This window comes from Vulpes lagopus, chromosome 2, assembly GCF_018345385.1.
Source record: "Vulpes lagopus strain Blue_001 chromosome 2, ASM1834538v1, whole genome shotgun sequence".
Lineage (NCBI taxonomy): Eukaryota > Metazoa > Chordata > Mammalia > Carnivora > Canidae > Vulpes > Vulpes lagopus.
Window position 1 is genome coordinate 165,005,969 of NC_054825.1, and position 120,764 is coordinate 165,126,732.

General features: G+C 51.7%; 5 protein-coding genes across 11 annotated transcripts; all 5 read left to right on the forward strand.

The window, feature by feature from the left end:
- The first annotated feature begins 4,059 nt into the window (after positions 1 to 4,059).
- Positions 4,060 to 37,224, forward strand: ZNF541 (zinc finger protein 541). The gene is made up of 15 exons (XM_041732922.1): positions 4,060 to 4,366; positions 8,501 to 8,744; positions 10,358 to 12,194; positions 14,127 to 14,185; positions 15,465 to 15,624; positions 15,846 to 16,019; positions 16,915 to 17,239; positions 23,743 to 23,806; positions 24,432 to 24,574; positions 24,969 to 25,072; positions 26,277 to 26,352; positions 27,098 to 27,186; positions 36,454 to 36,594; positions 36,761 to 36,942; positions 37,056 to 37,224. Exons 1-15 carry the CDS (start codon positions 4,060 to 4,062, stop codon positions 37,222 to 37,224), a joined length of 4,074 nt encoding a protein of 1,357 aa, XP_041588856.1.
- LOC121478100 (mitochondrial import receptor subunit TOM6 homolog) lies at positions 31,805 to 32,029 on the forward strand. Its single transcript, XM_041732934.1, has one exon. The coding sequence runs from the start codon at positions 31,805 to 31,807 to the stop codon at positions 32,027 to 32,029; it is 225 nt and encodes a 74-aa protein (XP_041588868.1).
- Positions 37,225 to 42,101: 4,877 nt separating the features above from the next.
- On the forward strand, positions 42,102 to 64,492 carry NAPA (NSF attachment protein alpha). 2 transcript variants are annotated; one of them, XM_041745679.1, is made up of 11 exons: positions 42,102 to 42,338; positions 50,805 to 50,884; positions 53,447 to 53,563; positions 58,373 to 58,419; positions 59,635 to 59,712; positions 59,970 to 60,025; positions 60,134 to 60,218; positions 61,074 to 61,178; positions 62,256 to 62,324; positions 62,919 to 62,969; positions 63,720 to 64,492. In XM_041745679.1, the coding sequence occupies exons 1-11, from the start codon at positions 42,241 to 42,243 to the stop codon at positions 63,819 to 63,821; spliced, it is 888 nt and encodes a 295-aa protein (XP_041601613.1). In that variant the 5' UTR covers positions 42,102 to 42,240; the 3' UTR covers positions 63,822 to 64,492. The 2 variants fall into 2 exon arrangements, with proteins under 2 accessions (XP_041601613.1, XP_041601614.1); XM_041745680.1 differs by lacking the exons at positions 42,102 to 42,338; positions 50,805 to 50,884; positions 58,373 to 58,419 and having other exon boundaries at positions 53,504 to 53,563.
- Positions 64,493 to 67,121: 2,629 nt separating this feature from the next.
- On the forward strand, positions 67,122 to 75,671 carry KPTN (kaptin, actin binding protein). Its single transcript, XM_041746706.1, has 12 exons — positions 67,122 to 67,421; positions 67,756 to 67,838; positions 67,961 to 68,045; positions 68,139 to 68,193; positions 69,209 to 69,284; positions 69,402 to 69,475; positions 69,864 to 69,973; positions 70,056 to 70,133; positions 70,746 to 70,824; positions 71,559 to 71,694; positions 71,783 to 71,965; positions 73,653 to 75,671. The coding sequence occupies exons 1-12, from the start codon at positions 67,199 to 67,201 to the stop codon at positions 73,779 to 73,781; spliced, it is 1,311 nt and encodes a 436-aa protein (XP_041602640.1). The 5' UTR covers positions 67,122 to 67,198; the 3' UTR covers positions 73,782 to 75,671.
- A 433-nt stretch (positions 75,672 to 76,104) lies between these two features.
- Positions 76,105 to 106,828, forward strand: SLC8A2 (solute carrier family 8 member A2). 6 transcript variants are annotated; one of them, XR_005986209.1, is made up of 12 exons: positions 76,111 to 76,238; positions 80,242 to 80,463; positions 80,682 to 81,371; positions 85,622 to 86,286; positions 91,963 to 92,385; positions 96,434 to 96,537; positions 96,695 to 96,712; positions 98,441 to 98,565; positions 98,879 to 98,978; positions 103,100 to 103,378; positions 104,665 to 106,286; positions 106,367 to 106,828. XR_005986209.1 is itself a non-coding variant. In XM_041745169.1 (11 exons), exons 3-11 carry the CDS (start codon positions 80,697 to 80,699, stop codon positions 105,039 to 105,041), a joined length of 2,766 nt encoding a protein of 921 aa, XP_041601103.1. In that variant the 5' UTR covers positions 76,105 to 76,238; positions 80,323 to 80,463; positions 80,682 to 80,696; the 3' UTR covers positions 105,042 to 106,828. The 6 variants fall into 6 exon arrangements, 4 of the variants coding, with proteins under 4 accessions (XP_041601103.1, XP_041601101.1, XP_041601104.1 ...); XR_005986210.1 differs by having other exon boundaries at positions 104,665 to 105,572; XM_041745169.1 differs by having other exon boundaries at positions 76,105 to 76,238; positions 80,323 to 80,463; positions 104,665 to 106,828.
- Positions 106,829 to 120,764: the final 13,936 nt, after the last annotated feature.

A 120,764-nucleotide genomic window follows, 5' to 3' on the forward strand; every position in this document is an offset into this window, starting at 1 on the left:
TCAGCTAAGATTTGGCAAAGATTTCCTTAAATGCCTGGAGCCCAAATGTATCTCCCAGTCTTTGCACTTGGGCTCTGTGTGAGTGTTGAGGCACAACTTCTGCACTCAGTGGGAGTTACACCTCTGCCTTTACCTTTACTTCCTGCTTTCACAGACAAGGTCACCCAGAAGTGAGAGCTTAGAGCCTTCGTGAGTGTTTTCTGAGCATGTGCCTGCCCTGGGCACATGGCCTTCTCGATTCCCTAAAATAATGTGGATGGTTTTTACTTATGTAATTTAATTTATTTTATTTTTAGTTAATTAGAGTCCATGGTTACATTAGGATTCACTCTTTGTGTTGTGTAATTTGTGGGTTTTGGCTAATGTATAATGTCACGTAACTACTGCTACATGAATCACACAGAATGGCCTCACTCCCCTCAAAGTCCTTCCTGTGCTTTACTTATTCACCCCTCCTCCTTCCCCTCGAACCCTGACAACCACCAGTCTTTTAGTGTCTCTATAGTTTTGCCTTTTCCAGAATGCCATATGGTTGGAATCATAGAATGTGTAGTCTTTTCAGACCAGCTTTCTTTCACTTAGCAACACACATTTAAGGTTCTTCCATGTCTTTTTGTAGCTTGATAGCTCCTTGTTTTTTATTGCTGAATAACATCCTATTGTATGTATGTGCCATAGTTTGGTTATCCATTCTCCTATTAAAGGACATCTTGGTTGCTTCTAGATGTATGCAGGTATGAAGAGAGCTCCTATAAACTTCTGTGTGCAGGTTTTGTGTTGAAATATGTTTCCAGTTCACTGGGATTGATACCAAGGACTGTGATGGCTGGACTGTATGGCGAGACCATGTTTAGCTTTGTAAGAAACTGCTGGCGTGGAAGCTTTTTGAAGCCCTTCCTCTTCAAAGCCTCCCATTGTCCAGCTCTTCCTCCCTGGCTTTCAGTGGCGTGTTTGTTCTTGGCCTCATCGATATCCTTTGCCCTGAGCTGCAGCACCTGCTTCATTGTTTTTATTTATTTGTTTATTTTGAGCATATTAAGTTGAAGTATAATTAACATGCATTTATATTAATTTTGGGTGTACAGTATTGCCTTTGACATTTTCAACAAATGTCATCCCTGTGGCTGTGCCCTGAGGAAGTTCCAGGTTAGGCAAAATCCAGGTAAGACCTTTGTGTCCTCCCTTCAGGAGCCATCTGACAGGTCAAGACAGACAAGCTCAGCAATGTGAGAACAAGATTATCTCTGTTCCCTTCTGTACCAGAAGATTCCACCAGAATGTGGTTTCTGTCTTCAGAACTACTGCTAGGGGTGGGGGTAGTGTGGATGATGAGACAGAAGTAGGTTTTTTTTTTTTAATTTTTATTTATTTATGATAGCCACAGAGAGAGTGAGAGAGGCAGAGACACAGGCAGAGGGAGAAGCAGGCTCCATGCACCGGGAGCCCGATGTGGGATTCGATCCCGGGTCTCCAGAATCGCGCCCTGGGTCAAAGGCAGGCGCCAAGCCGCTGCGCCACCCAGGGATCCCCAGAAGTAGGTTAAAATGCCACAGCGTCCTCCTACCAGATTTCATTCACCTTTGTCTTGCTGAGGGTCCATTTGTTTGCTGCAAACCTTTGACTGTTTTCCAGAGTTCCAATAAAGTTGATTTTTTCATTGTATCTGCAGTGGCATGGGTGTGAAGTTTTTAAATTATTAGCTCAATCTTTTTCCTTCTAATAGGGCTATGCAGAGAGTCTGTTTCCTCTTGAGTCAGTTTGGTAACTTGTGTCTTTTCAGGAATTGGCCCATTTATCTTGAAGTTACCTAATTTTTTGGCATGCAGTTGTTTGTAGTAACTCTTATAATCTCTATTTTTGTTCCCACTTTAATTTTGAATTTTGGTAATTTGAGTCTTTTTTCTCTTTTTGGGGGAGTGGGATAAATTCTACTAGTTCAGATGTTACGTAGTTTATTCCTTTTCTTTAGGTAGTTACACTTAGATTCTTTTAGTATACATAAAGTACAGAGTTAATCATTGTCTTTTCATTTCCAAATGATTCAAAACCCATATTGGTCTTTTTTTTTTTTTAAAGATTTTATTTATTTATTCATGACAGACACACAGAGAGAGGCAGAGACATAGCCAGAGGGAGAAGCAGGCTCCATATGGGGAGCATGATGTGGGACTTGATCCTGGGTCTCCAGAATCACACCCTGGGCTGAAGGCAGGTGCTAAACTGCTGAGCCACCCAGGGATCCCCCATATTAGTCTTTGAACTGAAGTCTATGAGCAACTTCTTTAAAAAAAAAAAAAAGATTATTTATTCCTGAGACACACAGAGAGAGGCAGAGACATAGAGGGAGAAGTAGGCTCCCCACAGGGAGCACGATGTTGGAGTCAATCCCCAGACCGGGACCACCCCCTGAGCCAAAGCTGATGCTCAACCACTGAGCCACCCAGGGCTCCTGTATGAGCAATTTCGTATGCCTTGTCTGAAAGGGTCTTTGTTGTGCCCTCTTGAATACTAGTTTTCCTGCGTGTGGAGTTCTGTGCTGGCTCTCCCCCTTCCGTTATTTGCTGGAGGTGTTATTCCTTGTATCCTAGCCTCCGTTCTTCCAAGATATTTGCCATCAGGCTAGTCATCGTCTCTTGGTAGGCTGTCTGCCTCTTCTTTCTGGTAGTTTTTAGGGTTTTCTCTCTGTCTTTAGTGATGAGTGGTTCTACTGTTGTGTGTTGAGTGAATTCACCCTGCTTCTGCCTTGCAGTGGTTAGTCATTAACCATGTATCTTTAAGAATTAGGAGCTTTAAGTCTGGGACCCTGTATCCCTGCAATTCTGGAAATTCCTCCAATATCTCTGTAAGATGCCATGTTTTCCAGATCATTTGGCTGGCTTGGTTGAGGGAGCCTGTGATTTTTTTATCCTGGGGCTGAGTTCAAGCCCTACACTGGGTGTAGAGATTACTGAAATATGAAATCTTAAAAAAAAAAAAAAAGATGTAGTGTCTTCTGTATTCTCTCCTCTTTCTGGGACGTCTTTTGGACGTTGTTAATTTTTTGCATTTGCTTCTCCATTTGTACCGTCTCAGCTTCTCATTCGTATTTTCCATTTCTTTATCTCTCTGTGCTGAATTCTAGGGGAATTTCCTCAGATTGGTCTGCCAGTTTATTATTTCTCTCTTCAGCACTGTTTTTCTGTTGCTTAACCCTTCCAGTGAGCTTTGAATTTAAATGTCTTCATGCAAGTTTCACTAGTTTCTTTAAAAAAAATATTTGTTCTTGTTGCATACTGACTTACTCTTTTTCTCATGCTAGGTTTTATTGTCTCTCATCACCCTATTTCCTTCCTAATTCTTGGAGTACCTCTTTAGGCTTGTGTGCAGTTTTTCTTTTTTTTTTCTTTTCTTTTCTTTTTTTTTTTTTTTTTTTGAAGATTTTATTTATTTGAGAGAGAGTGCATGAGCTGGCAGGGGGAGAGTAGAGAGAGAGGAAGAAGCAGACTCCTCACTGAACAGGGGGCCCATTGTGGGGCTCAGTCCCAGGACCCTAGGATCACGACCTGAGCCAAAGGCAGACACTTAACCAACTGAGCCACCCAGGTGCCCCTTCTTTAAGTTTTCTCATTGCTGCTGGCACATGGGGTTTTTACCTGTCTCTTGAGCTTGGCTATATATTAAAAATTATCTTCTGTCATATTTCTCTGTGTTTATAGCTGGAGAAAGAGGTCAGTTCTGTCCATGTTGCCGGAAATCCTTTCATTTATTATTTACAACAACCTTATGATGGAGGTACTCTATGCCCAGTTTACAGATGAGGAAACTGGGGCTCGTGGAGCTTAAGTGACTTGCCCACATTCACATGGCTGTTAAGTGGCAGAGAACAGACCCAAACACAGGTCTGTTTGAATTCCAAGTCCGCACTCTATCCACCATGCTGTATTGCCATCTCATAATTTTAATTCCTCCTCATTCATTTTTAGGAATTAGACATCAGCAAGAGCTTTTCCTCCCTGACTCCTTACGCGGCCTTGCTTGTTTGGAGAGTAGGTCTTAGCCAAGACCTGGCAGTGGAGAGCCATGGACCAGTACAGCCTTGGGGACGAGGGTGCCCTTCCTCCAGAGATGCATCTCCCTTCGTTTTCCGAGAGCCAGGGACTCAATTGCAGCGACACCCTCAACCGGGATCTGGGTCCCAGCACACGTGACCTGCTCTATGCTGGCCTGAGTGGTTTGGACCTGGACTCCAGCCTCCCCACACCTGACATGCCCAGTGAGGCACTGGAGGACAACTTAGATACCTTGTCCCTGTACTCCGGGAAGGACAGTGACTCCATGAAGCTGCTGGAGGAGTATGCAGATCCAGAATCTCAGGCTTCCTTACAAGGTGAGGCTGTCCACCTGGGTCTGAGGGCCTACAGGGCTGTGTGAAAACCCCGGTGGCCAACTATGAGATTGCTTCTGCACGGAGTGGATAAGAAAATATTTACCTTCCACAGGTGAATAGGGAACAGGGGACAATCACTTTCTTTTTTAACTTGGGAATTGTTTCCAGTGTTCTAGTCAAGGAAACTGAATACTGATCCTAAGAAACAATGTTGAGAAACTTGGCCATTTCTGAATGTCCTAATCTTGTGTGTGATGTGGGCAGACCTTTGAGTTCACAGGAGACTTTCCTACCAATTACATCTCAGAGGCCCCTTTCACATTTTCAGAATGCCCTGGGATCCTGTCTGTCTGCCACTTGGCTGTCTAACCTTCCCCAGCCTCAGTATCTTCATCCGTGAAGTGGGGGGATGATAATGCCCACTCTGCTTCGCCTCAGAGTGATAGCAGTAAAAAGCAAGAGAAGAAATGTATGTAAAAGCACTGTGTGGACTGTAAAACATGGGACAGATGGTATTTTCATCCATATCAGTAGAGTTCATCCCTGACAGTCCATTGATTTAGTTCTAAGTTTCTCTCTTCAACAGCAGAGGAACAAAAGGAGAGCTGATGGAATGGCTAAAGGCCATGGTGCAATTTTCATTTGGTTTTTTGGTTTGCTTCCAGGGTTCCCTTACAAGATAAATCCGACCTAAAAAAATTTTTTTTAAGATTTATTTTTTAATAGAGCACATAAGAGGAGGGGCAGAGAGAGAGAGAGAATCTCAAGGAGACTCCCCACTGAGCCTGACTCCATGTTCAATCTCACAACCCCGAGATCATGCCCTGAGCCAAAATCAGAAGTCAGACACTCAACCAACTGAGGCACCCAGGTGCCCCAAATTAGATTTTTGCTAACTCTTTTCCTGGGTTCTTGGGTAAGTAGCTTAGATGGGTTGACTGAGCCAGAGCTTTTCGATAGTTAATTCATACGACATGCACGGAGGACCACGTCCATGATGGCTCTGCAGAACAGATGTTAATGTCAGGATAAGCAGCTCAGGAAATGTCCTGAAGACTTGCTAAAATGAAAAACTCATGAAGCCTCCTCTCCACACAAGACACAGTAGACTAAGGGTCAGCCTTATCACCATGTTGGAGTGACAGCTGACGCAAAATCCTAGAATCATGGGACATGTGCAGTGTTTAGGCACTGGGCCAACCCCAGGGGATATGGGATTAGGTGCTCAGCCCTGGCCACAGGAGCTACCTGAAAAATGCTGGTAGTGTGAATATGGGTGCATTTTGCTGAACAGAGAAACCATGGCTTTCATTAGGTTTTCATGGGGGTCTGTGTCCCTGCCTGCAAAATGCATTACAAATCATTAACCGACTTTTTTTAAAAATTTATTTTATTTATTGATTCATAAGAGACAAAGAGAGGCAGAGACATAGGCGAAAAGCAGAGTGAAAAGCAGGCTTCCTTTGGGAAGCCTGCTACAGGACTCTGTCCCAGGACCCCGGGATCATGCCCTGAGCCAAAGGCAGATGCTCAACCACTGAGCTGTCCAGGTGTCCCACAAATCATTAACCTAGTTCATTTTTCCTAATTTATTTTATTTTATTTTTTAAAGATTTATTTATTTATGATAGACATAGAGAGAGAGAGAGAGAGAGAGAGAGAGAGAGAGGCAGACACAGGAGGAGGGAGAAGCAGGCTCCATGCCGGGAGCCTGACGTGGGACTCGATCCCGGGACTCCAGGATCGCGCCCTGGGCCAAAGGCAGGCGCCAAACTGCTGAGCCACCCAGGGATCCCCTTTCCTAATGTATTTTAAACTTGAATTTTTTTTATATCTCATAAAAAGAGGAGTCCACTGTACATTAAATTCTAACTCCTTATACTTCTCCAGCTTAACTTCAGGCCAGTGTAACACTTGTGTTCATTTTCCCAATTAGGAAAATAGTACACAGTTACTAATGAAAACTTAGGAAATAGAGAAAAGTAACATCAGGAAAGCTCCCCAGCCTGGCTCCCACACGTAGATTTTGAAAAACATGACTGAAGGCACTCAGAAAAACATGGCTTTGCTCAGGGACAGTGAATGTGTGATGCAATTTGAGGTTTTTTAAAAGTAGCGTATTTGCTTTTTTACATAAAGGTCTTCCCTCATCATCATAAATTACTCCATCGTGCTCTTTGTATTCTTGCTTCTTAGACTGTGTTTCTGTGAACAACTTTTTTACGTGTCGAGTTTCCTTTTTTGGCCACGTTCTTTGAACATATTCCTTCAAGGAGGTTTGCCTGTCAGAGAATATACACCGTTTTTTTTGTTTTGTTTAGATTTTATTTATTTATTCACGAGAGACAGAGAGGGGAAAAGACACAGAGGGAGAAGCAGGCTCCATGCAGGGAGCCCGATTTGGGACTCAATCCCAGCACTCCGGGATCATGCCCTGAGCCTAAGGCAGACATGCAACCACTGAGCCACCCAGGCATCCCAATACACCGTTTTATAACATATTTGTAACACTGCCTTCTGTGAGCATCAGGCAGCTTCTCAGGCCAGTGCCTCTGCCTGATTTTCAGTGTCCTTGTCAAATTTTTGCAACATTTGGTTTTCTGGTTTATTTATTTTTAAATTTTATTTATTTGTTAGAGCTCAAGCAGAGGGAGAGGGAGAAGCAGATTCCCTGCTGAACAGGGAGTTCTATGTGGGACTCCATCTCAGGACCCCAGGACCATGACATGAGCTGAAGGCAGATGCTTAACCAATTGAGCCCTGGGCCCTTGGATTTTTGGGTCCTGCCCCTGGCAGCACCCCAGAGAAGTGGAGGTTTCTGAACTTGCCATCTCATGAGGCAGTCTGAATCCATTTTGAGGACCACTCTAAAGAGCAGGAGTATCTTCCACTGTTGGTCTGTCCAATAGATGATTGTGGAGTGTCCATGAGTGCGAGGAGGGGAATGCTGGGGATAGCAGGAGCCTGCAGAGTCCTCGCATCCATGGCCCCTGCATTTCCAGTGATTTGAAATCAGCTTCTCTTTAGTGTGGAGGAAAGCAAACCTATCTCTGTCCCTTGGAACAAAGCAGAAGCAGTCTGTTCCCTCCCTACTCACTGGCCCTGGAGATACTTGACGAACCCCCCCTTCCCCCCATTCCTCAAGTGAATGATTTTATTTTTTTTATTATTTTTTTTTTTAGGTGAATGATTTTAAACATACCTTTTATCATTTTACCCAGAGGGACACAGAAAACATGGAAATGCAAATGTATTCAAATACACAAGAAGAGTAAAAGAAGAGGCCCACAGTCCTACCAGTATATGCCATTCTCTCAGCTTGTTTTCTATTCAGATTTATTTGTCTTTTTGTGTTTTGTAGCAGGTTGCTGTTTTCTCAGTGAGTAGTGTGGCGTGAACGTCCATTTGTATTGGATGTTTTTCCATAGTTTTATCTTTTTTTTAAGATTTTATTTATTCATTCATGATAGACATAGAGAGAGAGAGAGGCAGAGACACAGGCAGAGGGAGAAGCAGGCTCCATGCAGGGAGCCCAACGTGGGACTTGATCCCGGGACTCCAGGATCACGCCCTGGGCCAAAGGCAGGTGCCAAACCGCTGAGCCACCCAGGGATCCCCTATAGTTTTATCTTAAATGCTGTTCTAGACCACTCAGACCATCAAGCAGTCACCTGTGTGCCCTTTTATCGAATGTTAGGTTGTGTCTAAAGGGAATCCAGGCAGTGTTGCTGTTAACTACTTTGCCAGCTACTTCTTTGTATAAATCTGTATATTTTTACTTTAAGATCCCAGAGGTGGAATTGGCTGGAAGAAAGGATTTATACTTACCTAAGGCTTTAGATTGTATTTTTCTGGGTTGGCCTTCTGAGAGCACCATGGGTGGCCTGGCCCATGTTGGTCAGTCACCTCCTCACCTCCATGTCCTAGGAGTGCTTCAGACAGCTGCTGTCCCTCTGCATGGCCTGGCTGGGATCCCTTCTCTTTCACATCCTTTTCTCTGTGCCCAAGGTGGCTGAAGCTGGAAGACGCTGTCCTGACCCCAGTGGGTCATGGCCCCAAGACTTGCCGAGTACCTTAGCCATGCCCTTTGTCATCCCCACATATCTGTAACCTGTGCTTTCTCCCTCTGTTTAGACCTGGGCCTTGGCGTGCTCAAGATGCCTAAGGAGGCTGATGAAGGAGGCAGGGCTACCTGTGGGAGTACCAGGAAAGGCAAGCGGCAGCACACTTCCCCCCAGAACCCGCTTCTGGACTGCAGCCTCTGTGGGAAGGTGTTCAGCAGCGCCAGCTCCCTTAGCAAGCACTACCTGACGCACAGCCAGGAAAGGAAGCACGTTTGCAAAATCTGCAGCAAGGCCTTCAAGCGCCAGGACCACCTGTATGTGGGAGCACGGTCAAGGGGCCAGTGGGGAGTGGGCATGCTCCCACTTCCCTTAACGCCCTCCCAGGCAACCAGGCCTGCCCTCAGCTGGGGTCCCTTTCCACTCCCAAGATGGCTGTGATCCCATGTGCAGATGTACCTCCCTTCTGCCACTGCCAGTGCTTCTGAGCCCAAGGCTCGCTCCTCCCAGGGCAGGTCACTTTTCCCAGCCCCCATGTTCACACCAGGGAGGAAATCACTGCCTCGATTCTGCAGGCAGGACCCTTGTGGGTTTCAGGACACATAAGGGCTCACTCCCAAAAGAATTTTGTCACACAGGGCATTGGGCTAACTTTAGAGAGAAATGTTTTGGAGGCCCTGGCAGGTGTCCGAGGAGAATGGATCTGCGTCTCATGAGGAGTGTGGATGGGAATAACTCAGGGGCCTGAGAGATTCTGAAATGCCTGTTTATAGAATATGTTAGTGGAGCATTAATTTTTTTAACTCCATTTTGCCTTCCTAAACTCATGATTTAAAAAATAAAGCCCACTTTAAGAGTTAGCCAGAATTCCCTTTGTTCTCAGTATCTTGAAAAATCATGAGCTTTTCTTGCTAATGAGGCAGGAAAGGCAGACTTTTTTCAAACTAAGAGACTTGCCAGTAGTAGATGGCAAATCCTTGCATTTTTAGGATGCACCTAACTATGGTTGGGGCTAGAAATGGAATCTCCCGACTCCTCCTCTGCAGCTGCCCTCAGATGGAGGCCAAGGCCAGCCTTTGAGGAAGGACTATATTATTTATTGGAGATACCCCATGTGTCATGTTGATTAGACTGTCCAGGGGAGGGCTGTTGGGAACCCAGAGCAAGACTTAGGATATATTAATGTACATAGAAGTATGATATAGATATAGTACATATTTGTATTCATTTATAATTGCAGAAATTACAGAAGGCACATTTGACTGCTATAAAGTTTTTACTGATGGGGCATCTGTAATTTTTTTTTTTTTTTTTTTTTTGCTGGAGTGGGTTCCAGGTAGCTGTCTCCTTAGAGGAGTGCTATGGGAAGGCAAAGGCTCTTTTGGCTAAGGGAATGGTTATCCTGAAGATAGCATCTCCTTCACTGTGTCCTGCAGAACCTTGGTCCTCAAGGATGCTAAAAGGGGCTGTTTAAATAAATGGTTCTGTGGGCACATAGGTTTGAGAGAGATGGGAGGTTAAAGAGATGTCGCTCTATGCACTATATAGCTTTTAAATTTGCTACACTGAACCTCCAAGGAGCAAATGGTGTTTTTTTCAAAACTTCCTTGCCAGCTGAGCCCACGTCCTCAGGGAGCGACTCTGGAGGACTGGTGTTCTTTGGAAACTCACTTTGGGGAACTCCAATCTGGCTCTCATTGATTTTTTTCCCCTCATATAAGGGTTTTGCTCGAAGGTGAGGGAAGGGAGCACCCCTTGCATTGCTTTGCCCATAAGAGTGGCTGTCTGGGTCTTTCCTCAGGGAGGCTCAGTGTAGCTTCTGACTGATGGGATGGATGCACCGCCACCCCCTGGGGACACACCCGGGGTTCTGCGTGTGGTAAGGGGCAGCTGAGAAACCTGCTGACTGACTTCTCTCGTGTGACTCCAGGACTGGGCACATGCTCACCCACCAGAAGACCAAGCCCTTCGTGTGCATCGAGCAGGGCTGCAGCAAGAGCTACTGTGACTACCGCTCCCTGCGTCGGCACTATGAGGTCCAGCATGGTCTGTGTATCCTGAAAGAAGCCCCCCCGGAAGAGGAAGCCTGCGGGGACTCCCCCCACGCCCACGAGGGGGCCAGCCAGCCTGCACCCGCTGGCCTGCGATCTCTGGTGCCCCCAGAAGCCAGGTCCCCCAGCTCCCTCTTGCCCAACCGAGACCTCCTGCGCTGTATTGTGAGCAGCATCGTCCACCAGAAGATCTCTTCTCCTGGCCCAGCTGCCGCGGGGCCCTCAGATGGCAGTGAGGGGAGGAACACAGCCTGTCCCTGTGCACCCCCTTCCGGGCCCTCCTCCTGCACCCCAGGAGGCATCCCAGTGGCCCCTGGAAACCTGGGCATTGACATTCCGGAAGAGCCTCGTCCCCCAAGGAAGGAGCCTGCTGCAGCCATGTTCACAGCCGTCCACTCAAGAGCAGTGGAGAACGGGGGCACTGACCTGGCCGAGTCTGAGCCCCCTCTGCTCCCAGTGCCGCCCACCCTGGATGGGTGGCCTGAGGGTGGCCCCCTACCTGCCTGCCTGCCTCTGTTCCGAGGCCAGACTGTCCCCACCAGTTCCCAGCCAGCCAGCCACAACTTCCAGTGGCTCCGGAACCTGCCCGGCTGCCCCAAGAACAAAGGGAACAATGTGTTCATGGTCCACAAGCCCCCGTCAGAGCCGTCCCGGGAGGGCTGCGAGTCAGCCCCTGGCCCCAGCAGCACCTCCCCCGTGGGGGAGCCCTTGCCCAACTCAGGCCCCAGTCTGGAGGACACGTTGCCCTTCCCTGCCACGCTCCTGAAGGCACCTGGGGAGGCCTTAGGGGACCCCAGATATGTTGGCGGAGAAGACGACTCCTGGGTTTCCAAGAAGAGCAAGTTTGACTGTGACTCCTTCTTGCGGCAGAACCCTGGGGAGCCCAGCCTCCCAGATGCCCAGAAGCCCAGCGGGCTCCCATCGGATGCCACTCCACTCTTCCGGCAGCTGTTCCTGAAATCCCAGGAGTCTCTGGTGAGCCACGAGCAGATGCAGGTGTTCCAAATGATTGCCAAGTCCCAGCGGATCTTCTCCCAGCTGCCGGGGCCCGAGGGCAAGCAGGCTGCCCTGAAGCCACTGCCGGGGCCGTGGCCTCAGCAGCCCCCACCACCAGCAACTCCTGTTGACTCTCTCCATGCTGGCCCTGGAAACCCGGAGCCAGAGGGGTCCCCAGGCCGCAGGAAGAAAACCACGCCCGGGTTCCCCAGAGAGGCCTCTCCAGGCGGCACCAGACGGGACACCAAGGGAGGACCGAAAGTGGCCACTGCTCCGCTGCCCCTCACAGCGGCATCATTGGACCCTCCTGGGAATCCAGACATCTCCTCTCTGGCCAAGCAGCTGAGATCCACTAAAGGGACCTTGGACTTGGGGGACATCTTCTCCCCCGGGGGCCCCCGGCAGACCCAGTTAGGTGGGGAGGAGACCCTCGGAGCCCCACTCCCTGGGAAGCAGGCCCAGGCGGAGAATGGCCCGGCTTTGGGGGCCGGAAAAGGCGAAAAGAGCCAGGCCTGCACCCGGGGCGGAGGCTACAGGCTCTTCTCCAGCAACCCTAGGTCCCAGCGCTTCTCAGGCTTCAGGAAGGAGAAGGTGAAAATGGATATGTGCTGCACGGCTTCCCCAAGCCAGGTAGCCATGGCCTCCTTCTCATCAGCTGGACCACCAGCAGAGCCACCCCAGGACTCCAAGTCCAAGCTGACCATATTCAACAGAATCCAGGTAGATGGGCCCTACCCTCATGCCACCCCCAACCTCTGACCCACCTGTCCAGGCCCCAGGCCAGAGTCTCCTGCGTCCCATGTGTGACTTGCTTCTGCACCTATTGGTTGGCCAGGCATTGTGTTTGATCCCTGGGGGTCCTCCTCCAGAGCAGATTTGCAGAGATTGTGGCTCTTCCTGTCACCCCCTCCCTCGAAAGAGTCAGAATGAGGTCTTCAGCGTTGTCAGAGACCCTTCCCTCCCCACCCCATCCCCCTGAGCTTTTTCTGCTGGCTTGCTTTTTGCCTCTCACTTCCTTTTGGATTGCCCTCCTTAAATTCTTCAGGGACCATAAAGGTAGAGTTCTGCCCCCGTAAATGTTCCTGCGCGCGATGCCCTGCCTCTCCTGGTGGGAGTCTTGGTCCCGATGCCAGCCAGCGCTTGTGGAATGGTAGCTCCATCCATCTCTGGGTGCAGAGAGGTGGGCCATCCTTCCTCGTGACAGCCCGGGGTCCAGCACCCTTCCTGTCACCCCAGAGCTGTCTTTTTCTTCTCTCTCTTTTTTTTTTTTGACAGCACACATGATTTAATTCACCATGTTGAAGTGTACTCTCCAGTGGCCCTCAGTATATTCACAGGATTGTACATCCATTACCACTCTTTGCCAAACGTTTTCATCACCCCAAACAGAAGCCCTGTACCCTGAATTGTCACCCCCAATCTCTCCATCCCTCCCGACCCCTGGCAACCATGAATCTACCTGTGTCTATGGGTTTGCCCTTTCTGGACATTTCATGTAGTTGAAGTCATACACTATGTGGCCTTCTGTGTCTGGTTTCTTACACTTGGTGTGGTGTTTTCAAGTTTTGTCTGTGTTCTAGCACCTATTAGTGCTTTGCTCCTTTATACAACTGAGTAATATTCCACAGTATGGACGCATCATGTTTTGTTAATCCATTCATCAGTTGGCATTTGGGTTGTTCCCACTTACTTCTCGGCCATTGGGAATAGTGCTGCTGTGAACATCTGTACACAAGTTTCCATTCAGAAATAGGTTTCCATTTCTCTTGGGAAATGCTTAAGCATGCAATTTCTAGGTCATAAGGCAACTCTGTGCTTAACCGTCCGAGGGACTGCCTGACTTTTCCAAAGTGGCCACGCCATTTAATATCCCCACCCACAGTATAGGAGGACTCTGCTTTCTCTGCATCCTTACCAACCCTGGTGGTTCTCCAGGTTTTTGTATCCCAGCCATCCTCCTAGGTGTGATGTGGTATTGCATCACTGCTTTGATTTGTTTTGCTCCAGTGGCTAATGCCACTGAGCATCTTTTCATGTGCTCAGTGGCCATTTGTAAATCTTTTTTTAAAAAGATTATTTATTTATTTATTCGTGAGAGACATGGAGAGAGAGAGGCAGAGAGAGAGGGAGAGAGAGGCAGACACAGGCAGAGGGAGAAGCAGGCTCCATGCAGGGAACCTGACGTGGGACTTGATCCCGGGTCTCCAGGATCACACCAGGCTGAAGGCGGCACTAAACCACTGAGCCCCCCGGGCTGCCCCCCATTTGTAAATCCTTTACACTAAGTGTCTTTTGGACCCTTTGCACATTTTTAAATTGGGTTATTGGACTTTTTCTTATTGAGCTGTATATGAGTTCTTTATATATCATGAATACAATCCCTTGCCAGGCCTGTGACTGGCTGTGATTTTATCCCATTCTACCATTGTCTTTTCACTCTCTTGATGGTATCCTTTGAAGCACAGCAGTTAGAAATTTTGATGGAGTCAGATTTGTCAGTTCTGTCTTTTTGTTTTGGTCTTATCTGGGAAACCAGTGCATCCTCTAGGGTCATGAAGAATCACACCTATGCTTTCTTCTCAGAGTTTTACAGTTGTAGCTCTTGTATACCTCCTTTCCAATATGTTGGCTCACATGTATTTTCATCTTTAGGGTGGAAATATCTACCGGCTCCCCCATCCACTGAAGGAGGAGAATGTGGCAGGTGGATGGTAAGTTCAGAAGCCATGCCCTGCACACCCTGGGGGAGCTCAGCCCCTCAGATTCCTCAGGTGGCCTTTATGCCCTGACCCTGGGTCACCTGAGTTCTGGATACTTTAGTCTTATTTTTTTTTTTGTAAATTTATTTTTATTGGTGTTCAATTTGCCAACATACAGAATAACACCCAGTGCTCATCCCGTCAAGTGCCCCCCTCAGTGCCCATCACCCATTCACCCCCACCCCCTGCCCTCCTCCCCTTCCACCACCCCTAGTTCGTTTCCCAGAGTTAGGAGTCTATGTTCTGTCTCCCTTTCTGTTATTTCCTACCCATTTCTTCTCTCTTCCCTTCTATTCCCTTTCACTATTATTTATATTCCCCAAATGAATGAGAACATATAATGTTTGTCCTGGGATGCCTGGGTGGCGCAGCGGTTTGGCGCCTGTCTTTGGCCCAGGGCGCGATCCTGGAGACCCGGGATTGAATCCCACATCAGGCTCCCGGCGCATGGAGCCTGCTTCTCCCTCTGCCTGTGTCTCTGCCTCTCTCTCTCTCTCTCTGTATGACTATCATAAATAAAAAATTAAAAAATTAAAAAATATATATATATAAAAAAAATAATGTTTGTCCTTCTCCGATTGACTCATTTCACTCAGCATAATACCCTCCAGTTCCATCCACGTTGAAGCAAATGGTGGGTGTTCGTTGTTTCTAATGGCTGAGGAATATTCCATTGTATACATAGACCACATCTTCTTTATCCATTCATCTTTCGATGGACACCGAGGCTCCTTCCACAGTTTGGCTATTGTGGACATTGCTGCTATAAACATTGGGGTGCAGGTGTCCCGGCGTTTCATTGCATCTGTATCTTTGGGGTAAATCCCCAGCAGTGCAATTGCTGGGTCGTAGGGCAGGTCTATTTTTAACTCTTTGAGGAACCTCCAGACAGTTTACAGTGAGACTGAAAAAGGAGAAATTAAGGAGTCAATCCCATTTACAATTGCACCCAAAAGCATAAGATACCTAGGAATAAACCTAACCAAAGAAGTAAAGGATCTATACCCTATAAAAGCTACAGAACACTTCTGCTTTAGTCTTGAAGAGGTATGCACCCGGCTGTGAAGATTTGTGGTATCCTGTCTCCGCTTCTTAGGTTCAAGAGTTATCAGTGGATCAGACTTAAAAATGAAAAAGAAAAAAATAAGAAAATGAAAAAGAAAAAAGGAAATTAGTGATGGGGACAGAGTCCCATTCTCCTGTTCTTCCCTCCTGCCATGTCTCCTCACAGTAACCAGCAAAATGGGGGCCCTGCAGACTGGGCAGAGCCAAGGAGCACTTATGTCTGCAAGAATTGCAGCCAGATGTTTTATACAGAGAAAGGGCTGAGCAGCCACATGTGTTTTCACAGCGACCAGTGGCCATCACCTCGAGGGAAGCAGGAGCAGCAGGTGAAGGGGCGCGCGCAGTAGGTTCTTGCTTTCAGGGTTTCTGGCATGCTTTTTGGGGAGTAGGTGCCTGGATGTCATCTATCTCAGGATGGAGCTCTCTCCCTGGGGGAAGCCTGGGCAGGGGTTCCAGGAGTCAGGGCTGTCCAGCGCTTCAGGCCAGAGCAGCTCTTCCTGTCCTGCCTACTGGGAATCTGAAAGAGCCTTCTGTTTTCTGCATTTAGGTGTTTGGCACGGAGTTTTGCAAGCCACTGAGACAGGTGCTGAGGCCAGAGGGGGACGGGCAGAGTCCCCCAGGGGCTAAGAAGTCCTTGGACAACACAGCTGCAGCCCCTTTGGCGATCCCTGTGTCTGCACCTGTAGCTCCAGCAACCCGACCCATTGGGAGCGCTGCCAAGGTGGGTGCTGGTCAGTCCACTTCCTTCCTGCTGCTTCCCCTACCTGCCGGTGGAAGTGGCAAGGGAAAGCACAAACCAAACATCAAAAAAATGTCTGAGTCTCAGGAAGCTTGGTTTGCGTGTTCAATCAATCATTAACATCCACTGAGCTTCCCTGGTGCCAGCCTGTGGACTTGGTGACCATGACAGCCCTGGGCCTGCCAGTCCGGTAGAGTCAGTGGACCTGTCCCCAAACAGTGATGCCCCAGAGCGCAGGGAGCTGAGAGCATCCCAGAGGGGCCCCAGGGACTCACCCTGAGGAGATCAGGGAGGTCTTCCTGGAGGAGGGTGTGTTGGAGCTGAGACGTGGAGGAGAGGAGGAGTAGGCCTGGCAGAGAGGAAGGACTGCATGGAGGTGAGACAGAGCATTGTAATTTCAAGTGACCAGTCTCCCCAGCCCCTACTGGAGGATCCCACCAGGCAAGCCCAGGCTAGCCTTGGGGGATGAGATGCATGGATGCCATTGCCCGTCTCACAGGACCTGTTGCTGTTTCTTATTCTGTGATATGGCTGCACTGTCTCTGGCCCCCACTCTGTGCGGGCCAGGCCTTTTAACAACTGAAACCAGCCTCCCCTGTTTGCACATTCCTCTGTGTCAAAGCCTCTTTGAGGGCACAGATGCATGGGAGAGCTCCAGCCTCGAATGTCACCAGGCTTAGTTAGGATCTGGGGTATGGCTCAGACATAGTAGCCCTGCTTGGCTCCCTTTTCTGAGGGCGCCAGGCGTGGTCACATGTCCCTGAGTCTTTGGAGTCTGTACTCTCTGCCCACTGTCCTGCTATCCCAAAGACAGAGCTGTGGGGCGGGTGGTCTCCAGTACTCCCATGCCATTCTGAACTCTCTTCTTCTTCTCCAGGGACAAGAGAAGGATGGGGAAGAGAGAGACAGCAAGGAGAGCAGCCAACACAGGAAGCGGAAGAAGCGCCCCCAGCCCAAGTCACTGTCCATCCCTCCCACACCCTCTTCGTTAGGGGAGCTGGGCCTGGGAGGATGCCACCAGAGCTGTCTGAGGTCCCCAGTGTTCCTGGTGGACCGCCTCCTGAAGGGGTTGTTCCAGTGCTCTCCTTATACACCACCCCCCATGCTCAGCCCCATCCGCGAGGGCTCTGGGCTGTACTTCAACACCCTCTGTTCCACCTCCGTTCACGCCGGGCCCGACAAACTCATCAGCAACATGCTTGGTGAGTGAGGCTGGGCATTATTACAATCTCTGCTCAGCATGCGGTTGGCCTACTATGGGCCAGGTCCACTCCCTCCTGCCATATTTGGTCCAGAGATTCTCTCTGGTCTGTGGCTGTGCCCGACTATGAGTGCCATTGCTGTTCAGAGGTATCCCAGGACCATCTGGGACCAGCAACCTTCTAGATACTTAGAGTGTTACAGCTAGAAAGAAAATCTGGAGACTGTGTAGCCTGACAACCCTTCTGCCTGGGCCCTATAAGTACTTTTTAACAGTGTTGCTGAAATAGAATTCACATACCATGAGAACCACCCATTTAAAGTATACAGCATTTTTTTTAGTATATTCACAGGGTTCTGCACCCATCACACAATCTAATTTTAGAGCTTTTTGATCACCCCTAGAAGAAGCACTGAATCCATGCATCACACGCGCATTCCGCAGCCCCCATCTCCCCAGCTCTGAGCAACCTCTAATCTGCATTTTCTCTCTATGGATCTGCCCTTTCTGGACATTTTGTACAACTGGAATTATATAGTAGGTAACATTTTGTGTTTAGCTTATTCACTAGCATCCATGTTCATCCATGTTATAGGATGTGTCCGTGTCCGTGCTTCTTTCCTTTTTCATCCAGATAACATCCTGTTGTCTGAACATAACTGCATATTATTTATCCATTCATCAGTTGATGGGCATTTGGGTGGTTTCTGCCTTTTGGCTATTGTGAATAATGCCACTCATGAATATTCACGTACAGGTTTTTGTTGGACGTATGTTTTCATTTCTCCTGCAAATACCCCCAAGAGTGCAATTGCCAGGTCATAGAGTAACTCTATATTTAGCCATTTAAGGAGCTACCAGACCATTTTCCAAAATGGCTGGACCATTTTAAATTCCCACCAGCGTTGTATGAAAGTTCCAGTTTCTTCACATCCTTGTCAACACTTGAGATCTTTTTTTCTTATATAACCAATCCAGTTTTAAGCTATATTTCCCTGATAGCTGTTGAGATTGAGCATCTTCCTGCATGCTTACTGTCCATTTGTAATCTTTTCAGATCCTTTGCCTATTTTTTGAATAGGGTTGTTGTCTTTTTATTATTCAGTTGTAAACTTTCTCATATATTCTGGAATTAAGTCCTTTATCAGATACACAGTTTGCAGATTCTCTCTCGTTTTCGGCATCATCTTTTCATTTTATTTGTGGTCTTGTTTGCAGGACTAAAGTTTTTAATTTTGATGAAGTCCAGTTTATTTTTTGTCACTTGTGCTTTCAGCATTGTATCCAAGGTTTTTGCCTGACCAAAGCTCACAAAGATTTACTTCTGTGTTTCCTTGTAAGAGTTGTATCATTTTCAGTCTTAAATTTGTGTATGATCCATTGTAACTTTTATATATTGTGTAAGGCAGGAGTCCAGATTCACTCTTTTGCATATGGATATCAGCTGTTCCAGCACCATTTATTGAAAATACTATTCCTTTCCTCTTGAATTGGCTTGGCTCCCTGTGGAAACTCAATTGACCATAAATGATTTGAGATTTTTCTTCTTTTTTAATACTGTCATTTATAGTTATAGATTTTTCAGAACACTGCTTTAGCCACATTCATAAGTTTCAGTATGTTGTATTCTTATTTTCATTGATCTCAAAGTATTTTCTGATTTCTTTTTTTTTAAGATTTTATTTGTTTAAGAGAATGAGCAAGCACAAATGGGAGGGACAGAGGGAGAGGGCTGAGCAAGGAGCCTGACATGGGGCTCGGTCCCAGGACCTTGTGACCTGAGCCGAAGGCAGACACTTAACCACCTGAGTCACCCAGGCGCCCCTAAACATTCTTTTATTTTATTTTTTAAATATTTTATTTATTTATTTATTCATGAGAAATACAGAGGGTGGGATCCCCGTTTTTTTTAAAATTTAATTTATTTATTCATGAGAGACACAGAGACAGGCAGAGGGAGAAGCAGGCTCCATGCAGGGAGCCTGATGTAAGACTCGATCCCAGGTCTCCAGGACCAGGCCCTGGACTGAAGGTGGCCCTAAATCACTGAGCCACCCGGCCTGCCCATTATTCTCTTTTAAATTACATTGATACAGCTGGATTTACATCTTTTATTTTGCTTTTTATTTCCTATTTGTCTCATGTCATTTTCTCCTTCTGTTCCTCTTTTTCTGCTTTCTTTTTTTTTTTTTTCTGCTTTCCTTTATATTAAGTGAATGTTTTCCTATATAACACATCCGTTCCTCTAATGTTTCACTTTTTCTTAGTCATTTCTTAAGAGTTGCTCTAGGACTTAAACATATGTCTTAATTTATCATGGTGTGTTCAGTTGTGTATTAATAAAATACAGAAACATTGCTACCGAGTTCTATTCCTTCTAGCCTTTTTTTGCTATTAATGTTATATATATATATATAGCAATATGTTATATATATGTATATACATAGACATATATTTGAGAAACTCAGAAATACGTTATTGTAATTATTAACTTATATAATTTTATGCTATATGAAAAAATATTAAAGGAAAACAGGTATTATTTATAGTTTGTTATATTACCCTTCTTATTTACTGTTACTGATAACTTCACTTATTCCTGTGGATTCAAGTTACTGTCTGGGGTATTATTTCTTTAGCTCCTTTATGATATTATTGTCATCTATAGTGTATTTCTATATTTTATAGGCCCACAATACGTATTGTTTTGTGCAATTGCTTTCTGAGTCAATTAAGAGAAGAAATAAGTGATTATACTTTTATAATCGTCTTTACCAACATCCTTTGTTTTGTTTTTGTTTTTGTTTTTTTGATTCACATCACTATCTGGTGTCATTTGCTTTCAGTCTAAACTTTTTTTGGGTTTTGTTACCATTTTTTTTAAAGATTCCATTTATCTATTCACGAGAGACACACACAGAGAGAGAGGCAGAGACACAGGCAGTGGGAGAAGCAGGCTCCATGCAGGGAGCTCGATGCAGGACTCAATCCAGGACTCCAGGATCACGCCCTGGGCTGAAGACAGCGCTAAACCGCTGAGCCACCCAGGAATACCCGTTTGTTTTTTTTTTTAATTTAATTTATTTATTGATGAGAGACACAGAGAAAGGCAGACACGTAGGCAGAGGGAAAAACAGGCTCCATGCAGGGAGCCTGACGCGAGACTCGATCCTGGGTCTCCAGGATCACTCCCTGGGCGGAAGGCGGTGCTAAATCACTGAGCCACCTGGGCTGCCCGATCCCCGGTTTTTGTTATCATTATGGAGATACAATTTACATAAAACCCATCCCTTTAGAGTATGTATTACAGTGGTTTTTATTACATTCACAGAACTGTGCAACCGTTGCTACCATTAATTTTCAGACATCGTCATCACCCCCTAAAGAAGCCCCACACTTATTAGCAGCCACTCCTGTCCCTGACCCCCACCCCCAGCCCTGAGTAACCACTAGTTGTCTCTCTGTAGATTTGGCTAATCTGGACATTTCCATATATATGGAATCCTACAATATGCGGTTTTTTGCCCACTGTCTCCTTTCACTTGGCATGAGGTTTCAGGCTTCACCTGTGTTACAGTATGTTAGTATCCCATTCCTTTTTGTGACTGAATAATGTTCTACCTTTATTTCTTTTTTAAAAAGATTTATCTATTTATTTTAGAGAGATAGAGAACATGGGGGAGGGGGGATTTCAGCAGACTCCCTGCTGAACACAGAGCCTGACCCAGGGCTCGATCCCACAACCCTGAGATCATGACCTGAGCTGATCATGACTCAGTCACTCAGGCACCCCTCCACGTTTCCTGTTTCTTATAAGACAGATGTAATAGGGGATCCTTGGGCGGTGCAGCGGTTTAGCGCCTGCTTTTGGCCCAGGGCGCGATCCTGGAGACCCGGGATCGAATCCCACGTTGGGCTCCCAGTGCATGGAGCCTGCTTCTCCCTCTGCCTGTGTCTCTGCCTCTCTCTCTCTCACTGTGTGCCTATCATAAATAAATAAAAATTTAGAAAAAAATTTTTAAAAAAGACAGGTGTAATAGCAACAAATACCATTTTTTTTATTTGAGAATGATTTTATTTTACCTTTATTTTTGAAAAGTAATTTACTGGATATGATTACTGATGGACAGTTTTTTTACTTTCAGCAATTTGAATATGTTATCCTTCTGCCTTCTGACCTCTGTTCTGATAAGTCAGCTGTTAATCTTACTCAGGTGCTCTTGAAAGTAACAAGTTTTTCTCTTTTTACTTTCAAGATCTTTATCTTTGGCTTTCAGCATTTTGCCTATTATGTGTCTAGATGTAAAGCTTTTTGTGTTTGTTTTATTTGGAGTTTATAGAATTTCCTGGATGTATATATAGGTGGGTTTTTTTGTTTGTTTTACCAAATTCGGGAATATTTCAGCTGTTGTATCAATGCCATGATATCTTACATGTTTTTTTTTCCCTTTCTTCTCTTTTTCTGGTACTCTCCTTACAAGTATTTCATTGTACTTAATGATGTCCCATATTTCTCTGAGGCTCACTCCATCTTTCTCCACTTTTTTTCACTCTGTTCTTCTGATTACATAATCTCTATTGATCTGTCTTCAGATTTGCTGATTATTTCTCATGCCAGTTCAAATCTGTTGAGCCTCATCTTGGTTATTGTACTTTTAAAAAAATGATTTATTTATTTTGGTGGGGGAGTGGAGCAGAGGGAGAGGGGGAGAGAGAGAAGCTCAAGCAGACTCCCCACTGAGCACAGGAGCCCCATGTGGGGCTCTATCTCATGACCCTGAGATTATAACCTAAGCTGAAATCAAGAGTCAGATGCTTAACTGACTGAGCCATCCAGGCACCCCGGTTAATATACGTTTTTAGCCCCAGAATTTCCATTTGGTTCTTTTTTAAACTCTTCTGTCTCCTAATGGTATTCTCTCTCTGATAAGAAATCTTCATCATACCTCCCTTTAATTCTTTAAGCACTGATGCTGCAGGGAGAGGAAGCCTCTCTCCTTAGTTGCACCTGCCTAGAGTTGGGCACTCCAGGAAGAGCTTCTGTTAAAGAGAGCTGGGGATTGGGTGGGTAAGGGATGGGCAGATGCCACAGACTCTCACTGTTCTTACCAATATTTGGTCATTTTCTTAAATGAGTATTTCCCAAAATATTGTATGCCTTTAGGACAACTTCCAGAGACTTTAAGTTGCTGTTTTTAAAAATAATTTTTATCAGTCATCCTGCTGAGTTCCTTACTCTGCTTTTTAGAAGTCCACTCCCCCTTTCATGCAATCTTTCTTAAAATTGTGTTTTATCAGGGCACCCAGGTAGTGCAGTTGGTTGAGTGACCACCTCTTGGTTTCAGCTCAGGTCATGATATCAGGGTCATGATACCAGGCCCAACATTGAGCTCCATGCTTAGCACAAGAGTCTGCTTAGGTTACTTTCTCCCTCTCTGACTGCCCCTCCCTGTGCCCCCGCCCCAATAAATCTTTTCAAAAAATGTTTTCTCATGATAAGAACAGTTAATATGTTATGATGTTTCTCATGATAAGAACAGTTGCTCCCTTAAATGAGAAGGTATACAGTACATTGTTAATTATAGCTACTGTGCTATAGAGCAGAGCTCTAGAGCTTATTCATCTGTCTTAACTGATACTTTATGCTCATTGATTAGTGAATACCCACTTCTCACTCCCCCAGCCCCTGGCATCCACCATTCCACTTTTGATTATGTGAATTGGACTACTTTTTATATTTTTATTTATTTATTTTGAGAGAGAGAATAAATAAATTTTTATTTATTTATTTATAAATAAATAAATTTTTATTTATTTATTTTGAGAGAGAGGCAGTGAGCAAGCATGCATGTGGGGCTGAGAGAGAAGGAGAGGGAGAGAATCTCCAGCAGGCCCCATGCCTTGTGCAGAGCCCAGTGTGGTGCTCAATCCCAGAACCCAAGATCATGACCCAAGCCGAAATCAAGAGTTGGATGCTCAACCAACTGAGCCACCGCAAGCCCCTGAATTTGACTATTCTAGATACTTATACAAGTGGGGTCATACAGTATTTTCTTCTCTGTACTGGCTTGTTTCACTTGGCATAATGTCCACAAGATTTATTCATGCTGTTGAATACTGAAGGTTTCTTTTTAAGAAAAAATGAAAAAAGGCTACCTAGTATTCCATTAGATGTAAATACTAGGTTTTCCTTACCCACTCTCCTGTAAGTGGACAATTAGATTGTTTCCACTTGGCTGTTGTGAATAGTGCCAAGTAAACATGGGAGTGCAGGTATCTCTTTGAGGATACTGATTTCAAGTTTTTTTTGGACAAATTCCCAGAAACGGGATTGCTGAATCATGTGATAGTTCTACTTTTAATTTAATTTTTTTTTTTTAATTTCCCTACCCCTCAGCTTTAAGAGAGGCTGCTTTTAGCTGCTCTGCAAAGTCAGGCAGAATGGGCCCCCAGAACACTTCTTATCAATCTTCTTGAGACTTTTTTTTGTTATGTGTTTCCTAGATCAAGGGGATGGCTCTTTTGGCATTTGCATGGTAAAGGATGACACCAAGATCAGCATTGAACCGTGAGTTGGAACAGACTTAGCACCTGAGAGTGGATCCTTCCAAAGTAGGGGTGCTTTTGCCCTCCTTGTGGCCAGTGTCAGTTTTTCCCAATGGCCCCTTTATCATAGAGGATCAGATCTAACTATGGAGCCTTCCTAAGAGAGAAGTGCATTTCTGTGGGTGTATGTGGGAAGTTCCTCCAGTGTTCTTTCTGTTCAGACATACCATAGCTGGGACCAGGGGAACAGAATGCCCAGGACCCTGGGGTTCTAGGTAGAATTGGTGATGTTACAGTGCAAGACATTTTAGTGTCTGTAGAATGTGGCTGGATAGATATGGCTGTGGATGTAGAAGCATGCCAGCTATCAGCATATGCCTTCCCTGTCCTAGACCCAAAGAGACACCTGAGGCCAGAGATGTGGCAATAAGGAGAATCAGGGGAAGGAAGGAAGCATCCCTTTAGAGGTTTCTGGAATGCCTGTACATATCTATCAGGGATGATGGACACTTCACATGTCTGACAGATGGCACAGAGTGGGGCTGGGGCCCAAGAGCAGGGCACACCACCACACATCCCTGTTTTATCTCCTGTCTTAGTCACATGTGTATGTCTCGCATGTCTGTGTGCGTGTGGCCTCATTTCAGACACATCAACATAGGAAGCCGGTTTCAAGCTGAGATCCCAGAGCTTCAGGAGAGATCGCTGGCTGGAATGGATGAGCATGTAGCTTCTCTGGTCTGGAAGCCATGGGGAGATGTGACAACCAACCCAGAAACACAGGACAGAGGTGGCTGAGACTTGGGGCCAAATTCCCCAGGGCCCTGCCGCCACCCCCTATCTGAGGCTTTTTCCTCCCAGTTCTCCCCTTGGCCAAGAAGCAGTGCCCTGGAGTGAGGGGGTAGGAAGGGCTAGTCCTTGGTGCTGTGCTGCTTCTCTTGAGTTGCAGCCTCCTGCTCCCACCTCCCTTCTCACACAGTCCTGGCCAGGCTGCTCAGAGCAGGGGCTGGGAGCAGGATTTATGCCCTTCCTCCTTGGCTCTCTCTACCCTCATCCCACTTTCAGCTGAGACGTGAGGGGGGGTCAGTGACAAGAAGCCCCCATCTTTGTGCCGTCAGGAAAATCTCCTCCCTGGAGCTCCCTGACTCTTTGTATCTCCTCTCTCACATGCTTGCTGGCAACAGTGACCGAGCTGTGCAACGTGGCCTGCTCCAGCGTGATGCCAGGAGGGGGCACCAATCTGGAGCTTGCTCTGCACTGCTTGCATGAAGCCCAGGGCAATGTTCAGGTGAAGTGAAGCAGGGGCAGGATGAGGTAGGGTGGGGAGGCTGTCTCAGGAAGCTCCCAGCTCTCCTGGGGCTGGGAGCTGCAGGTGCATGGAGGGTGCCACTGGCTTGGGGGTTTGTGGCTCATGAAGAATGAAGGAAGCCCATCACCCTTCTTCCAGTGGCTTTGGGATTGGTGCAGGTCTTGTGAGCTGCAGATACGGGCTCAGCGAATCAGCTGTCTGACACAACAGTGGTGCCAGGGTTCCTCCAAGACGTCTCAGGGGCAGTGGGGAGCTGGGAGCCCAGTAGGCCCAACTCAGATCCTGTGCTGATTGGATTTATTTATTGAGCTTTATTATCCCTCTTCAATTAAAAACCCATGTATGAAAGCCTCTAATGCAATAGAAATGCCTCTGCCTATTCCAAGGACCCTGCTCACATTCTTGAATAGTGGGAGAGAAAAGACCTGTCACCCGAGATGGGTTCCACAGGAGTCAGTGCCACAGTCATATTTTTTTCTGCAGCTGAGAGGCAGCAGCCAGCGCATAGTGGGTGCTCAGAAGAGTGACCAACACACATGGGGTCCTACTGAGCACTTGGTAATGTTGTGGCACTGGGGCCAGGGCTGGCCTGAGAGTCCTAGCCTTGGGTTCATGGTCTGCTGCCACCATCGTGAAATTATTAGTCAGTTTCAAACAAGGGCCCCTGTTTTCATTTTGCACCGGGACCCACAGACCACATGGCTGGACCTGACAGGGTTGTTCTGGTGAGCAGGACAAAAAACCCTCTCTCCGTGGGCTGACATTTGAGAAGAGTCAAAACAGGAAATACGTTTTAGAAGATTGCTGGACAGCGACTAGTGCTATGAAGGAAGTAAAGCGAGGCAGTGGGCACAGGCAGCGCTGTTCCAAAGGCCGGACCCTGATGGTGAGGGGCTCACAGCAGAATAAATCTGCACACTCTTTCCTGCATCAGGAGAACCTTGCCAGGAGGAATCTACATCCACTGCACTCTGTTCAGTGCTATAGTCCCAGTATCCACAGGTGGCTCACAGGCAGTGGCTGCTCTGTGCACCAGCCCCATGCTGAGTTGTAGGGAAGGGCAGGCCTTTGGGAGGGTGCTGAGTGTTTTGTGGAGGAACAAAGGAATGAAAGCGAGACTCTTTGTCGTCCCCCTCCTCCAACCCTGTCCAGTGTAAGTAGCCTGGCACTACTCTTGCTCTAGGTTGCCCTGGAGACCCTCTTACTCAGAGGACCCCAGAAGCTGCAGACTCACCCACTGGCCGACTACCGCTACACAGGTGAGTGGAGCAGGGTGTGGGTGTGGTTTCTGCCTACATGACACCAGCTCAACAGTCAATCCCAACAGCACATTTTGCCTGTGCCTCTTGGGAGTTCTCTTGGAGGCCTTCCTACCTGCTTTTCCAGAAAGGCTTGTTCTTCCCGGGGCGGGACAGGGACTCTGTGGGCGTGTTCTCTTCTAGTTGTATCCCACCATCCCCCTTTTCAGTGGTTCCCTCATGGGCTCTGTCCAGCCAGGAAGGGGCTGCCTGTGTCCAGGGAGAGGTGGAGGCAGGCCAGGGTTCAGAAGTGGGGCTGAACCAGCCTGGAGTCAGGCAGTGTGGGGCCCTCCCTCAGCTTTGGCAAGCCTCTCAATTCAGGGAAGCCTCAGTGGCTGCATCTATAAAGTGAAAATCATCATGGCCCCTACCTGCTAAGGGTTTTGTGAGGATTGTATGAGATAAAGCAAGTCAGGGGTTCAGCAGACTGCTTGACATGTAATTGTGTTTGCTGATGGCAGCCTTATTTATTTTTTTAAAGATTTTATTTATCCATGAGAGACAGAGACAGAGACCTAGAGGGAGAAGCAGGCTCCCTATGGGGAGCCTGATTCGAGACTCAATCCCAGGACCCCGGGATCACAACCTGAGCTGAAGGCAAACGTTCAACCTCTGAGCCACCCAGGTGCCTTGTTGGCAGCTTTAAAAAGGACGATGCTCTGCCCTTCAGCCATGTCCTTCTCCCTCTCGGCTCTTTTTTTAATAGGTTCAGACATCTGGACCCCCATGGAGAAGAGGCTTTTTAAGAAGGCGTTCTGTGCCCACAAGAAGGACTTTTACTTGATACACAAGACGGTAAGATGAATGTGGGCACACTGGTGTAGACAGGGCCTCACCTCCTACAGCAGAGCTAAGCTAGAGCTGAGGAGCCCATTGAGGGTGATGCTCTGCTTGTCTGTAAACGTTTCATAATTTTAGAAAGCCATTGTGGACACCTCCAGACAGTACAGAAATGCAGCATTGCTCAATGCTCCAATAAATGAATGCTCCTATTCTCAGCTTGAGAAATGCTCCACGAAAGGCCTCAATCCCCCTACCCAGAGTCCTCCTCCTGATGGATAACCTCTGCTTTTCACTCTTGAACTTCAGTCATCACGCTGCCTGCACAGATCTTTTTTTTTTTAATTTATTTATTTATTTATGATAGTCACACAGAGAGAGAGAGAGAGAGAGGCAGAGACACAGGCAGAGGGAGAAGCAGGCTCCATGAACCGGGAGCCCGACGTGGGATTCGATCCTGGGTCTCCAGGATCGCGCCCTGGGCCAAAGGCAGGCGCCAAACCGCTGCGCCACCCAGGGATCCCTACAGATCTTAATATACTTAATATCCTGCTGATTTTTCTATTCTTTTGTTAACTTGATATACACAAAGCTGCACGTAATCAAAGTGTAACATTTGATGTTTTCGTGTACTTACACAACTATAGGACCATCACCACCGTCAAGATAACAAACATGCCCATCACCCCCCAAGACTTTCCCCTGCCCCTTTGTAGAGTCCCTCTTTCCTGCCACCCTGTTCCTAGTCACACCTTGTCTACTTTCTGTCACTGTAAATTAGTTTGCATTTTCCAGAGTTTTTCATCAATGAAACCATCATAGGGCATGTGCTATGCTCTCTGGCTCCTTACACTCAGCATGATTGAGATTCATCTGTGTTGTTGTGTGCCAGTGGTTCACCCCCTTACCATTGCTGGAGTATATGTCATTGTTGGATGTACTGAAGTTTATTTAGTCCTTCACCCATTGAATCTGGGAGGTTTCCAGATACTAGCCATTATAAATAAAGCTGCTGTGAACACTCCTTCATGTTCAAGGCTCTCATGGACCAATACTATTTTTCTGTGGGGTGAATAGGCAGGGGAGGAATGAGCACATCATACACTAAGTGTTACGTTTAACTTTTAAGAAACTACCAAATGGTTATCCAGAGTGGTCATGCCACTACACATTCCCATGGGTGGGTGGGCAGTGCATGAGAGTTCCAGGTGGCCCATCCCATCACAACACCCCCCCCCTTCTTACTGTAGCCATTCTGGTGAGCGCACACAGTGGTTTCCTCTCTGTACTCCCAGAAAGACTGACAGTGCTGAGCATACCTGCTGCTTACCTATGCTTACACAGCATACCTGTCTGTGTGCCTCATTTGATGAGGTGTCTGCTCCCAATCTTTTACCTGTGGTTTTTGTTTTTTTGTTTTTTGTTTTTGTCTGTGTGGGTTTTCTTTTTGGAGTATTTGTGTTTTTATTAAATTGCAAGAGTTCTTTATTTGTTCTGAACACAAGTTCTACATCCAAGTACCTGCTTTGTGGATGCTTGCCCCTGGTCTCTGGCTTCTTAGTCTCTGTTCAAGTGTCTTTTGAGGAAAAGTTTTAAAATTTGAGTGAACTCAATTTATCAATTTTTCTTTTATGGACCATGCTTCAAATGGCATCACTAAGAAACCTTTGCGTAATCCAAAGTCATCGGAATTTTCCCCCATGTTTTCTTCTAGTTTTATGATGTCTTATTATCATATATATATATATATAGTTAGATTTTATTTATTAAAATGCTATGGTTTTTGGTTTTGGTTTTTGAGATTTATGACCCATTCTGGGTTGATAGTGCAAGGTAAGGATTAGAGTTCATTTTCTGTGTTTGTTTGTTTGTTTGTTTGTTTATTTATTTATTTTTAAGGTTTTATTTATTTATTCATGAGACACAGAGAATCAGAAACATAGGCAGAGGGAGAGGCAGGCTCCCTCCAGGGAGCCTGATGCAGGACTTGATCCCAGCACCCTGGGATCATGACCTGAGCCAAAGGCACTCAACCACTGAGCCACCCAGGTGCCCCTGTATATGCATATTTAAACGTTTTGGTACCTTTCGTTGAAAAGACTATATTTTCTCTACCCAACTGCCTTTATACTTTGGCCAAGTATCAGTTGGCCATACACCTATGTGTTTATTTCCGGACTATCTATTTTGTTTGATGTTTGTCTACTATTAAGGTCTTTATTACTGTTGTATTATAATAAGTAATGAAATCAGAAAACATTAGTTCTTGAACTTTCTTATTCTTTTTCAAAGTGTTTTCTATCCTAGGTCCTTTGCATTTCCATGTGAATTTTAGAATTAGCTTGTCAATTTCTTTAAAAAAAATTTTTGATAGGATTTTGTTTGGTACAGCATTGATTCTCTAGGTCAGTTGCAGAGAATTGATCTCTTAATGGCACTTAGTCTTTTTGACCAATGAACAAAGTATATCTATTTATTTAAGTCTTTAATTTCTCTCCACAGTTTTGAAGGTTTTAGAATTTAGGTGTTGCACATTTGGAATCCATTTCTTCCTAAGTATTTCTAATTTTTATGCTGTTCTAGAAGGTTCTTTTTAATTCTGATTTCCATAGTTTCTTGCTAATATACATAGAAACAAAATAATTGATCTTGTGTTCTACAGTCTTGCTAAACTCATGTATTAGTTTTTGTAGCTTTTTTTGTAGATTCTATTAGATTTTCTACATAGACAATCATATCAGCTGCAAATAAAGACAGTTTTATTTCTTCCTTTCCTATCTGGAGGCCTTTAATTTCTTCTTGCCTCACTGCACTGTGTAGAACCTCCAGTACCTTGCTGAAAGTGGACATTCTGGACTTGTTCATGATCTTAGAGGGAAACCATCCCATATTTTCCCTCTTCAGTATGACATTAGCTGTGGGGTCTTTTTAGATGTTGCTTATCAGACTGAAGAAGTTCCTTTTATTGCTAGTTTCTGAGAGTTTGTATCAGTAAAAGATATGGGGTTGTATTGGTAGTGGTTTTTCTGCACCTATTGAGATTATCATATGGTTATTTTTTATTTTAGAATGACCAATTACATTGATTTTTGATTGTTAAATTGACCTCACATTTCTGGGATGAGCTCCACTTAAGCCATGATGTCTTATCCTTCATATATATATAGTTGGATTCTATTTATTAAAACTTTGTTTAGAAGTTTTCATTTGTGTTCATGAGGGGATATTGGTCTGTAACTTTCTTTCCGTGTAGTACCTTTGGCTTTCATATCAGGGTACTGCTGACCTTATCAAATGAGTTGGGAAATACTCCCTTCTCCTCAATTTTTTGGGAGAATTTGTTTAGAATTGGCTTTTTTTTATTCCTTAAATATTTGGTGGTGAAGCCACCTCAGCCTGGAGTTTTCTTATGGGAAAGGTTTTGAAGCGTGGATTCAGGTTATTTCCTAGATGTAGGACTAGTCACGTTATCATGTCTTCTTGAGTGAGCTTTGTTTTTCTTTTGAGAAATTTGTTCATTTCTTGTAAGTTGTCTGATATATATATATATATATATAACATTTATATAACATAAAACATATATATATATATATAACATTTATATAACATAAAATTGTTCATAATGGTCTCATATGGTTCATATGTATGGCTCATATGTAAGTTGTCTGATATATTAACATAAAATGGTTCATAATGGTCTCCTTTTTATAATCCTTGACTTATAGAGATGTCACCTCTCTCATTCCTGATATTGATAATTTGTCTTTTTTTTCTGACCACTGGCCAGAGGTTCATCAGTTTTACTGATTTTCTCAAAAAACAGCGGGATGTCCGGGTGGCTCAGTGGTTGAGTGTCTGCCTTTGACTCAGGGTGGGTTCCCAGAATCTGGGATCGAGTCCTGCATCAGGCTCCCTGCTCCCTGCCTGCTTCTCCCTCTGCCAATGTCTCTGTCTCTTTCTGTCATGAATAAACAAATAAATCTTAAAAAAAAAAAAACAGCTTTTGGCATGTTGGTTTTTTTCTATTTAATTTATTTCTGCTCTACTGTTTATTATAATTTCATTTCTTCTGCTTGCCTTGAGTTTAATGTGCTCTTCTTTTCTAGTTTCTGAAGGTGGAAGCTGAGGCCATTGATATGAGACCCTTTTTCTTTCCTAATATAGGTATTTAGTGCTATAAATTTTCTTAAGAGTACTGCTTTGATACATTTTGGTATCTTGGGTTTTCACTTTTATTCAGTTCGAAGTACATTTTCACTTTTTGATTTCTTTTTTGACCAATGAGTTATTTAGAAGTGTGTTATTTAGTCTCCAGATATTTGGGGATTTTCCAGGCTTTTTCTGTTACTGACTTTTAATTTAACATCGCTGTGGTCAAAGAAATACTTCATATAACTCTAATCCTTTTAAAATTTTAAATCCTTGTTTATGGCCCCAAATATGGTCTATATCCTAGTAGATGTCCTGAGTACACTTGAAGAAGGTGTATTCTGCTGCTGTTGGTTGGAGCTCTAGAAATACCAGTTCAAGATGGTTCATAATGTGGTTTGAGTCTTCCATACCTTTATCATCTACTTGATCTAACAGTTATTGAGAATGGGTTATTAAAATATTTGGCTGTGGGGGTGCTGCTATGGCTTCCAGCGGGGTCGGCGTGAGCGCTCCTGGCATGCCACATGAAGCACCAGAAATTCCAGACAACGTGGGAGATTGGCTCTGGGGTGTCTACCATTTCGCCACCGACAGGAACGATTTCCAGGGGAACTTGATCCTCAATTTGGGACTTTTTGCTGTGGGAGTATGGCTGGCTAGGAATTTGAATGACATTGACCCAATGGCACCTCAGCCGGGAGTGTAGCCAACTAGACACATAGAACCCCCTGTGCTGTACTTGAACCTTCCAAAACCAGAGCCTCCAATTTATGACCATCACAAGACTAGCCTTCTTGGAAGTTGAAGCTTCAATCAGACCGCCTTCCCTTCCCGATTGCTTCGTCTTCTTGAGCCCACTCAGAACTCCATTCTCTGGTCAGCAGTCAGGTTTCAGCCAAAGTGTTGTCCTCTGTTTTGTAAAGTTCTGTACATAGTTCCTAAGTTTCTACAGGGGGTGATCTTTGCTCTTGTCCTGAGGAATAACCTAATGATATTTTAACAAATATTTGGAATAAAGACATATACAAAGACAAAATAAAATAAATAAAATAAAATAATAAAATAAAATAAAATAATAAAATAAAATAAAATAAAATAAAATAAAATAAAAATATTTGGTTGTAACTGTAGATGTATTTTTCCCTGTAGTTCCATCAGGTTTTGCTTCATGTATTTGGAAGCTCTTATTTAGATGCCTAAACATTTGGGATTCTTATGTCCTCTTGATGAATTGAACTTTTTATCATTATGAGGTGATTTCCTTTATGCCTGGTATTCTTTGTTCTGAAATTTATTTTTCTGGTATTAATATAGCCAACTACTCCAGTTTTCTTATAATGGGTGTTTGCATGGTATATCTTTTTTCATCCTCTTATTTTTAACCTATTTGTGTTTTTATATTTAAAGTGTAGTCTAAAGTATCATGTGTTGGATGGTGCTTTTTTACTTGTTTTAACTGAAGTATCATTAACATACAGGGTTATATTAGTTTTAGGCACACAGTAAAATAATTCAGCACTTTTGTACATTGCTCAGAGCTCATCAAAATAAGTGCTCTTGATCCCTCTTCACTATATCTCCCATCCCCCACCCACATCCCATGTGGTAACTACCAATTTGTTCTCTGCATTTTAGAATCTGTCTTCTTGTTTGTATTTTTTTCCTTTGTATCTTTTGTTTCTTAAATTCCATGGTTTTGTCTTTATCCGACTTACTTCACTTAGCATTATACTCTCTAGATCCATCCATGTTGTCACAAATGGAAAGATTTCATTCCTTTTTTATGGTTGAGTAATATTATATGCTTTTAAAAAATCCAGCCTTTTAATTAGGGTGTTTATCATTCGCATTTAACATGGTTATTGAGATGGTTAGGTTTAAGTCCATCACCTTGCTGTGTGTCTTGTTGATCTTATCTGTTCTTCGTTTCCACTTTCTGCTTTTTCTGCCTCTTTTGGACTAATGAAGTAAAAATTAGGATTCTGTTTTATCTCCTTTGTTGGTTTATTGGCTGTAACTCTTTATTATTTTGGTGGTTACTTTAGGGTTTACACTGCGCATCATTAACTTATCACTGTCAAATCTTCAAGTGACTTGATAGCACTTCATGTGCAGACTGAAAACTGCAGAGTAGCAAACTTCCATCTCTCCTCCTGGCCTTTATACTATTATTGTTATGCCTTTTATTTTACATATGTTATAAAGCCCTGCAATATCTTGCTACTGTTTTTGTTTGAATGACCAACTATGTTTAGAGAGATTTTAATAGTGCAAAGGCTTATATTTACACATGTGGTTACCATTTTTACTGTGCTTGTGTCCCTTTGTGTAGATTCATGTTTCTGTTTGTTATCATTTTCCAGAAGGAAATAGATGCAAATCTTTTACTACTTCTTGTGGTGCAACTTTGCTAGTCATGGATTTTTCCACCTTCTGAATATCTAAAAAAAAAATTTTATTTTGCATTCATTTTTGAAAGATATCTTTGCTAGGTATACAACTCTAGTTAGACGGGGTTTTTTTTTTTAATTCTTGAAGTCATTTAAAGATGTTGCTCTGTTTTCTTCTTTTGTTGTATCTAGCAAGAAACCGACTGATTTCCTTGTCTCTGTCCCTGTATAAACATGTTTTTTGTTTGTTTGTTTGTTTGATGGTGGTTTATATGAACTTCTCTTTATCACTGGTTTTGAGCAGTTTTATTATGATGTGCTTCAACATGGTTTTCTTCATTTTTTTCCTTGTGGTTGGGGTTAATTGAGGATCCCACTGATGTGTGTGCATGCACACATGCACATGCCTTCCTGCACTTGCCCCATGGCTCACTGGTGCCCTTTTTCATTTCTCCTGTTTTTCCTGTTTCATTTTGGATGGTTTCTATTGTTGTGTCTTCAAGTTCACTCATCTTACCTTCTGTGGTGCCCAACCTGTCATTAATCCCATGTTCTGCAGTTTTCATTTCAGACATTATAGGTTTTGTCCCTAAAGTTCTCTTTTGGTCTCTTTCATATATTCCATGTCTCTATTTAACTTTTTGATCATATATTATGCAGATATAATAAACTTAACATTTTCCCTTCTGATTCTAACATCTGTATGTGTTCCGAGTTAATTTTGACCGTTTGCTTTTTCTCCCCATTATATGTCATATTTTCCTGCTTCTTTGCATGCCTGGTGATTTTTCACTGGATTCCAGGCATTGTGAATTTTAGCTTGTTGTTTGCTGGATATTTTTGCACCTTATAAGTATTCTTGAACTTTTTTCTGGCATGCAGTTATTTGAAAACAACATGTTCCTTTAGGGTATTGCTTTTAGGTTTTTGAAGATGGTACCAGAACAGCTTTTTGTCTAAAGCTAACTATTTCTCGTTTCTGAAGCAAAACCGTTCTCATTGCTCTACCAGTACCCCATGAATTATGAGGCTTTCCACACACACACACACACACACACACACACACACACACACCCCGGTGGAGACAGACACCATTCCTGGCCCCTGTGAGCCACAGGTGCCTTTCCCTCCAATCCTTTTGGATTGGTCTTTGCCTGGCATTGGGTTGTCTCTTCACACGGACTTTGCTGAATCCTTGAGGGGAACTCTGTCCAGATTTCTGGAGTGTTTCTCTCTGCCTCTGTCTCCTCTGCTGTACCTTGTCCTGTGGACTCTTACCATCTTGGTCTCCCCAGGCGCTCGGCTCCCTCTCAACTCAGGGGGTCTGCTGGGGTGACTCCCCCTGGGCCATGGCCTGGAAACTCTCCTGAGGTGGTGGTGGCTTTTCTGCCTCTCAGAAAGATGTTTTTGGACTGATGCCAGGTGTCTTACCAACCATTGTGTCATGTATTTTGCCTGTGTCTTTTCACTGTTTTGGATGGGAGGGAGATCTAGCTCCTGTTGCTCTGTCTTGTTAGGAAGCAGAAGTTCAACTTTTTTGTTTCTTTTTTTTTTATGTTTTTTTTTAAAGATTTTTTGTTTTTGTTTTTGTTTTTTAATTTTTTATTTATTTATGATAGGAACACAGTGAGAGAGAGGCAGAGACACAGGCAGAGGGAGAAGCAGGCTCCATGCACCAGGAGCCTGACGTGGGATTCGATCCCGGATCTCCAGGATCGCGCCCTGGGCCAAAGGCAGGCGCCAAACCGCTGCGCCACCCAGGGATCCCCTCTTTTTTTTTTTTTTTTAACTTAGTGCCATTTCCTAGGTGGACAGGAGTGCACTATTTTGCCTCTTAGTTTGTGAAAACACACAAAGTGGAAACAAATTCACACGGAGAAAGGTGTCTTCTGAAGTGAGATCCAGATACTAAATGGCTACTTTAATTTACCTGAGAAATATTCTTTCTGGAGCAATTAAACTTTTCCATTCTGTTTTGTTTTTATGGAGGTTATTGTTAATGGGATCTCTTCTTTAGTGGACAGTGAGGGGGGAGCAAACAGTGGGGTCTTACTGGCCAGGATCAAACTGTGCCCTCAGAACCCCTTCCTTCTCTCCTGGGCCACTTCCCTCTGTGCTTTAGGGCTCTGCCTCACTGTTGCAAAGGCTGTGTGGCCCCCAATGCCTGAGGCATTCTGCTTTTGTTAGTTCTAGTTGGCAGAGGTATGGCTACTAGACATGAAGTTGCAGTGAGCATCCTTGTATGCCTTCTAATGCGCTGTCCCATAAGGAAGAATCCCTGAGATGGACTTGCCCCCCAGGGCGTGAGGGGCTTAGTTGGTGTTGGCTGTGGTGGTGACTTCACTCTGAACCCCTCGTCACCTGCTAGGACTTTGCGATTCTCTGCCCCTTGCAGTGAATCAGGGGCACGCCAGGCCAAAGCAGAGAGACATTTCAGGAAGTCTTTCAAAAAGTGACTGGCAGGGGCAGCCCGGGTGGCTCAGTGGTTTAGCACCGCCTTCAGCCCAGGGCCTGATCCTGGGGACCTGGGATCAAGTCCCACGTCAGGCTCCCTGTGCAGAGCCTGCTTCTCCCTCTGCCTGTGTCTTCCCCCCCCCCCCTCTGCCTTTCATGTATAAGTAAATAAAATCTTAAAAAAAAAAGTGACTGGCCCCCTGGGGAGGGTATTAGGGGTGTCATGGTGACACTCAAGGCTGCTCAGGAAGTGTTGCTCATGCCACCTTCTGTTTTCCTTCACCAGATTCAGACAAAGACTGTAGCCCAGTGTGTTGAGTATTATTACATCTGGAAAAAAATGATCAAGTTTGACTGTGGCCGAGCCCCAGGACTGGAAAAGAGGGTCAAGAGAGAGCCAGATGAGGCAGACAAGACAGAAGCAAAGGTAGGAGGTCTGAGGAATGTTGGGTGCTGATGGGGATGCAGCTGCCTATCCCAGACAGGGAAAGGGGAGGGCACCCACCAGGAAGGGCTTCCCTGCAGTGGAAAGCATCTCCCTTAGAAGGGTGGAGGTTTGGTGCCCTTATACCATCATTTCTGCTGTTCTGCAGGTCACTTGCAGCCCTCGGGAGAGACCCAGCCACCGTCCCACTCCTGAGTTCAAGATAAAGACCAAGAGTTACAGGAGGGAGTCCATTCTCAACTCCAGCCCAAATGCTGGTCCCAAGCGGACCCCTGAACCACCAGGCAGTGTGGAGGGCCAGGGTGTCTTCCCCTGCAGAGAGTGTGAGAGGTACCAGCCCTTTCCCTGGATGCGCCCTCACTACCTTCCCTCGGCCCCCATGGCTGCCCTTGGGTGGTGTGCCTTCCCCCTGCTCTGACCTGTGTTCTCTGGTGACTCCTCAGGGTGTTCGACAAAATCAAGAGTCGAAATGCCCACATGAAGCGACACCGGCTTCAGGACCATGTGGAGCCCATCGTCAGGGTGAAGTGGCCTGTGAAGCCCTTCCAGCTGAAGGAGGAAGAGGAGGAGGAGGAGGAGATAGGGGCTGACATCGGCCCCCTGCAGTGGTGATCGGGTGGGGTGGGGAGCTGGAGCCAGGCAACAAGTCTGGGTGGGGGCCTCCAGCCCCCCGACGGCCTCTCCAAGGGGTTGAGGGACCCCTCTGCCTCCTCCCCACCCCCACTGTCCCTCACTGGCCAGCCTGGCTTGGAAACGTGGTGGGCATTTGGCCATAAATAGGCAGGAGAAGCACCCAACCATCAGACCGCTGTGAAGTCCCAGTTGGCTGGTGCCAGAGGCTCCATTCTCTTTAGGTTAATTAGTCACTCCCCTTCTTTCAGTCCCACTCCATCTAGAGCAGGGAGGCTTGGGGAGGTAATGAGGTAGATCTGGGTAGCTCTTAAATCTTAGCCTCAGTTTTGGGGTTTGGTTACATTTGTTAGATAAGGCCAAGACGTAGAGAATCAGTGGGAAGATACCTTCAGATCTCCAACATGTTGGGCCCCCATCTCCAGGGGAGTCTCTCTGCATTCCAGATTCAGTCCCTAGTTTTGCAATGACTTGTACATTGTTAGGTTTTTTTTGTACGTGTCGACTTGTAAATCTTATTAAATTGGGTTCTCGAGCAGCTGTCTTCTGGCTTCCCCAGCCTTTTGATCCAACAAAGGCTTTTGAATCTTGCTGGAGCCACAGAGATGAGTAAGCTGAGTCCCCTCCCCAGAGGAGCCCAGGAGGCTTTGTACACTCATTCAGCCAGCAGTTACTAAGCACCTACTAGAGTATAAGCCACACAGTGCCCAACTGGTGCAGCAGGGCTACAGTGTCGCAAGGGGAACAAAGTCCCTCTCCTTGTGGAGCTTCCATTTTAGGAGTGGGAGAGTAGCAGTGATGAATGAATGAAAAGGTGATTTGAGATCTTGATTGTGGGTGTGCTTGCAGTCATAGTAGCAGGAGAGGCAGCGTAGGATTCAGCCGTCAGGAGTTGTGGTGCTTCCAGGGGCCTGCATAGGGTCAGCATGTTGGCTGCAGCAGTGGCAAGCATCAGCCTCTGCTATACCAACGTCCAGACCTTCAGAAGAGTTGCAGGGAAGAGAGCGTGTTCCTCCGTGTCCCCTTTGAAGAGCCAGGCACACATGTAGCAGCCCCTAGCAGAATGCTCCTCATGTCTCACTGGCACAACTGTAGCCCATGCTCTTCCTCAGCTGGTCCCTGGCAGTTGGAAGGAAAATTGGCTGTGGTTCTCCCAGACACTTAGGGTTTGTCTCCAGGAACTATGGGAAAGCAGTGTGACCCCCTAAGTTTGTAGTCACCAGGTCAAAACTGGAATTCTGTTTGCCAGGAAAAGAAGACACAGAAAGGGCTACTGGGCAGGTAGACCTGTGTCCACCACAAAGTGACATAAAGAAAATAAAGCCAGGAGCTGAGTCCTAGGGAGTGTCCCGGGCATGGCAGGTGGTGTTCAGTGGCCAGCCAGGGCAGGCCAGAGGCTGCCGGAGCCAAAGTTGGGATTCCAAGCCATGGCATGGCAAAGCACTTTGCCACAGAAGCTAGTGGAGGGTGTTCTAAGAGCCTCTAGCTGCTCTGTGGAGGTTGGAGGAGGCAAATGGCAAGTGAGCACAGTAGGTATGGTGGCCTGAGCTGCAGAGGGACAGAGACTCTAGGATTAGGGGAGCCACCTTAGTGGTAGCCTCAGACTTGCTGATGGGTACCCTCACAGGGAGAGGTGCTTAAGGGAAAGGACAGGACAAGGCATGTCAGCTTTGAGGCTTGGCACTCTAGTAGATGCCAAGATGGGGAAGAGCAGGGCCACATCAGAGGACCAATGGCTTTGAGCCACAATTGTGTCTGTGATAGAGGGTGCTCCGTTCTGAGGGACTGGTGGGGAGCAGGGCAGAAGGTGGTGTCAGGAGCCATCCCAGAGGGGCTTTGTTTCAGCTAAGTGAATCCTAAAGCCTGGGCAGGAGGGGGAGCAAAGGAGCAAGATGAATTTGAAACACTTAGGACCCTTGTGGTTAAGAGGAAGGACTCCGGGCTCAGGTATCCTAAGAGCCAGAATTTACAGCTCCTTTGTGACCTTGGGCAAGTCACTTTCCCTGTTTCAGTCCCTGTGTTCTCATTCTATAAAATGGGATTGGAAAGTGCCTTCCCCCTGGTATCTGGTTCAGTGAGAAACCATAAATGAAGCATTTGGCAGAGTGCACCGCAGGAAGGAGCAGCTCCTGTTTAATGCGTTGTGTTGCTCTTACTGTTTGGGTCCTGCCTGAAAAACAGGCTCAGCATCTGGAAAGGAAAGGCCCTGACTTGACTGGTGCGTGGTATAGTATTAGTTCTCTAGTGCTGCATAACAAATGGGCCTGAAATTTAACAGCTTTAGACAAACAAGAGCTTTTATGACAGTGCCACTCACACGGACAGGGAACTGAAACTCTTTGTGGTAATCCAGACTCCCTCCTCCTGCCAACCCAATCTGATCTGTGGTCAGAATACAGTGGCCACTGCAGGAGGGTGGTCCAGGGGAGTCTCCAAACGTCAGAAGAGAGCAAAGGTTTCCTTTTTTTTTTTTTTTTTAAGATTTTATTTATTCATGAGAGACACACGGAGAGAGGCAGAGATACAGAGGGAGAAGCAGGCTCCCTGAGGGGAGCCAGATGTGGACTTGATTCTAGGACCCCAGGATCATGACCTGAGCCAAAGGCAGATGCTCAACCACTGAGGCACCCAGGTGTCCTGAGAGCAAAGGTTTCTTGTGAATTACTCCCCCTTCCCCTTCAGCTAAATCCTGTCCTTACCCCCAGATAACAGTATTTTCTTACCCAGTCCTGGATTATTTGCATTCAAATTTCCTGGGAGTCCTGTAAGAAAATGCATATTCCTGTAGCCTGCCACAGACTTTCATAATTGGAATCATTGGCAGTAGGGGCCTAGAACTTGAATTTTTTAAAAGAAACTTTCTTAGTAGTTTTTAGATTTTTAGAAAAATTGTGAAAATGGTACCAAGAATTTCCATATACCCCCATATATTCTCTCATTGTTTTTAAAAAGCTGTATGTATGTATGTATTAATTTATTTATAAGAAAGAACTTGAGCAGGAGGAGGGACAGAGAGAAATCTTCAAGCCGACTTTGCACTGAGCAGGGAGCCTGGTAGGCTCAGTTCCAGGACCCTGATCATGAGCTGAGCCAAACCAAGAGTTAGACACTTAACTGAGCCAACCAGGTGGCACTCCCTCTATTAATATCTTAGATTCTGAGTGTGGTACATCTGTCACAATATTGATATACTATTAATTACAGTCCATACTTTATTCACATTTCCTTGTTTTTTTTTTTGTTTGTTTTTTGGGTTTTTTTGTTGTTGTTTTTAAGATTTATCTATTCATGATAGACACAGAGAGAGAGAGAGGCAGAGACCCAGGCAGAGGGAGAAGCAGGCACCATGCCGGGAGCCCAACACGGGACTCCATCCCGGGACTCCAGGATCATGCCCTGGGCCAAAGGCAGGTGCCAAACCGCTGAGCCACCCAGGGATCCCCACATTTCCTTAGTTTTTACCTAACATCTTCTGTTTCAGGATCCCACCCAGGACACCACATTACATTTAGGGGACATGTCTCCCTAGATTCCTCTTGCCTGTGACTGTTTCTCGGACTTGACATGTTTCTAATGAATTTGACAGTGTTGAGAAGTCCTGGTTAAGTGTTTTTGGAGAACGGGCTTCAAGTGGGGTTTTTCTGATGTCTTTTTGTGATTAGATGGGTAGAGGGTGGTGTCGGGAGCCATCCTCCACAGAGGAGAAGTGCCCTTCACATCACATTATTGAGAGCACATCCTGTCATCATGATTCCCCACTGTTGATATTAACCTCAGTCACCTGGCTATTTGTCAGGTTTCGCCCCTGGAAAGTCCTCCCATCCGCTTCCCATAGGCATGCTGAAGGAGCCCCTGTGTGGTCCACACTGAGGAGTGAGGAGCCCGCGTGCATTATTCAGAACACTTCTGCGTGAAATACTTGTCGATTCCCCCTATTTGTTCATTTATACCAGCATGGCCTCAGGGATATTTTTTACATTGGGTTATGCTCCAGGACTAGTTCATGGTGTTGCTCAAATGGTTCCGGCTGTGGCCATGGGGAGCTCTTTCCCTTGGCTCCTGCCTCTCTGACGGGCCCTACTATTTGTGTGTCTCTCACACACGCACTTCCTTTTTGGCACTACAAGATGCTCCAGGCTCATCCTGTGTAATTTCCTGCCCAAGCCTCAAACCAGGCATTTAATCAAGGAGCCCTGGTTCCTTTTATTGGAGAATGGTATTAAAAACAAAGATCTGGGCTCTGCGTGTCTGAATTTTTGACACGCGCTCTCCAGCCTTTTTAATCGCTCGGTGGTGGTTCCCGTCTGAGTACATTACTGGCCCGCCCAGTGCGGTTCCAGTGTCCGTCAGCAGAGGGCGCAGGAAAAGGCCGCGCTTCCCCCACCACTGACGCCTCTCCCGGCGAGGGACCGCGCGAGATAAGGAGTGGAGGCGGGCACAGCTTGGCGCAGGACACCTGTCAAACCCGGACGGGGGCGGGGCCTATCTTCCGGCCAGGGCCGGGAGCTGTCACGTGAGGGTCGGTGGTCAGCTGACTGGGGCGCAAGTTCCGCAGGGATGTTACCCTCCGAGCCGGAGGATGCTGCTGACTGGCGGAGCCGGAGCCAGACACTAGCACCTCGGGGCGAGTCTTTGGCGGTGGGAACTACGATTGGCTTATGCGAGTCACGTGGGACGTGGTGGAGCGCACCAGGAAGACTGGGGTGTCCTACACGGAAGTATGCGCAAGCGCTGAGGCATCGCGTCGCCGATTGGCGGCCGTGAGTCACCGGGCGGCGTGCGGGGGCTGGCGGGGGCGTGGCCAGGAGGGCGCGCGCCCCCTGCCCGGCCGCTGGTTGGCCGGCGCACATCACGTGGGGCGGGGCAGGGGGCGGTCCGCACCGGTGCGACGTCAACGCAGCCCGCTAAGCTCCCCCGACCTGTGCACCGAGGCCGGGCCTCGGCTGAGACCCCCGTCGGCCCGGGTGGGGCCGTTTGCTGAGCACGTTTGCGGCCGCCATGGACAACTCCGGGAAAGAAGCGGAGGCGATGGCGCTGCTGGCCGAGGCGGAGCGCAAAGTGAAGAACTCGCAGTCCTTCTTCTCAGGCCTCTTTGGGTGAGAAGCGCGCCGAGGGGTCAGCTGGGACCTACGCTGAGAGGACGGAGGAGTCATGGCCGGCAGCGGCGGAGGAGAGCCGCCGGGCTGGAGCCTAGAGGACGGGGGGACTCCGGGAGGAGGTTCCGTGGTCTGAAGGAGCAAGGGGCCAGGCGGCGGTAGCACGGTTGGAGGAGAGACTGTCTGAGGTGTGGGGAGGGCCCTGGACCGAGGGCGCCCAAACCGAAGGGGACCGGCCTGGGAGGGCAGCTGGATCGCGGAGCCTTCTAGAGTTCTGGGAGAGCCTGTGTGAAGGATCCCTCACGGGCACGGTGGGGCCTGGGACTGAGGGCATCTGCCCGACCGGTGACCTTTCCCAGGCGCTGCAGTGGATTTGCATGAGCTCTGGGCGGTGGGGGTGAGGGGGTCAGGGCTGAGGCCATCCTGGGGGTGAGGAGCCCAAGTCTGAGGGGTGTGACGGTGCCTGAGAGAAGCTGCATGGCCTGGAGAAAGGGCTCGGGCTTGAGGTGCTGGAGAACATTGCGGATTCTAACGCGGGTCCTCTGTGTTGGGCCACTGTACCAGTACCTGAAGTGGGTGGCTTAGAAACGACAGAAATTTGTCTCTAGCAGTTTTGGAGGCTGGAAGTCCAAGATGAGGGCGCTGGCAGATTTCGCATCTGGTGAGGGCCTGCTTTCTCACAGACGGGGCTTGTCACTGAGTTGTGGAAGAGGCGGTGGAAGGGGTAAACGGGCGCCCTGGAGTCTCTTTTATGAAGGCACTTGTCCTGGTCATGAGGGCTCTGCGTTGTGCCCTGATCGCTTCCCAAAGGCCCCCATCTCCTCATACCATCATCTTGGAGGTTAGGACCTGACACATGAATCTTGGGGGGACACAGTCCATAACGGGGTTACCTTTGGAGGGTTCCCACTTCCCTGTTAGGACCACAGCAGCTGGTGTGGGGGAGGGTGAAGGCACTGACAGGAGAAGTACCAGATAATATTTATTAAGTCCTCTGATTCTGAGTCAGACCCCGGCCAGGCACTTTACCTGTGTCTTTGCATTGAATCCTCACAGCATCCCTGTGAAGGTGGACAGGTCTACTTGCTTGGTTCCCCAGTAAGTGGGAGACGTGGGCCTGTCCGATCCCAGAGCTGCCTTGCTGCCACACTGATTTCTCCCTGAGGCTCATGTCCATTTCTGAACACTACACTTAGGAGGGATGTTGGCAGACTTGGGTGTCTTAGGAGGCTCCCACCCTAAACTCCCTCTCTCTCTCTGCCTGACCTGGCAGTTTTTCTCCAAACATTTGAAAGAAAGAGCAGGTATATTCATCCCAGTCCCTTCCAGCTCTAAAAGCAGTTGAGATGGTGCTGAGAGGGGAATGAGCAAGGGGAGAACAGAGGGCAGAGATACTGACCCGAGCCTGTCTGTCTGAGAGCGGGGAGTCTAGCAAGAGGTCAGCCCAGAGGACTCCTCATGGCCAGCAGCCACTCCTGGCACCTGCTCCCTTTGGAACTGGGGTTTCATGTGTTCAGCATTTCACAGCTGCCTTTTCTTAAGGCCCCCGGTGGCTTTGGGGACTGGAGAAGGGAGTGTTGGGGCTCAGCTTGTCCCTCATGCCTTTTCCTCTCCTTTTAGAAACCTCAGCAGTAGCATTGCAAATTGAGAGGTCCCTGGTCACGTTAGAGGGCCAAGTAGGATAGCCCCCACCTGGGATCCAGAGCAACCCTGTATCTTTGGATGTTACGGCCTTTTTTCTTCACCGTTTCTGGGAAGCCAGACACTAGAGGGCTTTGGGGCACCAGCAGCCCGCAAGGGAGGCGGTACCAGCCAGTTAGTAGATCAGAGCTCTGTGTACCTTCCCTCTGGTTCCTTCCTCCTCCCTCAAGTCCCCAGCCAGAGCACATGCACCTGGGGCGGGGAGCTGGGGGTGGGGGCAGTGGGGAGCAGCCCAGACTTCTCTCTGGAAACAAAAAGCTGCAAAGTTCCTGAGTGAAGTGTAGTGAAACCACAGAAATGGGAGGGGAAGCATGCTTCTTCCTGCTCCGAGGCTTCAGATGGATCCAGAAACTTCCCCACTGTGCCTCCTCTGGAATTATACAAGATTTAAACAGTGGTTGTGTTCCCTGGGGCTTGTCCTCGTCCCTGACACCTCCACCCTCTCCCCCTGCTCTCCCAGCTCCCCTGCCTAGCGAAATCCAAGATAAAAACTTCTTCCCGCTTGGATACCAATGTTAGTAGGAAGTTTTCTGCGTCTGTAAAATGAAAATCGTGGTAATACCTACTTCATGGAGTGGTTCTAAAAAGTAATGGAGAATGTGCTCATGAAGTGGGGGGCACACAGTGCCTGACCCTGGTAAGTGTTTAGGTACTTAACTATTATTATTAAGTCCCATTAGTGGAAGTTGAACGGGAGGCACTAGAACAATAGGGATGATAGGGTGTTCTGTAGACAAAGAGCTCGGAGCACATTCCTAAAGATTGAAAGGTGATAAATCAGTTCCTGTTTAAACTGTCTATAGGTACCAGCAACCCCCCAGGAGCCTTGGAGGCTGGCTTTGTGAGGGAAGAATTGATGCCCAGGTAGGGTGGGTGGGCCCTTAGCTAAGCGTGGTGTGGGAACCAGAGCTTCCAGCTCTGCTGAGAACTGCCTTCCACCTGCAGAGCATGCACTCAGCCCCATGGGTCTGTTTGCATTGGGCATTATGGTGACTCAGAGTGCCCTGCCAACTGCCAGGCTCTGCAGCTGAAAACTCTCGTGCCCCTCGCCCAGTCTCAGAGTGGAGTCTTTCCCGAGGGAATGCAAGCTTTTGGGGGTGCCCAGCCATCATTTTGCTGCAATCCCAGGGTTCTGCCTTTCTCGACGGTAGGGACTTTGCCACCTGGTTACAAAGAGCGTCCAGTGCTCCTGTTTGGGACAGGACAACTGAGAGCCACAGGTCTTCCAGAAGCAACTATTAAAAAAGGGAAACACGTTCAGTTCTAGGGCTGCAGTAAGGTCATCTTGTTGGGGTGCAGAGGGGCATCCGTAGGACAACTAGAGGAGTACCCACCTTGTCATTCACAGGCATGGCCCCTGCCATCCAGCTTACGGTCAGGAAGGCAGCAACCTGTAAATAAGCACTATCAGCAGAATGTAGTAAGGGGTGGGGGGTGGGGGCAGGTCAGAGGCCCAGAGCTCTGTGGATATCAGAGGAGGGTGCCACCTTGCCAACCTGGGGTAGGGAAGGAAAAGCCCACACTGCGATTGGAAATAGGTAAACAATTCTAGAATATGCTCTGTCAGCCTGACAGGAGCCAACCTGAACACCTGCCGTGTGATTGGCATGCTCCCAGATGCTACCTGCGGGATTGCAAGAGCCTCCGGCAGTCCCCACCAGGTATGGGAATCTTCCCCCAGTCACAGAGGGACCCGGGTCACAGAAGCCATGAGCCCACATTTTGAGTCCAGGCCTAACTACAGTCCTTGGTTTTTCCACCACCCCACGTGACTCTAGAATTCCCCTTGCCAGGTGGCCAGCAGCCCTCAGAGTGTGTTTCTCCTCCTTCACATAATAGCAAACGTTTGAGCACCTGCTCTGTTCTGTCCTCTGTGCCAGATATGTCATCTCTCATCCCCACAGGGCCTCTTCCCAGATCGGGTTCATTGTCTCCATTTTACAGATAAAGCAGCCGAGGCTCTGGGGTTGCTAGCCCAAGGTCACGCCATTGTCAAAGTGCCTGGAACTGATCTCAGCCCAGGTCCCCTGGCCCCCAAGTCGGCTCTGTTTCTGCTTCTTGCCTGTTAACAGGCATGTCACAAGAGTGTTCTGTGATGGTTGCAGAACTGGGCAGTTGGTGTGCAACAATTTTCTCGTCCTTTCATTCCTGGGGCCTGTGTGCACTGGGTGGGAGCCCAGGTCGTGCCCCACAGGAGCTCATACCCTTTAGGCCCAGGAGGACGGGGTGCACTGCACAGTGGGGGTGGAGGGTGGCGGAAGAGGGTGAATGGCTTAGCCTTGCAGGTGGGGCAGGAGGAGATGCCAAGGGATCCCGCAGCTCTGGCCCTGACAGCTCAATGCGGTCAGTGGCCGAGCAGGGCTGGTGGCCGCCTGCTCCCTGTGCCAGGTGGACCTTCCTGTTTTCTAACTGTTCCTTCTGCCTGAGGCACTGCTTGGAGCCTCTGGTGGGGGAACTGGTTTAAGGACTCCCTCCCTTGCCTAGAGGCAGCTCAGCAGGGCTCCAGCAGAGAGCAGCGTCTGCTCATCAGGTGAGGGAAATCTGCACAGCCTTGGCTGTTGGCTCTGTAGAGAGGAGGTGAGAGCGGGCAGGGACCCTGTCCACCTTCTCGCTTTCCAGAAGACCCTTGGACATGGGAAAGCAAGCCTCCCCCATCACTGAGTGAGTGAGACTCAAGGCAGAACTTAATCTCCAAGGCCTGAGTCCTGTCTCTGGGCCCTGCCGCTCCCTGGCAGCGTGAGTGTGGGCAAACCCCTTGACCCCACTGAGCCCCACTCTCTCCTCGGGGTAATACCCAGAGCGCTACTGTGAGGAAGCCTGCGCCTCCTACCAAGCCATTATAATCAAGTACAGGAGGTGTGTAGAGCAACATGAGAGACGGTAAGGGTGGGACAGGCCCTGGGATCCATTCTTCCCCATCCAGGACTCTGGCCAGAGAACCAGAGAAGCCCAAGGCGGTGGCTGTGGCACAGGAGGGACAGCGAAGGTCAAAGACCTAAAATGGGACTTCCTCTCTCCGCCCTGCCCTTTGAGGCCCTAGGAAAGTGCAGGTGGGCCGGGTGACCTGTTTCTGACAGCCAGGAAGTGCCCAGGGGGTGGAGGAAGGAGCGAGGGAGGCTGAGACTCTGCCCTGCAGACCCCCCTGGCCTGAGGCCCACTGAGCCCGTCTGTGCATTGCTGGCACTGCTCGCTCCTCTCCATATGGCAGTCGCTGGAGGTTGGTGGCTGTGCCTGGGAGCCCTGAGCCTGCTTCCTCCGCCTGGGGAGGGGGCAGAAAGCAGAGCTGAGTGGGTAATTATAGACAGCCGTGCACCAGGCTGGCCCAAACCAGTTCCCTCTATTCCCAGCGTGACTTGGTGCTGGAGCTGCGGGATGGGGAGAGCTAAGCAGAGGCAGCTGGGGAGGGGGGGGTGGTTATCAGCGGGGGAAGGGCAGTCAGCTGTCACCTATGTTGCCACTGGGCTCTTCAGGAGAGACAGGCCCAACTAGCTTTTCTGGATCTCCTGCAGGAGGCCTTGGAGGAGACCTGGTTTCTTCCCCCAAAGGGAGTTTGCCACTCTCTGATGAGTGCTCTGAGCCACCCTAACCTCAGGGACAAGGCCTGTAGGAAACTGCAGATTTACTGTGCAGGGAGGCAGCTTTGTAGAGCACCCGGAGCTGGGGACTTCTCCCTTCTGGGCACTCTCCCTGCCAGAAACCTCCCTGTTACATTACAACAGGGCCTCAGCCGTGGAGTCTCTTTTATAAAGGCACTTGTCCTGGTCATGAGGGCTCTGCGTCATGCTCTCATCGCTTCCCAAAGGCCTCCACCAGGGAGGTCTCCCGCCTGTCTCCAGCCTCATTTTCTACCCCTTCCCTGCATGGTAGCCAGCCTGCCAGCCGCTCTTCCTTGAACCTGAACCGGCCACACTTGTTTCTGTCCTAGGCTTTTTGCACCTGCTGTGACTGCTGTCTAGAATGCTCTTGCCTCTTTCCACAGGGAGCTCCTGAGTCATCTTTGAGGACCAAGCTTAAATCTTACATCCTCACTGTGGCAGCTTGCCGTGATCTGCCCATCCAGGGAGGCCCCTCCTCCCCCAATCCCTCTAGTGCTTACTCACTCTGAAATTTTCTTGCTGATTTCCTGTTTACTGAGGGCCAGGTCCTTCTCCTTGGTTTACTGCTATTATCTGCAGTGTCTGGCACATAATAAATGCTCACCTTTGTTTCCCAGGTGAGTAAGTGGCTGTGGGAATGGCTTCTGTTTCAGGATGGACCAATGACCCTGGGCAAGTCACTCATCCCCTCTGGGAACTCCACCTCCATCTCTAAAAGAAGAGGATGAAGTTCCAGAGATTCCCCTGTTGTCACTTGGCATGGAAATGGCCAGGACCCAAGTCCTGGGAGGAGGCAGGCCTGAGCAGACATTAATCCCTCTGGTTTTCCCACTACACAGTTAGAATCGTTGACCCAGTGCAGGGCTGGCGTAGGATCACAGAATTTCAGCCCGGCAGCTGACAGCCTTTGTGTTCTGTGTTCACTCTGTCCCACTGAGCTGAAACAAACCAGCTGGGGCTGACTCTGTTCATTGTTGATCACCCCGCTTTGGGCCTCTCAGTGGGACAAACCATTTCTGCTCATCCAGGAGTCTGAGTTTTGTTTTTTTTTTTTTTTTTTTTTTTTTTTCAGAGAATGGCTGAATCTGGCTAGAACCTTGTCATTCCCACAAAGAAGGGAATGATGAGCTAGGGGATCCACAGGATGGAGAGATAGGATATCGGTCTATGAACGCATCCATCTCCTTGAAGTCTGAGAACATTCTAGTGAAGGTCCCCTAGAGGATTTTGTTGGTAGGCCCTAAAGGCCCCTATGCCTGTGCAAGTCCCTCACCTCTCCAAGGCCAAGAGTGGGTTCAAAGAGGCCACTCCAAGCAGAGGTGCCCAGGCCAGCTGGGGTAAAGTTTGCCAGAGAAGACCCTGGGACCCAGCAGGGTGAGCGTGGGAGTGCATTCCTCAGGGGTCACTTCCTGTGGAATAGCAGAGGGTAGAGGAGGCAGCATCAGTGGAGCCCCAGAAGGTTCTAAAGAAGAACCTTACCTGGCAGTGATGTGGATTCAGAAGGCTGGGATTCCAGCCCTGGCCAGCCAGCTAGCCTGTCCTGGGGTATTTACCAACTGACACAGCCTGACTCAGAAGAGAGGTCACTGGCTGGCTGCTTTCCAAGCGGTGGGTTTAGATCAGCTTTTTCATCCCCAATTCACCTGAGCTTTCTGAATCACCTGAGGCCATTGTTTAAAAACCCTGATCCCAGGCCCCACCTGGACCTACTGAGCAAAATCTTCTGGGAGGGTGGCTTAGAGGTCTGACTTGATATTGTTAGCCAGGAACTCCTGTGATTCAGTGGAATAGACAGAAGGAAGGAGCATTGTGAACACAACTCCCAAAATTACCCTGGAGGCCCTCCACGGCCGCAGCTGGGGCTGGCTGGTTTCCAGGTCCAGTGGACATGGGTCGGGGGTGGGGGGGACAGGACCAATGATTTGTGTGGCTTTTTATTGGAAAATACCTCTCTTTTCTTCTCTTTCCACACAAAACACTGACATCAGTGAAGAGAATCTGAAATTCATTTGGAACTGAGCATGTGGGTTTTTTTCCTACTGGTTTATGTGGGCCATGGGATTTGGAACAATTGCAGAGACCACAGACCCCATGGGCTGAGGCGAGTTGATTATTGGACGTGGGAGGATAGAAATGTGGCTGAGACTCACAGACAAGGTGCTCATGAAGGGTCCCCCCAATTCAGGAAGAGCTTCATCTGCACCGCTTGGAGATCAGGAGGGCAGAATAAAGCCCAAACAGAATGCTCACTCACTCACTCTCTCTCTCTCTCTCTCTTTTTTTTTAAATATACGCCTCCGTATTTCTCAGGCCCCTACTCTTGCACAATAAGTTCTTTGAAGGTGGTTTTGCTATTTTAAATAATTCTGCACTGAACATCCTTACGACTTTTCTGATGCATTTCTCGGGGTAGATGGCTAGAAATGTAATTCTTTGCTGGACAACAGAACCAAATGTAAATCTTGATATTTAAAAGGATCTATATATGTACGTATTTTTGTATGTATTATATAAATATATTTTAGCAGATAGAAAATAAGAAAATTCAGACAGTACAAAGGAGGAGTGTATGGTGATGAAACCTTGTTTCTCATGCCTGGTCCCCAGTTTTGTAGACCCCACCTTGGAGAAAAAAGGTTGTGACTAGTTTTTTGCATATACCTGCTCTGTTCTGAGTTAGTAATGGCACCCTCATAGGGTTAAGGGGTCTTCCCTGAACAAATGCAGCATGCAGGGCACGGGATTCAGGGAGATGGACAAGGCATCCAGAGCTGAGTTCCTCCCTGAGGATGCTTTGCAACCTCTTGGGTGGGGTGGATTTGCAGAGATCCTGGAAACCAGCAGTCACTGAACAAAAGTGGAAGAGGCCATCAGAGACAGGACTCATGGGGAGATCAGGAAGGCTCCCCCACAACCATGCTGAGTCGGGGTGGCCCAGGCCTCCCCAGGGAGGGCCCCGGCACTCTGCATTCAGTGTGCCTTTGTGCAGAGGGAGCAGGGGGCCACGGGCTTGGTCTCCTCTGAGCCCTCAGCAGAGGCCTGAGCTGCAGCAGGCTTCACAAAGGCATGGGGGTGAGAATACGTCTCCCCTGTCACCGGGGGCAGAATGCTGGCTTGTTCATCACTACCAGACTCATGTGTTTCATCTCCTTTTCTCTTCTTTCCCCAGAGGCTCATCCAAAATAGAGGAAGCATGTGAGATCTACACCAGAGCAGCAAACATGTTCAAAATGGCCAAAAACTGGAGTGGTATGTGATCTCGGCTAGAACCCCTTTGTGCTCGTTTCTCCTCTTCCCTCAGCTTCCAGTCCTGAAGTCCTGGCTCATGGGCTACCCTTACAGCCCCCTGTCTGGCTACCCGTCAGCCTGCCATTGGCTCGCTTCGAGCCCATGGAGTTATTGTACCTGGGTCACGGGGTTTGACTAGAGGGCTCTAAGGGTAGGGATAAATAGGTTGTTGAATCCAGATAGCTCTTGGAGTGGTTTCTCCTTTAACTCAATGTCCGGTTTCCCCGGAAACTCCTATCTCGTGTTTTTATCAGCATCTGAATTCTGGGCCTGGGAAGCTATTCCAGTGTTCCAATAGTAACCTTAACCATTAACCATTTCTCGAGTGTTCCCCTAAGTGCTGAGCATGTGCTACTTGATTGAAGTAGAGTAGAAGATTGATTGCTTGTCACAGCAGCCCCATGAAGGGCACTGCAATTAGTTTGTTGGAAACTAAGTCTTGGTTCAGCCCTGTCCCTGAGGTGTCATGACTAGTAAGGGTCAAAACCAGAATTCAGAGAACAGAGGTCTGACTCTGGAGCAGGGTGCTTAACCTGCCCTTGTGTGGCTTCTTGACCTTTACAGCCAGAGTGACTTAGGTTCATGGCATGGCTTAGCCTGGCCACGTGGCCCTGGGGGAAGTTACTTGGGCTCTCCAAATCCAATCCCTCCTCAGTCCAACCACAGGGACAGCAGGAATCCCAGCCCTGTGGGGCTGTGGTATGGACTAGTGGAGATCCAGCGTCACCAGTGAGGGCAGCCAGCACTCAGTAGACCTGATGTCTGTGAGCTCCACATCCATCATGCCCGTTAGCGACACCACCTCCCGCTTTGGGATGGAAGGAAAAGCTCTCTCAGGACACTGGTCAGCAGATGAGCAAACTTAAGGAGCCAGCCATGAGGCGCCAGCCACAGCCTTCTGTGTGCTCTTGCTCCAACTAGGGGAGCACACATGGTGGCAATGTCATATTCTGCTGGAAGGGCCTCCATCCATCTGGAGGAGGGCATCCCAGGTCATATGCCTCCAGAGAAACTCACAACATATATTGGTGGGTGGAGTGTGACCAGAGTCATGGCTCCTCTGACCTGGCTGTGAGGCTGTGGTCGGACTCTGGCGAGGTTGGCGCTTGGCTGGCTCCACCAAGGAGAGGTGGGCAGGCAGGGATGGGCTCCTAGAGATCAGAGAAGCTGGAAGATCTAGAGGAGAGCTTTGAAAATCTAGCCCATCAGAGCTCATCGAGGCTGATCTCATTACGTTACCCTGCCTTGCACATCAGCAAGATTGGATCAAGGAAATCGAGCAGAGACAGGTTTGGGATCCAAGGAGGAACTTTCTTACCCAGAAGGAGACAAAGCCTGGAATGGGACCCTGGAGGCAGAGTCTGGAAGCCCAGGGTGAGACAGATTCTCCCCATTTTCTGAGAATGCTTTTGGTTTCCTGGAAATTGGAAGGGTTTTCCCTGAGCTGTCACCAAATACATTGTACACAAAGCCACACACCATGTGTAATTTCATGCTCCCAAACTAATAAGGTGCCAGCAGAGAAAGAATATTTCTTCATCACGTAGATGTCACTTTGCCCCTAAAATTCGGCACTTCCCCAGGCCCCAGCCATTCAAACAAAAGTGCTGGGCTGTTTTCTCATTTTTTTCCAGTGATGCTGCTTTTCTGGAAATTATGCTGTCACGTTTGAGCCCTTAAAAAATAAATCAGACATAATGGAAACTGGGCTGCTTTGTCTTCCTTACTCCTCTGAAGTTACAGGATGGGGCCAGGCGCTCTGGTCCCCTTCCAGCTTAGGAATTCTGTAATCCCAGTTCAGCTGGAGTAGGATGAAGGAAGCGTAACCTCAGGTGGAGACTGGCTGAGCCGGAAGTGGGTGTTGGAGCTTCCAGTTAGCACAGTCCTATCCCTGCTCTCCAGCCTTGGAAGAGGAGAGATGCCATCATCTCCTGCAAGCTGCAAGGCAGTATGGGAGGCAGACAGGTGACCCCAGTGGCTTGTGGCCAGTGCAGGATAACAGCATGCAGCTAGGCAAAGGACAGAAGAGGCTTCCCATGTGGTCTCCACCGGCCTCTGCCCGTGGGCACTTGTCCACATACACTGGAGTTCTTGCTGTCTCCTGGGGCCACTGCTGGGGTTAGCTGGGGATAGTATATATATCCTGCAGAGCTCTTGGCCCAGTCTGCCTTCTCCTTGGATCTTTAGAAGTGGGTGGCCCTGGAAAACTGGCAAAGGCTGGGATCAGGGCCATGGGATTTTAGCTGACCTCAGCCTGGCTCTCTCTATATATACATGGGGCTCAGGGGCTTCTCCTCAATGCTGCTTCCTCCTCCCTCCCGAGTCTACCTCATGGGTCTTCAGAAGTCTCAGTCCAGGGGCCAGGAAGCCTGAGGTTGAGGCCTTCACCACAGCTCACCCAGGCCAGCCGCTTCCTCACTCAGGCCCCACTGCATTCTAGAGAGCCACCCCCCAGAGCAGCGTCTGCATGGCTCCTGACAAGTGGAGCCCCACTCAGGCTGAGCTCACTGTTTTCTGTTCCAGCTGCCGGAAACGCTTTCTGCCAGGCAGCCCAGCTGCACCTGCAGCTCCAGAGCAAACATGACGCGGCCACCTGCTTTGTGGATGCTGGCAATGCCTTCAAGAAAGCTGACCCCCAAGGTGAGCCTCCAAGGGTCACTGGGGCCCTGGCTGCCCCCAGCACAGACATGACTGAACCCTCTCCTGGGAAGGCCTCGGGTTTCCGCGAGGCTCCAGTTTTCTCCAGGGGCCCAAAGCATACCAGAGGCTGGCAGGGAGACGCTTGTGCTTGAACTTCAGAATTGGCTCCCTTCCGGTTGGCATTTGCATCCCCGTTCCAAGCCTCTGCCGCCTCCCCCCCCCCCCCACCCCTACTTTGTGTGCGCAGCTGATGGCTTCCCTCCTGGAGCCTGGGAGCATTTGGGAGTGGGAGTTACATTGCAGACCCACCGCATGCCAAGGAGAGACGAAAATCTGTTCTGTTGTCAGAATTAACATGCAGAAGGGGGTGGGAGGGGGTTCTGAGACCAGCCAGGTAGGAGTTGCTGCCGAAAAAGGAGCGGAAATTATCCTAACCTGGCTTCCCTACACCCTGGTGGGGGGGGGGGGGGGGGGGGCGGGCGGTGGAGAATCAGAACAGAGCCCTGGATGGAGTTGCCAGAGAACAAGTTACTTAAAATGAGGAAGTGTTGGGGATAGAAGCCCAGTTTGGGACTGACTCATGGTGAGAAAACCATTTGTCCCACTGGGCTCGTCCTGAAGCAGAGGCACAGCCCAGTGGTACCAGAATTTTGGATTTCAGGGAGCTGGGATTTTCTTTTCTTTCTTTTTTTTTCTTTTTAATCTCTGTGCCAGACACAGGTTGCTGACTTTCTTAATTTTAGCAAGCCAAGATACTTTTTTTAGGAGACAATCTATTGTTACTATTCTCTTGTGAGAGAATAGGGAATAGGTGGAATGTCTTAAGAAAAAAAGAAAAAAGGAGATGCCTCATTTTGGAGTAAAGGGGCTGCCTTTCCCAAGACGACAGTTTACACCCAGGTCCAGAGGTGTTTGTAAGGCTTGGTGAACCCCAGTTCCCACCCCAGTGCTGGGGAATTGTTGGCAGATCTGTTACTACTACCAGGGACACGTAGTTCCCAGTCAGGGATTTGATCTCTGCAGACCAGATAATTTTTCTGTGTCCACAGACTTGACCAGTCACTGCCCTGGAGCTGAGTATCTCACAGAGGTTGGCCTGAGGGTCACATGGCGGGCCCAGGCTCGCCAAGAGCCAGAGGGGAGGCCCTGTGACCAGATGGGTCATGTGATGATGAGGACTCAGGGCAGCCTCGAGTCATCCAGGGATGTCTGTCCCCCCTCCCCCTGCCAACCAGCTTTCCCTTTGGTCCCTGGGGAGCTGGCACTTCCTGGAGATGCCACTGTAGCATCTGTGATGTTCAGCTGCTGCTCCAGAGTGACTGGAAGGACTCGTTTCTGGGGCAGGAGTTGATCGTCAGGCTTCATGACACATGCATGGCGCCCTTTGCTCTTTAAACAAAAACCCCAGCACTTCCCTTGGATGGGCCTCCACCCAGCGCCGCCGTGATGTTGTGCCTGTGATGTTGCGTCTATAGGTCCTTCAGTGGCTTTTGATCTGAGCTTTTTCGGCTGGAGGCAAGGCTCTGCAGGGGGTGTGTTGGATGCTGGGGCCTTGGGAAGGGCCGCAGCCCCATGCCTGGCCTCAGGAAGTGCAGAGCATGGCAGAGGTGTCCCATGCCAGTGAAAGCAGCAGTAGTTATGTCTGCTGACATGGCCATCGTGGGGCCCAGAGGCCAGCTTGGTTTCTCCAGGGATCAGCAAGCATGGTTTATTGCCCTGGGAGCTGAGGCACAGGGAGGGTGTGTTTGGGGTGGGAATTACCTTTCAGGGAGCAAGAGAAGCAGTGATGAGGAGGGGAGCCTAATTTGGGCCCAGCCCAGAGTGAGTACCTTAGCTGGAGTGCCAGGTTCTGGCAGGGAGGGGCACGGGAGCAGTGTCCCAGCACTGCTGCCTCACAGCCTCCCCACCCTAGTAATGGTTTGTGGGGCGTGTGGCTCCGCGTGATCTCCTAGTCTAGATGGAGCCCGTTCCCCTGTAACCTCAGGCAGTCACTTCATCTTTTGGGGCGTCCATGAACTGATCTGGTAAGGAAGAGACCACATGTGAGAAAAAGCACAGACCTGGCCAGCATGATACCTGGTATGTGATAAACATCTAGTGAGGGGTGGCTCTAGGCTCCCATCAGAGGCCTAACCTCCTCCCCTTGGCCATGTGTCTTGTGAAATGAAGCACAAGGGACCCACCTGGAACCCCTCCAGATTTCCCCCAGTGGGTGGCTAGCTCCCTAGGGCCTTGCTGGTCACCTCGGCCTCCTCAAAGACCTCTGTCCTGTGTCAGCACCTCCTACGGGAGTCCTGGAGGTCCCTCCCCACAAGAGGCAGCTGGTGCCCAGCCTGCACAGAAGGCCTGTCAGCGTGCTGTCTCTCTGTGAGTCTGCCCAGAATGGTGGACCAGGGGGTGGCCTGCCCTGGTGGCTGGAAGGGAAGGCGGGGGCGTGATGCACATAGCTGTTGGTGATTCCCCTGTTTCCCCACCACTGCCAGCCGCTCTGGAGGGACTCAGGCCAGGGAGGCCCCTTACCCCAGCCACCTGAGAGCCAGGCCCAAGGCTGTGCATGTCTGCATTATTGGGTGCCTACTGAGTACCAGACATGGCAGCAGCTTTTTTTAACCCATTTCTCTTGTTTGCTTCTTCAGTCTGTCCGGTTGTACCCAGAAGGGCTGAGTCCCAGGCTTGATGTGGGAAACCGCAGCTGGACCCAGAGGCCACTAGAGCACAGTGGAGGGTGGGGAGAGGGCCCTGGGTTGCAAGGGTCCCAACTTCTGGTGTGCCTAAGCCAGCGCCTTCCCCCACTCTAGACCACAGCACCACCAGCCCCCCAGCCTGGGCTAGATCTTGTCCAGGGGAGCTCTGGCCACTCATCCTCCAGGTCCCAGGACTGAAGGGACCTGACTGAAGATGAGCCAGTCATATCCAGTGTGTCAGCAGCTTGTCTGCCAGCACTTGCTGGGGTGTCAGCTGGCAGCCTGCCACTTTCAGGGACAGGTATCCCCGAGCCAGGAGCAGGTGTGAAGGGGACTTAACCCCATGAATCCATGTTGCCACCTGGGGGTGAGCCTTCTGCCCCCTACCACTCCAAGGGCCATGCCTTGTTGACAGCACTCCAGCGCCAGCACCAGCAGGCCTGGGGCAGCAGCTGTGGGGGAGCCTGTCCTACCAGAAGAGCTCACAGCCTTTCTCCCCTTCCTGGGCTGCTCCTCTCACCGGGAGCAACCTGTGCCACCTCTGAACATATGCGCAGGTTCCAGGTTGGGCTCCCTGGTATTCCAGAAGAGGGAGCCGGTGAGTCTCCCTGTTGGCCACAGGCACCCCCTGGTGTGGAGAATGGAGCAGGGGTGAGACTTGCAGAGCTGGCTCCCTGCAGCCCAGTGGGCTAGCTCCTTATCAGTTAGCGTCGTGTTACAACCAACTGATTGCTGGTTCCTGAGTTCAGAAATGCTCTGTTTCAAAATATGTTGCGTGTGTTCAAGCGAGACTACTTCCGGCCATAATTTTTTTCTGTGTTCTCTGCCTTTTCTGTGACTCTGCCTCCTTTTTGGCCTTGTTTTCTTCTTTGGTGCCCCGGGCTTCCAACTGTCTGCCCCAGAACCTTGACAGAATGGTGTACATTCTCTGAATCTTCCTGGCATCCTCAGAGGCCTTTCAGAATCAGACCAAACCTGTGAGCCCTCCCTCCCCCAGAGCACTGCTGTGAGATACTCACCTTGCACATGTAAATTGGGGGGGGGGGGGTGCTTTGTGGACTCCCTGAAGGTACAGCCACAGGTCTGAGGCTGAGAGCCTCTGTTCACATATCCCCCACCCCACTCTACTGAGTCTCAGGTAGTGAGTTATTTAGCACCATAAGAGCAGGCACTAGGTTCGGCCCTCCTTGGCCTCTACCCAGTAGGCCCAGCTGACTAGGGGTCATCCTGGATGGCAGGATGAACTTCTAGCTCCACCCCACCTCAGAGCCCACATCCTGGGTCTGTCCAGGCTCTCTGTCCTCTTTCCCACACCTCCCCCCACACCTTTTCCTCTGAGATGCATTTAAAAAAATCTACCCTGAGAGCTCATCTCTGTCTGCTAGAAAATGCCTCCCACTCATGCTGCTCTCTCCTCCAAATAACGTGTCAAAAGAATAAAAAAGCCATCCCCAAATTTAAGGTCTTGGGAGAGGTAGTACGACAAAGGTAGCTGAATATCTCCCCTTGTGGGCCTTCCTGGTGTTTGCTGTGTTGGGGGTCCTATGGTTTGAGGAGCAGACGAGTGGCGGGCAAGAATCAGTGATGGAGAATCTAGCTGAAGGGGCCTGGGTATCATGGCATCCAGCCCCCTCCTGCCATGGACAGAGGCCAGGCAGGTGCAGGGGACATGGCTGACACAGGATCCTGCAGTGACACAGTGGAACTTGGGCCTTCTAGCTTGGCCACCTCCGATCCCACCTCTCCCCCTCTCCAGCACCACTTGTGGAGAGCAGGGCCTTAGTGGGCCTGGCTCAGAACGCCCACGGGAGGCTGGCCGTGAGCCTGTGGTTCTGTCCCTGGGGCTGCTGGGAAGGTGGTGGCATTGTGGCAGCCCTGAGGGAGAGGACAGCCCTCGGCAAGTCAGGGTCTACACAGTCCATTTCTCTGAGCACACTACCTGGGACTTGAGGATCCCCTTCACCTCCCCTCCCAGCCATGACACCACAGCCCCGGCAGCTCCGTGTGCCTGGTGTTCTCTGCAGGCCACCGAGCACCTGCCCTGCCACCACCTCCTGTCCTGGCTTCTGCTGAGATGACTTCTCTTCCTCATTTCTCTTCCTTGCCTCCCTTTTTCTCTCCCCAGAGGCCATTAACTGTTTGATGAGAGCGATCGAGATCTACACAGACATGGTAAGGGTCGCTGCCTGTCCTGTCCTGCTTCCTGCCCCACCATATTGCTCCAGCCTGCCCTCCCCAACCCTGGCACGAAGAGCAGGTAGGAAGGGGTGTGAGAGTGGAGGGAGTCTGCTCACCTGGGTTCTGGCAGCCCAGGGTTGGCTCAGCCCCTGCCCTGCCCCAGGGAACATCCCCATGACAGGAGAGGCCCAGAGGCGCCTCTGCCCGGGAGCCAGGACCAGGGACCAAGACGAAGCTCAGGCTCCTGTCCATTCTTGCTGCTTGTCTCTTCAGGCCCCTTCTCCAGGCGGGAACACAGTCCCACCCCCTGACAGACCCCGGGCAATATTGAAATATTGTAGTGAGCACAGTGATAGCCACTACCATCTGTTGAACCCGACATTGTCAGCTGAGTGGTTTAATCCTCCCCTTCGATAGCCCTGCGGGGTGGGGTCCGTCCTCCATGTGACAGAAAAGGGGGGCCCAGACGAGTGATGTGACTTGCCCAGGGACACATGCCCACAAGCAAAAGTTGCTGAGACCCAAAACTAGGCCTTGCCAGGCTCAGAGCTTTGCCCTTTCCTGATGTCCCTCGGCAGGGGCAAGGGCTGTGGAGCAGCCCTGCGTGCCGAGTGGGCAGCCTGGCACCTGGACACCCACTGGGTAGAGGCTGGGGGGCTCAGCCCCTCTGGAAGCTAGAGGCCTCCTTGGGGAGAGCCATCGTGTCAGTGTCAGCTGGGGGTTGGCCTGTCAGTGGGGCGGCCTCCATGGCCACATTGGGGGCAAGGGGAGGCTTAGAAAGGCTGTCCCCTCCGCAGTAGGGATACCTGGGCTGTCAGCCTGGTTTCTCCAGAGTGTTTACAGGTGATTCTAGGCTGGTCTTTCCCCCTCTCTGGGCCATCTGTCAGATGCTTCCCCAGGCCCTCCGCCTGGTACCTGGGCCCCATTACCTCTGGCATTGCCTCGTCGACCTGTATCCCTGTGGACAGGAGAAACCCGGAGGCTGAATGTGGAGGGGCGTGACTAAGGTCACCCCATCAGGGCTCAGTGAAGCTTCCCATTGGACGCCTGTGCCCCTCAGCCTCCCGGTACCCTCTTGTACACGCCTCATTCGTGTGACTGAGGTGCAGGAACCCACTGGCTTTGGGGGCCCAGAAGAACAAGGAGGGGCAAGTGGGACGCTGAGGACATTACTCCATCAAAAAGGGCCCCTTCCTGTGTCCCACCCAGGGCCGGTTCACGATTGCGGCCAAGCACCACATCTCCATTGCTGAGATCTATGAGACGGAGCTGGTGGACATCGAGAAGGTGAGTGGCAGTCGGTGGCCCTGCCTGGCTGACAGTGGGGGAGGACTGCAGCAGCCTGTCCCCTCAGACTGGGGCTCGTCTGTCTGCTCTGTCCACCTGGGGCATCCTCTGGTGTCTGAGTACCAGAAAGTGGGTGTGGCGCACCAGCAGAACTTGGGTAGAGGGCTCCCGCTGTGGCCCAGGCAGGACCGGCCCTGTGGTGCACCAAGGTCACATTGCCACCTCCTCACCCCCTGCCTCTCCCCGTGTCTCCCCAGGCCATCGCCCACTATGAGCAGTCTGCAGACTACTACAAAGGAGAGGAGTCCAACAGGTACCGGCTGTGGGCACCCTTCCCCCTTCCCTATACCCCCCCCCACCCCACCCCTTAGCCCCCAGGCCGGCCACCACTGACCTCTGTCTCCTCCGCCCACCCCTACAGCTCAGCCAACAAGTGCCTGCTGAAGGTGGCTGGCTATGCCGCACAGCTGGAGCAGTATCAGAAGGCCATTGACATTTATGAGCAGGTGGGGACAGCCAGGGCTCTGGGGGAGGGCCCTGCACCCCATCATCTGCACAGTGCTCCCTCCCTCCCCCTGGCCGCCTCTCCCCTCCCCTCCATCACCATCCTGGCACTCCCCTTGTCCTCACTGGCTAAACAGTTCACCGCCCACAGCCCCACAGGGAGTCCCCACCCTCTCCCTGTATGCTTCTCACAGAAAGCTTTCTGGGGGAGCCTAGGGGCCCAGAGGGAGTGGGAAGAGAATCCTTGAGGCCTGGGGTAGCCAGAGGGAGCTGAGGAGCCCGCAGGGAAGGGTCAGAAAGCTCGTCCTTCACACACCATGGGAGTGACAAGGAGGGAGCATCATGTGGGGGCGCAGACTCCCCTGGGCTGTGTGGGGAAGGCTGGGCGGGCCAGGCCGTCCTGGTGGGTTCAGCTTGGCCAAGAGAAAGGCAGGCAGCTGGCCTCGGAGGAGTAGGGGGCGGGTGCCACCTCTCATGTTCCCGCAGCCTGCCGCCCCTCTGCCCACCGACGTGCCAGCCTCCTGTGGGGCCTGACAGCGGAGCCGCCTCCTCCCCACCTCCTCCCCACCGTCTCAGGGGGTGGGGGGAGTCCACAGACACCTGGCTTTGGCCCTGTGACAGCACTCGCCCCCTGCCATACCCTGGTCTTTGGCTACCCACACACCACTGGCTGACTTCCTGGGGCTGGTCCTTGGCCTCCCTGCCCTTCGGGTCCTGGGTTGATGGGGCTTCATCCGGGACACAGATGAGGCTCCCAGCCGCCGCCCCCCCCCCCCCCCCCCCCCCGGTGCCTCGCAGTGACCCTGGCCCTCTGGCTGCCTGCCCAAGCTTATAGTGCCACCACCACACCTCCACAGGTAGGGACCAATGCCATGGACAGCCCCCTCCTCAAGTACAGCGCCAAGGACTACTTCTTCAAGGCGGCCCTCTGTCACTTCTGCATCGACATGCTCAATGCCAAGGTGAGCTGGGGCCCAGTCGGACCACCCAGAGCGTCCCCTACCTCCCAGTGACCACCGTGGTGCACCATGTTTATCACTAGATCCCTTAATAGGGATGAGCCCTCCCTCATGTCCAGCACCTGCCTGTCAGCTGTGGGCAGGAAATGCTTGTTCTCACCGATGTGCTCCTGTCCCAGGTGTCACCTGCCCAGTGTCTGTAGCTTTTGAGTTTATCCACCTTCTCACTTACTTGGTGCCAGTGAGGGAGAGCACACTTTGAGTTTTTGCTGATCCCTAGAGGTCAACACCACTGTCACCTGTTCTACAGATGATGACACTGAGGCTAAGACACAGGGACCCTTATTCAAGGTCACATGGCTGGATTCCAGATCTTTCTGACTCCCAGTGTCATGATTTGAACCATAGTTTGCGTGTCCACACCACCCCTTTTCAGGGCTGTTTGGCAAGACAGGGGTGAGTGGTGGATGAGGGGGTGGGGAACTGCTGGGGGCGGGGAGCTGGAGTCTTCCAGGGTTCCACATTTCCTGGGGTCTCCAGTTGTCCTGCCCTCCGCCACATGGAGTGTCTGAGCCCCACCACCACCCCTGCTCCTGCTGCATGTAAGAGCTCGCTCAGGCTCGGCCTCAGGCTGGTTCGCATCCCTGCCCCCATATACCCTGTGCCCTGAGCAAATCTTTCAGAATGGGGGTCAGTCATTCCACCTTCCCTGGGTCCACATGATGGTTAAATGTAAGAAGTACCCAGAAGTACCCAGCCCTGCCATGTAGGATGTATTCATAGGAGGCAGCTGTCATTAGCGCCCTGCCCTGGGCACTGGCCTAGGAGCCCCTCCCCACGCTTCCTCCACACAAGCTGTCTCTGCAGCCAGGTTTGGCCAAGTACAGCCCCAGGGAAGTACCCTCCAGGCACAGAGCCAGGTGACACTGGGGGAGGGGGAGGGAGAGGGGCGCAGAGCACTGCCTGGGGCCAGGTGTCTCAGATCCCCTTGGCTGTCAGGCCAGTGGCTCCAGTGGCCCGTCTTCATTAGCTTGTCCCCTTCCTTCCTTCCTTCTTTTTTTCCACCCTCATGATGTCCAGCTCGCTGTGCAGAAGTATGAGGAGCTGTTCCCCGCATTCTCTGGTTCCCGGGAGTGCATGCTGATGAAAGTGAGTGCTGGGTGCTCAGCACCCTCTCCCCACCCTTTCCCTGCCTCTGGGCCTGGAGACTCAGCCAGGACTTTGGGGCAGAGGACACCTGGAGTCTTAGGTTCTCCTTACCTAGCGTAATCACCAACTAGGGAGGGTTCTTTTTTTTTTTTAATTTTTATTTTTATTTATTTATGATAGACATAGAGAGAGAAAGAGAGGCAGAGACACAGGCAGAGGGAGAAGCAGGCTCCATGCCGGGAGCCTGACATGGGACTCGATCCCAGGACTCCAGGACTTCGCCCTAGGCCAAAGGCAGGCGCAAAACCGCTGAGCCACCCAGGGATCCCCACTAGGGAGGGTTCTTAAGGGTCTTTTGTTTTTGTTTCGTTTTTCCCTCTTCTCCCATTTGGGCCTCTGTTCTCTTTCAATGAGAGAAGGTTCAGGTGGTGATGGAGGTAGGGGCAGACCTAGGAGGCTCTTGAATGCACCCCGGCAGGGCTGCAAACCGCCCCTCCTCCCTCCCAGCACAGGAGCCCCCAGCCCACATCCCCCGATGGTGTGTGAGGGCCAACCTTGGCCCCTAACCCCTGCCTGCCTGCCATCTTCTTGCAGAAATTGTTAGATGCCCATGAGGAGCAGAACATCGACAGCTACACCGAGGCGGTGAGTAGACTGGCGGAAGGGGGGGGGGGGCAGGATGGAGGGAGGCCCCCTGCTGAGACATGCTCTCCCCGCTCTCCCCGTGAATCCCACCCTTTCTTGCCTGGCCCTGGCTGTGAATTCCTTTCTCCTGTCAGCCCAGAATCCTCAAAGGGAGCCCCAGAGATACAGGAGGTGTTCCCCCTGTATTAGAAACCCCCCCTTGGAGGCAGAGCTGGGAGGCAGACCCGTGTTCATCTATCTGTTCCTGAAGGCCAAGTCCTTTGCCCCATTCAAAGTGCATCTAGGCTGCATCTGTCAAGTGTGTCTCCCGGGTACCCCTCAAGAACCCTGTACCACCCACGATAGCAGAGATCAAAGTCCCTCTGGTCCACCCTGCCCCAGACAGTGGGCAGGACATCGGGAAGCTCAGCCATGGAGAAGAGAGAAGTGGGGCCACAGCAGGGTGACAAGGTGCAAGTTCTCTCTTTGACCTCCTTCCCCGTGGCACTTGGAACAGGCCCTCCCATCTCCAGGACTGTTTCCCACCCAGAAAACAAGGAAGCTGGACCATTTTATGCTGAGCATCTTTTTCTTTTTCCCCAAGGCAGCCTTAGAGGGAGCACCTCTCCCTTCGCTCCTCCTGAAGGAGGCTGGCTGGGACACATCTAGAGAATTTGGGGACCAGAAACTCGGACTGGGGACAAGGAGGGAGCCAGGCCCAGGTGTGGGACCAGCCCCCCTGTCACTTTCCCTCCCCTCCACATGTCACAGGTGAAGGAGTATGACACCATCTCCCGGCTGGACCAGTGGCTCACCACCATGCTGCTTCGCATCAAGAAGACGATCCAGGGGGATGAGGAGGACCTGCGCTAAGCCCCACCCAGCCCCCTGGCACCTGTCTTCCTGCCCTGTCTTCTCTACCCCCGCGCCCCTCCAGCGCGTGAGCCCAGAGAGAGAGGTGGGGCCGAGACCTTGGCTGTGAGACCTTCCTTCCCTCCCCGTAGAGGAGTCTCCCCAAGACACAGTGCGGGCTCAGCCCTGCTTCGGGGCTCCTGAGGCCGGCCGGGCCTGCTGGCTGGACAGACCCCTCCTCTGTTCTTGCTGCATCCCTCACCTCCTGCCCGTTTATTTAAGCCCCCCAAAGATGCCCCTTATCCATCCCGAAACACAGAACCTGACACAGACCTACTTGCTGTGGGTGCTGCCAGGGGTGGGGGTCAGCACCTGGTCCCCCGTCTCCTGAGCAGCCGAGGCGTGAGGCTGGCTTTGGTCTTGCCCACTTGTCCTCCAGCCCAGCTCCGAGCACATGTAGCCACTGAGATTTGCTCTCACCTCAGGGGTGGGCTCCTTCCCCTCCAGTGCCAGGAACCACCACCCACCCCCAGCCTCCTGCAGCCTTGACCTCTCAGGATAGACCCCAGGCCCTGGAGCTCAGAGGGTCACCCCTGTACCCACCCCTCCATCTGCTCCTTCCCTAGTGCTTTGAGGTTTTGTGGTTAGAAGCTGCAGCTGGCCTAAGGAAGAAAATAAAAAAGAACACTTTGCATGAGTCTCTCTTTCTCCTCACGTCTGCTGCCCCCTTCTCCCTTAAGGGCTGCTGTCCTGTCTTCCTGTCCCTCCTGGTCCCCACTTGGGGCTCCAGGCACACTGTGGGAAAGAAGAGGGGGAGCATGACTGGGAGACAGGGCTGTGTCAGAGGCCCTGGGGATGGGTGGCTTGGGGAGGAGTCACGGGCTTGAGAGTTTGGGAGTGCCTGGCTTGATCCAGTGGCATCTGGGTTCTGCAGGCCTCGGTTTCCAACAGTGGGATGGTGGGTGGCAGTACCAGCCCTCAGCCAGCTGGAGAATAGAGGGTAACCACAGTGGTGGGGAAGGAGGATGGCAGAGGGCTGCTGAACCTCACGACCTCCCCTCATGTCCACGCTTCCCTGGAGGGAGGGTTGAAAGCCCCAGTGGCATTTGTTCTGGGTGTCCCAGGACAAGGGAGGAAATGACTTAGTTGAACAGGGCACAAAGTCCAAGTGGGCATGTCAAGTGGAAGAGGGCATGACAGGAAGGAGCCCACTGCCTGGGAAAGGTGGACAAGAACCACCTGCCACCTCCACATTGCCTCAATGTAGGCTTGCATGGAGGTGAGCAATCTGATGTGTGTGCTATGCCGGGCACTGGGATGTGGCAGGGGGACAGAACATCCAGAGCACAGAGCCACCCCAGGATGGGATCTCAGGAAGCAAGGGTGGGTGGGCAGGATGCAGAGGAAGGGCCACCTGGGAGACCAGGTCAGGCTCCTGGAAGAGGTACTCTAGACTAGATTCTGGAAGATCTAGAGAGGTTCAAGTTCACCATGTCAAGAAAGAATGGACTACGGCACTGTGCCCTGTCTGGTCCCCTGCATCTCCTCCCACAGCTTCAGTGGATGGATTGATGATGGCTGCCTAGAGGTTAGTGAAGACTCCTGAAACCTGAGATTGATTACTGATGTCTGCCATGGGCACAGGCTTAAGGGTAAGTAGCACCACAATCTCTTTTCTGCCACCGGTGACCTCAACAGTGAGTCTCATCCCTGGCTGTGCTTCAAATCATTGAAAGCACACAAGCTTGGGTCCCAGCATGATAAATTGTGGTTTGAAGTTCCCCACTGTCTTTGGGGGTTTTGTTTTGTTTTCCTGAAAATGCCACTGCTGATTCACAGGGTGCAGCTAGAGGTAGAGATCACTGAGCAGGACAACTCTTTCTTCCGAAGCCTATAACTTCATTTATTCACTCTTTAGATATTAAGTGAATGTAGTCTAGAGGTCACCATGTGAGGGAGACAAAACCTGAAGAAGAATTTCTTCAGAAGCAGAATTAGACCCCACATTCAGTTGACTCAGCAAGTATCTACTAAGCACCTACTGTATGCCAAGACCCTGCCCTCCAAGAGGTTTTACTCACCAAATCCCGAAGTCTGGAATAGACACCAGCTCCCCTTCTCCACCCTCCAGATCCCGCGTGCCTTTGAGAACTTTCCTCTTGTGTCTCTTACGTAACAATGTCCTTGGTGCTTGGCAAAGGGGCTGGCACAGAGTTTGTGGATTTCTAATGTATATTTACTGGATGCTTGCTTTGTGTCAGGCCTTGTGGCCCAGGTGCTGGGGATCTGACTGAGACCAAGGGAGATCCAGTCACAACCTTCACAGATCTTGGAGTCCTTGTTCATGTGTGTGTGTGAGTGTGTGCACTCGTGCTTTCTGCATTGGTGGTGTGTACATGGGTAAAAGAAGATTACTCAACATGGCCAGAACAATTGGCCAACTCATGTCTTCTGGAAATAAGGTACAGGTGTGTCCAGAGTCCCCAAACCCCTGATGCCCTTCTAGCCCCCCCAAAAAAAAACAAAACAAAAAGCCCACACGTTTATGAAAACCCCAGAGTTAGAAACGCCGAGTTAACATCCAGTCTCCACCACTTCCTAGTAATCTCAGAGCCACAGTTTCATCCTCTATAAATTGGGGTTGGAAGGGTTCATTTAGATTGATGGGTAAAGGACCACCTGGCACACAGGAAGTGCTCAATAAATGCTGAGTAAATGAATAATGCAGAGTAACAGCAGCTGGGGGGGAGGGGTCGGTGTCAGGATTCAGAGATAATCAGGCTGACACGACTGGCACAAAGTAGGTATTCGGTGAAGGAGGTGGTTATTTGCCAGGACAGCCAGCCAGATCCTTTTTCCTTGGGTAGGAACGCATTTCACCATTTTAAAGGTAACATGAGATAGAACGATCTTGTTTGGATTCCCGTGTGCTGCTTACTGGCTGTGTGATGGTAGACAAATTACCTCCCGCGCTTCGATTCCTTCATCAAACATAGTACCTACTTGAGCCTGCTTGTGAGTTTGAGATAAATCAATAAATGGAAAGCGCTTAGAACAGTTCCTGGCACGTAAGGACTATACTGCGTTTTATGATTAATATTCTATCTTCCATACTGCCCACAAAGAGGGCCACCCCCTCCCATGTTCAGGGAGCCTGTGGGAGCCCCCTCTCTGCGCCTGTAAAAGCCGGTAGGAGCGCGCAGGCGCGATGGGGCAGTCCTAGTGGAAGCCCGGGCAGCCCGGCGGGTGGCCATCTTGGTAAAGGGCAGCGATGGCAGCTTCTTGACGTCATCAGTGTGCGCGACAGGCGGGCACCGGCGGTCCAGGTCGCTTCGGGAGCGGTGGGTGGGGTGGGGCAGGGCGGGCGCCACCGGTGGGGTGAGTGGTTGAGGGGCGTGATGGGGGAGGCGGCCGTGGCCGCGGGGCCTTGTCCGCTGCGGGAGGATAGCTTCACGCGCTTCTCGTCGCAGAGCAATGTGTACGGGCTGGCGGGCGGCGCGGGCGGGCGCGGAGAGCTGCTGGCCGCCACCCTTAAAGGCAAGGTGCTGGGCTTCCGCTACCAAGACCTCCGACAGAAAATCCGGCCTGTGGCCAAGGAGCTGCAATTCAACTACATTCCCGGTGCGTGGCGCCGTGGGGTTGAGGGGCCGGGTATGTGGTGTTGAGAAGGCTTCTGAGGCTCTGAGCTGGGTCACCGTGATGGGAGGATGGGATGGGGTGATTGAAAGGGATCAGGGCTGATCATCAGGACATATTGGTGTCAGTGGCTAGGTCAGACCCAGAGGTTAGGATCCCTCATGCCACGGTTATGATGATCAGGACTCACATGGACCCAGAGATGATGGTAATTGCTGTGGTCAGAGATGAGTGAATCCCAGAGGTCAGGGATCACCATGAGTGAGGATATGGGGGTCAGGAATCTTCCTGACCCGAACCTTCAACTGTCCCCTCCCAGTGGATGCAGAGATTGTCTCCATCGACACCTTCAACAAGTCACCCCCAAAGCGGGGCCTGGTTGTGGGGATCACGTTCATCAAGGTACTCAGGCCCCCTCCATCTACCCGTGCCCTCCTCCTTACACGAACAGAGGATCCCACTGCTTCTGACCCCAATCCCTCCGGCTACCCCTACTCTCCTCTGAGGCCAGTTTCCTACCCCAGGATTCAGGGGACAAGGGCAGCCCCTTCCTTAACATTTACTGCGACTACGAGCCTGGCTCTGAGTACAACCTTGACTCCATTGCCCGTAAGTGTGGCCTCGAGGGAATAAGGGAGGGGGATGATGGGAGAGGGCACCTGTCAGGTCCCCTGTGCCCATCTGTGTGTGCTCCCCTTACAGAGAGCTGCCTGAACCTGGAGCTCCAGTTCACTCCTTTCCAGCTGTGCCATGCAGAGTATGTAAGCCGCAGGTGTAATACAACAAAGTGTGCTCATGTGTGGTCGTGCACGCGTGTAGTGGGGAGGCTTTAGCAAACGAGGCAGCAAACCTACCTGTAGACAGTCAGACTCGAGTTTTGTTTTTTAGAGCATTGTGCTTTTAAAGTGGCTATGGACCAGCCTCGGCCCTGAACTAGATAATCAGAGCTAATTGAGCACCTGTGTTTTAGACATCTAGAACTCTCAGGTACTGATGTTCTAGGTTTTGATATAGCAGAATCCAGAGATGCTAAGTTTTCTAGAGTTGTAAGCTCTGAGATTCCAAGATTTAAAAGTTCTGGAGATTCTGTAAAGTCATTTTCCTATTTCAAACTCTCATATTTCAAGGAGATAGAATATAGATCATCTAGAATGTGAGGTTCTAGAATCCCAAAGTATCAAAATTCCACTTTAGACCTCTGAGTTCCATTCTGGAACACCAGTGGTCTAGCATAGCGATTGACCAAGTTTTTCTGTTAAGGGCTAGACAATCTCTGTTATAACTACTCAAGTCTGCCACTGTTGCAAGAAGGCAGCCATTGACACTGTGTAAATAATTGGTGTAACTGTGTTTCAGTAAAACCTTATTTACAGCATTAGGGGGTAAGTTGGATTTGGTCTGTAGGTCATAGTTTGCCAACCTCTGGTCTAGCAGGTGAGAATTCTAGAAGCTGATGTTCTGGATCCTGGGATTTGGATGTTCTGACATTTTATGAGTGTGAATATATCCATGATGGCAATTTCTAGAAATTCTAGTATTTCAAAGGAAATGGAAAACAGAATTTCTGAAACACCAGAGTTCTAGATTAAATAAGTTCTAGTATTCTAGAACATGGAACACCAGAGCCCCATGTTCCACGCCTGAATCCACACCCAGAGTGAGGATTCCGGCAGGTGAGAACTCTAGAAACAGAAGATTTCTGTTATTCTGAGGTTGGAAGATTCTACACATGGACTCTACCACACTGGGGTTCTAGATTTCTCTGCTTTCAGGGTCCAGGTCGGGAATCAACTGGAGACAGTGTTTCTCCTGAGTGGGAATGACCCAGCCATTCATCTGTACAAGGAGGTGAGGCAGAGGGAGGCTTGGGGGTGTAGAGCCCTGTTCAGGTGGCCATGGGCTGGTGCTGGGTATGAGGCTGGCCACTGACTCCCAAGGTGGGGGGGTCGGTCTTGGTTCCCCCAGAATGAGGGTCTGCATCAGTTTGAAGAACAGCCCGTGGAAAACCTCTTCCCAGAGCTCACGAACCTGACCAGCAGGTAAGAGCCCCTGAAAGAGGCTCAGGGGACCAGGACAGGTGGCTTCAGAGAAATCGAGTGGCGGGAAAGCCCTTAGAGACAGCTGGGATGGAGATGACCTCAGAGAAACTGGGCAGGGGAGGGGAGTTGAGCAAACTCAGGCTATGGATATGACTCCGGAGAAGTTGGTCAACAGTGGTGATCCCAGAGAAAACACAAAACAGACTCCGTGAAATCAGGTGATAGCAATCAAGCCCTAAGAGAAAGTGGGCAGTAGAGGTAACCTCAGAGATAACAGGCCTGGCGGGTCCCAGGGCTACAGAAACAGGATGGATGCTCCAGGGGAGGGAGAATATGGGGCAGTACCTGGTGACACTCTCCGGCCCCTCTGTACACCTGCCCCCACCAGTGTCCTCTGGCTTGATGTCCACAACCTCCCCGGCACATCCCGGCGACTCTCCGCTCTCGGCTGCCAGAGTGGTTATGTCCGAGTTGCTCACGTGGACCAGCGCAGCCAAGGTGATGGCCGGAATGGGGCCTGGGACAGGGAGCTGAGAGCGGGGGTCTGGGGCAGGGCCCTTAGTCCTCCCCCTCTGCACAGAGGTTCTGCAGACATGGACAATCCTGCAGGATGGCCCCATTTCTCGCGTGATCGTGTTCAGCCTCTCGGCGCCCGAGGGTGAGCTCCAGACCTGGGGTGGGGTGGGGGGGCGACTCTGCAGGCTCAGCTCCCCATACCCAGATCCATGCCCCTCTCCCAAAGTATCCAAGCCCCCTGCACCACGACCCCCGCCATCCCTCCCATGCCCCTCCCTGCCCTCTGTGCTCTCAGATTCACTTCAGTGACTTGCCCCTGTGGTCTGATCTCAGACGTTCCCTGGAGTCTTTCCCCTGGTGGTGGAACAATCAGCCTGCACACTGACTTCTCTGATCCCTCTCACTGGCCTCTTCACTCTGTCTCTTGCTGTGATCTAACCCCAAGCTTTCCCCCGGAGACTCTGCGCTGCCCTCCTACTCCTGCTCGGGCTCACCTCTCCCACCACGCGGTGCTCTGTTTCTCTTGCTGTGCCCTGGCCTTTTTCCGTGCTTCCCTTTGCCTGACCCCTGCAGGCTGCCTTCTGCCGTCTGGTTGGTCTTCACTTCTCTCCCTCCCACTCTGGCCTCACACCTGCTCCTCCTCCTGGCATCTCCCCTCATTCATGGGGTCTTCCTTCTCTCAGGGAGCAGGGGTGTGAGGAGGAGCCTAGAGCCTGTCCCCTCATGCCCCGCCCCCTGCATGTCCATTCTCCAGAGACCAAGGACCGGCCGCCACAACAGGAGGAGTACAGCGTGCTCGTGGCCAGTATGTTAGAGCCAGCCGTGGTGTACCGGTGAGGGGCCTCAGCGGGAAGTCCCCTTGGGGGAGGTTGTTCAGGGCTGGGCAGGTAAAGGTGTTCATGCTCCAGGGAGGGCAGTGTGAATATTTGGGTCTAGAACTTCCAGGAGATACATTGAGCCTTTGGGATGGGCACCTCGATGTCTCCCCTGCCTGGATAAGCATGTTGGCAAATGTTTAACAACTGGCTCCATGGGTGAGAAAGCCCCAATTTCATAGTGTTCGCTGATCCACTCCCACCATGGTGGATTTTGAGCACTCACATGATGCCAGCCAGCCAGCAGAATTTCTAAAAATGTCCCAGTCTGCTCTTGTGAGCCAGTACAAGCCGGCTGTGGCTCACCTGGAGGGCAGCGGAGATGTCCAAGCTGGGACCAAGCTCCCCTGGCTCTACAGAGGCAGCGTCGGTGTCCAGCCTGGAGACAAGGGATGTCACCAGAAAGAGCAAAGCGGGCCTCTGTTTGGGAGGGAGATGGTCCCGCCTTCAGGGAGCAGAGTGGGTGTCCCTTCTGGGGAATAGCGGGTTGACAGTCTGAGCGAGCAATTTGAGTTCCCTTTGGTGGAGATGAAGAAGTCCAGGTCGGAAACCAGGGTGTCCTGTCCAGAGGAAAAGCGTGACCAGACCTGGGATGGGGAGCTACTGTGTGGGCACCCAGCCCAGGTCTGTCACCAAGGGTGACAGACACTGTGGTATGACCTCAGTCTCCCCACCGCCTTCGGGACCCACAGGGACCTGCTTAGCCGGGGCCTTGAGGACCAGCTTCTCCTGCCTGGCAGTGACCAGTTTGACAGCGTCCTCTGTGGCCTGGTCACCGATATAGATTTGGATGGGCGACCTGAAGTCCTGGTGGCCACCTACGGACAGGTGGGACCTGAGGGATCGGGGCCACCACCACCTATCCCCTCCCACTGCCCTACATTCCTATGTGAGCCTCACCCCTTACCTCCTGCAGGAGCTGCTCTGTTACAAGTACTTCGGCCCAGAGTCTGGGCTGCCTGACGCTGAGCGTGGATTCCGCTTGCTGTGGCAGCGGGGCTTCTCCAGCCCGCTGCTGGCCATGGCACACGTGGACCTGACCGGGGATGGGCTGCAGGAGCTTGCCGTGGTCTCCCTGAAGGGCGTGCACATCCTGCAGGTAGCTGGGCAACTCGGGTTGGGTTCCCCTCAAAGCAGAGCCTGAGATAGGGATTTTTGCACACCTGCTTTGTCATAGGCGCATTCTCCCAGGAAACACGGAAAGGGATGGGGAGAAGCCACATGAGGGGATGGATTCAAGGGACTGACCCCACAGGAGCTCTGTAGCCTGAGTCCACCCTCAGCAAGGGGACCCCTGGTTGCAGGCCCTCCTGAAGGAGGGAGGAACTGTTTCCGGGAGGTGGTTCTGTTGGCCAAGGACAGTCCCGGAAGAGGGGGCCGCTGTTGGGGAGGGCGCCATCCTGGCAGAGGGGATTCTGACGTGGCATCTGTCAGTCCCTGCCTACCCTCAGCCTCCCTAACTTCAGTCCTTGATTTCTTGTGCTTTGTCTGACTTTCTCCTTGCAGTAATTTAGCCCACATCACCCCAACCCCCAACCCCAACTCCATGACTTAAACCTCGGTCCTTCCACTGCGGTCTAACCTCTTCCATGGCAGGAGGGGACTTACCCTCCCCTGTACCCTAATCTCCAGCCTTCCGGCATCCAGCCTCTGGTTTTCCACTAGCTCCTAACCTCGAATCTTTCTGCTTTGGCCCAGCCTCTGAACTTTCAGTTATGGTCTGGTCCTTGAGCTGTGGGGTCCATAGTTTGGGCCTTCTGCTATATTTTCACACCCCCCACCCTGCCATAGCAGCCTACCTGCCATAACCCCTGTTAGGGCCTAATAATCAACCGTGTCAATAATCCAAGGTCCAAACTGAACCCTCCATCGCAACTAATATAGTCTAACCTCTGATCTTTTCCCTGTGGCCCAACCGCCACCTCTTGGGCTGTGGTCTGCCTTTGTTTTTTGGCGTGTTGTTTGCCTTGTCTTTGCCTTTGATCTGCTTTTCTATGTGATCTAGCCTGGGTTCTTTTCTTCAGAGTCTAATGGTACTGCCTCCTCTGCAATCTTTGCTTGGGTCTTTACCTGCAATCTGTTCCTCAGTGGAATGGTCTAGGTTAGACCTCAGCAGAAAGGAGAAAGGCTGGACCCCAGTGGAGAGGTCTGAGGTTAGACCCTAAATAGAAAGGACCTAAGTTAGATCCCAGTGGAAGAGGCTGGAGTCCAGCTGTGGGACAGAGGACTTCCCTATAGTGGCCAAACCATCCCCTCACCCCTGCTCCTTCATTCATCCACCCATATCACTGTAATCCCTTCTGTCCCTTCTATTAGGATCTAGCTTCAGACCCTCCAACCAGGGTCTCACTCTCTCCCTCCTGTGGTGCCATATTCTTCTCCTTTGTACTTTGGGTGGCTCCTCCCCTGTCTTACTGGCCTATCCTTTGTTGTCAAGGTCTCGCCGTTGTCTCCCCCACTATGGTCTAACCTTAGCCTCATTCCTGTACAGTGCAGTGTGTCTCTTGTGCTTTGGTCCTTCTCTGTCCCTCCTGAGTTCTAACCTCACGCCCATATGTTTGGGCCTAGGCTTTGTTTCTCCCGCTGGAAATACACTGAACACCATCCTCCTGGGTCTAACCGTCACCCCATCACAGACATCCATTCCCACCCACATGCTGGTCTGCTCTCCAACCTCCCACCACAGTCAAGCTCCTGGCCCATTTGCTTCTCCAGACCATCCCGCATGGTCTAGCCTGTACTCCTCCTGCTCTGTCTCATTCCTGGCCTCCTCTTGTTCCCCACAGCACAGCCTGGTCCAGGCCTCGGAGCTGGTCCTGACCCGGCTTCGGCATCAAGTGGAGCAGAGGAGACATCAGTCCCAGAGGCCTGGGGACAGGGCAGGTCCAGGGCCTGCTGAGACCTCAGCCTCCTGAGCTCCCACCCACTGCCTGCTCCAGACCCAGGGACAGTTCACTGGAGAAATCGCCTCTAGCCATTCATGGTGGAGAAGCATCCTGAAGGAGGAATGGTCTCCCCAGAGCCCCCCAGGGCAGTGGAGCTGTGAGTTCCTGCTCTGGCTCTGCCCCACCGTGCCATACAACCCTGGCTGACACACTCCTGTCTCTGTGCCTCAGTGTCCGCATTTGAAAGTGGGATGATCTCACCTGACTCCCCCCTTCTGTCCCCAGTGAGAATTGGTCAGCCAACGATTATTTATATGTCCAGAGGAAGCCGACTTCGAGTTGCCTTCATTCTTTTGTTCTGGGAGGTGATTGATGTGTGCCTGCTATGTGCCAGGCTTTGTGCTGGGTGCTGGATTCACCCAGAAGAATGGAGGGAGGGGCATACGGGGAGAAAAAATCCAAGGTTAGACCTAGAAGCAGGACTAAGGTGAGATCATAGTGTAGACCTCAGAAGACAGAAGTGAGGTTAGAAATGAGGCCCTGGCATAAAAGTTGAATTAAAACCAACGTGGAAAAAAAAATAAAAATAAAACCAACATGGAAGAGATTGTAGAAGCCAAAGAAAAGGACTGAGGCTAGACCCCAATGGGGCCCCCTGGATCTGAGGCTAGGCCCTTCTGGGGCCCCCTGGATCTGAAACTAGGCCCCAGTGAGGCCCTCTGGATCTGAGGCTAGACACCTGTGGGCCCCCCTGGATCTGAGGCTAGACCCCAGTGGGGCCCTCTGGATCTGAGGATAGACCCCTGTGGGGCTCTCTGGATCTGAGGATAGACCCCAGTGGAGAAAACACAGAAATTAAACCTCAGAGGAAAGGATACAGTTGGGAAGGACTGCCATGGGAAGCTGTGGTCAAATTGTAGCAGAGGGATTGAGGCTAGACACCTCCCTCCATGAATAATGCTGAGATTGGACCCCCGACAAATTACTGTGGTTAGACCTTGTGCCAAGGGCCAAGGCTAGACCCCACCAGGAAGCAGCTGAGTTTAGGTCCCAGTGGGGCATACTGAGATGAGACCCAGGAGGGAAAGACCCAGTGTGCCATGCTAGAAAGGACCAAGGTTAGACCTGATTGAAAAACCCAGGGGATCCAGGGACCAAGAAGTTTGAGACAGGGCTGATTTCCCTGGCTCACAGCTGGGCTGGGCTCCCTTGTCATCTCCTAGAACCTGGGCCCAAGCATGGGAAATTGCCTGGAGCTGAATCACCTCCCCCTGACAGCCCGCCCAAGGGTGTCCAGCCTGGACTGGTGGTGGGCATGGACGGTCGATGCAAGCAGGGTCTCCTCCCTCCTGCTGCCCGCCTGCTGAGGTGGAGAGCTACATTGCCTCCTGGCCCCAGGTGGGAATGGGACTCCAGCGTGGGATTTAGGTGAGTTTAGATGGTGTGGGTCTGTGAAATATGTGCTCGTGGGCGTGTATGGGCACCTGCGTGGACACTTCAAGGCTCAGGATTTTGTATCTTCAGGACTCCAGCCACTCACCTGGCCTTTTGCGGTTCGCTGCCTGACCTCTTGCTCCTCAGTCTGGGACAGCACGTAGTATAGTGGTTAATGGTGCAGAGCCTGAAGCCATACTTGGCCCCTCTGTGCCTCGGTTTCCCCAGCTGTAAAATGGGGCTAATAGCATCTACGTCACAGGCTTATTAGGAGGGCTTAGCTGTGTCAACCCATGTCAGTCACTTCCAAAAAAAATCATAACCCCGCCTGGCCCATGACAAGGGCCGTATGAATGGCAACAGTTGTTACTATTACTAACGGGTGACTTTGTGGTTGTTTCTGGCTTGCTTTGCGAGGTTATGTCTGTCGGCACAGCATGTGAATTTGGATCTGACTCTGATTAAACATTCTTGCCCTCCCCCCCACCCGGTTCTGTGAGCCTGTAACTATTTGTGGCTGTTTTTGCCTCCCTGGCCCTTGTATGGATTGGAGAGTGTGTGTGTTGGGGAGAGGGAAAGATGCCTCTGGATGACCCCCACCCCCCCCCAGCATATACACACACACACACACACACAGGAGCATCCGCCACCGCTGTCCCTTGCCTGTGGTGCTGAACCTGAAGGGTTGGGGGGAGGCTCGGGCTCCCCCCAACCTCCTCTCTCCAGGTGCCTCCCCCGCCTCTCGGCAGCCTCCCCTCTCCCCGCCTCCTCCTCCTCCCCTCTGTCTCCGGCTCCTCCTCCTCCCTCCCAGCACTCTCCCCCGTCCCTCCTCCTCCCTCTCTCCTGACTCCCCCTCCCTCGTGTCCCTCCCCCCTCTTCCTCTCCTCCCTCTATCCCCTCTCCCTCCCCTCCTCCCTGGCTCTCCCTCTCAGTCTCCAGCTTCTCTCTCTCTCTCTCTCTCTCTCTCTCTCTCTCTCTCTCTTTCTGTCGGGCGGAGTCGCCCACCACTGCCAGCCCAGTGCTAGGGGGACCTGCTCCAGACTGCAGCTGCAGGTAAGAGACCCCCCAGTTTTGGGGGGGGGCGTGGAGGAAGGATGGTGTTGCCTCAGGCGGGTGGAGGGGACATTTGAAGAGCCAGGAGCCGCTGTTCCCCCAGCTCGCTTATGGGGGTTGGGGGCTGCATATCCCGGGTGGGGATACCGGGTCCCCTCCGTGGATTAGGGGCGCCACCAGCAGCCGACATCCTCAGCCCCTCCTGTGTTCCTGGGAGCACGGCCGGCGGGGAGGGGGTGCATCCTGGTCACTGAGGGGGCGAGAACACCCCAGCCCGTCTGGGGCAGCCCCCCTTCGCCTTCTCTCCCTCCGCCCCCGCCTTCCTGCGTCTGGGTCTCATCTTTCTGCCTCTCCACATCTCTCCAGGGTCCTGTCCTGCACAGTCTATCTGGCTCTCTGAGTCCCTGTCCCCGTGCCCCTGTCTCTCAGTCCCTCACTCCAGCCTCTGTTCCCCTGGTTCCCTCTGTGCCCCGGTCTGTCCTGTGTCTTTTCAGGGATTCTGTCTCTAAGTCCCTGGTTTCTTTCTCCTTCACCATATGTGTATGTCTCTCTATCTCTCTCTCCAGTCTCTGCTCTCCTGTCTCTTCTATCTCTGTGGGTGTCTCCCTGTCTCTTCTTGCCCCTCTCCCTCCTCTCCATCACTGTCTGTAGGTATGTGGTCTCCGTTTCTCATCTCTCTCTTCCCTAATAGTGGGTTAACTCTCCTCCTACACACCTTGGTCCCCGCCCCTGGCAAGGGGGAGACCTGGAGGGAGAAGATCGTCCCCTCCCCAGGGTGGGCTCCCTCAGAATGTGCAGAGTCCCCCCAAACTCCTCCAAGCTCCCGCCCATCCTCCCAGCTGCCTCGCTGGTGCCCCATCCCTCCCCTGAGGCCAGAGCTCTTCTCTTCTCCCCTGCCTTGTGTCTGGCATTCTGGGGCCAGTCCTTCTTGCAGTCTACCCTATACCCTTTGTGGTGGAGCCGGCCCCAGTCCTTCCATCTTGCCTCCCCATTCCTTTTCATAGAGACTGGACCAGTCCTTCCTGCAGTCTGACTTCTGTTCCTCTTTCGCCCATTCGTCCATTGCTTGCTCGACTCCTCCCTTCTTTTGACAGTTACTGAGCACCTTTCCTACACCAGGCACAACACTAGGCACTGGGGCGGGTCAGGCCAGTCCCTCCCGCAGCCTCACCTCCATCCCTCTCATTGTACCAGCCTCAGACCTATCTCTCAGTGGGGGTGGATCTCAGAAATTCTCCACCATCCCTTGGGGGCTCCCAAGAGGGCCCCTCTGAGTCTGGAGGTCCCTGGCCAATACATCTTCTTTCCTGGGGGGAAGGCAGACCCAAAGAAGGTGGGTGGGGAGTGAGCGACTAGGGGAAAGGTGTGAGACTAGCCAGTAGCCCAGGCTGTGATGGGGTGAGGTCCTCAAATATCCACGTGGGGCCCAGCTGGGTTCAGAAGAGCACCAGGTTAGGAGTTCCATGCCTTGAGTTTCCATCCTCCCTTGCCCCTGTTCCAAAGCTGCTTGACCTGACCAAGCTCTTTCCCCCTCCAGACCTCAGTTTACCCATTAATGTGTTGAGCACGGAGACTCTGTGTGACACTCCCCACCCAGAGCGGGATATCGGGATATCGAGTGGTGCTGGGAGAGCCTGGCTCACCCTGGAGCAGTAAGTGGGTGTGTTTAGAAGCTTGTCGTGTCCCTGCCTAGAAATCCCTCCAAGGGGTGGCAGGCAACCCCTGCCCCCACCAGAGCACAAGCAGAAACTGCCACCTCCATCACCAGTGCGAGGGACATGCAGGAGGGAGGAGGTCCCACCTGGCACACCAGACTGCCCCCCCTCAAGCTTGCAGTCCCACTCTAGGCAGGTGTCTGAGACCCTGAGGGGTGTGTGAGGCAGAACCAGGGTGCTCACCACCGACCCAGCTGGCCACCTGCCTGCGAGGGTGGGGAGACATGGAGAGATGCCACCAGCTGCCCTCCGGACTCTTACCCTGGCCTCAACCTGATCCTTTTGCCCCTGGATTCTAAACCCAGATTAGGTTTCAAGGCTGCTGGTGGATGGAGAGAGGCAGATGCAGGCGTCTCTAGCAGAGGAAGCCCAGCTGTCCCCAGCGACAAGGCTCAGAGCTCTTGGTCGTTCATTTCACAAATATTTATCTAGTACTTTCTCTGACCCCCACCTCCCCTAAGGGCCTCGGTGAGAGGAAACCACGTTTTACAGGAAAAGGGCTGCTTGGCCCAGCCCCTGGGCAAGGGGGGGAGGCATGAGAACACCCATTGGTGGACTCTGGTCTCCCTCGGGGACTGCAGCAGGGGGGACAGGTGGTTAGACTTGAGGGGGCACTTTCCAGGCCAGGGCCCTCCCATGACAGAGGGAGCTAGATGCTTGAGATGAATTCTTGACTCCAGGTGGCCCTTGTTACTCCTGAAAGCCACGGAGAAGGGAGGGAGAAGAGAGCATGAGTCTGCTTGGGATCCTGGTGGGTTTGTAATTATGCCTAAGTTGTTGCTAATTAGGGGGCTGCTAATTAGATGTATCATTAGGGGCCTTGCAAAGGGGGCTAATTGTGTGGTGGCCCTTTAAGAATCCCCCCTCTTGCCGCCCACACACACACACACACACACACTCCTCAGGGAAGTTCTGCCAACATTCTGCCTCCCTCCCCCAGGAGCCAGCTCCCTGCCCGTGAGTATGTGGGCGTGTTTTGGGGGCAGGCTGTGAGTTAGACTGATAGAAGAACTTCCAGACAGAAATGCAAGTTACCTGGAGATCTGAAGCCCCCAGCAGCTGGAGGAGACCGGCATCAGGGAAGTGGAGGCGGAGGCTCGGAGGACCCCTCCTTCTTCTCTCAGACCCTTTTTTAAATAGGCTACTGGGTTACCAAGACAACGCAACAGTGGGGCAGAGGAGCTGGGAGTTGAGGCCACTCTCGGAGAGAGAAATGAAACCAGAGTTGGTACTAGGGGCTTGAACGAGTTTTTAACCTCTGAGCCTTGGCCCTCCCCAAAGTGAGGTGGTGTCATTTGGAATGGGGAGCTCAGGGAAGGTGACATCTGAGTGGAGAACTGGAGAAGAGAGGGCAAATATGTGGGGAAGAGTGTCCCAGGAAGGGGGAACAGCAGGTGCAAAGGCCCTGAGGCAAGAACTTGTCTAGTATGTGAGGAACCTCGAGATGGCTGGAGCCATGCAAGCAAAGGGTACAGGGAGAGAGATGAAGCCAGAGAGGGAAAGAGGGAGGCAGATCCTGTGAGACCTTATGAGCCAGGGCAAGGGCTGCGGTTCTCTAAGGCGGAGTTGGGAGTCATGGAGGGTTCTGAGCAGAGGGAGGAGGTGAGCTGATTAGCGCTTTTAAAGGGAACCAAGGCAAGACATGAGATAGCCACTCAAACCCAGGATTAGAGGCCAAAGGAGTTTTATGGGTTTTTTTTTTTAAGTTTTTATTTATTTGAGAGAGAAAGAATGAGCAGGGGGAGGTGCAAAGGGAAAGGGAGAAGAGCAAGGAGCCTGATGCGGGGCCTGATCCCAGGACCCTGGGATCATGACCTGAGCCAAAGGCAGATGTTTAACCAACTGAGCCACCCAGGCACCCCCTGGGGGGGGGAGTATTGAAACCACAGAGACCCCATAACCCACAAACGGGACAGAAAGCTCAACACGGGGCCTCCTGTCACAGCTGCTGAAGACCTAGGCACCTCACAGAGACCTATGGGTACTTGAGGGAGACACCTGCCACCATTGCAGGGAAAGATGTGAGTGACAGACCCTCCAGCAGCCCCTCCCCAGCCCCACTCAGACAAACAGACATCCTGCCACATCCCAGACCCCAGGCAGGAGCCCTCTGAGGGCCAGGTTGGAAACTGTTAGAAGGACCTAATGAATTTAGGGCCTCGGCACCCTCACCTCACCCACGAAATCGTTCAGTCCAGCGTAGGTTCTTTGGGGCCTGGATTCATTCCTCCGTTGTCTGTGGGATTCATCTGTGTGGCTGGGCGGGTCAACAGCCGATTCCTTTCCAGGGCCATATAGCATTCCACAGTGTGAGTGCTCTGTGCTGTCATTCTCCGTTTACTGCCAAGAGGCATCTGGGTTGTCTCAAGACAGGAGCTGTTAAAAATAAAGCAGCTACGGACATTCTCGGATGTGTCTCTTGGCAGACACACGACCTGTGGCTCCTGAGTGCATGTGTACCTGGGCTGAGTCCTAGGACACAGGACGTTCAACTGTAGTTCCTCGAACTGGTGAGACCAATGTGCACCCCACTGGCAGTGTGTGACACTCCTCTGTCTTTATCTTTCTCTCTTGGTCTCTATCTGGCACTCTCTGTCTCTCCATCTCTCCATGTCTCTGTGTCTCCCTCTGCCTCCATCAGCCCTCTGCTTGACACCCAACAAGCCTTGGCTCCTGTGCGAATGGGAGGGGTTCGTGCCCCTCACCCACACTTCCTCCTCCTCCACAGGACCCGACACCCTCCATGGCTCCCTTGGCCTTAGTGGGGTTTGCACTCCTCCTGGGGACGCCCCTATGCTCAGGGGCGGCCACCCCTACTCCCTCCCTGCCACCTCCCCCAACCAATGACAGTGATACCAGCACAGGGGGCTGCCAGGGCTCCAACCGCTGCCAGCCGGGGGTCCTGCTGCCTGTGTGGGAGCCCGATGACCCGTCGCTGGGTGACAAAGCAGCGAGAGCAGTGGTCTACTTCGTGGCCATGGTTTACATGTTCCTGGGCGTGTCCATCATCGCTGACCGCTTCATGGCATCCATCGAGGTCATCACATCAAAGGAGAAGGAGATTACCATCACCAAAGCCAATGGTGAGACCAGCGTGGGCACCGTCCGCATCTGGAACGAGACGGTGTCCAACCTCACACTCATGGCCCTGGGGTCCTCAGCCCCTGAGATCCTGCTGTCTGTCATCGAGGTCTGTGGCCACAATTTCCAGGCGGGCGAGCTGGGCCCTGGCACCATCGTGGGCAGTGCTGCCTTCAACATGTTCGTGGTCATTGCCGTGTGCATCTATGTCATCCCAGCCGGCGAGAGCCGCAAGATCAAGCACTTGAGAGTCTTCTTTGTCACTGCCTCTTGGAGTATCTTCGCCTACGTCTGGCTTTATCTCATCCTTGCCGTCTTTTCCCCAGGTGTGGTCCAGGTGAGCAAGGAGCCATGGACACCTTGGTGCATGCATGTCTGCAAAATCCAGAGGGGTGGCTCCCTGGGCTTGGAGACTTGATTTATGTGTTTGCAGAAATGCATGCTCACATCTGGGAGGGCAGTCAGGTATGCCCTGGTCACACACTGCACAAGGGTATTGGGCTGGAGAAGGCAAGTTGGGGCTCAAGTCCACTGAGTGTGCTCAAGCCATGTCTGTATGGCTCCACAGGCCCTGGAAAGGACTCCTCTGCCCAGAGGGAGGTGACATTTTGCAATATACCCATCCAGAAGGGGCCCCTTTTTAGCTCTCACGATGGTGCCATATGTGTTAACAGAGTCCTTGTGATCTGTGTAATGCATACCGCACGTAGTTCACAGTCTAGCCAGGTATTTGCCAGGTATGTTCACGTGTTACACTCCCTGTCTTCTGCATAATTTATTCCCGTCTTTATAATAAGACCTCCTCCATTTTCCATAATTCATACCACAGTTGCATAATCCAGCCTTGTGTTTTCTGACAGTGATAATCAATTTGGGTAACTTGGTGCGATTGGCTTAATGTATCCACGGGCTTGTATAGATGCAGGCCCACATCTGCATGATCTACCTCTGTATTTGCCAGATCTGTGATTGTGATTTGCATAATTCATTCATTATTCATAATTGATCTCCGATAGGAGGATAATTTATGCCACACCACTATAATTTATACTCAATCCAATCCAGCGTAGGTATAAATCCAGTTCACTGCAAAGGCCACTTTGCATAATTTATTCCAGCAGCGAGACAAAATTTAGCCCCACCACTCAGTAAGTTACACCCACGTTCACATAATCATTTGCCTCTCGTTCGTCCAGTGTCTTAACCACATTCTGCTTAAAACATGTGCCTAATTTATTTCCCACAATCCCATGACTGCTGCCCATATTTGCATAATTTATTTATGGGCCTGGCCTAATTTGTTCACACACATGCATAATTTATTTGAGGCTACCCAGAATTCCTTCACACATGTGTATAATCTCTCGGTGCATATCTGCCAAATTCTGCCAACTATAGTTTCTTTCCAGGAAGGAGCTGAAGTTAGAAGTATAAAAATTCTTTGCAGGTGATATAAAAGCAGAAGGGAGGGAGGGACCAGAAACCGCAGATGAGCTAAGGAGGAGCTAAGGGACCAGAAACCACAGGTGAGCTAAGGTAGCACCAGAAGGCAGGGATGAGAGAGGGCAAGAGACATTTGCTGCAATTGACCAATGACTATAATGCTGAGTCTCCTGGCTGCTATGGTGAAAAGTACAGAAGGATGTGTCATGCGGTTCTCATGCGCTATTAAAAAGGATGGTATACTGACTTAGGTTTGCAAAGTGGTCTTTGACGAGGATTTACAGCAAAAATATGAAGAGAACTTTAGGCACCATGAGCGACAGGTGGGTAGCGATGAGGGTAGAAGAGAGATTTCCCCCTGAGAAGGAGCCCTTCAGACTCAGAAAACAGGGTGGAGAGTGCCACAGCTCTGGGGACGTAGCCATGGGGGGATCCCTTCAGGAGTAATGTGAAAGCCAGAATTATGGGACATTTTCATGAAGTAATGGAAGGAACTGGCATGAGACCAAGATGGTGCCACTTCCTCCTCAACACAGTGAACTGAGACAGTGAGATGGGTCTAGCTCTGGATTTTGTCCCAAAGTGCTGTGTGACCTCAGGCAAAGCCTGCACCCTCTCTGGCCCTCAATTTTCACATCTGAACCACGGAAGGGGTTAGGCCAGGCCCCTTGGTTCTTGACCCTTCATACCCAATGCTCCCTTTTTCTGGTAAATGTCCTGGTACACCCCACTTCTGCTGTTTCCTGGCTGTTCTCGGGCAGGTTCCTCACTTTGCCTGTGCCTCAGTTTCTGGGCCTGTCACCTGGCCGTTGTCATAGGACTGAATCTGGAGGGGCTGTGTGAAGATCAAATAAATTACACGTGGAAGGGCTCAGAACAGCAGGCCTGGAACAGAGTAAATGTGAGCTATTCCTCCTGTTAATGAATTTGCCTGCACTGTTGGCTTTCTGAAAGTCAGTATAATGCCTGAACTGTGATATAAAAGAAAGTAATCTCTAATAGAACGATGTGCATTTCCACGTGTAAATGCTTTAGCATGGCTACTTTAAAAGTCACGATGGGGAAGCCAGATGCCAGCACCTACTTAGATTGAGCAAGTTTGGGTTTAAGAGAAAGAAAAAGATCAGGAAACATTCCATGCAAAAGTTGAGCAGAGGAGTGGGTAGCTACAAGATTAAAAATAAGCATATTCAGCATATATTAAAGCATCAGGAAAATACTTCATATACACATAACAGAGCTGAGTTCCAGACCCCAATTATTATAAGCAGGTTTTCTTCACCAACGTGCATGTCCAGCAGGAGGTTCTGAAGTCAGCAAGACATGGGATAATTCTGTATTATGTGGGACTGCCCCATGACTTGCTGGATAATATCCCCCTCCCCAGTCATAGTGGCAGCCCATAAAAACCCTAGATTGGTGACACCCCATCTTGGGGGTGTTCCTGTCCACTGAAGCTGTCTCACTTATCTTCCACGGTGGGCAAGTCCATTCACAGTGGGTACCCTGGAAGGAAGATATGAGTCTCCTAGAATCAAAAGCAAATCTTAGGGGTTCGAGGTTGTCTTCCGATTAGGGAAGAATCCCCTGCAATATACACAGTGGCCAGTGCAATGAACACAAGCCCAGAGTTCATTTTACAGCTTGTGTAGGAAACCTGGCTTCTTTTCACAGGCCTGCCTGGTGGCTTTGTGAGGCTCTGTTTCCAAGTCCTACCCTTCTCTCTGAGCCATCAGTAAACATGGTGACGAGGTGTAGGGATTGGATCTTAAAAGGTATTTTCCCTTCTGGGCCCATTTTAAAGATACCTCTGGGGGCCATCTGACTGTAGATAATCTGTAATCCATTCTTATCTTTAATGAGAAGGGTAACCAGGGGCGGAGTGTGTCCTGGACCTCAGCGAACTCTAATATAGGTACAGCACTAGCATGATAATGCTAATGTTAATTTCACATTTTGAGTATGTTCTGTGTGTCAGGAACTGACAGTGCTAAGTGTTTAGGGGTACAGGGTCTCATTCAGTCTTGAGATGCCCCCATTTTACAGACAAGAGGCTGAGCCAGACCTCCCTCTTCTAGAACCAGGATCTGAACTCAGCATTGCCTTGTCTCTCTGGGGAGGCAGCATGTAAACATGGGAACTTGCGCTATGAGGCTGTGAGAGGAGCCAAACTTGTGCCTCTTTTAGAGTCAAAGTCCTATCCCTAAGGGCCAAACAGATTCTAAAGAAGGAGAGGCTGGCAAAGACTGTATTCCCTGGTGGGGGGAAGGGTGGGGAATCAGGGAGCTTTAGGAAGAGGTGAGTAGAGAACTGGCCCTGGGTGACTGATGGGTAGGGTTTGGACAAGCTGAGGCATCCCAGGTGAGGAAGGATAGAGGGGAAATGGAGCAAGGAGAAAAAGATGGAAGGGGAGAGAGGCAGGAAGGGACACAGGCTCTGCCCCTTGACTGGAGCTGAAACCACAGGGTGGGGACCTGTTGCCTAGTGGCAGCTGAGGGTGTCTGGATTCCTGGCACTGAGGCAGCTGGGAGTATCTCGGCATAAAAGGCGGATGGGTGGGTGGATGGATGAGTGAATATGGATGGATGGATGGATGGATGGGTGGACAGATGGATGGGTGGGTGGACGGATGGACGGACCGCCGGAGGGATGAATGGGTGGACGGATGGATGCGTGGGCGGATGAATGGATGGGTGGATGGACGGATGGATGCGTGGATTCATCAGGAGACCAGGAAAGAGGGAGAGGGAGAGGAACCTCTTGTGAGGGAAGAATCTCACAACGGGGACGGATGAGTATCTACAAAAGACCTAAAAGGAGGACAAGGAGACAGAGGCAACAAGGCAGAGAGAGAGAAGAAAGGTTCAAAAACCGACCGACACCGGGTGGGACGAGAAAGGGAGAGAGAGACAACGACCTAGACAGAGAGAGATGGGGAGAGGCAGAGACGAGCAGACCCCGGAGCGAAGTAGCGCAGGGACAGAGATGCGGGGAGACGCAGGACGGGATAGACGGTGGGGGGGGGGTCGCGCCCGCGGACCCCGGGGACCCAGTGCCCCGTGAGAGAGACGCGGGGCGGCCGGACGGCGGGCTGCGAGCGCGCCCCCTGGCGGCGCGGCGGTCCTGACCCGCGGCCGCCCGCAGGTGTGGGAGGCGCTGCTGACCCTCGTCTTCTTCCCGGTGTGCGTGGTGTTCGCCTGGATGGCCGATAAGCGGCTGCTCTTCTACAAGTACGTGTACAAGCGCTACCGCACCGACCCGCGCAGCGGCATCATCATCGGCGCCGAGGGCGACCCCCCCAAGAGCATCGAGCTGGACGGCACGTTCGTGGGCGCCGAGGTGCCGGGCGAGCTGGGCGGCCTGGGCCCGGGCCCCGCCGAGGCCCGCGAGCTGGACGCCAGCCGCCGCGAGGTCATCCAGATCCTCAAGGACCTCAAGCAGAAGCACCCGGACAAGGACCTGGAGCAGCTGGTGGGCATCGCCAACTACTACGCGCTGCTGCACCAGCAGAAGAGCCGCGCCTTCTACCGCATCCAGGCCACGCGGCTGATGACGGGCGCGGGCAACGTGCTGCGGCGACACGCGGTGGACGCGTCGCGCAGGGCGTCCCCGGCCGAGGGCCCCGGCGAGGACGAGGACGACGGCGCCAGCCGCATCTACTTCGAGCCCAGCCTCTACCACTGCTTGGAGAACTGCGGCTCGGTGCTGCTGTCCGTCACCTGCCAGGGCGGGGAGGGCAACAGCACGTTCTACGTGGACTACCGCACCGAGGACGGCTCCGCCAAGGCCGGCTCCGACTACGAGTACAGGTGGGTGGGCTGTCCCGGGGCCGCAGCCTCAGGGCTCCTGGCGCTCAGGGCTGCCTCCAGCGCCCGCGTCCTTCACCTTGCCTGGTGGGCAGGCCTGAGGCATCCATCCATTCACCCCTCGCTGGTGCATTCACGGTGGAGAGCCCTCACGGTACCGCACAGCCTTCTAGGTATTGGCCAGATGGTGTGCTGTCCCCCTCCGCCACGCTTGACACTGCTCCCGTGTTAATTATTAGAGCTCCATTATAGGTAGTGTTACCTGGAAGAACAGGTAACCCCTTACCCACACACCCACACACACGCATAACTAAAATAAAAATGTGTATTGAGCGCATGCATGGCCATGCATAACAAGACAGCTTGGGTCCCTGCCCTCAAGCTGCAATAAGGTTATGGACTATTAAATATATAAAACCAGCAGGTGATGGTAAGCATCATGTGGGAAAATTAAATGGTATAGAGGAAAGAGGCAGCGCCCACCTTATCCCCAGGTCTTTGGTTGAATCATAAAGAGGCCCACCTCTCCTTGTACCTTCCTACCCTCCTGTGTCTCCCTGCCCCCATCCCTCTCCTCACCCCTCTTTGAAGGGACCTGTGATTTTCCCTCTTTCCGCAGCTCCTACTGAGCACCTACTATGTGTCAGGTCCTACCTTTAGAACACAGAACAGTCGTGGGGGGAGCCTGGGTGGCTCTGTCTGTTAAGCGTGGGACTCTTGATTTCGGCTTAGGTCATGATCTCGGGGGCATGAGATCAAGCCCCGCATTGGGCTCCCTGCTGGGCATGGAGTCGGCTTAAGATTCTCCTTCTCCCTGTGCCCCTTGCCCCTCCCCTCCTAAAAAAAAGAAGAACACAGAAGTAAACAAGATAACTTCTCTATCCTTGTGTGGCCCACAAAATTTTTTATCTGCTAGTAGTTCTTCTGTCCGTGCCACACTCAAGAATGATAGCTTTATAGTGTATTTTGTTGACTGATGTGCTGTCATTGTTGCCTATAATAACACCAACATTTATTGTGGGTCTACTACGTGCCAGAAGTGGGTCTGGACAATGAAGACCAGCAGTGAATGAGACATGTCAAGGCCCTGCCCTGATGCAGCTGGGATTCTCGTGGGAAGGATGGGCCACTGGGGAGTGAGCAGTGAAGCTAGAAGAGTGTCAGGGAGTGGTAAGAGCTGCAAAAGAATTGAAGTAGAGGACAGGCTGAGCTTCTCACGGATCCCACCTGCCACCTGCTACGTGGTGTGCCATACCCCCCTTTCATCCTCTTTCTGGAGTAAAGCTGAGGCGGAACTGGTCACAGATCTTTGGTTCTGCTCATGCAGTCGGCCGTCCCCTCGTGCCTCTAACTCTTCCTGGGGCTGGATTTCTGGGTCTCATAAATCTTTAGCTCCACCCCGGTACCCCAGCAAAGACTATCAATAGGCCACCTCCCCTGCCTCTCTGCCTATCACATCTTCCTATCTCTCTACTGCTCTGGGCATTTGTAGATCATTCTGTCCACCTGGGTCAGCCTAGCATCCTCTGATCTGCCCATCCCCATTCATTTCTCTTCCTCCCCCGGCCCCGCCCCGCCACCCCCTCCCCACTCTTTTTCTTCCAAGTGGGGCTCAGGATCTTTGTTCTGTCATCCTGTAGCATGGGATCCCTTTGGCCATCTGTGACCTCCTCCCTCCATCCTCTCCCTACCATTCCCCATCTCCCAGCCTCCTTGGACTAAAGAAAAGGCATTCACCATACTGGCGCCTGCTGTCACTCGAGCTCAGCATTCCACTGCAACCCACACCCCGAGTCTGCCCTGCCCCCATCTTTTGCAGAAGGAAGTGAGTATGGGTGTCACTGCAGGCATCAGCGGCGCCTTTCTCACCTGCAAATGACCTCAGTAGTGAGATGTCTGAAGTGCAGGAGTAAATGCTGCTCAGTGGTGGCACCAAAGAGCTAGGAAAAGTTAACGCCTTCCTCCTATCCCTGCTCTCCCATCCCAGGTGACAGTCACAGGCCTGGCATCACTTATCAGTGCAGCATAAGTCCAGGACTAGGAGGGAGGACACCTGGGTTCCAGTCCAAATTAGCCCTGGACCCTGTTTCTTGAGCAAGTTTCTGCCTCAGCGTGGGCAATCCGGGCTGTCACATACAGTTATTGAGGTTGTGCACTGCATAAGAGCACCACATCTAAGAAAGTTCTATTCACATAATGGATATTGTGGATTTGTATGTCTATTATGACAATGTCCTGATTCATGGAAATAAAAATATCTTGAAGAAGAGAACCCATTTTCAGATTTGCCCACAGCCACTATACGGATTAAGGTGGTCCGTGGGCCTTAGTTTCTCCAAATTAAATATGATCTCTGAGGCACCAAAGGATCATGGCTGTTCCCAGATTCTGAGATTTAAGCCCTATAATTTTAATATGCTAAGAATCTAAAGTTTTAAGTTTCCAGCATTCCCATATCTGGGTATTCTAACCCATATCCCAACCAGTCTCTGATTTGATGGTGCTAAGATTTTCATCTTCTCAGATTTTGTGCAACCACTGTTGAAACACGAGTCCATCTTCTATATTTCATCATACCTGGTTTCTAAAATCCCCATGTTCTTTTTCTGCCCAACCTTTTATTGTGAAAAAAAATTCACACCTGCAGAACTGCAGAGATGGCTTAGTGAACCCTTTCCCCAGATTCACCAATTGTTCACGTTCTGTCCTGCTTGCATCCACTCACTCTCTCGAATATATAATAGTATTAATAATTGTGGCACGAGATGGGAGCGAGTTGCAGACAGCATGACCACTCACTCATGAATACTTGAGTGTGCATCTGCTAAGATTTATGACATTCCCCCCCACCCCACCACAGACACAATCCGATCACTGCACTCAAGAAATGTAATACTGAATCAATATTATTACCCAATCTGCAGTCCCTGTTTGCATTTTCCCTGGTTGTGGCCATAACATCCTTGTGGCTGTGTTTTTGCTCCCTCCCTCTTTTCCGGTCCAATCCAGCACCAAATGTTGCATTTGGTTGTCATTCTCTAAATTTAGAGTTCTTCTGGATCAATACCTCCGCTTCTCTATGACTTTCGTGACCCTAACACTTTTGAAGATAGGCCAGTTAGTAGAGCAGTCCTCAATTTGGGTTTGTCAGATGTTTCCTCATGATTAGAGTCAGGTGATGGCCAGAGTTCATGCAAGTGATGCGGTGTCCTCTTTAGTGCATTATACCAGGAGGCTGTGACACCTGCCTGTCCCACTATTAGTGATGTCCACTGTAACCATTTGGTAAAGAGGGTGCTAAAATCCCCCCATCTACTAACCCTTAAGTTTACATTTCTAACATCCCATAACTTTAGCATTCTAAGATTCTAATCTTTTTTTTCTTTGAGATTTTATTTGTTTATTTGAAAGAGAGAGCGTGCAAACAGAAGGAGCAGAGGGATAGGGACAAGCAGACTCTGTGCTGAGTATGGAGCCCAATATGGGGCTCAATCTCATGGCCCTGAGATCATGACCTGAGCCTAAACCAAGAGTTGGATGCTTAACTGACTGAGCCACCACTGGGCACCCCTAAGACTCTAATCTTAATACACAAATATCACTAGCTAACTTCTGTAGAGTGCTTCCCTTGCATTATAACTCAATCCTCATAACACAGTCACAAGGTAGACACTGTTATCAGCTCCACTTTACAGATAAGGAAGCTGAAATTCAGAGGGCTGCAAATCCTAAATGCCCTAGATCACACTGCCAGCACAGCAGCCCAACCCGGCTTGGAGCAGGTGGGCTCACTGGGCTGGGTGCCTCGGCCACCATGGACAGCGTCTCCTGAGCAGAAGGCTGCCGCCACAGGGAGCCCCTTACCTGGAGTCTACTCCAGGCTTGTCACCTGGGTTCTACCTCTTCGCCAGAAACTTGGGGTCCCTCTGCCCCTCCCACAGAGCTGGACTGCTCTGGGAGAACTGGAGCTCAGGACCTCTTATGAAAGTGATCACAGTAATGATAGAGAACACTCATAGATCATATAGCACCTTTCAGAAATGGTGCCAGAGGTGCATGGAGCGAGCATCTGGGTGGGGAAATTATAGATGCATTTACATCCCAGAGACATCTTGATGCCTGCAGCCCTGCCAAAAGCCCACTCATTCCCTGTCCCCTCAAAGTTTCACCCTGACTACCCTGATGTCACTGTCTCATTTCTTCCCCTGCCCCATTATAGAGCATCTCGCATGTGCTTCAGAGACTTACACAGCTGATGCTCCGAGGCAGCTCATATCCTTCCCCACCTCAGAGGCCTCCCATGCTTCCCATCCCACTCCAAGTAAGCACCAAAGTCCTCACTGTGGCCCACCACAGCCCCGTGACATCTGCCCTGTTTCCCTCCTCTGGGATGTCGTCTCCCTCATCTCCCACTCCCTCTTTCTCCCTTCACTAGAGCCAGGCTGGCCCCCTCAAACACTCCAAGCTTCTCCTGCCTCAAGACATTTGCACTGGCTGTCCCCTTTGCCAGATATTTTTCCCCAGATACCCTCCACATGGCTCTCTCCCTCCTCTTCCTCAAGTCTCTGCTCAAACGTCACCTCTCAGAAAAGCTTGCCCTGATATCCTAGCACAACAGCTTCTCACTCCCTACCCTCCTTCCTCTGGTTTCCTCTATTTTTCTTCATAGTACCATCAGCACCTGACACTTTATTATGTTTGTTTATCCGTCTCCTGCACTATAACAGAAGCTCCACTGGAGTAGGGATTTTCTCTGATCTGAGAAAACACTAAGAACAGTGCCTGGCACACAGCAGCTGCTCAGTAAATATTTGTTGAATGAATGGCCTGTAATTAAATTATTAAATGTGTAATTGTCACTGCGATGTGACTCTCTCACGAGGCTGTGAGTCTGGTGAGCCCTGTGCAGACAGGGCCTCGTCACCACTCCGTTCCCAGCACCGCGCAGCACAGGGCACAGAGAAGATGCTCAGGGAGTATTTGTTGACTGAATGAATGAATGGCACCAAGTTAAGAAGTGTAGACTTTCTCTTGCGGGTACCCAGGAGTACACAAGGGTTTTCATCAGAAGTGTGAAAAGGTCAGCTCTGGGCCCTACATCCCTCCTACTCCTAAATGTGGTCCCTGTATCCTATGGGAGCATCCACATCCCATGGGATCATCCACATCCTGTGGGAGGAGAGACTTAGAAATGCAGTGTTGAAACCCGGGGCCACTGAACCGGAATCTGCATTTTATCAAGATCTCCCAGGGGATTCGTGTGCACAATAAGGTTTGAGAAGTGTGGCTGTGGAACATTGCAGGCTCTCTCCGTTCTGGGATTTTGCATGTGCTGTTCCCTCTGCTTGGAGCATTCCCGTCCACTAGAAACTCCCCCAGGAAGCTGGCGCTGATCTCTTTGTCATCATTATTTATTCATCGCTGGTGCTCCTAAACCTCAGGGGTTCCATGGTGGGAGGAGCTCACTGTCCTGTTTCCCTGCTGCATCCCCTTCCCCCACCCAGCCCCAGAAGCCCACCCGGATTGATCCTCGATATTATTTAATGCCGGTGCACCCTCGTACTTGGGAGTTTTCCGAGGCGCCTTTCCCTCCTCTCGGACGCCTGCCCTGACTCCTCTCCTTCCCACAGAGCCGCTGACCCACCTACACCCCTTTCTCCCCCAACCCTCCCGCCGCAGCGAGGGCACGCTGGTGTTCAAGCCGGGCGAGACGCAGAAGGAGCTGCGCATTGGCATCATCGACGACGACATCTTTGAGGAGGACGAACACTTCTTCGTGCGGCTACTGAACCTGCGCGTCGGCGACGCGCAGGGCATGTTCGAGCCCGACGGCGGCGGGCGACCCAAGGGACGGCTGGTGGCGCCGCTGCTGGCCACTGTCACCATCCTGGACGACGACCACGCGGGCATCTTCTCCTTCCAGGACCGCCTGCTGCACGTGAGCGAGTGCATGGGCACCGTGGACGTGCGCGTGGTGCGCAGCTCGGGCGCCCGGGGCACCGTGCGCCTCCCGTACCGCACGGTGGACGGCACGGCGCGCGGCGGCGGCGTGCACTACGAGGACGCGTGCGGCGAGCTCGAGTTCGGCGACGACGAGACCATGTGAGCGCGCCGCGGCGGGAGGGGCGGGGCTCCGCGGGGAGGCGGGGCCTTTGGGGGCGGGGCCTCTGGGGCGGGGCCTCTGGGGGCGGGGCCTCTGGGCGGGGCCTTGTGGGGCGGGGCCTTGTGGGGAGGCGGGGCAAGGCCCAGAGAGGGGGCGGGACAGGGGTGAGGACGGGCAAGACAGGAGAGACCCGGTGGGACCAAGATCCGGTGGGACCGGATGCGGGAAGGGCTTGGGGGAAAGAGGCTGGTTTGAGGAGAGGAGGGTGGACCCGAGGAGGAAGGGCCAGGTGAGGCGGGGGAGAAGAGTAGGAGAGAGGCCTGGGGACAGGAGTGTAGAGGACTGAATCGGTACCCGGTGGAGATGGAATGCGGCCTGAGCAGAGGGGCCTCGTGGGCAAGAGGGGGGTCCGATCGACGTGGGACGGTGCCCGTGGAAACGGAGAGGCAGCAAGGCCTGAGGCGGTGGACGGGGTCTGGGGAGGGACCCAAGGACGTGGACGGGGACAGCGGGGGCGGGGCCCACGGGAACGGGGCGGGGCGGGGCGGGGGCGGGGGGAGGGGCGGGGAGGGGCGGGGTTTGTGGGTCCGAGGGAGAACCTGGCGGAGCCGCGGGATCCTTGAGGGGAATGCGGACACCGAGTGGGAATGTGGGGGCAGGGCCCGGAGAGACACTGAAGAAGCCGGAGGACCCTGGGTTTGCGGGACTGGGGTGGGTCTGGGGCAGCGGGCTGGCTTCACACACGCCGGCGCCAGCCACGCGCGCACAGAATCCGCAAGCCACAGACACGCTCGCTAACAGCGTCGGGGCTGGTCTCAGGCCCAGACACGCGGCCACCCCCTTACACAGATGCCGAGTCCACCCCCCGCCGCCCGCCTGGACGCAGGCGGCACCTCCCCCTTCGCCCGCTGCCTTCCGCCCCCGCACGCCCGTCTGTCTCCCTCCCCGGCCGCCCACGCTCCTCCCACCCAGCAGGGCCCCCACCGCGCTCCCTCGGCTCCTCCTCCCGGCCCCGCGCCGTGGCCTCCGCTCAGCCTCCCGCTGCTCTCCCCGCCCCCACCCTCCCTCCGCGTCTCCGCGTCTCGCTCCCGGCAGTCTCTCTCTGGGTCTCTGTTAATCTCTAGGTCTCGATCCCCGATGTCTGGCTCTCTGACTCGGGTTATGTTTCAGTTACGGACTCTCCGTACCTTCCTCTCTCTCTCTCTCTCTCTCTCTCTCTGGCTTGAGCTAAGAACTTGGATTGAGGGCTGAGAGCACCAGCCCAGATCCCGTCTGTCACATTCAAGAAGCAGGAGGAATGGGGAGAGTTGTCTTTCTGCCCATTCTGGTCCTTCCTGTAGTCTAACTCGCCTCCCTCCTGCTGCTGCAACCCCACAGGCCCTCTCCTCCCCCAGGCGGCTTCCCCAGGCTGGGCGCCCTCTGCCCCCACCCCCACCCTCGCCCCCACCCAAGCTTCCAGCTGTGGCTTCTGAAGACAGAGTACAGGAGGCTAATTAGCGTTTAGGGAAACACATCCTTCCTCTCACGGGCTGGCGCTAATTAGAGGTGCTTGGAAGCAGCCCCGCTGGAGGGGGGGCCCCAGGCAGGACTGGGCAACACTGAGGTGGAGGAGAGACGCCCAGAGATGCAGTGGCGGGGAGAGAATGCGACAGAGACAAAGGGAAGACCTAGAGATAGAGATGGAGGGAAAGAGTCACAGAGAGAAAGGGACAGAAAGAAACTTTCATTCAGAGGGAGAAGGAAACAGAAATATGTGGAGAGAGAGAGAGAGAGATTGAGAGGATACGATCCAGGAAGCCTGAAAGGAGGTGAGATGCAAGGAAGAAAGAGACCTTCTTACTGAGAGAAACTCAGTGGGACTCAGGGAAGGAGAGGTCCTCTTGATGCTACAGAGAGAAAAGAGTGGGTCAGAGAGGGGCACAAGAGACAGGACATGATGGAGACTGGTCCGAGATCAGAGGCTGCAGAGGCTGGGAGAGTGGGGTTTCCAGGAAACAGAGAGGGCAGGCATGAGGGCGGCAGTGTCAGGCTGGGGAGAAAGGCTGCTTCCTCTGATCTCAGGAAGTCCTGCTTTTGTCTAGCTCGAGTCCCTCATGCTGTCCCCTGCCAGTTGGGTTTCCCCTCCCTGGGTCCCCCGAGGGCACGCGCCTCACGGTGCCAGCTGGCGCGCGTGTCACGGCGTGTCAGTCACCACATGTCAGTGGATCACGGCGTGTCTGTGAGAGACGGAGCGTCGGAGGTGTGTGTGTATCACTCTGCCAGCATGTCACCCAGGTCGGCAGCTGTCTGCATGTCAGGGTGTGTGCAGAGAATGTCTCCAGAGACCCTGCGTCTTGCCACGGCGTTCCAGAACCTTGGACAGCTCCCAGCCCACTCCTGAGGTTGGGGGCGGCCATTCCTCTTCACCCACAGAAAATTTAAAATATCCTGAGACCAGGAGGGGGTGAGGGTGGAAGTGGGCACATGTCCCCACATGACTGTTTTGTGTGCATCTGTCTTTGCATGGGTGTCGCAGTGTCTTGTGCGTCTGTGTGTGGAGATGGGTCCATTGAGAGACTGTATGATTGAGAGCCTCTTGCTCTAGTTGTGTTAACTTTGGCTCTTCCATTCTATGGACACCGAGAGACCAAGATGGGGAGAGAAGAACACAGATAAAGAAAGGCAGAGAGCTGGGGAGGAGCCTGAGACAGAGAGGGTCAGAGATGGGGAGAGAGACAGAGAGACTGAAGGGAATAAAAATAAACAGACACGAAGAGGCATAATGAGTGAGATATAAGGAAGAAGAGTCTACATGGTACCACAGTGGGGCTCTGCAGGTTGGCGAAGTCGCGAGGCTGTGGTGGGGGTGTTGTGCTAACAGGCATCTGGTCTGTGCGATTTTGCCACTGCATAGAGAATGGCTGCGGGGTGCGATGGTGTGTGGGTGTGGGCGGTGTGATTGGCTGAGCTTCCTCTGCTGGGTGACTGTGTGGGCTGGGTGTTTGTGTTTCTGGGTTCTGAGGCCGGGCCTCAAGGTTCCTACAGCTGAAAGAGCTGCTAGTGGCAGGGCTGTGGGCTTTCTGGGAGTTGTGGGTCTTTGTGAGTGAGGGGTGGGGGTGAGTTGTGTGCCTGGAGGGCACGGATAGCTTCTGGGTCTTCCTCCCCAGTCCCTACTGCTCTCCAGTTACCATAGCAGTGGGGATGCTGGGAAAATCAATTAACACTCACTTAACCCTCAGAATGCAGTCAGGGCAGAGGGCAGGAAGCAGAGTGTCCCCTGAGTGGAAGGATTAGAGTTAACAAATGTTTCTGGAAGGCATACTATGTGCCAGGCACTGTTTTAGGCATTGGGGATACAGCAAAGAACATAAATGAACAAAGGTCATTGCCATGGCAGAATTTACATTTTAATGAGAAGAAGCAAGTGGCAAAGTACAAGCAAAATAAACACACTAAGTGGTATGTTAGAAGGTGACATGCAACAAAGAAGACATAGAACAGAATAAGGGGGCCAGGTGTGCTGGGGTTGGGGCAAGGGTGAATTTCAAAATTAAAGAAGGTGGTGGGAATGGGCTTCATTGAGCACATGGGCTTCATGTTTGAGCAGGGATCCAGGGGAACTGAGGAAATGAGCCTGGGGGAAGACTGTTCTAAGTGGACAGAACAGTCAGCGTAAGGGCCCTGTGGCACAAACAGGCCTGGCATGTTCAAGGAACAGTGAGGAAGCCGGTGTAGCTGGAGTGAGTGAGCAAGGGGGAGCAGGATGGGGAGGCCAGAAAGGGACAAAAGGCCGCATTGCATGGGGCCTTGTTGGCCATTGTGAGGACTTTGGTTTTTATTCTGGCCGAGATGGGAACCATGTGAACATTTTGAGTACAAGAAAGACCTACTCTTGTTTCTTTCAAGCAGGGATAATAGAGAGCCTTCCTGGGATGGGCAGTTATAAGGATTAACTGAAATTATGGAGCTTGGGTTAGAGGGGTGCTCAACATAATGGGCTAGTGGGTGAGTCATCTGGCGATCTGGGAGGGGCCTTATGCTGGGTGCTCTTCCTCCTCCCACCCTCAGGAAAACTCTTCAGGTAAAGATAGTTGATGACGAGGAATATGAGAAAAAGGATAATTTCTTCATCGAGCTGGGCCAGCCGCAGTGGCTGAAGCGAGGGATTTCAGGTGAGGGGTGATGGTTGGGCTGCGGGAGAGGTAAGGGGTCCAGGATGGGAAGACCCGGGGAGGCTCCGTTAGAGGGTGCTCCTTCAGGCTCATGGATCTGAGCTTCTCAGGGAAGCAATCTCACCTGCTCTCTGTTTCTCTCTCTCTCTCCCCCCAGCTCTGCTGCTCAATCAAGGTGAGTGGAGTTACCTCTGGGCTTTGACTAGAGGGGGCACACTGGAGGGAAGTCTTGGGAGAGGGTCATAGCCTCAAGCTACCCTTCCATGTCATGTTTGAGGCAAGTTAGAGGTGAGACAAAGGCAGATTTGGGGCTTTGGAAGGTTGGAACTGACCTCAGAGTTGCTGGGGTCCATTGAGTTTGGAGTTATATTTGGGGTTTTGGAGGCCAAGATCATGTTTTTATTTTGTTTTGTTCAGAGAGAGAGAGAGAGAGAGAGAGAGACAGAGAGAGAACATGATTGGGAGGGCAGAGGGAGAGGGTGAGAGAGAATTTCAAGCAGACTCCACACCCAGCACAGAGCTCAGTGTGGGGCTTGATCTCACAACCCTGAGATCATGACCTGAGCTGAGCTGAAATCAAAAGTCAGAAGCTCAACCAACTGAGCCACCCAGGTGCCCCAAGATCATGTTTTGTTTGTAGTTAATGTTGGGGGGATGATAAGTCAGTACCTCATCCAGGTTTATGGTGAGATCAGATTAGAATTGGGGTCAGATTTATGTCAAAGTCTAGGTGTGGGTTTGACCAAATGAGTTTGGGGGAATTATGGTTCAAGTTGGGGCCAGGGTCAGAGATTGGTGTAAGGGTGGGGGCAGTGGCTCAAAGATAAAGGACAGAGTACTTTTGGAACTAAGATCAGGATTGGAGTTTGGGTTTAGGATTAGGGTCAGACTAAAGATCATATTAGTCAGGGTAAATAATAGAAGCTGCCATAAAAATTGGCCCCCCAATCCCAGCAGCTTAACACGATAAAGCCATTGGTGGCAGAGTTTTCTGAGGGTGTTCCTGGTGGGAGTAGCTTTCCACTGAGAATTAGGGTTAAGTAGGTGCTAGGTTTGAAACAAAAGACCAACATGCTTTGGGGAGATAAGTGAGGTAAGAGCTACCTATGGCTGGGTCTGGGTCCAAGTTCTGTACCAAAATTGGGTATCCCGTCTTTCCTCACCACCCCAGCTACACTCAAGGATGTTTTTCAGAGCTTAGATGTAGAGACAAAACCTCCTCCCACAGGGATGGTAATGATGATGATGGTTGTGATTTTTAACAAGTATTTATTTTTTTAAAAAAGATTTATTTATTCATTTATTTATGATAGACAGAGAGAGAGAGAGAGAGACAGAGGGGGGCAGAGACACAGGAGGAGGGAGAAGCAGGTTCCATGCCAGGAGCCCGACGCGGGACTCGATCCCGGGACTCCAGGATCACGCCCTGGGCCAAAGGCAGGCGCTAAACCGCTGAGCCACCCAGGGATCCCCTTAACAAGTATTTAAACAGTACGTTTTGGACTGTTTATTGTGTGCCAGGCACTGTGCTAAGGTGCACATGAATTAACTTCTTTTACCTTCTTTTACCCTCACAACCACTGATAAGGTAGCTACTATTGTGCCTGTTTTACAGATATGAACACTGAGATACAGAGAGTCCAGAACATTGCCAAAGGTCACGTAGCTCCTTCCATATGAAGCCCAGAGCCCACCAGCTGAACCTCATGGACTATCTGGGTCTTAGGTTGGGGAAGATAGTGATCAGATGGGACACTGGAGCAGGCTGGGGGCATGCCATCAGGAAGCCTTCCCAAAGGACAGCAGACAGGTTGTCTTTCTCAAGAGGAACAGATAGTGAGGACACCATTGGCCCAGTGAGGTAGGCCTCCCTGGAGTTTAACTCCCATTCTTCATGCTGCAGGGGATGGGGACAGGAAGTTGACAGCCGAGGAAGAGGAGGCTCGGAGGATAGCAGAGATGGGCAAGCCAGTTCTTGGGGAAAACTGCCGGCTGGAAGTCATCATCGAGGAGTCATATGATTTTAAGGTGACTTTCTGGGTCCCCAGCTTCCTGGAGTCTTGCCTGAGTCATTTCCTGGGGGAGGGGTGTCCAGGAGGAGTCAACTATGAGGGTCATAAGGGAGGGATGGCCAAGGGTCCGAGACCATCCTCCCATCCCTCTGCCAGCACCATGGACAGTAACACTCCCTTTTCCTTTCTTGCTGTGAACCAGGGTATGGGGGCATGGGGACCCCTGAGCATGGGCTGAGTCCCAACCCCAGTGTTCTGCAGGGAGCCTCAGGGGTGCCCTGAGGTGATCATGGGCAATGATCCTGCTTTCCCCCTGCTTTCATCCTCAGAACACAGTGGATAAACTCATCAAGAAAACCAACTTGGCTTTGGTGATTGGGACCCATTCCTGGAGGGAACAGTTTTTAGAGGCAGTTACGGTGAGCGCAGGTAAGTGGGGAGGGAGGAGGAAGAAGAGAGAGAGAGGGAGGGAGGGAGAGACAGAGGAATGGGGAGGAAGAGAGAAATATGAATAGAAAGAGAGAAAGAGCGACAAAGAGAGGACAACACGTTAGAGGAAAAAGAACAAGAAAGACACAGAAAGACAGAGGAAGAGCTAAGGAATGGATACAGACAGGAGACACATACACAAAGAGACATGGAGACAGCGAGAGAGAGAGAGAGAGAGAGAGAGAGAGAGAGAGAGAGTCAAGTCAGTAAATTGCAAAAGGCCAGAGAGAGAGACACAGAGAGAAAGATAGCAGGAGGAGCTGAGGGAGGAGCAGACCGCCGGGCTTTCTCATCAGACAGCCTGAGGGTGGGACCAGGTTAAAAGTCTTGGCCTCCCCAGACAGCCTGGGCTCCTCTGTTGCCATGGAGACAGTCACCAGGACACCCAGCTCACTCCCACCTGTGCCGGGAACCCGCCTTAGGTCTCAGGCGGGCCCATACTGCCTCCCTGTGGCCAGAGACACCATGACACTTGCATTCACAGGCTCAATCTTGGAGACCAACAGTGGCCCTTTGTGATGCCAATAGGAGAAACTGAGGCCCGGAGGCAGAGGAGGGACTGACCTGAAATCCCCCACAGGGACTTCACGTGGAGCTCAAGCCTTCTGTCCCTTACACAAACCTCAGGTTTCCTTCAGGGAGGCCTAACTGGTGGGAACTGAAATCACACCAGGGATTGTGGTTGATGGGTGGGATCAAAAGCAACGTGGCTTTGAAGATGGAGAAATACCAGGTAGTAGACCTACAGACAGCAGCTCGTAGGTCCAATAGAAACAAAGTGGTGTCTCCCTCTGAAGCCACATTCTTTCCATATCTATTTCTGAGGGATCCTCTGGACTCAGCCCTGTGTAGAACATTGCTGGGGACAAAGGGATAACCATGACAGATGACAGCATGGGCCTTGGTTTCACAGAGCTCACAGTCCGGTGGGGGAGACAGACCTGTCACAAAATGACCAGAGTGGGCAGGGCTGGGACAGGGGACCCGAAGTTGCTGCAGGAGCCCAGAGGGGCTATTGACCCAGCCTGGAGGTCAAGGAAGGCTTCCTGGAGGAGGAGGCTTCTGAGATGAGACTTCAAATTGGAATAGGAGTTAGCCAGGAGAAGGAAGAAGACAGTGAGGTATTTCAGGCAGAAGGAAAACCAAGTACAGAGACTGGAAGTATGCCGGGTCATGGCACATCTGGGGAGGGTGACTAGTTTCGGGAGTGAAGAAACAGCACGGGATGAGGCTGGAGGTGGGCAGAGTCCAGACCGTGCAAATCCTCACAGGCCACGGTAGGGAGCTTGGGTGTCATTTCGGTGCATGAGGTCCCCATGGAGCATTCTTAATAGGGGAAGCTCCAGGCGCTGGAGGGAGCACGTGGAAGGAAGAAGAGGCTGGGATGGGGCATGAGTTGAGGCTGCCAACCTGTCAGGAGATGGGCCCTGAGAATGTGATGAGGAGATGGGGCTTCAGTCCAAGAATGCTGGGGAGCCACGGCCCTCCCTCCGGGCTTAGTGGGAAGGAGAGGGTGTGAGACGGTGGTCATGAGGGCCAATGTGAGTCAGCCGATGGGTCTGTAGAAAACAGCTGATTGGATCAGAGGGAGTAGTGGAGCGGGGGAGAAGGAAACCATGGCAGAGATAACTAATCATCCTGATGGTGACAACGATGATGGGGACTGTGGAGTGCCAGGCAGCTTGGAAGTCCATTTCCTGTATGACCTCATTTAACTGATGTTTCCCAAGTATCTGGCTCAGTGCTTGATCATTTTGCACTTTGTTCAACAAATGCCTTTCGATTCTTGATGTGAACACAAAGCTGCTTGAGGCACTGCCAGAGAAGGGTGGTTCTCACCCCCTTGGAGGATGAATCATGGCCTGTCTTGCACTTAGAGGTGCTTTCGTATTATATCCTTTACCTCCCTGCCTTATCTGTAAGCTGTTTGCAGGGTGGCCTTGGTTTGGAGCATCTGTGAATTTCCCCAGGCACTGGAAGAGCCTTCAAACAATAACCATCACACTGAGAGGCGCCAGGCTGCGTGGAGAGTACTTTCCGCGGCTTGACTCATGTAGTTATCGCAGCCCTTTCTTGAGGCTGGTCCAGTTCCTACTCCTATTTCTCAGATAGGCATCCGGAGGCTCAGAGAGGTTAGGACACTGGTTCAAGATCACACTGCAGATCCAAGGTTTGACAGCAGAGAGGTAGCTCCAGAGCCACAGACAGACGTAACCATGAGGCTCCCTCTATGGGAAAGGTGGAGGAAGAGCCTCCCCTGATGGAAAAGGCCAGAGAAATGAACAGAGGCCAGAGCCTGCAGGTTCTCAAATGCCAAGCACAGGAATATGAGCCTGGGTGTAAGGGCAGTGGGAAAGCAAGGCAGGATTTGAAACAGGGCAGGGAAAGCCCCCGAAGATGCATTGATAGCAGCCCCTTCCCTCCCAGGAGTGTGTTCTGTTCTCCCCACTCTGACTTTGGCCACGTCTCACTGTGGCCAATTCGGAATGCACTCAGCAGCAAACACCAGAAAACTCAACCACAGTGGCTTAAGCACACTGGAGTTTCTTTTTCTCACAGAACAAAGAAACCTGCAGGAGGCCATAAGGAATTGGCAGCTCAGTAACATCCTTAAATGCCCAGACTTCTTCTTTATTTTTCTTCCCCACTCTCAGTGGTTGCCATCATGGTTGCAAGATGGTTGCTGCACCTCCAGGTATCAAGTTCACATTCCAGGCAGGCAGAAAGAGGAAGCAGGGAAGCAAGGAGGGGCAGGGGGCCTTTTACATTGCAGCTGACAATTCCATTTACCTGGGGTCACAGCAAATATCTCCTTATTGGATATGTAGCATGAAGAACCAAGAAAGCACACGAACCACTTAGTCAAGCATTTACAAGTTCAAACATGTATGCATTTATATGTTTTTATATGTACTATATATATATATGTATTTAGCCAAGAGGCTAAGTGGCTGGAAAAGTGGGAGAGGGCTATATGACCTGAATTCCCGAATCCATCCATCTGCCTCTGTCTCCACTGCCACCAGGTATCCTCTGCTTGCTGACATTCGGTGGGGGGGAGCTGGGGTTGACCAATGAGAAGCAGCCCATGGCTTGGTGGCTGGCCTGGCTTTTCCTCCCTGACTTGCTCAGTGTGACCGGTCCAGGGTTACCCTGTTCCTTGTCTGCGTCCTTCCGGATGTCATTGTGCATGGCCACTCGAGTTGTTCACTACTTCTCATTCATTGCTTCGTGATTCTCAGTCATGGGCAGGGTAGACAAAACATTTCATTTATGCTTTCCTGTTACAAGCTACTGCAGGTCAAAAGCAAGTCAAATTCAGTCACAGGACATGACACAAACAACTCTCAGGGTGAGTGAGGCATCCTTTTGCAAAGGTCAGAAAAACAGATCCGTAACACAGTGCCCGTGTCCACACACACCTGTGGGTGTGTCTCACTGCCAGACTGGGTCACATGGCCACTGTTGCAAGGGATTCTGGGAAGGCAAGTATTTAGCTGAGGACAGGACTGCCACTAGCTTCAAGGAATTCCAGGAAAGTGAATATTTTGTCTGAGGACCTGGCCTTTGCTGGCCCAAAGGGATTCTGGGAAAGTGAATAATGTTAGCTGGGTGTCTGGTGTGCTCTAACTGCAAAAGATCTGAGAAAGCAAACACTGTTAGCTGAGTATGTGGCTACTGTTGGCTGCAGTGAAACAGAGGAAGTCAATATTTCTAGCTGCAGAAATGGCTGTCCATAGATGGTAGTTGTAAAGGCTTCTGGGAAGGGGACTCTTTTTTTAGCTAGGCATGTGCCCTCCCTCCCTCGCAGCAAGGGATCTTGGCATGCCAGATATTTTTAGATGGGCACATAGCCTCTAGCTTCAAGGAATTCTGGAAAAGAGAATATTTTTATCTGGGCCCATACATTCTCCTAGCTGCAAGGGATTCTGGGAAAGCATTTAGTTTTATGGAACTCACTGCCTGGAAATTGCACAAAACGCGGGATGCGGGGGGGGTTGTCTGTAGGCGAGGAAGAAGGAGGCATGGGTGTGTGCCCCAGCTGGGTCGTGTGCCCACAGGGGACGAGGAGGAGGAGGAGGACGGGTCCCGGGAGGAACGGCTGCCTTCCTGCTTTGACTACGTCATGCACTTCCTGACGGTGTTCTGGAAGGTGCTTTTTGCCTGCGTGCCCCCCACCGAGTACTGCCACGGCTGGGCCTGCTTCGGGGTCTGCATCCTGGTCATCGGCCTCCTCACCGCACTCATCGGGGACCTGGCCTCCCACTTTGGCTGCACCGTTGGCCTCAAGGACTCTGTCAACGCTGTAGTCTTCGTGGCCCTGGGCACCTCCATCCCTGGTAACCCCCTGGGAAATTGCTTGTTGGGGTTGAGTCTCAGAGAAGTCAGACAGTAGAACTGAAAAGAAAAGTTCTGCAGATATTAGGTGGTAGAGTCATACAGAGCCCATATGGTGGGTCCCATAGAGATCGGATGATGGAGCATAATAGAAACTAGGTGACGAAGGTCCTGTAGATTCAATATGCAAACTGAATCCTCCCCAAAAGCAAATGGGTAGAATGTCCCATAGAACTAAGGTGGAGAGAAATGTAGAAACCAGACAATGAAGATTCCATAGAGAGGGAGGTGAGGCATTGAAGAGAAAGGTAGGAGAGGGGTCCCATAGAAATAAGGTGGGGACGTAATAGTTCCATCCAGTGGGTGCCACAGAAACAAGATCATAATTATCTTTCCCTCGAGAAACCACATGGAAGATTCCATCGAACTAGGTTGGTGGACACGACAGGAACAAAGCCAATGAGTCTCAAAGCTTTAACTAAGATGAGAGGGCAGAGTCAAAACCAAATGTTGGGGAGCGATGCCATAGAAATAAGAGTGGAGCCTCAGACTGTAGTGTATGTCCCATTGAAGCACAATGGCCATGATCCCCCTCTTTCCAAATGAATCTGAGGGAGGGTCCCTTAGAAACCAGGCACCTCAGACAGAAATCCTTACAGGACTGGGAAGACCAGATGTGGGGAGCCTGACACCTCCCTCCTCCACCGACCCCCATAGGATGTGTTCACCTGTCAGGTGGTGGCGCTGTAGGCCTAGAGAGCAGGCGCTGTGAATGGTTCTCGGATGCCCCTGCTTCCTGCCAGAGATCTGAGTCACTAGCGAGATGTTCAAAAGTGGGCCGAGGCCATAGAAACCGGGCTGTTTGCTTGACAGAAACCAGGTGGGGGTTCCATGCGGATGGAACCTAACACTTATTTTGTCCAGCCAGGTGGCAATGGGATGATCGGCCAATAGAGAGTAGGCAGCAGGCCCCATGGAATGCAGCGAGTCTGGGGCCCGCCTCCCCCCAAATCAGACAGCGAGTCCACAGGGGAGCAGGCAGTAGATGCCGTAGAAAGGAGGAAGTGGATACCTCGGAATGCACACGAGCCCCCCAGAAAGCAGGCAGCGGGTCCTGCAGAGGGACGGTGACCCCCTTTGCCTTTTGGGTGGGGTCCAGGGCCGCAGGCGCGGACTGGGCAGGCGGCACGGGGATGCTGTCGGGCTCGGGGCTCGGGGCTCGGGGCTCGGTCTCGGGGAGGGCAGGGACCGGCCGAGCCGCTCTGACCGCCCGTCTGTGCCCGCGCAGACACGTTCGCCAGCAAGGTGGCGGCGCTGCAGGACCAGTGCGCGGACGCGTCCATCGGCAACGTGACGGGCTCCAACGCCGTGAACGTGTTCCTGGGCCTCGGCGTGGCCTGGTCGGTGGCCGCCGTGTACTGGGCGGTGCAGGGCCGCCCGTTCGAGGTGCGCACCGGCACGCTGGCCTTCTCCGTCACGCTCTTCACCGTCTTCGCCTTCGTGGGCATCGCCGTGCTGCTGTACCGGCGCCGGCCGCACATCGGGGGCGAGCTGGGCGGCCCGCGCGGCCCCAAGCTCGCCACCACCGCGCTCTTCCTGGGCCTCTGGTTCCTCTACATCCTCTTCGCCAGCCTCGAGGCCTACTGCCACATCCGGGGCTTCTAGGGCCCCCCACCCCACCCGAGAGACTCGGCTGCCCCCGCTCCGGACCCGCGTCCTCTTGGTCCTCCAGAGATGCAGCCTCCTCTCCTGGGACGCAGCCTCCCTTCCTCCTGGGAACTGTACCCCCGTCCTCCGTCCCCACGAACATCCTCCTCCCTCCCATCCCCTCAGGAGTCTCCCAGAGATACCCACGACTGCAGCACATCCCTGTTAGCTCATCCCTGAGATGTCCACACCCCCGGGGACATCTCCACCTCGAGGCCCCTCCCCAGTAACCTCCAAGAGAATCTACCGTCTGTCCACCCTGTCCACCCTAGACACCTAGCCTTCCCCTATCCCTTAGGACCCCCTTCCTCTAGAGGACCCTCACCGTCACCACCACCACCACCACCTATGCCCCAGGACCTCGGAACCCAGCCCTCCCTGGGGGACCTTGGAAGGAGGCTGATCCATCCCAGGATGTCCCCGATCTCACCTTTCTCCCCAACCCTCAGGGAGCTCTGTTCAGCCCCCGGGGGTGGGGCGGAGGAACAGGTAGGTGCGTGCATAGGGGGCCACAACTTCCCTGATTTCTCCACTCAGGCCCTTGGGAGGACACTAATCCTCGAGGCTGGGAGAAGTTTGGGGTTTCAGAGCTGGAGGAGGCACATATGAACCTGCAACTTCTCACATTCCAGCGCCACCACTCGCCTCCACTACCTCTGAGAGCCCAGCTACGCCTTGGAAGGGGAGGGGGGGGCCTGTGTGTATATATAGTGTGTTTGGGGAAGGGGGGACGTGGGAGGGTGCATGTCTTGGGGAAAAGGGGTGACAGACTTTCCTTTTGTGAGGGCAGCAGACTCCCCCAGCCATGAGAATTGGCTTTGGGGAGGAGGCCAGGAATCAAAGGGAGTCCAGCCATCTCCCCTGACAATCTAGAAGGCTCATTTTGCCCTCAGTGCCAGCCAATCCAGGCAGGACCCTCGAAGAGGAGACCGAGGGTCCCAGAGGACCAATGCTACAAGCCAGCAAATGCTGCCACATCTCTGCCTGATGGGGAGCAGGGGTGGGTGGGAGGGTGGGGCTGGGACCAGGGGGTCTGGGTGGGCATTTTTAACTTCGGAGGCCACCCATCTGTTGGTTGGCCATCTGCATTTTCTTACTGTTGTTTCCTGCCCAAAGGACACACTTGGGGTGAGCAGAGTGCCGCCCACTGCTTGGGACCCTGAGGATCACCTTGCAACCCCCATAACGCCCTGCTTCCCACAGGTTTTTAGCGTTCTATCGTCCTGTTGTGCATCACCCCAATTTCCCAGACCTGTTACCCATTCCCCTTTCTCTACTCCTAGCTCATCAGCACCAGTCGCTGTCTCTTCTCTGTGATTTCTGTAAAAGTTGCCATAAAAATTTGAAATTCTGCCTGAAAAACAGCCTTCCCGTGAGAAGTTGGGATTCTAGAGGAGGGAGTTAACGAAGTCTCTGACTGAGACTTGGGCAACTGTGGAATAGACCAGGTACTCTGGGTTTTTCCATGCCCCCGGTCCTCTGCAGGACACCCACACGCACCAGCCACACTGGAAGTCCACACTTGCTTCCCGTAGCCACTCCCCCATTCGCCACCCCATTTCCCTAGCCACGCCCCCACGCGTCACCCGGGAGCTTTCCTAGCCACGCCTCCATTCCACCAGCCACAAACTATTCCTTTTCACCGGGCTTCCTGGGAACACAAAAGGGGAAGATCCAGATTTGCCTGATCAGAGGAGCTGGGGCTGATGGGAGTTTCCTGAATAAAGCAAGTGATTTTCTCAGAATCCTGAAATAGAAGGAGGGGTGTGTGTGTGTGCGCGTGCCAGTAGGTGCGCGCTCTTCTCCAGGAAAAGGGCACAGCCTACGTAAAGGTGTGCAGACTTGCGAGTTACTGGCTTTTTCACACTCCTGCCAGCGGTTAGCATGAATGGAGCATGGGTTGCATGGGGGTGGGGAGTGGAGAGAACTCAAGAGACTTTCACAGCCCACTCTAAGGAGTTGAGAATTTATCTCAAAAGCAAAGAGGAGCTATGGAAGGGTTTTAAAGAGGGGAGGGAGGCGAAGGGCAGGCAGTTGATGTCTGATTCACATTTTCAAACTTTCCTTCTGGCTGCCTGTGAGATTGGAGGCTCCGAGATCAGGGAGGTGGCTGGGGCAGCAGAGGAGGTGTCCTGGGGTAGGGAGGTGGAGGTTGGAGGGGTCATAGCAAGAAGGGGATGGTTTGGAAGATAATGGATCAGGCCAGATGAGGGGTTTTGGAAAGAGCGGGCAGGCGGGGCCCTGACAGGAAGAAGTGGTGCACTCTAGTGGAGTAGTACCTAAAGTAGCACCTTAATGAAAGGGCTATTAAGGGATTAGGGGGTGGACAAGGTCAAGAAAAACAAGCCCAGGAAAGGCGCAGTATGGCGGGGCCGGCAGTAGAGGGAGCAGTTACCACCTCCCCTACCCGCACTTGAAGGTGTGAGAAGAGTTACCTGAAGCTGCTGAGACTTGGAGCTGCAGCTACAGGGAAGGCCAGGGGCATGGGCGCCCAGGACCCACACTCAAGAGAGAAGGGGGCTGGAGAGTGAACACCCCAACTGACTCTCCTTCCGCCCATCAGTCTCCTGTGGGTGTCTCCCATTGGCTGAACTCAACCAGAAGCTGGAGGTTAACGGTTCAAGGCATAGGTCAGCCTCTTGGGACACAGCATGACAGAGAAGAGTGGAAAGTGGATCTGGGAAATTGAGCAGTGAGGTCTCTCCCCGGTTTGGGAGTGAACGTGGAGACAAGTATGGGGAATGGCTTTGGAGAACAGGCTGGCTTCAGGTGAGTACATGCTGAGGGGGATGCCGATGGGACATCCAGAGATGTCAGGGAGGGGAGACATCCAGGGGACACCTGGAGCTCAGGAGAGGGGGAGGTGCTTGAGGTTTGGGATCTGTTGGCAGTGAGGTATCACCAAGCCACAGGGGAATGTGGGGGGATGCGCATGAGGAGCCTGGGACACCTGCCGATGAAGGACACACCAGAAAGGTAGGTGGGAAATGAGGAGACTGGGGAACCTGAAGACCAGAGATGTTTCGGGGAAATGAGGGCATGGTTGACAGGGTCAAAGGTCATGAAAGGTGGAGGAAGATGAGCAGCAGGAAGCGACCTTGGGATTTAGGACTTGACAAGGTGGCTTGGTGGAGTGTGTGGGGGAGGGCGGTCAGGCTGATCTAGACTGTGGAGGGAGTGGAAGTTGGGGACACTGAGGTAGAGCATGTAGGTCACGTTTTGGAGAATCTTGTAGAGAAAGAGAGTGTTGCTGGAGGAAGATATGAGCAGCCCCCCCCCCCCCAAGGTGGGAAGAGGTGTGGAGCAGCAGGGCATTGAATGCAAGGGCATAAGAACATCTGCCGGACAGCCATTCCTGAGAACAATGCCAACAGCTCCTGGCACTTAGGGAGAGGCCACTGTGCTGGGCCTTCCTAGGGATCACCCCCCTTTTACAGGAGGGAAAACAGGCTCAGGGAGGGGATGCAACTTACCCAAAGTCTCGGGGCTAGGAAGGGCGGGGATGAGAGAGGATGAGGCCCAGAGCGCCAATGGGACAAGGACACCCCTGTCTTTTTTTATATATATAAAACCTTGTGCTTTTTTTTAAATTAGATTTTATTTATTTATTCATGAGAGAGAGAGAGATTGAGGCAGAGACACAGGCAGAGGGAGAAGCAGGCTCCATGCAGGGAGCTCAAAGCTGGACTCGATCCCGGGACTCCAGGATCATGCCCTGGGGCTGAAGGCGGCACTAAACCGCTGAGCCACCGGGGCTGCCCTACCTTATGCTTTAAAAAAAAAAAAAAAAAAAAAAAAGATTTTACTTATTTGAGAGACAGAGATAGCAACAGAGAGCACAAGCAGGGAGCAGAGGGAGAAGCAGGCTCCCTGCTGAGCAGGAAGCCTAATGTAGGGCTCCATCCCGGGACCCTGAGATCAGGACATGAGCTGAAGGCAGACACTTAACCCACTGAGCCACCCAGGTGCCCCAGAACACCTCTGTCTTACCAGGCTGAACAAGGACAGTGGTGCAGAGGCAAGGAAATGAGTGAACCTGGCTGCAGGAAAATGAGTAAGATCTCAGCTTCAAAGAGAAACATGTCCAGAGCTTGGGACATGGATGAGATGAAGACCACCCTATCCCAAAGCCACGATCCTTCCCTGGGTGCTAGGAGTTCCAAGGCAGTCAGCTTGGGAGTGGTTGAAATTACTTGTCATGGCAGGAGGCAATAGCACAACTATTTCCTCTCTTAGGACCTCAGTTCCCTCATCTGGAAAATGGGGTCAAGGACAATAATAATGAGGACGAATGGTGCAGGGCTGTAATAAGTTATATATATTTTTAGAATAACCCCTAGCACATAGTAAGAGCTCAGTAGGTGGGAAAGTTGTCCCTTTGAGATATTTCCAGCTTGCTCACTTTTATAGTTCATATTCTCTCCCTCCCTCCCCTGCCCACTTACACATGGCCACGCACGCCCCACAATGGCCATCCTAGAAAAGCCTCAGAAGGAACGAGAAATGCAGACTCCCTATAAACCTGCTTTGCCATCTGAGTCTCGGTTGCTAAGTCCCAAACCCAGGGGAGAAGAAACGGGGAATATCCCTCCTCTCTCTGTGGCCACCAGACTCTTTCATTCACTTTATCCAGCCTGTGCCTGCTCTGTGCCTGGCATTATGTTGGGGCCACTGCAGTGACCAAAGTATCCCTGGGCCCCGCTCTCACCAAGCAGTGAACGGAGCGGTGGGGGACACATGCCAAACATGGTGCAAGAGGGGGTGGTCAGGCTGGGATCTGTGAATGGAAAGACTCTGTAGCAGGACACAGGTGGTGGTGAACTAGGGGACGGGAGCTGGTATAAACAAGCAGGGTGCAGGGGAATGGACAAGGAGAAGGATGGTGCAGGAGTCTGGGGCTAGCAGAGGGGACAGCTAGTATTGCCCGGAGCCTGGCAAGGTGGGGATGCAGCGAGGAGTGGACAGTGACTTCCAGAAGCTGGAAAGGATGGCCACATGGAAAGGCTACCCCACAAGAGCTGTGGCATCCAACTATCCCACACGTAGGGGGTGAGGATGGGGGGCAGTGGGAGGTGCAGGGGCGAATGCCTGACCTCATGCTCCTGGGGCAGGGCTCTACAGGAATCCATAGGACAGAGAGCCCGTGGATGCATTCCATTAGGCCACACTGTGGTAGGCTGAATAATGCCCCCCCATCCAGTAGGTCCACTTGCTAATCCTCAGAACTTGTGATATGTTCCTGACACAGCCAGAGGGACTTCGCAAATGTGGGTAAGCTCAACATATTGCGAGGCAGACACTACATTCGATTACCTGCGTGGTTCCTAAGTACAACCAGGAGAGTCTCCAGAAGAGTGGGGTGGTGGTGACCGCAGGAGGACATGGGACAGGGGAAGCAGAGGTAGGCATTGCCAGGGAAGGGCCACAAGCCAAGGAGCACAGGCACCTCTGGAAAATGGAGAAGGCAAGGGAAGACTTCTCCCCTAGAGCCTCCGGAATGAGCGGCCATCACCTCGATTCTGGACTTCTGGCCTCTGGAACTCTAATACACGTATGTTGTTTGAAGCCCCTAAACTTAGGGTGATGTGTTACAGCAGCAACAGGAAAGGAATACAGAGACTTACCGAAGCCACCTAATGCCAACTCCGATCTCTCTGGACCTCAGTAACATCAGTATGTAGTGGAAACTTCTTGTGTCTCTGGCTACTAAATGCACTCACTACATGTGGGGATGTTTCCAGCCTTGAGAGTTCATGTCCTCCAGATAGAAGCTCTGGATCTCACCTTCCCAGCCTCCTTTACAGCTGAGACATGGACACAGGACTTAGATCCCATCAAACAGACTCCCCAGCAGGAGCCCTGAATTCCAAAGGAGCGCCTTGCCCAAGGAGGCTCCCTAGGGGACCCATGCAGCTGGTGGGAATGATGTGACACAGGCACCCTCTGACGCTGGGAGGGCTCGGTGGTTGCAAGAAGGAGCACAGACACAGAAGTGGCATTGGTGCTGGGAGCAGGTGCAGTCATGTCACGGTTCTGGCAGCAGTGCAAACTGGGACACCAAGACTCAGACCCGCCGGTGGCTGTGGAGGTGGTTTCCTTGTCAGGTCAGTTCTGGGCGTGGTTTGCGGGCTCTCTTTCTAGAACCTTAGCCTCATGCCTGGTTATCCAGGGCACTCAATGCTTCTGTGAGTCACTCCTGTCTTTTAAGTTCCATATAGTAAATGGTGTTAGCATTCACTAAATTCTGTTTGCCTTCCCTTTGCAAATATCGTACATTCACTCCTCCTTTGAATTCAGTAGTGACCAAGTGACTTGCCTCAGCTAGAAAAAGAGGGCAGAAGTGATAGTGTGGCTCTTCTGGGCAGAAGCTTTCATTTTTTTTTAAATTTTATTAATTTATTCATGAGAGACAGAGAGAGAGAGAAAGAGAGGCAGAGACACAGGCAGAGGGAGAAGCAGGCTCCATGCAGGGAGCCCAACGTGGGATTCGATCCGGGGTGTCCAGGATCACACCCTGGGCTGAAGGCAGGTGCTAAACTGCTGAGCCACCAGGGCTGCCCTGGGCAGAAGCTTTCAAAGCCAGTGTGTGCTTTGCCACATCTCTTTTTCCTTGGCCATGATGAGCTATAATGTACATAGTGAGCACTCTAACTGCCTGGGGTCCTAAAGTGAAGGTGTTATGCAGCCAACTTACAGCGGGTTTTTAGATTGATCAAGAAACAAACCTGGGGTGCCTGGCTGGCTCAGTCAGTAGAGCACATGACTCTTGATCTCAGGGTTGTGCATTTTAGCTCCGTGTTGGACATAGAAATTACTGAAAGAAAGAGAGAGAGAGGGAATGAAAGGAAGAAAGAAAAAGAAAGGAAGGGAGGAAAGAAAAGGAAATAAGGAAGGAAGGAAGGAAGGAAGGGAAAGGAAAGAAGGAAGGAAGAAAAAGAGATAAAGGAAGGAAAAGAAAGAAAAGGAAAGAAGGAAGAAAAAGAGAGAGGAAGGAAGGAAAAGAAGAAGAAAGAAAGAAAGAAAGAAAGAAAGAAAGAAAGAAAGAAAGAAAGAAAGAAAGAAAAAGAGAAATGAAGGCAAGTTGTTTCATTCAACTGAGATTTGGGGGATGTTTGTCACTGCAGCATCACCCAGCCTAAGCTGACACACACACACTCTGCTGTGGAATCCATCAGTCCCCTTCCGCTGTGTGTCCCAAGACCACAGACAGGAATACAGTGCATGAGGATTCTCAAGCTGGAGCCCACATGTACTGAGACAAATCAGTGGAAAACTGTGCAAACTGCATGTGCAGGAGCATTTTCCCAGGAGAGGGCCTGTAACATTCACTGGACTTTCATTTTTTTCTAAGATTTATTTATTTATTCATGAGAGACACAGACTGAGAGAGGCAGAGACATAGGCAGAGGGAGAAGCAGGCTCCCCACAGAGAGCTCAATCCCAGATTTCGGGGTCATGACCTGAGCCGAAGGCAGACGCCCAACCGCTGAGCCACCCAGGCGAGGACTTTCAGATCAGTTAAAGATAAAAGAAGCCAAGACGTTGGTCCTTCAATTCCCACTCTACCTCTCACTAGCTGGGCCATCTTGAGCAAGTTACTTAACCTCTCTGGGCTTATTCCTTCATCCACAAAATAGAGCTGATAATTGGTTGAAGAGGGAAGTAGGGTAAAGTGATTTGAACAGTGCCTGACACTCGAAGTGCTAACCGGTAATATTTTTAGTGACAGTAGTTAGACGTGGGTTTACTGTGAATAACAGAGATCCAACATAGGGCAAGAGTTTATCTCTCTCTTGTGTGACAGTCCACATCTGATATGGCAAATCTACTCCACGAGGGTGATAAAAACCCAGGTTTCTTCCGTCCTGCTGCTCTGGCACAGCCAGAGTATCAGTTTAGCTCAGGATGGCTCACCTCCGTGGCATCATTCCAACTAGAAGGATGGAGAAGGAAGGAGAGGTCTGGGATCCACCGCTCCCTGTAAGGCTGTGACCCAAGATGCCACATATCATTTCCTTCCGCATCTCGGTGGCCAGGCCTGCACCCCGTGGCCACGTTTTGCTGTGAGAGGAGGTGAAAAAAAAATAATAAAATGTGGTTTTTATCCTGAGTCATCATGCTTAAAACCTCTGAGGATGTTTCAGGAAAAGTGGGAGCATGGACGTTGAGGGACGATGAACAATCTCTTCTGCAGAAACGTTTGAGGAAGCATGCGCAGTCGTTGCTGACAAACTGTGCCATCAGAATAAGGGTGCCGGATGAAGTTGACACCGACATCAATGCCAGAGGGTCCCAGACCCTTTGCGTTGTCACCTGTTCCAAGATCAAGGTCCCCAGCAGGACCAGATCCCGACTCTCTTCCTCTCCCTGAACCCAAAACCTACATTTCCTCAGCCTCATCTCCCCAAGCCATTCCCCAAGTCCTTATCCTGTTTCCCCCAAATCAATCTTCTGCCTAAGACCCCGCCCCCCAACTCCCCCGTGTCCCGGTGTCCCACTCCTCAACCACCTTTCCCTGACCCTCCGAGCTCCCTGTCCGGGATATCTGTTGCTGTGGAACAAAGCACCCTAAGACTTAGTGACTGAAAGTGACGGGTTCCTATCCTCTCCTGTGGTTCTGTCGCTGGCTTGGCGTGGGCTATGGGTTGACTTGGGCCGTCTCTGCTTGGGGTCTGTCCCGTGTCCGCAGGCAGCGATCTGAAGGCTCAGCTGGGCAAGTGTCACAAGTAACACGCTTATGGGGTTGATGGCGGCGTGTGAGCACCGGGCTGAGAGATCTGAGGACACTGGCCTTCAAGACTGGAGTCCCTCGGACAACGCCAGAACCTCTGGAAGCTGGAAGAGGCAACGAACGGGTTCTCCCCTCCAGCCTCCAGAGGGAACGCCGCCCTGCCGACACCTTGATTTTGTCTCAGAGACTGATTTTGGAATGTTGGCTTCCAGAACTGTGACAGGATAAATCTGTGTTTTAAGCCTCTGAGCTGGTGCTAATTTGTTACAGCAACTGCAAGAAGTTAAAGGTAACTGATACGCTTCCTTTAGAGCTGACTCACCACGGCCTCTTGTCTCTTATTTTCTGGGTATCACTACATCCTGAACCTACCTACCTACCTTTCTTTCTTTCTTTCTTTCTTTCTTTTTCTTTCTTTCTTTCTTTCTTTCTTTCTTTCTTTCTTTCTTTCTTTCTTTCTTTCTTTCTTTCTTTCAGATTTATTTATTTACTCATGAGAGGCACAGACTGAGAAAGAGGCAGAGACACAGGCAGAGGGAGAAGCAGGTTCCTCGAAAGGAGCCCAATGTGGGACTCGATCCTGGAACCCCAAGATCACGATCCGAGCCGAAGGCAGGCGCCCAACCCCTGAGCCACCCAGGTGTCCCTCTTTTTTTTTTTTTTTAATTGAGAGTGGGGAGGAGCAAAGGGAAAGGGAGAGAGAGAATCCCAAGCAGGCCCCACACCCAGAGTGGAGCCTGATACAGGGCTTGATCCCATGACCCCGAGATCACAACCTTTGCGATCAGGAGTTGGATGCCCAACCAACCGAGCCACCCAAGCGCCCCTTGAACTCCTTTCTTCTTTTTTTTTTTTAAATTTTATTTATTTATTAATGAGAGACATAGAGAGAGAGAGAGAGGCAGAGACACAGGCAGAGGGAGAAGCAGGCTCCATGCAGGGAGCCCGATACGGGACTTGATCCCAGGACCCTGGGATCATGACCTGAGCCAAAGGCAGCCACTCAACCACTGAGCCACACAGGTGCCACCCAGGAGCCCCTCATTTCTTTTTTTAATTGTGATAAAATACATATAATATAACATTCACCATTTTAACTATTTTCAAGTGCACGATTCACTGGCATTTAGTGCATCCATGATGCTGTGTAACAATCAGCACTGTCTGCTTCCAGAATTTTCCCACGGCCCCAACAGGAGACCCCATACCTGTGAGCAGTCACTCCCCGCTTTCCCTCCCCCAGCCCTGGTGACCACTAATCCACTTCCTGTCTCTATGGATTTGCCTATTTTGGACATTTCCTACGCTTGGAATCCTACAATATGTGGCTTCTTGGCTTCTTACACTTTGCAAAGTGTTTTCAACGTCCATCCATGTGGTACCTGGCACCCATACTTTATTCCTCTTTATGGATAAATAATATTCCATTGCACAAATATACCACATTTTGTCTGTCCGTTCATCAGTGGGTGGTTGCCACGTCTTGAACTCTTACGTTCTTTCTTGTTTCTTTGCCACGTCTCACAGGCTCACAGCATCGTTGGCATGGGAGGTACGTTAGTGAGGCTTCTCCAGAGAAATAGAACCAATAGGATGGATAGATGGATCGATAGGTAGATTTATTTTAAAGAATAGGCTCATGGGATTGTGAGGGCTGGCGAGTCCAAAGTCTGCAGGGCAGGCCAGCAGGCTGGAGCCCCAGGGCGAAGCGGTGCTGTTGCAGCTGCAGGTAGAAGGCAGTCTGGAGGTAGATTTCCCTCCTTCTGGGGGTGGGGGGTGGGGGGTAAGGGTGTAGGAGTGGGAGGGGGGTGACTTTGGTCTTTTTCTCTAAAGGCCTTTCAACTGATTGGGCGAGGCCCACCCCACGGAGAATTATCTGTTTAAAGTCAACTGATTTAAATATTAATCTTTTTTTTAAGATTTTATCTATTTATTCATGAGAAACGCACAGAGAGAGGCAGAGACAGACACAGGCAGAAGGAGAATCAGACCCTACGCAGGGAGCCCGACGCGGGACCCGACCACGGGACTCCAGGACCATGCCCCGGGCCGAAGGCAGGTGTCAAACTGCTGAGCCACCCAGGGATCCCCTAAATATTCATGTCATCCGAGAAACACCTTCACAGCGACATCTAGGCTGGGCGCCATAGCCTAGTGGACAGATGTGATTCACAGGGGACCTCTCCTCCGCTTGCCCACTCTCTGTGCCTGTCCCCCGGTTCCCTGCCTGGCCACTGGTCTGGCTGGGCTCCACAGAGGCTGGCCCAAGGCAAGGATGGGCGATTATTTGTGGCTTATTTGCGAGGTGATCCCAGGACGCACTGAGGGAGCAGGAAAACATTAAGGGTGTGTTGACACCCTGGCAGGTCACCTCTGTGGGCGACAGTGTCTCAACCCCGCTGGGACCACTCAAGAGTGGTGCAGGATCCTCGCTGAGATGCCCAACCTCAGGGTGAGGAAATTGGGGTGTTTATCCACTAACTTGGGGCAGCTGATGAGGAGACCTCCTCCTAGGGCTCGGCTCCCAGCACTTCCTGCTTTGGCCAGAGAGCGCATCCCTGGAGGGTGGCAGGTGCCAAGTGGGGGAGATGCTGCTGGGCCCCTGGGACAGGAGTGGGGCACCCGCAGCCCATAGGGCCCTCCCCCCTCCCTGGGCCAGTGGGAGAATGCATGAAAACCACAAAGGGAGGCGCCCTCCAGGGAGCAAGGAAGGGCTGGCTCCAGGCACCCCCTGGGCATCCTGCTGTCCCCCTGAAGGACAAATCTGGGCCACCTTCCCAGCACTCAGGGCAGGGGCCAGAAGGGGAGGGCTTCTGGGGCCTCAGTGTTTCCCAAGGCACTGGCTCTCTGGCCACCCCCGCCCCGCCCCACCGCAGTTGGCCTCCTGACTCCCCTGCCCTCTGTCTGCAATCTTCTCCCCAGGAGGTGGAGGGAAGGAAATGTCAGGGATGATGGATCGGAAGGGGCAGGTGGGGTCAGCAGAGGAGGGACCACAGGGCTGGAGGGGAAGAGGAACAGAACGGAGGGGTGGGGGGCGCACAGAACAAAGCAGAGACAAAGACCCAAGGAGACAGAAAATTAGACTGAGAGAGGGAACCCAGAGACTGAGATGCGGCGCCCAGGGAGATGGAGAGAGAGACAGGGAGAGATGGGGCGGGGACGGTGCCCGGGGTCAAAGCCGGCTTCCATCCAGACAAAGAGAGACAGAGACAGGGAAAGATGGAGAGAGAGACACACAAGAGACAGACAAGTGGACAGACGGACACACTCAAGATAGGGGGCTGTGCGGAGAGAGGAACCAGGGAGGGAGAGGAGGAGGAGGGCGAGGAGGAGGAGGGAGGAGGGGAGGAGGGCGAGGAGGGGGAGGGAAGAGCAGAGATGAGACCCAGAAGGCGGCCGCGGAGGCTGGGGAGACGCTGGCAGAGGAAAGCCCATTGGAAGGAAAAGGAGGGAAGGTTCAGGAAGCCGGGAGTGGGGTGGGGGGTGGGGGGTGGGAGCCCCGGTCAGCGCCCCTCCCCCGCCCGGGTCAGGCCGGTCCTCCCGGTGGCCTCTGCCGAGCCATGGCTAATGGTATGATTGCTTGGCGGGGCGGCGGGCGGCAGTGACAAATGAGCCACCGGAGTCGCCAGCCCGGGTGATGGATGGGCCCCGGAGGCGGGCGGAGGGGTGGGCGCGGGGAGGGGGGGTCCCCGCCAAGATAAATGTTTCCCTCTCCTGGAGCCAGGCAGGGGAGGCACTGAACATTGGGGCGATGTGTCTTTGAAGGCCCTGGGCAGGGCGCTGGGGGGCGAGGGGGAGACAGGGAGGCAGGAGGATGGGAAAAGAAGGGGGGAGAGACACAGAGACTGAGAGACAGCAGTCCCCAGAGACAGAGAGAGAGATGAGCTAGGGGGAGGGAGGGACCCAGAGACCCGCCAGAGAAAAGGACCCACAGAGACAGACAAGAAGAGAGACGAGTGAGACAGACAGACGGACACACACCCAAGACAGAGCCCTCTTTTGGGGCCCCTTCATCCCCACCCCTGAGCAAAGATACAGATCCTGACAGAGAGTCTAGGAGTGAAGATGGAGTGAGAGATGGAGACACCAACGCCGAACTGGGGACATAGGGGAAACTGAGGCAGAGAGCTTGTGGCACCATGACTGAAGACTGGGGGGGACCCCTGAGCAGCTCCTTGGTCACTCTGTCCATTGAGGGCTGATCTCTGGGATGGCTGGGGGTCCTGGGGATCACAGCAGCCTGGTGGGTGAAGCCCCAGAGACAGCTGAGCTGAGGGTCCTCCCAGGCTGCTGAGTGGTAGGCAGACAAGGGTGGGGATGGACCAGTGTTGGGGGGGAAGCTGGAGGTCCCCCAGGTCTACTCTTGGAGGGCTCGATGGGGTAGGGCTGGAAGGTGACACCCTCCCAGGCTCACCTGGGGGTCTGGGTCCATCAGAGCCACACACCCCCAGTGAGAAAAGCAGACATGCACACTCCCGAATGCTTGGACCCAGGCGTCCAAACAGCACCCTGGGAGCCAGGGCCACACGGGATCAGCAGGAGATGCGGCCATATGGGGTCAGCAAGTGTGGGCCACACCCCCAAGGCTCCAGGCCTGGACCCCACTGGCTCCCTCCCCTGGGACACAGCCTCCGAGGGTCCAAGGACCACTTAAGGGAGGCAGCTCCGCAGAGGAGGGCTGAGGTCCGAGACAGATGGGACTGGGGTGTGTGTGTGTGTGTGTGTGTGTGTGTGTGTGTAGGTGTGTGTGTGTGTGTGTGTGTGTGTGTGTGTGTGTGTGTGTGTAGACCTACAGGCTGGGGGCGTGGTAGTGAGAAAACTGCAGGCCCCCTCGCCCCTCCTTCCACCAGTTTTCCAGACACTCCTATGTTCCCCTTGCCAACATTTCACTCCTCTCTTTAATTAAAAAGATTTATGCCCAGGACTCAAGGCCCTCCTCCCTGTTCGGGGGTGCAGCGTCCTCGGAGCTCAGAGCAATGGCAAAGATGACTGCTGTCTCTGTCCCCCGCTGCTTCCCGACTCTTCCCAGCACTGTTTTTGCCTGGCTCCCCGCCCCCCTGGCCTCACTGGGACGCCCCACCCCAGTGAAGACAGTGGCCTCTTGCCTTCTGTCTACATGCTCCCCACTGGGACTGTCACATCAGGCCACACTTCTTGTTTTCAGAATTGAAAGGGGGGAGGGGGGAGCCTCAGCATAACCCCCAAGATGGAAAGGGAGCCTGGGCCCGGACCCCCAGCCCTCCCACCGTGAACCTCAACTGAAGGCAGTGGGCGGGGGGCCGGGGAGGGGGTAGCAGACAGAAGAGCTTTGCATCTTTAATTAAAAAGTGATTTAAATTAATTTTCTGCTCCAAAACCCCTATCTGGGGGGCGGGGTGTGTGGCAGTGATTAAAGGCTCTCTGGGCCCCCTTCCCTTCCGCCTTCCTTAAAGGGCCAGCGTCGCCCAAGGGACAGTTGCTCCGGAGGGCTTTAGGGGCAGTGTCCCTGACACAGGGGCCCCCAGAGTCGGCCAAGGTCCCCAGGGTCCTGCCGCCCCCAAGCCCATTGTCCAGTAGATGGGGAGACAGGCTGAGAGAGAGGAGGTGCTGAGAGGGGTCTGGAACCTGGGTGCCTGGGTGGGGGACACCGAGGGACAGTCAGGCTGGGGGCGCTGGGGGTCGGTGGGCCTGGGAGGTTCCAAGGATAGTCAGGGACAGAGAGCCAGAGAGGTGGGGTGGGGGGTGTTTTGGGGTGAGGCTGAGCCCCGGGTTGGGGAGGTGGAGACCTTCCTGGGGTGGGGGGGAGCAGGGCTGCGGGCCTCCTCACAGCCTCTGCTCCCGCTCGCTGGCCCTCTCCCAGCGGGAAGTGCTGCTGCCGTCCTCACGCAATCCCTCCTGCTGCAGCTCCCCTGGCTCACCCAGGCGGCGGGCAAGTTTCCGCGAGAGCAGAGGACGGAGAGGCAGGTTGCCGCAGAGCAGAGCTGTTTATGAGGGTCATAAAAATATCCTTAGCGAGCCCAGCAGGGGTGGGCACGCTGCCTCCACCCCTGTCTCACTGACTCCTTCTCTCTGGGTCTCTGTCCCCCCCCCTGGATCTCTGGCCCCCAACTCTGTCCCCCTCTTCCTGGATCTCGTCCCAGCCCCCTTCCTTCTCGATCTCTGTCTCGTTTCTCTCTGGCCAGGTCTCTCAGGAGTGAAGGTAAACTCCTGGGGGTCCAGAGGATGAAAACAAGGGGTCATTTCCCTGCGAGAGCCCATCATTGCGATTTCAGGGAGTTGCCGGGCCTCCTGACACACATTTGCACATCCCCTCAGGAATTTGAGGACACCAGAGGATAAAGACCCCTAATCTGGAAAAAGCTAGTGAGACAATGAATCCCAGTGTCTCTCTTCTCCCACCTGCCCTCTGCTCTCGCTGACCTCCTCTCAGTTCCTCCAACACTCCAGGTACATTCCTGCCCCAGGGCCTTTGCACCTGCTATTCCTCTGCTTCCCACAAGGGTCTTCCTTCGACCATCCACCTGGCTCCCTCCCTCACCTTCTTCAGGTCTCTGCTCAGATGTCACCTCCTGTGAGGGCCTTCACTGTCCAGCTTATATCATCATCTCTGTTCCCGTTGTGCTCTGCTTCGGAGCACTTGTCACCTCCAGGCATTGTTTTACACTTACACATTTACTTACTGGTCTACTCCCTCCCCGACCATCCCCAACTGAATGCAAGTGCCAGGAGGCCAGGAAGTTTGTCTTGCTTCCCCGCTCGGTCTGCAGGACAGAGCCCAGCACACAGTCGGCGCTCCATAGTAATTTTTGTCGCAGAACCCTCTTCTATCTCACTAGAACACTAGCTGCAAAGGCCGTGTGGGTCCCAGATCCTCCAGGACCCAGATAACAACCGCTGACCTGCCCTCCAACAGATGCGGGAGCAGGCACATGATTTACCCTCAGCTCTGGAGGTTCCACAAACTGCACAGA

Coding starts and splice junctions, on each gene's coding strand:
- ZNF541 (XM_041732922.1), top strand. CDS start 4,060: ATGGACCAGTACAGCCTTGGGGACGAGGGTGCCCTTCCTCCAGAGATG. Junction 25,073..26,276: donor AAGCCCAGGGCAATGTTCAG/GTGAAGTGAAGC, acceptor CTCTTGCTCTAG/GTTGCCCTGGAGACCCTCTT. Junction 27,187..36,453: donor TTTACTTGATACACAAGACG/GTAAGATGAATG, acceptor TTCCTTCACCAG/ATTCAGACAAAGACTGTAGC.
- LOC121478100 (XM_041732934.1), top strand. CDS start 31,805: ATGGCTTCCAGCGGGGTCGGCGTGAGCGCTCCTGGCATGCCACATGAA.
- NAPA (XM_041745679.1), top strand. CDS start 42,241: ATGGACAACTCCGGGAAAGAAGCGGAGGCGATGGCGCTGCTGGCCGAG. Junction 59,713..59,969: donor AGCTGGTGGACATCGAGAAG/GTGAGTGGCAGT, acceptor GTGTCTCCCCAG/GCCATCGCCCACTATGAGCA. Junction 60,026..60,133: donor AAAGGAGAGGAGTCCAACAG/GTACCGGCTGTG, acceptor CCACCCCTACAG/CTCAGCCAACAAGTGCCTGC.
- KPTN (XM_041746706.1), top strand. CDS start 67,199: ATGGGGGAGGCGGCCGTGGCCGCGGGGCCTTGTCCGCTGCGGGAGGAT. Junction 67,422..67,755: donor GCAATTCAACTACATTCCCG/GTGCGTGGCGCC, acceptor GTCCCCTCCCAG/TGGATGCAGAGATTGTCTCC. Junction 69,974..70,055: donor CGTGGACCAGCGCAGCCAAG/GTGATGGCCGGA, acceptor CCCTCTGCACAG/AGGTTCTGCAGACATGGACA.
- SLC8A2 (XM_041745169.1), top strand. CDS start 80,697: ATGGCTCCCTTGGCCTTAGTGGGGTTTGCACTCCTCCTGGGGACGCCC. Junction 98,566..98,878: donor AGGAGTCATATGATTTTAAG/GTGACTTTCTGG, acceptor TTTCATCCTCAG/AACACAGTGGATAAACTCAT. Junction 98,979..103,099: donor GGCAGTTACGGTGAGCGCAG/GTAAGTGGGGAG, acceptor GTGTGCCCACAG/GGGACGAGGAGGAGGAGGAG.